This window comes from Hemiscyllium ocellatum, chromosome 11, assembly GCF_020745735.1.
Source record: "Hemiscyllium ocellatum isolate sHemOce1 chromosome 11, sHemOce1.pat.X.cur, whole genome shotgun sequence".
Classification (NCBI taxonomy): domain Eukaryota; kingdom Metazoa; phylum Chordata; class Chondrichthyes; order Orectolobiformes; family Hemiscylliidae; genus Hemiscyllium; species Hemiscyllium ocellatum.
The window spans coordinates 92,369,338-92,513,516 of NC_083411.1; the positions used below are offsets into that span (position 1 = coordinate 92,369,338).

General features: G+C 41.8%; 2 protein-coding genes across 2 annotated transcripts; one reads left to right on the forward strand and one right to left on the reverse strand.

Moving 5' to 3' along the window:
- The first annotated feature begins 2,925 nt into the window (after positions 1-2,925).
- Positions 2,926-18,681, forward strand: si:ch211-153b23.4 (uncharacterized protein LOC335392 homolog). Its single transcript, XM_060832256.1, has 9 exons — positions 2,926-3,102; positions 3,195-3,299; positions 7,603-9,276; positions 13,599-13,698; positions 14,552-14,700; positions 15,099-15,211; positions 15,945-16,034; positions 16,131-16,253; positions 18,125-18,681. Exons 1-9 carry the CDS (start codon positions 3,036-3,038, stop codon positions 18,281-18,283), a joined length of 2,580 nt encoding a protein of 859 aa, XP_060688239.1. The 5' UTR covers positions 2,926-3,035; the 3' UTR covers positions 18,284-18,681.
- A 5,871-nt stretch (positions 18,682-24,552) lies between these two features.
- Positions 24,553-107,135, reverse strand: srpx2 (sushi-repeat containing protein X-linked 2). The gene is made up of 11 exons (XM_060832257.1): positions 106,970-107,135; positions 106,548-106,658; positions 62,093-62,176; positions 57,135-57,326; positions 50,446-50,622; positions 48,677-48,803; positions 46,118-46,239; positions 38,421-38,600; positions 36,650-36,783; positions 34,721-34,842; positions 24,553-26,922 (listed from the first exon to the last, which is right to left on the reverse strand). The coding sequence occupies exons 2-11, from the start codon at positions 106,609-106,611 to the stop codon at positions 26,742-26,744; spliced, it is 1,383 nt and encodes a 460-aa protein (XP_060688240.1). The 5' UTR covers positions 106,612-106,658; positions 106,970-107,135; the 3' UTR covers positions 24,553-26,741.
- Between the last annotated feature and the right edge of the window lie 37,044 nt (positions 107,136-144,179).

The window sequence follows — 144,179 nt, forward strand, 5'->3', positions numbered from 1 at the left end:
GGCTCAACACTTTAACTCCCCCTCCCACTCCACCGAGGACATGCAGGTCCTTGGACTCCTCCACCGGCAGAACACAACTACACGACGGCTGGAGGAGGAGCGCCTCATCTTCCGCCTGGGAACCCTCCAACCACAAGGTATGAATTCAGATTTCTCCAGCTTCCTCATTTCCCCTCCCCCCACCTTGTCTCAGTCGGTTCCCTCAACTCAGCACCGCCCTCCTAACCTGCAATCCTCTTCCTGACCTCTCCGCCCCCACCCCACTCCGGCCTATCACCCTCGCCTTGACCTCCTTCCACCTATCCCACCTCCATCGCCCCTCCCCCTAGTCCCTCCTCCCTACCTTTTATCTCAGCCTGCTTGGCTCTCTCTCTCTTATTCCTGATGAAGGGCTCATGCTCGAAACGTCGAATTCTCTATTCCTGAGATGCTGCCTAACCTGCTGTGCTTTGACCAGCAACACATTTGCAGCATTGCTTTACCTCTATCTATCATCAGCCCCTTATTTTAAAACAAAACATGTTAAGCATTTGTCTTTCGCCTTTGAGAGTAGGATTCAAATCCAGCCGACACAATGAGGTCATGGTCCTCTCTGTCCTCTGGCAGTGAGACATCTGTGTGATGTATAAATTGAGTAGATCAATTCAAAACAGCCGAATCTGAGCCAACTCTTCCCCTCTCGATCAGAAAGGCCTTAAACAGATATTGTAAGAAACTGGAAAAAATGTCACAGCTATATTTTGACTGGTGCTGTTCTGAGATTCATGGTGGGTGAATTCTCTATTCCTGAGATGCTGCCTGGCCTGCTGTGCTTTGACCAGCAACACATTTGCAGAGTTGACATTTCACTGAGCAAACGTGAGGCACTTTTTCCCCTTCATGTGTTCTATTTGGTAGGAGCGCCCCCTGTCGGGAAAGCGGAACATGGGGAGGGGGATCGGCTTGGATACGTCTTGCGGACAGAGCTGTTATTCGTAAGGCGGGGTACATTTCCCGCAGGCGACTCAAGTCTAATGCAGCTCAAGCAAGTTTTAAAACTATTGGGTCCAACTTATCGGGAAACTTATTCAAAGCTGTAAGAAAAAGTAGCGCAAAGCATTCAACGCACAGCCTGAAATAATAGTTCACCTGTGATAAGCCAACCACTGGATCGTTGTGGATATGGTGGATACAATATGGTTCAACTTGCTTGGTACTCAAAGTATCAAGCTTCCAATGAAATGATCTCCTATGGCCGCAAATTGTACATAAATTATCCAAATAGTAACTAAATCATTTAGCATAGGTAAGGTTTACTGTAACAAACAAAAACAGAAATTGCCGCAGAAACTCAGCAGGTCTGGCAACATCTCTGGAGAGAAAAATAGAGTTCAGTGACTGTTTTCACTGTATATTTTATTTGTAAAATATAGAATTGTTTATTCTTCAGATTCCTCAATGAATACCGTTTCTAGGCAAGCATTCACCTTAAGTGTACTTTTCCATTACGTCAGTAGTCAGAATAGTTCGCCCAGACCAGGAAACAGGTCTTTTTGTTTAATGTTATACAAGGTGGACGCTGAATTACCTTGACCTCCAGGTCACTGGGGGCGTTACTTCCGCATTGCTGACCCAAATGCGAAGGTTTTCCCAACCTTTTCAATCATTCCGAAAATACACTTGAAGATTCGTTTCCAATGATTTGTTAATGATTTTGCAACAGTTAGAGTGAAAAATGAGATATATTCCCAACGCCCTTGCCCAATTGTATTTACCAATGTCAATATTTTCCAAAAAAAAATCTGAAATAACTGCAAAAGCTAGCGATCAAAAATCATTAAAAGGCATTTTGATGAATAGGAAAGGTTTGGAGGGATATGAGCCAGGACTGGGCAGGTGGGACTAGTTTGGGTTGGTTGGAGCAAAGTGTCTGTTTCCGTGCTGTGTGACTCTGTGACTCTATTATTTTCCAATCCACCCCGCTGTTATTGGTCACCCAACGCCACTCACTCGCCATTATTTCTTATGCTAGCATTGACCTTTCCTCCTAGCGGTGGGCTTAATGGGGACATGATGTGATTCAGCAACTTGAATATCTGGTTTATATCCAATTTCTAACAGTCTCCCTTTTCCAGAATAACCTATAAATGCTGACAGTGATAACACAGCCAATGGGTCAGAATCAATCGGAGGGAACATTAACGTTTTGGATTGAAACGGTCTCAACTGAGTTTTATTTTGTTTTAGTGCATACAGTCCTGTTTTCCCCAGCCGATACAGCTCCTCTGGTGCAGATCGCTGTTACACTGTCACACGAACGAAGCTGTGACTTTTTTTTTCTCATTTAAATGAAAGCGAAGCACTACGGTATTGGGAACAAAAACAAAGAGAAACTCAATCTGACAACACCAGTGGAGAGAGAGAGTGAAAGAGAATTAAAGTTGTAAGTGTCGTATTAGACTGGCAGAATGAACTCTCCATAGATACTGCCAACCCCGCGGCTTCTCCCCAGTGCTGTGTGTTTTTAGCTGTAAGTTCTCTTCATCCCCGCTCGTTTTCCTTGTAGTTCATGTTTAAAACGCTGCCTGAAAGAGCAACGAGAGAAATCACTCCATTGACAATTCTATTTTCCCCGGGAAATATACATCTCAGATGTAACTATGTTTTTGACAGATTTGTTCTATTTAAATTATAAAGGAATCGCCGGGTTGTAAATTGTAAACTTTTTTTTTCTTTTTAATCCGTGATTTTAGAAGCTCTGCTCACAGCGGTTTTTTATACCTTGAAATTTCATGTGCGGCATTAACAGAGTGTATGAAATCCCCAGGTTGACGTTTCCTGCTGGATTTGCATACCCAGTGGTACATATTTGACACTGAAAGGAGGGCGTGGTGAGTTTATATAAAGGATAGCTGGAAGGCAGACTCTAGCAGGATCGGAGTGTAACCAATACTGAAACACATCACAGCCATTATCCAGCCGTGACGCTCCAGTATTGAAGAGCTGAGCTCAGGGAGCGAGCTTTTTAATAACCCGTTCCATTTCCCCATCCGGAGATGTCCCAACTGCAAGAAGCCACCGAGACTCTGCATTATTCCGTGGGCATCCTAGCTACATGTGCAGGTAAACGGTGGCAATGAATTGCCGCAGAAATGCCTTTTTACAGACTTAGTGTATCTTTTTAATATTTTTTTCCTTCCCCTATTGTCTGTCAGGTGCGCTATTGTTGGCTGTGGATCGCTACAGCACAGCGCCGTTAATTCCTCACACGGCTCTCGGAATTTTGTTACTTATCGTGGCGGTTCTGGTCGGATATACAGGTATCAGAAACATTGAGAAACATCGTACTATTAAGATCTGTTAAAGTTCGTGACATCGCAATCAACGCATCGTGTCGTTAGTTTGCCCAATACATTGCCAGTGTTCTAGACCCCTCCGTGAATCAGCGTGTAGGGCGCGATAATTACAACTTTGTTACTATCCCATTCGTTCTCCTGATGCTGGCGTTACTGGCTCGGTCCTAGTGTAGCCCCATCTTTAATTGCCCTTGAGAAAGTGGTAAGTAGTGAACTTGAGAGGTTTTCATTTGTTTTTGATGTTGGCTTGCCTGAAGATTACATATTACTTAGCAAGGTTCATCTCACATGTGTGAAACGCCTCACTCAATAGAAGTGCACCTCAGCAATTGACTCAAGGTGTTAAAAGTCTACCTGTGATGCATACTACTGTTGAACAGTGCTCTGAGCAGGATTACTACGTTAATGTTTTGGTAATTAAAATGAATTAATCATTCAGTCAGACTTCTCAGTGAGCTCAAGAACTGAAATGTCCCTTTACCCCTAGGCTAGTCAAGGGAGACAGTGTGTAATAATCCCAGACTCCCAAGATAATGCTTTGATGTCATAAATTCAAATTCCACCAGAACATGCCCGAAACGTCGAATCTTCTGTTCCTTGGATGCTGCCTGACCTGCTGCGCTTTTCCAGCAACACATTTTCTGCTCTGATCTCCAGCATCCACAGACCTCACTTTCTCCTTGAGAAAGTGGTGTCTTCTTGAACCACTGCACTCCTTGCCGATAGGTATACCAGTGCTGGAGGATGAGAGTTCCTGCCTATTGACTTAGTGACAGTGAAGGAACCGCAGTCTAATTACAAACAAGTTTGGTGTGTGACTAGGAGGGAAGCTTGCAGGTGGTGACGTTCCCATCTAAGAGCTGCCCTTGATCTTCTAAGTAATAGAGTTATAGAGATCTACAGCACGGAAACAGACCCTTCGGTCCAACTCGTCCATGCCGACCAATATCCCAACCCAATCTAGTCCTGCAGTTTTTGGATGGTACACACTGCCTCCAATGTATCAGTGACACATTACATCCAATACTGAAGAAAGGATAATACCAGATTTATTGATGATTAATGGACTAGATTTAGTTAACAGTCTGACTAGATTTGAAATTTTGGAAGTCATAAGAACATAAAAGAGCCAATAGCACTCCACTTGGCGCTTCAAGCCTGCTATTTTATTCAACCGCTTATGATTGATCTTCCTGTGCACCTGCTATCTTTCTGCATCATCTTCAAAACCCTGAATTTTCTAAAACCTGAAAATCTATTAATCTGTGACTTGAGCCCAATCAGCTACTGAACATTCACAGCTTTCTGGCTACAGAATTCCAAAGATTCACCAGCTTTTCAGTGAAGATATTTTGCCTCATTGCAGCACTGCATAGTTGACACCTCATTCTGAGAGTGTGAACCCACGTGCTAGATTGTTCAACCACGAAAATATTTTCTCAGTATCTGCCAACTCAAGCTTCTTAAAAATATTATAGTTCAAAGAAATTGTTTTTCAGTCTTCTCAATGCCAGACAATATAGGTGTAGTCTGCTCAATCTCTATTCATTAAACAACATGTTCATCCCAAGAACCGGTCTAGTGAACTTCATTGCCCTCTTTCTAGAAGCGCAGCAGGTCAGGCAGCATCCAAGGAACAGGAAATTCGATGTTTCGGGCATAAGCCCTTCATCAGGAAACGTTGAATTTCCTGTTCCTTGGATGCTGCCTGACCTGCTGCGCTTTAACCAGTAACACATTTTCAGCTCTGATCTCCAGCATCTGCAGACCTCACTTTTTACTCTTTCGAGAAGATCAAATAAACATAGGTGAAGGCCAAAATGGCCTCTTTAGCCTCACTAGCAATTCTGTATGTTTTTGGCTGATCTAACTGTGGCTCAACCCAATTTTACATCTCTTCCTGGTCAAGCATCTACCTCAGCTTTCAAAATATTCAATGACCCTGCTTTCACCAGCCTTTGGGTTAAAGAGTTCCACAGACAAATTCCCCTTTTGAGAGAAAAAAACCCTGTCTCCATCTTAAGTGGAAGAATCTTTTACTTTCACCTCTGCACATACAGAGTTCCAGTTTCTTCTGTAAGGGGAGCATCAGTTCTGCATCTATCCTGGTATGTTTTCCTCAGATAAGACCACAATTGCACATAGTATTCCATTCTGACAAATTGAAATAAGACAAACCTTAGAAGGATGAGGTTTGAAACAAAATATTTGATACAATAGACAACCAATATATATCTGTAAAAAGACAATTCTTGTGGTTAAGAAACAAGGTAAACAATTGAGTAAAATACACTGTTCTACTCGAAGAAGCTCTTAAAATACAAGAAAAAGTTCACATCATTCAGTCTGAGTTATAAAAAGCAACAGAGTTGCAAAACAAATCATGATGCAAAAATGGGATTATGAAAAATTCCCAAAGGGAATGAAAGGTCACAATAGAAATATACTAAGAAATAGTGATGAAGTGGAGTGTGGGCCCAGTAAAGATTTACATACATGTTGGTGTGGTCAGAGTGGTAAACATTGTCTCTACAGACTTTATTAAAGCCTTAACAAATTTAACATGATCGAGTGATGAGTAAAGTTAGATCACATGGGATTCAGGGAGAGCTTGTCAATTGGATACAAAATTGGCTTGACATTAGGAGACAGATGGTAGTGGTGGAGGGTTTTTTTTTGGACTGGAGACATGTGACCAGTGGTGTTCCATTTGGATCAGTGCTGGGTCCACTAGTGTTTGTCAATTATATTAATGATTTTGGTGAGAATTTAGGAGGCATGGTTAGTAAGTTTGCAGATGACACCAAAATTGCTGATATAGTCGATAGTGAAGATTATCTAAGATTCAATAGGAATGCTGATCAATTGGGCCAGTGGACTGAGGAGTTGCAGACGAAATTTAATTTGGATAAATGCAAGTTATTGCATTTTGGTAAACTGAACAGTGACGCGTCTTATACAGTTAATAGTAGGATCCTAGGTACTGTTGTTGAACAGAGTGACCTAGAGGTTCAGGTACATAGTTTGTTAAAAGTTGCGCCACAGTAGACAGGGTGATTAATAAGAGTTAAAATCAACTCTCCACCCTTCAAGCTCTCTGCCTGTATTTCTGCTGAATGGCTTTTGCCCAAAACTTTACTGCTACTTGGATGCTGCCTGAACTGCTGTGCTCTTCCAGCACCACTAATCCAGGGTGATTAATAAGACATTTAGCACACTTGCCTTCGTTACTCAGACCATCGAGTGCAGGAGTTGGGATATCACGTTGAGGTTGTACGAGATGTTGGTGAGTCCACATTTGGAGTACTTTGTCCAGTTCTGGTTAGCCTGGTATAGGAAGGGTATTATTAAATTAGAAACGGTTCAGAAAAGATTTACCAGGATGTTTGGGGGTTTGAGTTATAAGGAGTGGCTGAATAGGCTAGTATTTTTCCTTTGTGCTTAGGAGGATGAGAGGTGACCTAATAGAGGTTTATAAAACCATGAGAGGCATACTTAAGATGAATAGAAAAGGTCTTTACCCTAGAGTGGGAGATTTCAGAACTAGGGGCATATTTTTGAGGTGAGAGGAGAAAGATCTAAAAGGGATCTTAGGAGCAATGTTTTGACACAGAGGATGTTTCATATATGGAATGAACTGCCAGAGGAAGTGATAGATGCAGGTACAGTTACAGCATTTTAAAGATGTTTGGACAGGTAAATGAACAGGAAAGTTTTAGATGGATATCGGCCAAATGCAAGTAATGTAGATGAGTTTAGTTTGGGAAACCTGTTCAGCATGGATGAATGGACCAAAGGGCCAGTTTCCATGCTGTATGACTCCATGACTGTGTCAACTACAAAACAGAAAATAGAGTGTAGGAGTTAAAGTTACTTTCGTAGAAACGGAAGCATTGTGAATGGTGTTCCACAGGGATTGTTCATTGCTGAGACTACTATTGTTCACAAATTCATCAACTGTTTGGTCTTGATGCAATTTAAAATTTTACTGACAAGACTACATTAGTAAATGTTGTAAATATACAGAAAAAGTGATACAAGACAACATTAATTGGCAAATTATTTCCTGTGCATATAGTGTAAGATGCTTTTGATAGAAAGAACTAGATGAAATAGTGTGGAAGTAAACTTGTATGGAGTATAAATGCCAGCATACCCCCGTTGCATGGAAAATGGCTTATTGTACATTATATAGTCACTGTCATTCATTTTATGTGTATATGATAATATGCTGCCTCATCTTTTTTTTTGGTTGCTTTTTCTACAGGCATAAGGAAGAATTCAAGTCATGCTGTGCTATTTGTGAACTTGTGTCTGACAGTCTCAGCTCTCTGGTGTGGAACTGGCCTTATTCGCATATTGATTGGGGAGAAAGTCATCCAAGATAATGGGATCAGGAATGCACTAGTCCCTGGTTATTCAGCTTTCACCTTGGGGCTCTTCATCATTGGAGTGATAGGATTAATTCAAAAGGAAATTATCCTTGCTATGATTGCTTTTGCCATTTCTCTCGCTACTGCCCATGAAATTGCTGCATTATATGATCAATCTTTTGGGCTTTCTGCCGTAGCTTTAAGTTATTTAATTGTTTTCTTTATAGGGCTTTATTTTGGGTTAGGGCGAGTTTCTGTATCCTTAAGTAAAGGAAAAATCATTTTCCCAGGGACATGTCTGCATAAGATTGATACCTATCTAAAACCAGAAACAATTCAAAATGATGTAGTTGTTCTAGGCTACATCACAAATATGCTATCTGCCAGTGTGTTAGGATGTCAGGTTTTGGGTGTAACTACCAATCTGTTTGTTGGCCAAGTCCCCTGGCTGTGGACTGCAGCAGTATATCAAATTGTTGGCAGTGTTTTGTCTTATAGAGCCATTGACAGCCTGACTGCTACTTTCTTTGGTTTAACCTCAATATTAAAATTTGCTGAAGGTTACGCTTTTCTTTACAAGCTTTGGCAAGACAATCAACCCTTCTTCCCAGTTCCAGCTCCTACTGTTCTTGCAGTGTTGTTTTTCATTCTGGCTCTGTTTATGGCTAGTAAAAGTCTAGCTGATGGAATTTATGTATTGTTTTTTGTTTCCTATTGTATATCAGTGGCAGCTCACCCAACTGGTTTCTTTCATGGTGGGGCACAAGGTGTCAGTGTAGCTGTATTTGTGGCATCTGCTTGCTTAGCTTTCATTTCCCTTTTCAATAGTATTGGATCCATTACTATTCCCACTGGAAAAGGGATCATAAAGGGTTTTCTCATTAGGATGAATGCATTAACACCAAAGTCAGATAACGACACACACAGTCCTTATTTGGGATATTCCAAATACTCAGATGCTGAAATTCTAGCTCATGCCTGTAACGTTGTAGCTGCTTTCGCTATCACTATATCAGTCAATACTTCTATACCTTTAGCCACTGTTGTCCTACCCTGGATTATCATTCCTGGAGGACTTCTTCAGCTTATATGTGGTTCAATTTCTTTTTCTCGTGGTAAAACCTTGGAAAGTTGTGCTTTCATCTTGTATGGCTTAATATGGATAATCTGGGGTTTGACTAGATATGGTGGCCTCTATGGGTCTACTAGGGGGTTTGGTATTGCAGTAGGAATTATTTGCTTCCTGATTTTTAATGGCTTTGTGGTGATAGGGACTTTGTTTCTTAATGCAGCGTGGTTTGCCTTTTCTCTCAGCTTTCAGCTGATTCTGATCAGCTTTCTTTTGGATGCCATTAATTCAAATCCTTTTGGATATGATATTGGGGTCACCATCATTTTTGGTTTAGTTAGCTTTTACTGCTTTCTGGCCACCCTGTTTAACCAGAGCTTTGAGAAACCTCAGTTGCCATTGGGACGTGCCTGGGCCAGCCTCTGTGGATTTGGACACAGCAACTCCATATGCCCTCATTTGTCTTCCAGAAAAACCAGCTCAGTCAGAAAAATAGCAGGTAAAGTTCATAAAGGTACAAAAAAAAGTTAAGTACAAATTCAATCAAATCATTATTGTGTTCATATCAAGTAACCTATCTTACAAAATTATTTCTTTCCATGAAATGTAATTATTCATGTGGATGGCTGTTGCCTGCAACAATTACTTACACTTAACTACTGGACTGTTAGCCTACAACCTGTTTTACATTTACTGTGTCTTCTGACATGTTGAAATGGATGCAAGTAATGACATAGTAATGTAGAATTTACTAGGAACAATAAAAGCACCTTCCATAAAGGTACTCTTTTGTATCTTGAATGTACTCACACTATGTCTGCTTCCTAACTTTCCTTAGTGTCTTATTCCAGAGGTCAATTAACTTCTGTACAAATGGCTTGAATTTTGGGGCAAATGGAATTTGAATTTGTTAATTATACCAAACTTGGGTCTTGGCAAATTGTAAGGAAGGCAGATGACACAGAAATGCACATAAGTTAGAAAGACAGAAATATATGAGATAGATGTTATTGTGTATATGGAATATGAAATAATACATTTTGGGAAGGAACAGTAAAACAGAAATGCCATAGATGGTTAATGCTAAAAGGTGAAGTAACAAAGATAACTCAGTATGCAGATAGGTAGATCAGTAAAGGTTCTATATTCTATGTTCTATGTTCTATGTTCTATGTTCTAAAAGGTAGAAAATGCTTTGGAAAGGTAACCTAAGGGCTGGGTTTGATGTATTGGATATGGAATATAAAAGCAGGCAAGTGGTGTTACATCTCTACAAAATAATATTTAGATTACAACTAAAGTATTCCATGCAGTTATATGCACTCACCATAGGAAACATGGTAGTTTAGGGTGTAGGTTTGCTCGCTGAGCTGTAGGTTTGATATCCGGACATTTCATTACCTGGCTAGGTAACATCATCAGTGACAGCCTCCAAGTGAAGTGAAACTGTTGTCTCCTGCTTTCTATTTATATCTTTCTCCTGGATGGGGTTCCTGGGGTTTTTGGTGATGTCGTTTCCCGTTCGTTTTCTGAGGGGTTGATAGATGGCATCTCGATCTATGCGTTTGTTAATGGCGTTGTGGTTGGAGTGCCAGGCCTCTAGGAATTCTCTGGCATGTCTTTGCTTAGCCTGTCCAAGGATAGATGTGTTGTCCCAGTCGAAATGGTGTTTTTTTTTCATCCGTGTGTAGGGCTACGAGGGGGAGAGGATCATGTCTTTTTGTGGCTAGCTGGTGTTCATATATCCTGGTGGCTAACTTTCTTCCTGTTTGTCCTACATAGTGTTTGTGGCAGTCCTTGCATTGAATTTTGTAGATGACGTTGGTTTTGTCCATAGGTTGTACTGTGTCTTTTAAGTTTGTTAGCTTTTGTTTGAGACAGCCGCAGAATACTCCGAGAACTAATCAATGACGCCCACCACAGACTCCGAAAATACAATCGGGAAATTGTGCGCCAAAACTGTTATTCAAACAAGCAACAAATTAAGAATGAACAGACACAGTAGAACAAGCCATAAACACCAAACAACGACAAACGCAGATAAAGAAAAATCGGGACCTGAACAAAAAACTTGACAAACACACAAAAAAAAGACAAAACCAATAACACAGGGGCATGAATAAAGAACTTATCAGACCAGACCCTCCCTATCAGACACAGAAGAAGCGGTACTAGTCAAAGGATTAAATGTCAATTACCGAGACGCTGACAAGAAGGATTTCCTAGCAGCATTAGAAACCACGTTGAAGGACAACAATCTCACGGAAGAAACGCAACAAACGATGAGACAGACAGTTGCACCTACTCTGAGCCAAAAGAGGGAAGGAAACAAACTGAACACACAAGAAAAGAAAGCCCTAGAAAACCTCAAAAAAGACAAAAACATCGTTATATTACCTGCAGACAATGGTCGGCTCACAGTCATTCTGAACAGAAGGGACTACATAGAGAAAGCTAATGCACTACTCGCAGACACCAACACCTACCAACAGGTGGCGCTAGACCCGACCCCACAACTAAGAAACAAAATTACATGTCTCCGAAGAAAATTACACAATTCCGGACAATTAAACAAGACGGAATTCCAGAAAATGAAACCCGACGGGACCAACACCCCACGATTCTATGGACTACCAAAAATCGATAAACCAGGAACCCCCCCTCAGACCCATAGTCTCACTACCCGGAACACCAACTTACAGACTGGCCAAAGAACTATATGCAAGACTGTAATATCTAGTAGAGGAGTCACAGCACTCCATCCACTCCACCCAGGAATTCCTAAAAATCATCAAAAACACCAAAATAGAGGAAGACGAAGCAATGATCTCATTCGATGTAACAGCACTGTTCACCTCCATCAACATCGACCTGGCAAAGGAAACACTTACCACACATTTAAAAGAAACCTTCACACAGACCCCAACCACCATCAATCACATTACCAACGAAAACATCATGAAGCTCGTGGACCTGTGCCTCACCACCCACTTCACTTTCAACAACATAGTCTACAAACAAACCAACAGCACACCCGTGGGATCTCCGCTATCAGGATTCCTAGCAGAACCGGTAATGCAAAGACTAGAACAAACAGCCCTACCAACCATCAAACCAAAAATCTGGGTCTGCTACATAGATGACACCTTTGTCATCATAAAACGAAACAAGAAGAAGAGACATTTAACATCATTAACAACACCCTCACTGGCATAAAGTTCACAAAGGAGGAAGAAACCAACAACAAATTTGCATTTCTGGACGTCACAGTCGAAAGAAAGCACAATGGAGAACTACAAACCTGCGTATACAGAAAACCGACAAACACTGACCAAATACTTAACTACACCAGCAACCATCCCAACACACACAAACGAAGCTGTATCAGAACACTATTCCAACTAGCCACCACACACTGCAGCACAGACAAACTTCAGAAAACAGAGGAAAGTCACCTATACAACATATCCAAGAAGAATGGATACTCAAATAATACAGTGCACAGATTCCTCAAGAACAAACCACGACAAGCAGACCAAACACAGCCAGAAACCCTAACCACCTTACCATACATCAAAGAAGTTTCAGAAATGATAGCCAGACTACTAAGACTCCTCAGAATCCTAGTTGCACACAAACCCACCAACACTCTCAAACAAAAACTAACAAACTTAAAAGACCCAGTAGAACCCATGAACAAAACCAACGTCATCTACAAATGTTCATGCAAGGACTGCCACAAACACTATGTAGGACAAACAGGAAGAAAGTTAGCCACCAGGATACAAGAACACCAGCTAGCCACATAAACACACGACCCTCTCTCCTCGTAGCCCTATGCACGGATGAAAAAAACCATCATTTCGACTGGGACAACACATCTATCCTGGGACAGGCTAAGCAAAGACATGCCAAAGAATTCCTAGAGGTCTGGCACTCCAGCCACAACGCCATAAACAAACGCATAGATCTAGATGCCATCTATCAACCCCTCAGAAAACAAACAGGAAATGACATCACCACAAACCCCAGGAACCCCATCCAGGAGAAATTTATAAATAGAAAGCAGGAGACAACAGCTTCGCTTCACTTGGAGGTCGCCACTGATGATGTTACCTTCCAGGTAATGAAACGTCTGGATGTCAAACCTACAGCTCAGCGAGCAAACCTACATCCTAAACCTCAACCTGAGCTACAAACCTTCACAACCTTGCAGAAACATGGTAGTAATTGAAAGGAAACAAGAAATGTTTATTAAAATAAGGAGGTTTTAGTGTGAAGAAATTGTGGAAAATGAGGAGTTATCCCATTGAAAAATCTGGGTTAATAGGCAGTTGTAACTGGTTTTGAGACAGGCAGTAGTGAAAAGGTTGCTTTGATTTATTGTCAATTTGATAATCAAGAAACATTGGCTCAGGTGATCACGAGAAGAATGAAGGGCATGTTGGAATTTTCTTTTCCAAAGTGAAATGATGTTACATTAAGTGTACTTGCTGTACCCATATATTTAAAAGATAATAAATATATATTTAAAAAAGAAGAATATGAGGAAAGGACAAACAAATGGAATTAAGTAGATAGTTCCAGTCGAAAAGTGCCCAGTAGTGCTACTTTTATTTTGTGTGATTTTCATTCATTCTCAGCTACATAATTTTTTACTTGTGCTTTCAACAAGTAATGAATTACCAGAATTAACCTTGTCAATTCCCCTTGTAATCTTACAGTTGCATATTTCCAGAAGACAAAATCTCTGGCAATCCTATTTTTAAAACTTAATGCTTTCCAGATTTACACAATAAAAACATCACTTTTTTTCTGCAGAGATTATGAAAAATGGAGGGACATGTGGTATTCCAACAGACACTGTGTATGTGTTGGTGGCAGCTTGCAACCGTCCAGATGCTGTTGAAAAGGCTTACAAGTATGAATAGTTTTGCTTTGGATGTTCTGCTTTCTTTTGAAGAGTACTAAAGGTTTCAGTTTTTGAGGAAATATTACAGTAATGTATCTTGCAAAACAATATACTATATTTGGAAACAGAAAACGGATGTGGGATGATTTGCTGCTGTTGACTACTAAGATTAGAAGAATGAAATTTCAACTGGATCAAATATAGTTTAGATTTGTTTGTCGATATATTATCTTGTGACATTGCTGCAAATCCCATTACTCATTAGGTCAGTAGTGACATATCTGTAAAACTGGAGTACAGAACTCCACTTTCACATGATGGATTTATGAAATTTGAATTCATCTGGCATAATTTTGAAAGAAGCAAAGTTACAACAACCTGCAGATTTAAAATAAAACCTACACGAAATCCAGTTTTCTATTTATTTGATTCATTTTACTAAACTTTACTGAATTAAATGACTTATTCCACATGTGGAGTCAGCTATTATGAGGGGGCACAGCTTTAAATTAAGGGGAGGTAGGTATAGGACAGATGTTAGGGGTAGATTCTTTACTCAGTGAGTCGTGAGTTCATGGAATGCTCTGCCAGTAGCAGTGGTGGACTCTCCCTCTTTATGGGCATTTAAATGGGCATTGGATAGGCATATGGAGGATAGTGGGCTAGTGTAGGTTAGGTGGGCTTGGGTCGGCGCATCACCAAGGGCCAAAGGGCCTGTACTGCGCTGTATTTTTCTATGTTCTATGTTCTGTATTCCAAATACAAGTAGCTGCAACATGCTACCATTTTAAAACTTTTAAAAATGGTATTGACAGACACAAATTGGTGAGAGATTTTACTTACCTTTTTATTATCTTCACAGTACAAAGAAACAAGCCAAAGAGAGGCCAATGTCTTTATGGATTTCCAATGTTGCCCAGCTAGAACCAGCAAAACATCTATTGAGTCCTCTACTCTGGGACCTCATGCAGGAAGTTTGGCCTTCCTCCATCAGTCTTGTCATCCCCAGAGGTAAGACTGCTTTGCAATGTTGCATATCTGCTCATCGTCACTTAATTGTTAACCTCATGAACTCTGTCCTTTTGCAGTTCCAATAGCATTTAGGAAATCTGTTCTCTCCCAATGTTGCTATTTAACCAGATTTTGGAGTTTTAATGCAATCTAAGGTGACTCACTAGCTGTGTTTATAGTCTCCGTTTGGGAAAGAGTCTCACTTCTGTTAAGAATTATCCTGTCTGCCAAGGTTAGAATTAAAACATTTCAACTATATATCACGGACTCATGATTATAATTCATTTTCTAAACTTGTGAATACTCAATGTTGCAACATCGGGTATTTTGTCACAATATAAGTTAAATAAATGTGGAAAAGTAACTACGGTGTTAATAAATATTCTTATCATTAAAAGGAGAGTGGTTGAACTTATTTGGACTGCAACATGCAGAAAAATACATTGGAACTCCTCAGAGTATTGCCATAAGAATTCCAGACTGCACTGTTACCACACACCTCATTGATCAGGTAAGATTCCTACCTCGCCAAATAGCTTTTTTGTTGAATATGCAAACTATAATAAGAGTTATTTTGGATTTCTTTATTAACTTTAAGTGATGACAGCTTTTACAGAATCTCTATGCTTGTTTCAATGGAAATGTTCTTGACCATGAAACAATGGGTAGCTCGAGTCTTATTAAATGAAATATCCGAATGAAGTGCAGATGCTGGAAATCAGAAACAAATATTGCTGGAAAAACTCAGCAGGTCTGACAGCATCTGTGGAGAGCAAGCAGAGTTAACATTAATTGTTGCTTAGTTTGATGGGGTCATTTTCAAATGGCTTTATATTTTCATTAAAATACCATTGAGCTGTCTGCTTCGAATGTGCTAATACTGGACACATCGGTTATGACATCGTGTCATATAACAAAGTTAGTCAGGTAGAAAAAATGGAGGTACCACACATGTCTCTGTAAGCGACATACAAATTAATGGATAACAGAGTGTCTTTGAAATCTATATTAGTCTTTTAAATCCAATTGCTAAAATAATTAACTGCACACTTAAAGAGATCCCTTGCCACTCATAGAATAATGGTGTGACTGAGCAGGAAGCAAGCATGTCAGTGATGGCACTACATTCTAATTTACGAGTTCCCTCTTTCCTGTCTGTGGATTCTGAAATCAGCATAGAACAGAGATTGAGAATGTGGCTTCCACTGATTGACGTCCTAACTCATTGCTTTCTGTATGTTCAGGTGGGGCCTATAGCAGTGACATCAGCAAACCCAACTGGAGAAGCAGACACCACTCACCACAACCAAGTCTATGCCAAACTTGGCAACAAGGTCCTATTTGTTTACAACTTATTCTTTGACTTCAGAAAATAATTAACATTTAAAATTACAGATTTTACTCAAAAAAGTTGTTTCTCCATGGTACAGGTTGATGCTGTGTTGTGTGATGGTCCTTCACCAGAAAACATTGCCTCTACAGTTGTGGATTGCACCAAGATAGAGACAGGAACACTGGGTTTCTTTAGAGTTGGTCTTGTGCCCAAATCACAGGTATAATTATGAATACTATCTGCTGCATTGATGTATCACATTTGTTCCCTGAAATCTGCTTTTAAGTGATTGTCCTAAAATGGGGATTCGTTTAATAATAAAACTGAAAGGTTTGAAAATTAATTACAGATGAAGAACACATTTGACTCCATTTAACTTATTCATCCAGAAAGACTCTGAAATTAACCTTCCTTTCCTACCCCCGCCCCCCCCCCCACCCAAAATCTCAACTGTTTTATGATCAAATTGATTATTAAATGCTTCCAGGAATTTTGTTCTCATCATTCTATTTCATGCATTGGATCAAAATAGATCAAAAGAACTTCTGAATAACTGTCTGATATTTGTTGCTTACTAATCTGAATATTTTCATAGTTCAATGTAATTTTGTAGGTTCCCTTGTCCCATCTTCGTTATTGCATCTGCCCCCCCCAGGTGGAAGTAGAAATGTTCTTCAGCGATTCTACCTCGCTGATTTCCTTAACATTGAAGTTGGCCTTGTGGTCCTGAAGTCCTCTGAAAGTCTCCATTTAAATTCAAGGATTCAAAGGGGTTCAATAAAACTAAGTAAAATTGTAACAGTGGAAAGTTAAACAACAAAATATATTGCCTAGCTCACCTACCTTCAAGGAGATCTCGCTCGGAACACCTACACCTATCAGACCCTGACAGTAAACCCCACATGCCCCAACCCCACCCCAACTCCACCCCCACCCCCCATCAAGGATCTGACATTCACTCTATCTCCCACCTCCAGTACAGCCAACCTGATTCACCCCAAAATGGACAGACCCTTTCCTGAAGGACCTGATAAAATGACCCCTCCACTTGCACCTCCACTTTCCCACTAGAATCAACCTCATCCAAGACAATCCCCCTTCCCTGCCCAACCTGACCTCCCCATCACTGCTGGACACAAACTGTCCAGATGCAACAATGTCACCTGTCCTTCCCACGTCCTGCCAGACTCAATTTCTCCTTCTAGGAGAAAGTGAGGACTGCAGATGCTGGAGATCAGAGCTAAAAATGTGTTGCTGGAAAAACGCAGCAGGTCAGGCAGCATCCAAGGAGCATGAGCCCTTCTTCAGGAATCCTGCTCCTGCTCCTTGGATGCTGCCTGACCTGCTGCACTTTTCCAGCAACACATTTTCAGCTCAATTTCTCCTTCCCCTACCTATGCTAAATACTGGATCACTTACATTGCCACATTACATTCTGGCTCTATACTGACCTGGCATCCTACATTGGCACCGTTCTCATCTGGCACTCTTTCCCTTGCCTAGCTGGCACCCTAGCCCCACCAAATCTAGCATCCTATCCCTTAACCAGCTGACACCCTGCCCAGCTTGAAAATTCTTCACTTGGCACTATACCCAACTGGCATCCTACTAAACTGGAATCATATTCCTCCTGTTCATATGGTTTACTACATTTGGCACCCTACCTCATCCTTAGCTGATATCTTACGCACCTGGCACCCTATGTACTTGGCACTGTACTGCAACCATCTGGCACCCTGTCTTTCCTGCATCCTTATCCTTGCCCTTAGACAGCAGCTGAAAGGACCTTCAATTTCCAGGTCACAGTAGCTGACTGCTGAGTACAAGAGCGTGTTTGCCTTCCTATGACAGTACCACGCTATGAAAGAACAATAAAAATCAAGGATTTCTGGATTTGTGAGGGAGCCCGGAGTGTAATCTCCTCTCATAAACGCTGAGTTCCCTTCTTTTGTTAAAAAAAGGCAAAGGTTTAAGTGGCAATATTCATGAGTTTGCCACTCGTAGGAAATTCCAGTCCATCATTTCAGCCCTAAAAGTTCAAAGCACATGTTTTGGGTCAACTTACTAATTTTATTTACATTTTGACTGAAGGTCTTGCGATTGTTTGAAGAAGTGAGGAAGAAACATCTGAAGGGCCAAAGCAATGATGGATTCAATGAGGATGAAACAGAATGTAGCACACATCAGCATCCAGAAGTTACAAATGTCCACAATAACATTAACTTCATAAAAGATGACGAAGAGAGCTAATTGTAACATACAGATATTACTGAAGCAATGTATATATTCTTATTTGTGTTTGCACTTGAATATGTCATTATGAACTCCAACATCTTTTGAACAACCACATGATGGGTTCCATTTTTCTCTTCATTCCTTTCCTGAAGAGCATTAAAAGCACCCAACCATTCTTAGTGGGTCTAGGCAGTGATTATGAACAAGCTGTTGAACAGCGAGGAACCACAGACTTGTTTGATGTAATCTGACCCTGTCCTTATCTGTCATCATCATACATGTTTTCCTGTATTTTCCTTCTGAGTATGAAACAGTTCAATTGTGTGAAGACATAAATACTCTGTAGTCAGTGGAAGTAACCACTGGAAGATTTTGTACCTATGGTACAAGAAATGGAAATAAATAAATACTTTTTTTTGTACACTGTGATAAATATGGAAGTTTCTAAATTTATATCTGAATTACTTTATTCTTTGATGTCACTGATTGTCATAGTGTTACTGAATGAAGGAATAGTTTTATTCCCAAGATATAGTATTCATTGTTGAATTTCAATTTCTTCCCAAGTCGTAGAGGGTACAATTACTTTAAAACAAGCATGGTCAAAAGTTAACTGGCTCATGGAGAACAATATTTTAAAATAACAGCTGTGACATTCGTAAATAAATATTTCACCAATACCAGGTACTACAATGTTCAAATATGTTTCCAGTAAATTCAGTCCCACAATTAACTAAAGCAGGCAACTCTGTTGAATGTAGATTTACTTCCACTGTTTGAATGGTCAGCCATGTCTGGAGTACAGTAAAGTTCTGTGAGGTGTTCAGTTCTTTATATTCCTTGTCAGGAGATAGACACAACTGAAAGTCAATTTTCAGCAAGTCCATCTGATACAGCAATAGTAAGGTGGCAGCAACGTTCATTGTTCCACAGTGAAACCCCCACCTGCATCTGGGAAGAAGTCCCAATTGATAGAGCTGTTAGTTGGTGCATGCACAGCTAAACTGAGTTAACACCTTGCCAGGTGGTAGGTTTGCTGTCAGCATCCTCTTTAACCGTAAGATCTATAGAATCTGCTTGGTCAAGTGTGAGAAAGGAAAATATAACAGATATAACAGACATTGTTACAGAGTCAATGAGGAGAACCTGGTTGTTGGGTCTTACTCCTCAAAAATCCAAAGTTGTTCTCCCAACAAATCCCAAATGATATCATCACAGCGAGTGGTACTTATAGCACTTCTCAGTTTTAATCTTCTCAGATCCATTTACAACATCTTTCCCCATTATTATAATAAATCTATGGAAATAATTACATTTCCCATTGACCTATCTCTTCTCTTACCTTACAAAGTCACTCACAAAGTGAACTGGAGATTTCATTAATTTCAAGTATATGTTCACTTCAAACTTCTAGTTTGTGTCTCAGAAGAATGTTGTATTTGAGTCTGTTCCTGACAGTCAGAGGTCTGTAGGCTGCATTAAACTGGAGAACGTGTAATCTCTTAGATTTCTTCTGGAAGGATGCTTTCTGTGCTGAAACACATAATTGCTTCTTTGCAGTAACCTGAATCTCCAAAACAGGCAATTTTGATTTCCATGGAGTTGTATGGACTACACTTCAATCTGTGTCACCAGATCTTTATTCTGAATTTCCTGTAAATACATGCTGAAATATTCAGGATCCATACTTCACATGTTGATTGCTTCGCATATTCACATTCACTCTCAGTCAATGCATCATTGGCAAAAATAATATGTTTCCTTCCCCAGTTCCTGCTATTTAAGAATTGCTTTTTGATTGGATAATATATGTCACTGTTACTGAGAGTTCTTCTTGGGGAGATAAGGAAATGAAACATTCCTTTTAACTTGCCTCTTCCGAGTCTCCTCAGCATCAAACTTGAATCTGCCACAACTACTTGTTCACCAAGTTTTGTTGCATCATTCAGCAATTGAGTTAAGCATGATATGCCGTTCATTGGCTACATCATTGTTTGTGTTTCCTTTTAAATCTTGCTGATTTTTGCAGCACCTCTTTAGTGTTAATAGAACAAAAATGCTACAAAGCCATTTCCACCCAACATAAAGTGGTGGAGGTGGTACAATTATGTTTGAAAGCCATCTGGATGGCTTTATGAATAGGAATGATTTCTCTAGTATCTGGTTGGCATGGATGAGTTGGACTGAGGGGTCTGTTTCCATGCTGTACGTCTCTATGAATGTATGTTGGTGACACAAAAACTTCTTCTGTCTATGCTAATATCGCAAAATTCTATGGATTCTATTTTCTGTTTGGGTTCTGTGATAAGTCCAGAAAGCCCTATTAAAAGTTTTACTGATTATCCTTTGACCCATTGCTCCTTAATTATATTAATTTACTGTTGCTTTAATGGCTTTTCCTTGTCTTTAACTCCTTCCATGATTTGAAGAAGAAGGTCATCCCACTCAACAGTGGGAATTGTTGGTTGTGAACTATGTGAATACTTTCTTACATCGCCTCGATTGGAGAGTTTCTTGAAGCATGCCTTTAATCTTAAATGCTATGCCTCCTGGAATATGCAGTTGCACTGTTTGCGCTGTAGAGAGTGCCTTTTTAGCTATGTTATATGATCACATTCAATGTGGAAATTCATGAGATTATCACTGACATTAATACCAACTTGCGAAAATATTTGTAAATCCTGGATTATCTATTTCCCTTAGTAATACTTCAGATTTCTCTTCTATTATAGATTGATCTACTTGATTAATCTGTTTGTGGGTAGCTATTTGCATCTTGCATTTATAAGATTGGTATCCCATGTACAAAGTTAAAAAATAATCAAAGTCACTGGCTAAGACAATATTTATTGTCATTTCCAAAAGCACTTGGGAAAGTGGCAGCACAAGCTGCCTTCACTTCTTGCTCCAGTCCTTGGAACACAGGGATATTCACAATCCTGTAAGGGAGTTTCAGGATTTTGACCCACAAACAGTGAAAGGATGGTAAAACATTTCTTAGTAAAATACACGTGACATTAAAAGAAATATCAGGATGATGACTGGCTTGTAGAAGAACTTGGAGGTGGTAGTGTTTTCATCCACCTACTGCCCTCATCTTTCTAGGTGGCTGAGGTCATAGGTTGGGGATGTGCTATTGGAGAAGCCTTTGTGAACAACCGCCGTACATCTTGTAGATGGTACACACTGCAGCCTGTGTGCATCAGCAGTGGAGGGGTTAAATATTGAAGATGATAGTTGAGTGATAAGCAAGCAGGCAGCTCTGACCTGGATTATAATCAAGTTTCTTATGTGTTATTGTAACAGCACCCATCCAGAAAAGTGGGGAGTAGTCAATTATGCTCCTGCCTTGTGGTTTGCAGATGATAGATAAGCTTCGGAGATACACAAGATGAATTCCTTGCTGCAGAATTCCTAGTTTCTACATGGCTAGTGCAGTTCAGTTTTTGATCTATAATTATCCAGGATGTTGATACTGAGCAAGTTTCAGAGAATGCAAAGCCATTGAATAACAAGGGTGTAAATAGCAACCAAAAATTTGCTGAGTAAGTTAAAACAAAATAAGTAGTAAAATATATTAAGCCTACACTATTAAAAATGGGTCAGATGATGATTAACACTGGTCTTAACATTTCTGCAATGTGTATAAAAATCAGTGGCTGGAGATTGAGATAAAGCAGGCTGATCCTCAGATAAGTCAACATAAACTGATTCATACAATGCTTACAGTTGCAAGTGAATAAGTATATATTATTATTTCCATACAATTGTTTAGTGCACCTCCCTTCAATAAAAAAAACATTTGGTTGCGTCCTGTTGATGGGACAGCCTCCGGTTAGTGATATCCAGAGTTAATCTGACAGACCAGGGAAAGCAGGAATAAAAGTCTCTTAGAGTCGATGGTAATAGTCTCTTGTTAGAAATGGTGATTGCTTGTGACATGTGTGATAGAAATGTTACTTGCCACTTATCAGTCCAAGCCTCCATGTTCTACAGATCTTTATATTCAGGCTGCTTCAGTATCAGAGAGTCACCAATGTTATTGGGTATTGTGAAATCATGAGTGAACATGTCCAATTTTGCCCTGATGATAGAGGGGAGGTCACTGATGTAGTAGCTAAAGATGGTTGGGCCAAGGACACTAATCTGAGGAACTCCACCAGAGATATCCTGGAGCGGAGATGATTGACCTTCAACAATCACAACCATCTTTCTTCGCCAGGAGTTCTAATCACTTCTGCTGCAAAGCAATTCTAATCAGGCCAGAAGTGCTTTTACTATTGACTAGACATTCTTCTTGAATCTTGCCACAAGAACCTTACAGAAGAAACCCTTAAGTGTTCAGCTCTTCCATACTGCTGTCTACATGGGTCAGTGACATAAAGCGGACTCCTATCTCCGCTGCTGCCAAATGTTGGAAAAGAAAACTGTATCACTGCTCACCATGTTGTATGTACAGCTAAAACCAAATTTATATCATACCATGGAATTGTTTTGTTGCCACCATCCTCTGTATGTAGAGATTCCTAGGACCTGCTTGCTCTAGTGTGCAATTAATTGGAAGAGAATTCTCCACAAAAAGTCTCATCCTCAATGATGGAGAACTCAGAACATCAGTACAAAAGATAAAGCTGAATCATTTGCAGTCATTCTCAGCCAATATTTTCAAATAAATGACCATTTTGGCCTCATCTTGAAGAATTAAGAAACTTAGATTCCAATTGTCATTGCACATGATCTCAAGAAATTATTGGTACACTGGATATAGCAGCAGCTACAGGCCCTGAAAATATTCTGATGACAGAACTGTGCTGAAGACATTCCAGAATTAGCAGTGTTCCTTGCCAAGGTGTTCCAATACAGCTTCAAGAGGAGCATATACCACATTATTGAGAAATTGTTCTAGTATGTCCTGTTTATAAAAATAGAAAAGTCTAATTATGCCAATTACCAGTTTATCTGATTACTTTTAATTATTAGTAAGTTCATAGGTGGTGTTGTCAATGATTTATCGGGCAGTACTTACCAATAACTAGTTCATTGGTGCCAGTCTGACTTTCACCAAACTATTCAGCGCCTGAACCCATTACAACCCTGGTCTAAACGTGGACTAAAGAGCTGAACTCCAGAGGTGAGATGGGGGTGACTGCCCCTGGAATCAAGGCAGCATTTGACTTAAAATGACATTGAGGAACCTTGGCAAAATCAAAGTCAATGGAAATCAGTGAAAAACTGTTCACTGGTTGGAATCATAATTAAAATGAAAATAATTATAGATTTTGACTTGACATTCAATAACATTACCATCATTAAACTCCCTCTCCAGCAACATCTTGGGTTTACTATTGACCAGAATCATAACTTGATCAGTTATGTAAATACTTTGACTATAAAAGCAGGTCAGAAGCTGGGTATTCTGCAGTGACTAACTTATCTCCCAGTTCTTCAAAGCCTGTCTACCATCTACAAGGCACAAGTCAGAAGTGAGATGGAAGGCTCTCTAGTTGCCTGGGTGAATGCAACTCCAACAACATTCAAAAAGCTCAAAACCATCTCAGACAAAGTAGCCCACTCGATTGGTATCCCAAACACTAATTACACATTGAATCCATATTGGAAGGAGTCAAAGGGGTGGCAGTTTATATCATTTACATAATGCACTTATGAAAGGCTCCTTCAATTCTACCTCCTGAAGTTGTAACTTCTGACACCGAGAAGATTGAATACAGCAGTCAGAATGGTGACACAGGCTATTGACTGCAAGTTCCCCTCCTAGTAGTACATCATCTTGGCTTGGAGCTCCTTCACTGTCACTGGATTAAAATCCTGGAACTCAATACCTAAGATCATTGTGATATGTGCCCACTGTAGCAGTTCAAGTGCTACAGTGCCAAATAGCAGTAAGAAATGGACAATGAATGTTGGCCTTCCTTTCCAGCCATACTCCAATCTCAAGAAAATATAATAAAAACCAGCCCATATCTTTTTGTATAGATGCAGTCCTTGTAGTGTAGATTCACCCACAGTGATATTAGGCAGGGAGATCCAAATCTTTGACCCAGTGAACAAATTACGATACATTTCCCAAGTCAGGATGTCATATGAGTTGTGGGGGAGGAGGAACTTGGCAGTAGTCATCTGCCGAATATCTAGGTTAATGATGGTGTGAGATCCTGGTTAATCAGAAAGTCATTTCCATTGTACTCCATTTACAGAAATGTACTGTTTGTGGCTATTTGTGTCTTTGCTGCTGAGGTTAAACACACTCAGACCGAGACTTCAGCTAGAAATCATGAGGATTTTATTTAACACAGAACACATGAATGATTAGTATTCAGCACAAACAATTTCTTTACAGTCATTCTGAATTATGACATTTCTGAGGAAAGCACATGCTTCCCATAAGTTAGCTCCTAATTTTCAAACAAACCTTGAAAGTAGTTTACTTCCTGTATGGAAAAGTTGGAATAATTCAGTGCCTCTGGTAACCCAACATACTGAAAAAGCTTAATGCTGCCCTCCTGAGCCAGACTCATACTTGGAAGTTTCCAGTTGAAGAGCTGCTGATCAAAGGGCTGCAACAATTCAGTGAGAATTCCTGTTCTCAAAAGTAAGATCCATATCTTCAGACAAGACAACTTATAATGCAACTCACAATCCCCAAATTCAGTAACTCAGGATGTCTTGACTTGAATGAGATGATTTATGTACTGATTTGCATTGGAAACTACCTTTTTTAGATAGCTAGCAAAAACACTACTCAACCACCATAATGCTTTTGGGTTACAAAGTATGTAACAAAAGAGGCTTAGATTAACAATCTGGAGACATGACATCTAGTCCCACCACTGCAGCTCAAAAATTTAAATTCTGTTAATAAAAACAAACATGAAATTAAAAGCTAGTATCACTGGTAAACATGTGCTGTGTTGTTATAACAACCATTGGGTTCACTAATGTTCTTTTCAGAAGGAAACCTTACCTGTCTTGTCTAATATGACATCACATCCACAGCAATAATGACTGATCTTAACTGCCCTCTGATATGGGATGAGACAAAAAAAAACTGCAGATGCTGGAATCCAGGGTAGGTAAGCAGGAGGCTGGAGGAACACAGAAAACCAGGCAGCATCAGGAGGAGAAGTCATTGTTTTGGATGTTCTTCCAGCCTCCTGCTTTGTCTACCTCTGAAATAGCATTGCAATTCCACTTAAGTGGAATTAGAATGAGCATTGCATTGTAAGCAGTGTTCACATCCTGTGAATGAACTAAAATAAAAGAATGATGCAAGTCAAAAACTTTGAGCTAAACTTCAGTCAATTTTTTGCGAACTGGGCAATGTTTTATAATGTAGATTTAAATAGTAAATTGATAGGCTGGCGGTTATGTTTGAGAATTTTTGAGTGAAAGTAGTGTCAAAAATACATTTAAGTTTTCTCTGGAACTTTTCTTGCGTTTCTCTATGGCTCTCAGGGGAAAGAATAAATTAGGGAATATCCATGGGTGGACAAAATACATATCATTCATCAGGTCTTTTCGGAGAGGCATTATCACTAGACAGTTAATCCAGAGGCCCAAGTCAAGTTCTGAGGATTTTGAATGATTCAAATTCTGCCCATAGCACAGTGGAATTTGAGTTCAATTTTGAAAAATCTTGAATTAAGTATCGAATGATTACCATGAAGCCATTGGCAATTGTCAGAAAAACCTATCTATTTGGTTCATTCATGCCCCTCAAAATGTAAACTGCCATCCTTACCTGGTCTAGCCTACAAATGACTCCAGACCCACAGCAATGTGGTTGATTTTTAACTGCCCTCTGGGCCATTAGCAATGGGTAATAAATATTAACCTGGCCAGCAATGCCAACATCTCATGAATGAATAAGTCATGCAGGCTTGATCAGCTAAATGGTCATCTCATGTTTCCCAAATACATTTGTTTTAGAAAATGTTCTAGCTTTTGTGCATGTATAACTGCAAATATTTGAAATGCATCTCTTGTTCCAGAAAATCAGTTTTGGTATATTTTTCTATTCATAAAAAAAAGTATTTTCAAGATCAAATGACAGAAGTGATCCTATCGGAAGTTGAGGATAGGATTAATCTTTAAAGATCAACTCTCAAACTGAGACTCAGGTCACACAATTTGATGAGAACTTGAGTCTGCCACGTTGAGCCTCACCACTTTTAATAATTCTATTATTGACAAACCAGCCTTCAGCTACCAAGATGCTCAACTTGGAGTTTTTTTTTTCAATAAAACTCTTCCCTCTTAAGAGGCTCATTAAAATCTTACTCTTTGACCAGGATTTTAGCCATCTACATTGGTATGTCCTATGGCGACTTGGTGTCAAATTTTGTTGATAACATTCCTCTGAAGTGTTTTAAGATGGTTTACTATTTCACAAGCACTGTATGAATACAAGTTGTTGATGGTTAGAAATATATAAAACGTTTGTCAAGTTTGAGTTTTAGTTACAGAAATTCTCTCTTTCCTGCAGGATAGTTTTTTCCTCCTTTTGGAGTAAGTAAATATCTATGAATGGAAACAGCTCATTGGATGCAACTGGTTGAATATAACGCTCTCTGTCTGCACCATATTTGTCAACCAGGACAGCGTTAAACTGCAAACTGGATAAGTAAAAAACTTGCCTGCAAAAGGAACCAGAAAAGAAGTAAGGTTATCAAGTTCGCAAAGCAACATTTGTAATTCATAAGCAGGTATGTGTGTTATTCATACAAAGTTATCAACTAATATGAAAATAAACAAACTACAAAATATAAAAAAAACGAGTGCAAGTTCCTATGAAAATGCATTTTTCTTTCTCAAATCTCCCGGACATACTCGCCTGCCTCTTAGTTCACCCTCATGCAAGTTACTACAAGAATTGTTCTCTGGCGTGTCATTGTGTCTTGGTCCAAATGCTACAACGCCAAGGTGTGATTGGAATTGCATCCCATGTTTTGTTGGATCCTTCAGTCTACATTTGGGACCCGGACTGACCATTCAATCATGAAATCCTGGGGTAAGTATCATGCTTCAATGAGTGGCTCTGTGTTGGGGGCAGCAAGCAAGTTCCCAGAAAAATTAGTTAGATACTTAAGTATTACACTCATTTACATCTGTACAATGGGCATTCCATATTGAAGGCATTGGTTCAGAGCAACTTCTTTTTCCCCACTCCATCCTCCAACTAAAAGTCCCAGAAATCACTGGAACAAACACCTATTAAACTTGACAGGGTGCCATGAAGTGAATTTCACATGGCTGGCTGTTAGAGTCCCAACCAGGTGTATTTTCAGAGTATGCATAAAGTGTGACTGTCTTCTCACCATCCTCAACCCACTTCCCATTGTAGGGTAGGAGAGTAAACCCCAAAACTGGTAACCCATCTACTTCTGAAAAAAAAATATAATGAATGAGCAATTCAGCTGGTTAATAATCCAAATGGCCTAAAGAAAATGCTGTCCGTGCCATAAAACTGTTAGCAGGAAAGCAGGCTGGAATGAATAGGCCTGCTTCTTGTGCCAGTCTAATTAAAAAGCAGGAAGAAGTTGGACATACTTCAGGGTACATTGTGTACACCAGAAGTAAACCTTTCCCAACCTCACCCCCAGCCTTTGTCATTCCCTGGATAGCCCCTATTCTGCTTGCTCCCTTTTCTAGACTATCCAATCCTTCCCATCCAAACACCTGGGTCCAACCACAATGGCTGTCTTCATCCTGAGGCCTAGTTGCAGTCCCAGGAGCATCAAATCCATTGACAGCTTTTGAGGAATTCCTCCATTGACACCAACTTAAGGAGTGCTGGAAGAGCACAGCAGTTCAGGCAGCATCCGAGGAGCAGTAAAATCGACATTTCGGGCAAAAGCCCTTCATCAGGAATAGAGGCAGAGAGCCTGCAGTCATTGTTTTTACCTACCAACTTAAGGAGAGCAACAGTGCAGTTGCTGTTTTGGGTGGCACGGTGACACAGTGGTTAGCACTGCTGCCTCACAGCGCCTGTGACCCGGGTTCAATTTCCAACTCAGGCGACTGACTGTGTGGAGTTTGCACGTTCTCCTCGTGTCTGCGTGGGTTTCCTCCAGGTGCTCCGGTTTCCTCCCACAGTCCAAAGATGTGCGGGTCAGGTGAATTGGCCATGATAAATTGCACGTAGTGTTAGGTAAGGGGTAAATGTAGGGGTATGGGTGGGTTGCGCTTCAGCGGGTTGGTGTGGACTTGTTGGGCTGAAGGGCCTGTTTCCACACTGTAAGTAATCTAATCTAATCAAGATGGCATTACTTCAGATGGTGAGCTAGCATTCCGACTGTGTGTGTGTGTGTGTGTGTGTGTGTGTGTGCGCACGCGCACACACAACAATGCCAACTCTCCCAACCCCCAATCCAGATCCCACTTCCAGCAGAAAACTGTAAAACTTAGCCTGTGCCGTTGTACATGCTTTAACTCCAATACCCTCACTCAACAAATAAATCTGACAGTCTTTTAATCAGGTCAGATAAAACCCACCTCCAACTGAAGTTTTATATTTTACTGTCAACCGGTCTCTCAGCAGCTTGTGCCAACAATATTAGATGTGAATCCAGCTATTTCACATCTGGCTCCAGCAGCTGACCAGTACAAACTGGCATACATCTTCAAAAATAAAATCTCTTTTACCAACCAGCCTCAAATTATTCTTTGTAAATCATGGGGTACATTTTACACTGAGGGTGTACATCTCACACAACACTAAGTTTAAGTGGTGTGTGTGGTTCTGGTTGATCAGTTTGCCCTTCCACCTCCAGCAGGAACACTTGTCTCAGAGCTGCCAGTCAATTGAAGACCAACAGCCTAGCAAAGTAGTTGTGGCTTCTAGTACTGCAAGAAGGGTTGATGACAGCATTAACAATGGAACATGTAACATAGAGCATTACAGCACACAACAGGCTCTTCAGCCCACGCTGACCATGATGTCATTCTAAACTAATCCCATCTGCCTGCACATGGTCTGTATCCTTCTATTAGGAGAAAGTGAGGACTGCAGATGCTGGAGATCAGAGCTGAAAATGTGTTGCTGGAAAAGCGCAGCAGGTCAGGCAGCATCCAAGGAGCAGGAGAATTGATGTTTCGGGCATGAGCCCTTCTTCAGAAATGAGGAAAGTGTGCCAAGCAGGCTAAGATAAAAGGTAGGGAGGAGGGACTTGGGGAGAGGCATTGGAAATGCAATAGGTGGAAGGAGGTTAAGGTGAGGGTGATAGACCGGAGTGGGGGTGGGGGCGGAGAGGTCAGGAAGAAGATTGCAGGTTAGAAAGGTGGTGCTGAGTTCGAGGGTTGGGACTGAGACAAGGTGGGGGGAGGGGAAATGAGGAAACTGGAGAAATCTGAGTTCTTTTACAGTGGGCAGGGTGGGAGGAGGTGTAGTCTAGGTAGCTGTGGGAGTCAATCGGTTTATAGTAAATGTGCGTGTTGATTCAGTCGCCCGAGATAGAAATGGAGAGGTCTAGGAAGGGAAGGGAGCAGTCTGAGACGGTCCAGATAAATTTGAGGTCAGGGTGGAAGATGTTAGTAAAGTGGATGAACTGTTCAACTTCCTTGTGGGAGCACGAGGCAGCGCCGATACAGTCATTGATGTAGCGGAGGAAAAGGTATGGAGTGGTGCCAGTGTATTTCACTCCCCTCCCCACCCCTATCAGCGTTCCAAAAAGACCACTCCCTCCGTGACTCCCTCGTCAGGTCCACACCCCCCACCAACCCAACCTCCACTCCCAACACCTTCCCCTGCAACCGCAAGAAATGCAAAACTTGTGCCCAGACCTCCCCCCTTACTTCCCTCCAAGGCCCCAAGGGATCCTTCCATATCCGCCACAAATTCACCTGCACCTCCACACACATCATTTACTGCATCCGCTGCATCCGATGTGGCCTACTCTATATTGGGGAGACAGACCGCCTACTTGCGGAACGTTTCAGAGAACACCTCTGGGACACCCGGACCAACCAACCCAACCACCCCATGGCTCAACACTTTAACTCCCCCTCCCACTCCACCAAGGACATGCAGGTCCTTGGACTCCTCCATCGCCAGACCATAGCAACACGATGGCTGGAGGAAGAGCACCTCATCTTCCGCCTAGGAACCCTCCAACCACAAGGGATGAACTCAGATTTCTCCAGTTTCCTCATTTCCCCTACCCCCACCTTGTCTCAGTCCCAACCCTCGAACTCAGCACCACCTTTCTAACCTGCAATCTTCTTCCTGACCTCTTCGCCTCCACCCCCACTCCGGCCTATCACCCTCACCTTAACCTCCTTCCACCTATCGCATTTCCAACGCCCCTCCCCCAAGTCCCTCCTCCCTACCTTTTATCTTAGCCTGCTTGGCACATTTCCTCATTCCTGAAGAAGGGCTCATGCCCGAAACGTAGATTCTCCTGCTCCTTGGATGCTGCCTGACCTACTGCGCTTTTCCAGCAACACATTTTCAGCTCTGTATCCCTCTATTCCATGCCTGTTCATGTGCGTCAGTCCAAATTCTTTTTAAAAGTTGATATCATAATTGCTTCTACCACCTCCCCTGACAGTGCAATCTAGTGCATCTACTACCCTCTGTAAATAATTGCATTGCACAACTCGTTTAAGCTTGCCTCCTCTCACTGTAAACCCCATAGTATTTGATGTTTCCACTGTGGGAAAAAGACTCCAACAATCCACGCTGTGTAAGTTTCTCATAATTTGTTTATACTTCTATCAGATCGCCTCTCAGCCTCCAACATTCTATTGAAAGCAATCCAAGTTTATCCAGCCTCTCCTTACAGCTACAAAAGTCCAATCCAGGAAACATCCCAGTAAACTTCTTTTGCACACTCTCCAAAGCCTCCACATCCTTCCTAAACCTCCACATCCTTCTTAAACCATGCCAACCAGAACCACACCCAATACTCCCAATATGACCCAACTAGAACTTTATATAGTTGCAACATAGCATGCCAATTTTTTATACTCTAGAATGCCGCACACCTTCTATACCACTTTCAGGGAGCTGTTGATATAATCCTTCGGTTTATCAGTGCTCCTAAGGGTTCTTTACCATTTACTTACACTTTTCTCTTGCAACTAACCTCCAAAGATGTATCACCACACACTTGTACAAATTAAACTTCATCTATCATTTCTCCACCCAACATTTCAACTGACCTATATCCTGCAGAATCTTTTAATGGCCTTCTTCACGACTCACAACTTGGTCAATTTTCATACAGTCATTGAGCTGTCCAGCATGGAGACAGATCCACAGTTCAACTCATCAATGCCGACCAGATATCCTAAATTGATCTATCCAATTTGCCAGCATTTAATACACACCTGTTCAGATGCCTTTTCTACATGTTGTAATTGTACCAGCCTCCACCACTTCCTCTGGCAGCTCATTCCATAATCGCACCACTTTCTGCATGAAAAAATTGCCCCTTAGGTCCCTTTTAAATTTTTCCACTCACATCTTAAACCTATGCCCTCTAGTTTTGGACTTTCCCATCCCAGGGAAAAAATCTCGTCTATTTTCCAAATACATACCCCTCATGGTTTTATAAACCTCTATAAGGTCACCCCTCAACCTCCGAAGCTCCAGGGAAAATAGCCCCAACCTACTCAGTCTCTTCCTATAGCTCAAATCTTCCAACCCTGGCAACACCCTTGTAAATCTTTTCTGAACCCTTTCAAGTTTCACAACATCTTTCCTATAGCAAGGAGACCAGAGTTGCACACAGTATTCCAAAATGGCCTAACCAATGTTCTGTACAGCCGCGTCATGACCTCCCAATTCCTGTACTCAATGCACTGACCAATAGAGGCAAGCATACCAAATGTCTTCTTCACTATTCTGTCTATATGCGTCTCTATTTTAAAGAAGCTTTGAACCTGCATTCCAAGGTTTTCTTTGTTCAGCAACACTCCCCAGGATCTTGCCATTAAGTGTATAAGCCCAGCTCTGATTTGCTTTTCCAAAACGCAGCACCTCACATTTATCCAACTTAGCTCCATCTGCAACTCCTCAGCCCAATGGCCCAATTGATCAAAGGCCTGTCATACTCTTAGGTGACCTTCTTCGCTGTCCATTACACCACTAATTTTGGTGTCATCTACAAACTTACTAATTATACCTTCTAAATTCGCATCCAGACAGGAGTGTACTCCCCACTCCATGGAGTTTTTCAACCATCTTCAATACTCACCCTCCACTTGGACTCCCACTTCTAGCCTTCTAGTTGCATCTTACGTCTTCAAAAACTGCCAACATTACACCAGCTGCCTTAATTTCTCTGCTCACTTCACCCACTCCAATACATCTCTCTCGGAACTGCTACATTCTTCTCTCATGTCTAACTCTGACTTTGTTATCAAACCTGCTAGGGCTAGAGCTGTTCTAGCCTGGTATGCTGACCATTACAATGCAGGTGCTCTGTTGGCACTCTCAAATACTTCCTCCAATCCCCCCTAGATTGTTATTCTACCTTGGAACATCAAATGGTTATTTCTAGGACTGTCACTGACCACAACTTGCACTTCATAATCCCCCAACACCACACAGCCCTTTGTCTACCTCTATCGCAAAATCGAAAAAGGATTGCTCTGGCAAACTCATCATTTCAAATTGTTCTAACCCTACATGAACTTATTTCTCCCAAACTTGATTCAAGCCCCACCATTTCCCCAGTCCCATCCAGTCTCTTTCCATTTACATTTGTGATTCTTCTGACACTTTACATCGGTTTCACAATTTCCAGTTTCTGGCTCTAGCTTCCTTCTCTTCACTTTGGATGCGCAATCTCTTTTCACATCCATTTCCCATCAGGATCACCTAAAAGGCTCTCCACTTCTTGTTTGAAAAGAGCCTGAATAATTCCAATCCACCAACACTTTCCTTCATCCAGCTGAGAACATTCTCACTTTGAACAAGTTTTCCTTTAATTGGTCTCACTTTCTCCAAGTCAAAAATATGGTTGTAGGGATCAGCTTGGGTCCCATTTATGCTCCTCTCTTTATAGATATGTGGAATATTATTTGTTCTTGTCCTACTTGGGGCCCACCTACATCTTTCTTTGATCCATCTTCCTCCTCTCATCCAGATTTGGAAAAGTTAATTAATTTTGCTTCTAATTTCAATTTTGCTCTCACCTTCACCTGGTCCATTTTCAACTCTACCCTCCTTTGACATCACTTCTTCCATTTCTGGAGATGGCCTATCCACTAATACACACTACAAAATCACCAACTTCTACTATTACCTTGACTAAACTTCCTATTTCTAGCAAGGATTCCATTCCAATTACTCAGTTTCTCCATCTCTGCCATATCAGTTCCAATGATGCCCCCTTCCAACAGGGTACCTGCGATTTATCCTGCTCTTTACTCAGGCAAGAATTACCCCTCAGCATGGTTGTTAGGACCCTCACCCATGTTTGACATATCTCTCACACTTCTTCCCTCATCCCTTCACCTGCTCCCAGAACAACAATAGGATTTCTAATGTGCTCATTTTCTAATCCATCAGATTCTGCATTCAAAAGTTCATCTTCCACAATTTCCACCATCTCAAGCCAGCAAAACAAAAATGCATTGTCCCCTTCCCTTCACTTTCTCCAAGTCAAAAATATGGTTGTAGGGATCAGCTTGGGTCCCATTTACAGGAATCATTTGCTCCATGACACATAGCCCACTCTTCCATCACTCCTAACACTCCATCACACTCCCATAGTAGCTGCAGAAGGTACAACAATTGTACATTCAAGAGGGGAGTTAATCTCTGCAATATTCCTAGCTGTTAACCTGGCCTTACAGCCACAATATTTATATGGTTAGTCCGGTTCAGTTTCTGGGCATTGGCACTCTTAGGATGTTGAAAACTGGGAGGATTCAGTGATGGTGATATCATTGAACATCGAGGGGTGATGGTTAGATTCTATCTTGCTGGCGATGGTCATTGCTTGGCATTTGTGTGGAACAAATGTTCCTTTCTACTCATCATCCCAAGCCTGGATATTATCCAGGTCTTGTTACTTTTGGGCATGGACTGTTTCAGCAGCTAAGAACTAAAGAATGGTTCTGACCATTATGCAGTCATCGGCGAACATTATGAGAGATCATTGATCTAGTGATAGGTCATTGATCAAGTAGCTCAAAATTGTTGTGCCAAGGATACCACTTTGAGGAATTCCTGCTGAGACAACTGACCTCCAACCACAACAGCCATCTTCCTTTGCCAGATGTAACTCCAGCTAACAGAGAATTTCCCCCAGTCCACTCAATTCCATTGACTCCAGTTTTGCTAGAGCTCCTCAATATTCAGTTGCAACCATGATCCTAGGGATCCTTGATGGCACTCTTACCTCACCTCTGAGCCAACTCCAGTATACAACAAAATCATAAATTCAGTCCACATTTTAAAGTTAATTCACAATAGCCTTTTACCGGAGTTGTTCAACAATTTCTGAAGAAAGCTGCTGTTCTTTTATACGTCCTACTGCTCTCGGTGGATTTCCAACCAATTCTATTACTGTTGTTTGTCTCAGTTCCAGACCACAGGCAGCTTCCTGGAGAGAAACAATACACTTCAATAAGAGAGGGTAGTTAGTAACAACATTCACTAAACACACCTCCAACTTTGTCATTCAACATATACACCTTATTCTCCATGCAAACAATATTCTATTGACAGTCTTTATTCTTTGAGGACACCAAATATAATTAAATTTTATAAAATAGGAAGATTAGAATTTTAAGAAATCGTTATTAGAGATCTCCATTGTATTAATTAGCCATACGATGATTTTCAGTTCCCCAAAAAATAAACTATAATTTTTAATGTCATTCATCACCCAGTCAGTCAGTTGGGTTTGTCTGTTTCCCAAGTGTGGAATCCTCTCAACGCCTCTCTGTCTCAGAACACCATCCATTCATCTGTCAGCTCATTCATTTTGAGTGAAATCCCTCCTCAAGAAACTTCACTGGCTCCCTACCATTTACAGCAGCTCGTACTTCATTAGTTTGGAACATGAGACTTGAATACACAATGGTCCAAAAATAACGAAGCAAGGATTATTTGCTCCATTGGTGTTACATCATTACAAACTTGAAGGGAAATTAAGATTAAATAAAGGAGTCTCAATTTACATGGAATAAAGCATATGGTTTAGATCTCATTAGAAAATCCTGAGAGTTTCCTCACTCCCATCAGCACTCCTTAATCTCTTAAGGGATTTATGTCATTGGGGGTCAGTTCAACTATCTCAGCTACCATTCCCAATGGGGAATGGGGGGGTCAGCTTAATTGTCACACCGAAATTAGATTAGGTTTTTTATTGTTTCATTTTTCCTGGGTAACTATTAACTAAATGGAAGAACTCTCCAAATTCAGTGTTAAATTGCTGATCAGAATCTGCAGTTTCCTGAGTAAGTCCCATGTGGAACTCTTCAGGGATCCCAACATGCAACTCCTGTCTGTGCTGCTCTAAAAACTATTTGGTTATTAGGATATAACGGGTCAATATTTGATGAAAAGTTCATTTAAAACTTTTAGCTTAGAGCACTCATCTGTTAGGTGTTACTAGTGCATTTCCCCCATTAGGTAATGGGATGGACAGCAAGGGACTTCCTTTCAATTACTGATAATCCTCATAAATTGCCAGAGTTGCATTCCAGCAAAACCTTTGCTTAATAGAAAATCACTTCAAAATAATGGCACCTGTGGGAAAAAAGGAGGTCGGGGCAGACCAGCAAAATTATCACTCACGGTCGCTCAAAAAGCTCCCAAAAGTCTAATGAAAAGTAAAGAACAGCCTAAACGAAGGTTGAAATCATATTTATTAATGAAACAAAAGTATATTTAATAGAGTACATCAAAAAACGTAAGAAAGCTGCACTCTGTACAGTACCTCTCACAGAAAGCTGCTCTGTCGGCAGCTGACATCAGTGTATACGCAGTAATGCACAAAGCCTGAACTGATTGCCGCTGAAATCGTACTATTACAAACGAAGGTAGGTGGTAGGTGTTCTTGAAAATACCGTTCCCTAACATTTCAGCAATGTTATAGCCAAATCGTGCTGCTGAAACGTGTGTTATCTGAGAACTACCTGTATCACAAAATTTTCTAGACACCTCTTTGTGAAAAGTTGTTCATCAAGTCAGCCATTTGAGAAAAGTCTCAATGTATCTTTGATCAAAGTGATAAATGAATGTAACAATCCATTTTAAATCCTTATGAGACACAAATTCCTACATTGCCATGAATCACAAATTCTTATTATGAAAGTTCTTCCCCTGTGCAGGACAGGCAGAAATTTAATTTGAAGATATTACATCCGCTCATCAGTATTGACTATCAGGTCCTATTTACAAACCTGTAGCATGTTTATTTGTAGGTTGTAGTACATATCAGATGCACTTGGAGAGGATATGATGAGGAGACGCTGCATCTCATAAAACTGGTCCAAGAGAGCAGCCACCGAGTTCACATCTACATTGATTTCAATTGCTGCAATTATATAAGAGAAATGTGTTACCATCACATTGCATATATGGCATGTTTCTCTTAACTGAAAATGTACTTGGCAGCCTGTGTATACAGAGACAGCCATTGGAGGAGGTGAAGGGGCCAAAGTACTCCCTAACTATGTCCAGTTACGCAACATAGCAGCTTTGTGCTGACATTATTTATGCTAAATTCACCAAGCTCACACTGTTGTGAAGACACAGCATCAAAGGAACAAAGCACACTAACAAGGTTTTTTTTAATATGCTGATCCCCAAAAGCCATGAATATTACCCATCTACAGTGACTACATTTTGCACTGATTGATTGAAATACATTTTTCTACCTTCCTTGAATTGTCAATTACAAATAAGAAAGCAATACATGTCCAAGGTGAAAATCAAAACAACACTTCTTTCTCACCTTGTGGAAAAGTGTCTGGTCTTCAGTTGGTATCTGCATTCCAGAGTTAAGCTGAGATCAACCCTGTACCAATCCCACTCACAATTTATGGTTTCCTCTTCTCTTGTTCAATTTCTACTTGTTGTCAATGTTTTTTCTAAAACATCTGTCAGTATACTTTAAGTGTTCCTCATACCTCTTTTACCTCATAGGCCTTCCTCCAATAACACTTGGATTATTGTTTCAATTCAGAACATGGATGCATTTTACTTTTTCTCTTGCCTTTGATAATTCAGGGAAGCTTTTGGTTGGAATCATTACAGTCCAAGTACAAATTTGAAGCAACTATGGCTGTTCACTTTATTATGAAGATGTAATATCTGAAACATTAATTTGTCATCAGCTAGATATAGATCATGTAATTTTTGGAAAAACAATTTTCAAAGAAACGGGCATTAGCTGACAGTGGCTAAAATGGTTGTATTTGTGAAGAATGCAAACTGCTTTCTATGAGACAGCCTCAAACTTGGATGCCATGTGACCCAGCTGGTAGAGCTGGAGGCACAGACAGGCCCTCAAAAGAAGAAAACAAGCATCTGTGTTAACCCAGGTCCAGGATAGTGGGGAGCAAGGGGAAGGTATTAGGGGAGACGGCAGCGTTTTTGGAGTATATTTCACAGGGAAGGAAGGAGGTAGATTCTTCCGGGACAGATTTTCCCTGTGTAAAACGGTCTTCTGAGGGTAGTAACCACCTCCCCCTCTTTCTCTTGATACATTTCAGTTTAAAAAAAAGGGGTGCCCACTTCTGTTCAGCTGTCCCTGCCAACTGTATTAAAGTTTTAAAATACGCTTAATTGGCCTTTAAATATGTATTTATATGTGCTTCTAATTTTACAAGTCAGCTCAGGAGTGGATGGGAAAGTGGTGGTCTGCCAACAACCCAATCAAGCCCACCTCCATAACATACCCAGGATCACATAATATCCGCGTATCTGACTGACAGCAGTCATAATATTGACTAATGTGTCCAAGTTTAGCATTGGAAATACAACATTTTTTTAAGATGGCTGCTGATTACCGTGCTGTAAACATCTAAATATGTAGCCATACAGTTGCACTTTATCGCATTTATAAAGCAATATGCTGCTGCAGCACTAGAAACACAGAGGCCTGAGTGCTCATTTTCCATGGATGGGATTACAGTGCCACCTTCCCAATATTTAACTAAATCCACTTACGTACACAAGATGGTACCAATCCAGACCAGCTTCGGTTAAACAGACACACTCTTTTGGAGATCCCCTGTCGCTCATAGCCTCCCTCACACGTGTAAGTGCAGGTTGCCCCATAGTTATTACCAGCTGATGTACAAGTGATGTAACCATGGACTGGGGGCTTCAGCATGGGACATCTTCTAACTGGCAATGTCAGAAACAGAGGGAAAAAATGTTGATGCATATCTATATATATATACACACACACACAGACTGTTTTTCAAACAAACTGAAGAGTCCACTTTTATAATCACATGACTGAACTTGGCAAAAATCTTCTGGAACCCTCTCAGCAGCAACCAATTAATACCTACATCTGTCCTGATAGGTCCAGAATGCTCACACTGTGTTACAAATCTGAGAGAGAAACTATTGTCTCCATGAGAAACATTTACATAATGAAATAGTGTTAATGACTTTCCACTTAATCCTTGGAGTGGCAATGCAAACTTTTGTCTCCGGGGTAACTGTTTCTCTTCCCAGGACAAAGAGGTTTGCTCACATGACCTCCAAAGTAATAGAACCCAACTGTTGCTGAACTCATAACTCATAACTAAGAAAAAGAGCAGACAGGTAAGAGGTCAGAGCTCTGCCATATCAGTTCCAATGATGCCCCCTTCCAACAGGGTACCTGCGATTTATCCTGCTCTTTACTCAGGCAAGAATTACCCCTCAGCATGGTTGTTAGGACCCTCACCCATGTTTGACATATCTCTCACACTTCTTCCCTCATCCCTTCACCTGCTCCCAGAACAACAATAGGATTTCTAATGTGCTCATTTTCTAATCCATCAGATTCTGCATTCAAAAGTTCATCTTCCACAATTTCCACCATCTCAAGCCAGCAAAACAAAAATGCATTGTCCCCTTCCCTTCACTTTCTCCAAGTCAAAAATATGGTTGTAGGGATCAGCTTGGGTCCCATTTACAGGAATCATTTGCTCCATGACACCCTGGCCCACTACTGAATCACATCTACTGATTCAATGCACTTTACTGTAAGCTACAATGAAAAAAGTTTCTGATCTGTACAATAATTTAAAAACAGCTAACAACCTGCCCCTGCAAGTAAAATTTTCATTCATCAACACAGAGTAGGTGCTGCACCCTGAAAAAAAATTCCTTATAAGATTTTGGAGGAGAGGACATTTCCTACTTTCACTCTGTTTCCAACCAACCAGCCCCACAAAGCATTCTACACTTGCAACACCAACTTTAGAATTTTGGACTCCATCTTAAAAAGCAAAGAGAAAATGTTATTCAAGCTTAATTTTCACCAATTGAATATTTTTGTTCAATTATCTTTCTCCTCGTTGCTTGTATCAGTACCTACGTTGTGAAGTATTACCCAACTTCCCCCACTCTAGTGTCTAAGAGTGTGTGAAATAAACCCTACTTCTGAAACTTAACTATCACTTAACATATGATTTAACTGCAATCATATTGCAGTTACACCCTTGCAAAGTCAGAGCCAACAAATAAAGGATATATTCCTCCATTCCCCAAAGGGGGAAGAATAAAATCACAATAAATGATGAGTACAGGAGAGATATTGGCTTTAAAGCTCAAAAAACTATGACCACTGTGATCTGTGATCATTATTCAAATTGTTGAGAGAGGGACACTGGCAAATGATACCGTTAAATAGATGTAAAGAATTGTGAGTGACTGACCAATCTGTCTGACTTACATTTTTAATAATTGTCTCTTGGACTCTGTAATATCTCTAGAAGACTATTCACCTCCATTAGCTGCCTGGGCAGTTGTCCCACTATTTACCAAGCACAGTTGAACAGTCAAATCCAAACAGCCTGCTACATTCAGCCTGAAATCATTTCCCCTTTTCATAAACTTCTTAATCATCACATATACATCACTGGCAATCATCTTGAATATTTCAGTAGGATCTCCCACAGGCCTCATTCTTTCCAGAATAAAAAAAAAGTTGTTTATCCAAATAGAGGGATTGTTGCTGGTAAAGTTATGGACAAATTTGTTAGCATTATGACATTCCTCTAACATATTTGCAGAAGCATTAAGTAATTAATTTAAACAAGGTGCTGTCATACAAACAGGTTGAGAATTCATCTTCTAAAATAGTCAATCATTTCCAGCTTTATAGTAACTAGCATGCACAGTAGGACTATCTAATGGTGTAGTTGATAAATATCCTGGCATGTTCTACTAAGGAGTACAGAAGATGATTATCTACACTAAACTACCTAATACCTTCCAAGGCAGCTAAGTGATTACTACAATTGGCCTTAGTACCCAGTGCTTGAATTAAAAGGCTTTCCACTCCTTATTGTTGCTGACTGATGTGTCCTAAATGTAAATGTGTGGACATCAGGTTAGTGCAGGATTAGCACCAGTGACAGCCTAATGATCAAACTAGCCGGCTGTCACCTCTGCGGAGGTTCACAAATCAGTAATAGCTTCTTGGGTGAGAATTTGTACAACTATCAAAGTTTATCTAGTCCCAATGCAGCATGAGTCAGCAAATCAGGAAAGTAGAGAGACAAAAGGCAAATAAAATTGGAGGAATAACATGGACTTCTACTATCTATCGAGTAAAAAATGAGGTCTGCAGATGCTGGAGATCACAGCTGAAAATGTGTTGCTGGTTAAAGCACAGCAGGTTAGGCAGCATCTCAGGAATAGGGAATTCGACGTTTCGAGCATAAGCCCTTCATCAGGAATGAGAGAGAGTAGCCAAGCAGGCTAAGATAAAAGGTAGGGAGGAGGGACTTAGGGGAGGGGCGATGGAGGTGGAATAGGTGGAAGGAGGTCAAGGTGAGGGTGATAGGCCGGAGTGGGGTGGGGGCGGAGAGGTCAGTAAGGAGATTGCAGGTTAGGAGGGCGGTGCTGAGTTGAGGGAACCGACTGAGACAAGGTGGGGGGAGGGGAAATGAGGAAACTGGAGAAATCTGAATTCATACCTTGTGGTTGGAGGGTTCCCAGGCGGAAGATGAGGCGCTCCTCCTCCAGCCGTCGTGTTGTTATGTTCTGCCGGTGGAGGAGTCCAAGGACCTGCATGTCCTCGGTGGAGTGGGAGGGAGAGTTAAAGTGTTGAGCCACGGGGTGGTTGGGTTGGTTGGTCCGGGCGGCCCAGAGGTGTTCTCTGAAGCGTTCCGCAAGTAAGTGGCCTGTCTCCCCAATATAGAGGAGGCCACATCGGGTGCAGCGGATGCAATAGATGATGTGTGTGGAGGTACAGGTGAACTTGTGGCGGATATGGAAGGATCCCTTGGGGCCTTGGAGGGAAGTGAGTGTGGAGGTGTGGGCGCAAGTTTTACATTTCCTGCGGTTGCAGGGGAAGGTGCCAGGGGTGGAGGTTGGGTTGGTGGGGGGTGTGGATCTGACGAGGGAGTCACGAAGGGAGTGGTCCTTGCGGAACGCTGATAAGGGAGGGGAGGGAAATATATCCTTGGTGGTGGGGTCTGTTTGGAGGTGGCGGAAATGACGGCGGATGATACGTTGTATGCGGAGGTTGGTGGGGTGGTAGGTGAGAACCAGTGGGGTTCTGTCTTGGTGGCGGTTGGAGGAGCGGGGCTCAAGGGCGGAGGAGCGGGAAGTGGAGGAGATGCGGTGGAGGGCATCGTCGATCACGTCTGGGGGGAATCTGCGGTCCTTGAAGAAGGAGGCCATCTGGGCTGTGCGGTGTTGGAACTGGTCCTCCTGGGAGCAGATGCGGCGGAGACGAAGGAATTGGGAATATGGGATGGAGTTTTTGCAGGGGGCAGGGTGGGAGGAGGTGTAGTCCAGGTAGCTGTGGGAGTCAGTCGGTTTATAGTAGATGTCTGTGTTGAGTCGGTCGCCCGAGATAGAGATGGAAAGGTCTAGGAAGGGGAGGGAGGAGTCTGAGACAGTCCAGGTGAATTTCAGGTCGGGATGGGTCCTAGCTTCCAACCATGCTGGATTTTCACCATCCGTCCAGATCTCCCCCTCTCTGAAGATGAAAGATCAGTCCTCAGCAGGGGCCTCACCTTCATTCCCCTACGCCCTCGGATTAATGAGTTCAACACGCGCCGAGACATTGAACAATTCTTCCGCCGCCTTCGCCTCCGTGCCTACTTTCACAACCAAGACTCCCGCCCACCCTCTGACGACCCCTTCTCCCGCCTCCAAGACACCCCATCCACCTGGACACCCCGTGCTGGCCTCCTACCCGCCCTCGACCTCTTTATAGCCAACTGCCGCTGTGACATTAACCAACTCAACCTGTCCACCCCTCTCACCCACTCCAACCTCTCACCCTCAGAACGTGCAGCCCTCCACTCCCTCCGCTCCAATCCCAACCTCACCATCAAACCCGCAGACAAGGGAGGCGCGGTGGTAGTTTGGCGCACTGACCTGTATACCGCTGAGGCCAAACGCCAGCTCGCAGATGCCTCCTCTTATCGCCCCCTTGACCACGACCCCACCTCCCACCACCAAACCATCATCTCCCAGACCATCCATGACCTCATCACCTCAGGGGATCTCCCATCTACCGCCTCCAACCTCATAGTCCCACAACCCCGCACCGCCCGTTTCTACCTCCTGCCCAAAATCCACAAACCTGCCTGCCCCGGCCGACCCATTGTCTCAGCCTGCTCCTGCCCCAGCGAACTCATCTCCCAATACCTCGACACGGTCCTGTCCCCTTTAGTCCAAGAACTCCCCACCTACGTTCGGGACACCACCCACGCCCTCCACCTCCTCCAGGATTTTCACTTCCCCGGTCCCCAACGCCTTATTTTCACTATGGACATCCAGTCCCTGTACACCTCCATCCCCCATCACGAAGGACTCAAAGCCCTCCACTTCTTCCTTTCCCGCCGCACCAACCAGTACCCTTCCACTGACACCCTCCTTCGACTGACTGAACTGGTCCTCACCCTGAATAACTTCTCTTTTCAATCCTCCCACTTCCTCCAAACTAAAGGAGTTGCCATGGGCACCCGCATGGGCCCCAGCTATGCCTGCCTCTTCGTAGGATATGTGGAACAGTCCATCTTCCGCAACTACACTGGCACCACCCCCCACCTTTTCCTCCGTTACATCGATGACTGTATCGGCGCTGCCTCGTGCTCCCACGAGGAGGTTGAACAGTTCATCAACTTTACTAATACTTTCCATCCCGACCTGAAATTCACCTGGACTGTCTCAGACTCCTCCCTCCCCTTCCTAGACCTTTCCATCTCTATCTCGGGCGGGCGACTCAACACAGACATCTACTATAAACCGACTGACTCCCACAGCTACCTGGACTACACCTCCTCCCACCCTGCCCCCTGCAAAAACTCCATCCCATATTCCCAATTCCTTCGTCTCCGCCGCATCTGCTCCCAGGAGGACCAGTTCCAACACCGCACAGCCCAGATGGCCTCCTTCTTCAAGGACCGCAGATTCCCCCCAGACGTGATCGACGATGCCCTCCACCGCATCTCCTCCACTTCCCGCTCCTCCGCCCTTGAGCCCCGCTCCTCCAACCGCCACCAAGACAGAACCCCACTGGTTCTCACCTACCACCCCACCAACCTCCGCATACAACGTATCATCCGCCGTCATTTCCGCCACCTCCAAACGGACCCCACCACCAAGGATATATTTCCCTCCCCTCCCTTATCAGCGTTCCGCAAGGACCACTCCCTTCGTGACTCCCTCGTCAGATCCACACCCCCCACCAACCCAACCTCCAACCCGGCACCTTCCCCTGCAACCGCAGGAAATGTAAAACTTGCGCCCACACCTCCACACTCACTTCCCTCCAAGGCCCCAAGGGATCCTTCCATATCCGCCACAAGTTCACCTGTACCTCCACACACATCATCTATTGCATCCGCTGCACCCGATGTGGCCTCCTCTATATTGGGGAGACAGGCCGCTTACTTGCGGAATACTTCAGAGAACACCTCTGGGCCGCCCAGACCAACCAACCCAACCACCCCGTGACTCAACACTTTAACTCTCCCTCCCACTCCACCGAGGACATGCAGGTCCTTGGACTCCTCCACCGGCAGAACATAACAACACGACGGCTGGAGGAGGAGCGCCTCATCTTCCGCCTGGGAACCCTCCAACCACAAGGTATGAATTCAGATTTCTCCAGTTTCCTCATTTCCCCTCCCCCCACCTTGTCTCAGTCGGTTCCCTCAACTCAGCACCGCCCTCCTAACCTGCAATCTCCTTACTGACCTCTCCGCCCCCACCCCACTCCGGCCTATCACCCTCACCTTGACCTCTTTCCACCTATCCCACCTCCATTGCCCCTCCCCCAAGTCCCTCCTCCCTACCTTTTATCTTAGCCTGCTTGGATACTCTCTCTCATTCCTGATGAAGGGCTTATGCTCGAAACGTCGAATTCCCTATTCCTGAGATGCTGCCTGGCCTGCTGTGCTTTAACCAGCAACACATTTTCAGCTTCTACTATCTATGACAATAAAGTTTCTAAATATCACATAAATAATCCAAATAACTCCAAACTGAAATGTACCAACCTGGAACTCTAATCTCACTTGTATCCAAGTAGTTTGGACATTCAGTGGTTAACACTGCTGCCTCACAGTGCCATGGACCTGGGTTCAATCCTCGCCTTGGGCGACTGTCTGTGTGGAGTTCACACATTCTTCCCATGTCTGCATGGATTTGCTCTGCTTTCCTCCCACAATCTGAAGATGTGCAGGTTAGGTGAACTGACCATGCTAAATTGTCCATAATGTTCAGGGATGTGTGGGTTAGGCGTATTGGTCAGGGGTAAATGCAGAGTAATGGGGAATGAGTTTGGGTAGGGTACTCTTCTGAGGGTTGTTGTGGACTAGTTGGGCCAAAGGGTCTGTTTCCACACTGTAGGGATTTGAGTAGTTCTAAAAAACTTCATCCATCAGAAAGCAGTTCCCGACTCAAAAACAATGGCTTTAACTTATAGGTGTAAACCTCAGGAGATGGGCCAGTGCATACATTTTACATCCACTGCCCTCCACAACTTTGTATATGTCTGTAAATGTTCCATCTATCCTTATAACTTTAATCACTTGGGATTGTGGGGCTGGGATGGGAGAATATGGAATACAGGGCTTAACTGTATCAATACTCTGATAATAGCAACGGAGCAAGTACGTGGGGAGCTGCGTCATGACAATGTCATATCATATGGGTTTGGTACTGATAGAAGCAGGCAGAGCTCTGGTCTAATTTAAGAGAGTAAATGTTGAATGAGTGATAACCCATCTTTGTATGCCTCAAGCTTCTAATGATATTCCTACCAGGTAAATCACTTGAAGCTCAAGATTTGAGATATGGAGATCAGTGGGGATGGAATTGAGCAAATAAAAGTTCTGATCCATTTCATTTGTGCCGATGGAATGCAAGTACTGGAGTTTCAGCTTTCCCTGACCTCCATTACTTGACAAAATTTCAAACTCATTTTCTCTTATTCAATGCTTTTGCTGTCTTCCAATCTATTTTTATTGTTTACACAAAAGCTCAGCCACTCACATTTCTCTCTTATTATTCTTTGAATTGATTTTACATTTCTTACTCTGAATGTTTGTTTCTCTTATGGTTTATTTCAACTGAACAATTCCTATGAATATAATTTTTTATTGTTGGTACCATGCTATCATTCTCCCTGAAGATGTTAAACATGAGAGAAGCAGACTATGTAGTAGGTTACCAACCATGAACTGTGACAGTAAACTTGCAGGAGGCTTTGTTCCTCTCTCTGTCATATGCCACATAGCGAATAATATGCTCCCCCTTTCCAAATTCAGAACCTGAGGGTGGTCCTCTCAGAACTATTCTGTGAAAGAATGAAAGGAAAAAGAGGAAAGGTTTATTATCTGTCTGTCACATCTGAGTATTTGACAAATTACTGCTGAAGAATTCTGTAAATATATATGCTTACAGCATCAAATCATAAGATGTGAATCATAGCTGCATGACCTTGCCAAGTTGCTGGAGTGGTACTAGTTATCCCGACTTAGATTTTACAGGTTCCCATTCTTCATCCCAGCTAAACTGTTGGAAAAGGCCTGCTCATGGTTTAGATGCTTTCCCCACCACAATTTAATGCAGGGAGTGACATTAATTGTTTAAAGGAGATCCTGCATCTCTCTAGAGAATGGACAAATCTCCATCCAACTAGCACCAAATCAATAATTACTGCTGGCACTACAGGCTGTCTCACCATGGGAGAAACCCAGGCAAGTCTGCACTTGGGATCTCAAAAAGGGAGACGAGGTGTAGCGCCAGGTTGAAGAGGTTGTGTGAGATTGGACCAATGCCTTCAAATGGGCCCCACACAGCTAAACCTTCCACATCGAGTACAGGAGTTGGGAGGTCATGTACAGGACATTGTTGGAATATTGTGTGCAACTGTCTCCTTCCTATCGGAAGGATGTTGTGAAACTTGAGAGGGTTCAGAAAAGATTTACAAGGATGTTGCCAGGGTCGAAGGATTTGAGCTGTGGGGAGAGGCTGAAATAGACTGGGGCTGTTTTCCCTGGAGCATCAGTGGCTGAGGGGTGACCTTATAGAGGTTTATAAAATCATGAGAGGCATGCATAGGATAAATAGACAAAGTCTTTTCCCTGGGGCGGGGGAGTCCAGAACTAGAGGGCATATGTTTAGGGTGGGAAGGGAAAGATATAAAAGGGACCTAACGGCAACTTTTTCACACAGGGGGTGGTGTGTGTATGGAATGAGCTGCCAGAGGAAGTGGTGGAGGCTGGTACAATTACAACATTTAAAAGGCATCTGGATGGGTATATGAATAGGAAGGGTTTAGACAGATATTGTCCAAGTGCTGGCAAATGGGACTAGATTAGGTTAGGATATCTGGTTGGCATGGACGTGTTGGACCGAGGGGTCTGTTTTCATGTTGTACATCTCTATGACTATTTCCCTAATTCCTTTGGCCTCCCATTAGAATGGGTAAATACCAACAGGGCAGATGAGCTCTTTGTGGTGATTAATTGGCACCATAATGGCCTCAAGATGACAAAGAGCAAGCAGGTAGCTTGATGATGCTTCTGTATGTATGACTTCTGACAGGTCAGGGTACCTGGTACATGGTAGGGAGATCATCCACTGAATTTTACATGCCCTCTGCTTTCAAACTCACCAGTGAAGGAACACAGAATCAAATCTGACATATGATCAAATGCTGCAGCTGTTAGGATGAGATGCGCCACACACTAGATTACCAAATCTGGGAAATTTAATCTGCAGCCAGAATAGAGTTATTCCATCCCAGAGGTAGGGAAGTACAATTGGCATCTGTACTCCAGGTCCCAAGAAAAGTAAATTGCACTGCTCTTTGAAAACTCATTATAAATATATGAACATTTAAATGAAATTTCATTTTAAGTATTTGTGCTGCTGCAATTATAGCAGTATTCAGTATTAAATGAGTTATTTAAACCATCTTTGGTGGCGTGGCAATACTTAATGTGGAAAGTTATAGATCACACACACCAGATTATAATCCACAGGTTTATTTGGAAGTACTAGCTTTTGGAACGCTGCTACTTCATCAGCTACCGGATGAACGAGTTGGACGATAACCTGGTGTTGTGTGATTTTTAACTTTGTCCACCCCAGTCCAACACCCAGTCCACATTGATGTGGAAACGCAAATCGAGTCTGCCTGTAATCATGGTTCCTGACCACAAGATGTCACCATGGGGCAGCCTTGGCCAGAACCAGTAAACATTTTGAATAGATAACAAAAGGAGGTAAATAATACATACACGTAATTTTTCTAAAATGTAAACAATTAAGGTATTATCAAATGCTCTCCCATGCATGCTTCCACCTAATTCTGCTGCAAGATTTTCCTTGTTGTGGCACTATTTTCCCAGTTGTTTACCCTTGTCACCTTGCAGAAAATCCATAGCACTTCCACTGAGAGACATTGCTAATTCATCACTCTGCCCTTCTCCACAGAGATTCTAAATGGATCCAGAAAGTCACTGTTGTATGTCTCTGTCAGTAACTGTCCTCTACATCCTCATCTCCCTCCCTTTCCCCGCCTCCAGTTCACTTTAGTTCATCCTCAGTTTCTCCTAATCCCTCCCATCTCTCTCCTATACTGTCCCGCCTTGATGGACTCGCTTATTTGGTTCCAATTACTTCTGTTTTCCTTGGTGTGGGTATCACATTAGGGTTCGTCTCCCCGAGATCAAATAGTTACAGAAATGGAATGAAAAGCACGCGATCTAATGTTTCACACTAACTTCGTGCTGTGTTTATCAGCTACATCTTTTATACGCGGTGAGTCCCAATATACACGAGTAGTCAGCTGCCCTGGTTCGACCACCTTCTCTCTGGACCCCGGACACTTTATCCTTGGAGGTTCATAATCTATTAAAATCAAGAAATTGTCAATTAGTAATTTTTTTTAATATTCCAATTGGATCCTTAAGTCCCAGCTGTCAGGAAAACAGTGACGTTGCTGGGGTTTGATTTAATGAAAACAGCAGTTGTAGAATTGCAAGCCCCAGTGTGGATCTTGGCTAGGAATAGTGCGGGAATACAGAGGAGAATCAGAAGTAATGTTCGCAGCTGACAAAATTCTGTACACACATTTAGAACAAAGCTTAAATGAATAGTGATCAGGTATGTAAGGCTCAGCTGACTCTTTGCTTCACCAGACCCCGGACGCTTAGTGTCAAGTAATTGCAACGGCTCCATCTTTATATAGCAGAGAACACCAAGTGAGCACACACCATGGGTCAAGTCAGAGAACTCTGGATGTATGTGACTCAGTTAGGTTCCCTGTCTGATATTTCTAAGATACATATGTACTGGGCTGAGAAGATTAAGTCAATTTTGTTTCTTATTGATCAATTTACATAATCTCTAGGCCTTCTGGTGAAATCAACTTGAAGTAATGATGAAAAGGTCTCTGCTAGCTCAACAGGTTCTGTCTGCACTTGGCAGATCCTACTTCAGCCCTGCTGAGGCAATGAGACATTCTTTCCCTTGACCAATTTCAACCTAATTCTCAATTGAGATAGTAACATGCACATTCTAAAAGGGTACAAAAATGAGGGGAACATTTGCACTGGCACATTAATGAATGCTAAAATTGAGGATTTTATTTTTAATTTGATGCTGATGCCAAAAAAAGACAAACAATCAAATCCCTCACATCAACTAGTGCAGGTTTGAAACCTGTTTAAACTAAGAAAACTGTTAGAAATTACTCTCACCCATATTACTGAATGCTTTCATTATTTTTATATTACAATTTTAATAGAAAGATTAACCATTTATTTGAAATAGGGTAACACCTGTCAGAAAATGGCAGCCAAAGAATACCATGCAAATAGTTTAAGCATTTAACTGCTAACATTAGCAACAACGATTATCACTAAAGTAATACCAAAAAAGCTCCAAATGAAAGGAACAAATACTAAAAACATACAAAATGGTTGCAGAGATTTCTATAGTGAAAATAAAACATCAGCACTGAGTGGGCGGCACGGTGGCACAGTGGTTAGCACTGCTGCCTCACAGCGCCTGAGACCCGGGTTCAATTCCCAACTCAGGCGACTGACTGTGTGGAGTTTGCACGTTCTCCCCGTGTCTGCGTGGGTTTCCTCCGGGTGCTCCGGATTCCTCCCACAATCACAAAGATGTGCGGGTAAGGTGAATTGGCCATGCTAAATTGCCCGTAGTGTTAGGTAAGGGGTAAATGTAGGGGTATGGGTGGGTTGCGCTTCGGCGGGTCGGTGTGGACTTGTTGGGCCGAAGGGCCTGTTTCCACACTGTAAGTAATCTAATCTAAAAAATCGCAATGGATATTTGGTATCTTTTGACAACATTTTTATTACAGACTTTGAACTAAAATATTTGTGTAAAGCAGAGCGTTGAGGAATATTGTCTGAAGCATAAAGGTTTGAAGATCCTAACTGAAATTAAAACCCATTTCTTTTCCTTTTTTTCATAAGGTGCAAGCATTTAGTAAGTGCAACACACAATGGATTATAGTCCAATTTACCTACACATATAGGTTCACTCCCACTCCATTGGCCATTCTCCTGGCACACTCTTGTTCTATCTCCTTCCAGTTGGTATCCTTGCTCACATATGTACTCACACTCTGAATCCACACGTGTCCCCTTGGAGCACACAAATGATCCATATGGAAATGCAGGAAGTGAATGACAACGCACCTCTGGGAAGGAAACAGTCTTCAATAATTGGATTATTAACACTCATATTGAACAGTCATAAAACACTCCAGTTAAACTGGACATAAATTTAACTACATACCAGGTTGGAAAATTTGAGGAGTTTCGTATTCTACTCCTTCTGCTTAGTGTCAAATCAGATGAAAACTAGTTAATATAAATGCATAACATTTGTGAGCACCTCCTTGTTTGAATCAGGATTAGATGAAATAATGCCAAAAAATTCAAATCATTTTATCGACATTTCCACGTATCAGTAATGCTATCATATAAGCTAAATAGGACCTTGGGGTAAACGAACTGGTATCAGACCTAAAGTTATTAACTTAGCAATTATATACAATTTGCTCCACAAATGCTGCTCATGGTAATCCATTTTAAAAGAGCTCAGTTGCACTTGTCAGGTTATAATCAGTATAAACATTTAGGCCACTGCAGAAACATGGAACATCATCGCTCCTGTGTCAGGTGGGGCAAACCAGCCAGCACAGGAAGGTAGAGCTTTCAGTTTCAAAAAACTTGGAAATCTCATGGAGTGCAGCCAGTATAATGCATCATCATATTTTCAAGCAAGCAACCAAGAAGCCAGAGGATTCAGGCTCCTGGTAGCATTTAGGAATAATTAAAAAGTGCAAAAAAAATTTTCAAGTACGATGAAACAAAACCTCAAAACAGAGCGAAACACAGCATATTAGTTAAAATAGTTTGAAATACAAGACAGATTAGTTTTGTGAGCACAACACAATTGGAGGTAATAGATAGAGGTCAGATGGAAAGAAATAAGTGTCATTTTGATGCTGGGATTGAATGTTCCCAGTAGCAGTGAGCCCATGGTGAGAATAAGGCAAGATAAATGAGATTCTCTCTGTTAAGGGAAAATATCCAATTTTCCACCCAAGTTTTTTTTTCTCTCTTTTTTATTAACCCCCACACTACCGCCTAACTGCGGCAGTGCTTATTTTTTCTCCCAGCACCCATGGTGTGTGTGTGCAGGTGTGAGACACACAAAGTGTGCAAATCTTTATTCAATTTCCACCACCAGGAAAATAGGAAAACACCCGAGTGGCCTGTGACAAGCAGTGCCCTTCACACCAAAGGGCAATGCTGTGTGATCAAAACAGTGAAGGGGAGGGCAGGGACTAAATCAAAATAGAGTTGGTGGGGGAAATGATGCACTCCACTCCCTGCGGCGCCCACCTCTCCCTGAACAACTCCGGGGTGTTGGTAGACACCACGTGCTCCTTCTCCAAGGACACCCGGGCTCTAATGTAACTGCGGAAGAGGGGCAGGCAGTCGGCCCTCACGACCCCCTCCACTCCACCCAAGTTTTTTTTATTTTGTGGAAACAGGCCCTTCGGCCCAACAAGTCCACACCGACCTGCCGAAGCGCAACCCACCCAGACCCATTCCCCTACATTTACCCCTTCACCTGACACTACGGGCAATTTAGCGTGGTCAATTTACCTAACCTGCACATTTTTGGATTGTGGGAGGAAACTGGAGCACCCGGAGGAACCCATGCAGACATGGGGAGAATGCGCAAACTCCACACAGAGAGTCGCCTGAGGTGGGAATTGAACCTGGGTCTCTGGCGGTGTGAGGCAGCAGTGCGAATCATTGTGCCAACGTGCCACCCTACGTCGCTTCTGTTTATTTTTTTCTTTTTTTGTCTTTTTTTAAAAATTAACCCCACACTACCGCCTAACTACGGTAATGCTTATTTTTTCCCCAGCACCATGGTGTGTGTGTGTAGGTGTGAGACATTGTGTCTCTCACTAAGTGCACGAATCTTTATTCAATTTCCACCACCAGGAAGATAGGAAAACACCCGGGTGCCCAGTGACAAGCAATGCTGTGTGATCCAACAGTGAAGGGGAGGGCAGGGACTAAATCAAAATAGAGTTGGACGGGGAAATGATGCACTCCACTCCCTGCGGCGCCCACCTCTCCCTGAACAACTTCAGGGTATTGGTGGAAACCGCGTGCTCCATCTCCAAGGACACCCGGGCTCTAACGTAACCGCAGAAGAGGGGCAGGCAGTCGGCCCTCACGACCCTCTCCACGGCCCGCTGCTTGGACCTGTTTATGGCCAGTTTGGCCAGAGCCAGGAGCAGACCCACGAGGAGGTCTTCAGACCTGCCCTCCCTCCTCCTCGCTTCTGTTTTTTTTTGGAAACACCCGAGTGGCCAGTGACAAGCAGTGCCCTTCACATCAAAGAGGGAAATGCTGTGTGATCAAAACAGTGAAGGGGAGGGCAGGGACTAAATCAAAATAGAGTTGGAGGGGGAAATGATGCACTCCACTCCCTGCGGCGCCCACCTCTCCCTGAACAACTCAGGGGTGTTGGTGGACACCACGTGCTCCTTCTCCAAGGACACCCAGGCTCTAACGTAATGACGGAAGAGGGGCAGGCAGTCGGCCCTCACGACCCCCTCCACTCCACCCAAGTTTTGAATGGTGAGACTAATAGCTCATTGGTGAGTGGCAGAGAGGCTTATTTGCATGTACTTATGTCTCATTATTAACTATTCTTGCCTTGTTTACTTACAGTTTGTTTTCATCGCACATAGTAGTCAGAAACTAGATGATGACAATTCCTAACATGAAAGTCTGAGCAGATACCTGGCAGCTCCAGTTTGCCACTTGCTCATCAGAACTTCAGATTACACTCCACGGACAGTGACTGCCTGACCACCTTTTCCATAGAGGTTGGCAGCGGGAACACACTACCCTTATTATGTCAACATGGGTCTGACTCCCTAGAAACACAGTGATCTACTTTAATGCTGCACTTTGGAGCGCACATTGCATCTTTCATTGTATACAGGCATTTTGTCACAGTTGTCAGCAGTGATCAGCGATCGGAGTTGACATGCTGCTGTACAATATCATGCTGCATTGTGTCCATTCAGCCAACTAATGATGTCTCAAAATCTTCAATAGAATACTCCTTGGTCAAGCCAGACGTCCTGGCACAGTCATAGTCAATCAAGAACAGCATGTGATCTCAGTCCAGGGACTTGGACGTGGTCAATTGACCTTTCAGGGCAATCAGGGTCATGGGTTCCATATCATCACCATCCATTGAGTGGGCCATAATGGATACTGCTGGTTCAGTGCAATCAGTGAGGAAATTAGCAATACGTTAGTAAGGGAACTGTCTGGAGATTGGTCAGAAGTCTAGTTAACTTATCAGTAAGGATCATCCTTACAAGTTTATCAGGGATTGGGTCATAGTCATCGAGGCATGGGAATTCGTTTGGGCTGACTATTGTCATATTTTGGCTGTGCCAATTGAGTTAAATTTCACAGAGGGTTTCTGTCTGTAAGGCACAGCAAAGTTCGTCACCACATTATTCCCAAATTCATCAGTAACTACCTACTGTGCCTCATGGAATTTCTTTTGTTTGATCATAGCCTGATTCTACTGCTCATTGTATTTAGAGGAATTCAAAATCACCAGATATCCTGAAGTTGACTGGCATCTGAGCTGTCCATGCCATATTTGAACAGTCATTGTGTACCTGATGTAACTGACAGTCCTTGTTAAATCATTTTATGCGTCATTCAACAGTGTCGTAGGCCCAACAATCTTCAACTGTTCCAATGATTTTCCCTCCTTCATAAGTGGGGATATTCAGCATCATTCATGATTCCTCAGATACCAAAACGCTGCACATTTATAAACAGCAAGACCTGGATAACATTCAGGCCTGGATTGCTAAATGGCAAGCAATATTCACACCACACATTCCACAATAACCCTTCCAAGAAGGGAGAATCTAATCATCACCTCCTAACATTCAATATAATGCCATATCTGAACTCCAACTGTCAACTCTTAGGGGTGACCGTTGATCAGTACCTTAACTAAACCAATCATATAGATACTATAATTATAGGATCTGGGAATAATTACAGGCTGGGAACAATGCAGCAAGTACATACAAATAAGTATGAGGAAATTCTTGATTCCCCACAGCTTGACCACCATGCTTAAAGCACAAGCCAAGAATGTAATGACAATTTTTGTATCTGGTTGACTGCAGTTCTAACAACACAATCAGCTCAATACAATCCAGGATGAAGCAGCCCGCTTAACCAACACTTCATCCCCTCCTTAAATACTCATTCCTTCCACTACTGATGCAGAGTAACAGCAGTGTGTTTCATTTACGAGATGCACTGCAGAAACTCCACTAGGGTCCTTCAACAGTACCTTTCAAAACATCAACCTCCACCATCTAGAAAGACAAGCACAACAGATGCATGGTAACACCATCACCTATAAGCTCCCCTCAAAGTCACACACCATCCAGTCTTGGAATTAGATTGTGTTTCTCTTAAAATTATGAAACTGCCTTCATAATAGCATTGTGTATGTATCTACACCAGATGAACAGTTCACCATCACCTTCTTAAGGACTATTAGTGTGGGAAACAAATGCTGGATTTAACATTACAAGAAAGAAAGTGCAAGAAAAAAAATTAGAAAAAGAAACCAAGCATGAAGGAAATAAATAACAGAAACAGCCCTAGAAATCCTGCTAGCTGAACACTAACTTAATCCTACATAATTAGTCATTAACACATTTTCATATTTACAGAAATGCGACAACCTTTCAAATCAAGACAACCAATGGAATTGCTTGATTTGCAACATGCTTTTAACATTCATTGATGTTCTGTGTTATGAGCCTCAATAATAAAATAAAAATTGATCATAGCTTGAAGCTAATAAAATTGATATTGGAGTATATGTACACCTCAAATGTCTGATATCCTCTCCAAAAAGGATGCTCATCTCATCGTGCAAGACCATGATATTGAAGGGCCAACATAGTTAATATAACGATAGTTGAGGAGCTGTAACATCACAGTTGAAGAATTTGGAGTCTTTCGCTGTGCTTTTCAGTTGTCTCCCATCAGCAGTGATAGATGCAAGCCAGTATGAAGCCATTTTGTTTCTTAAATGTTTATAGTGAAACATTTTATTTGGCCTTATAGACAATGACAGATTAGAATTTTCTGTCATTAAGTTACTGCCTTTATCACATGGTATATTACAACTGCTCCTTCCCCACATTCACAGATCAATACAGATTGTACAGATCAATACAATAAAGTGTCACCTGTTTTCAAAGTATACATGTCATGACAAAATTTGTTATTACCAATACAAATAAAAGTAACACAAAAACATTTTCTCCACTGTCATGCAGAGTTTATATTCTCCAATTTTTCCTTAAGCCATTGAATTGCCCCTGGAACATATTCACACTGTCTGACTGTAGTGAATGGCCTCTATTGTTCAGCTGCACTGGAGAGCACACTGAGGAGGTTTCAAATTGCAGTTTTGAGAATCATCCAAAGATTTTGCAATAATGTGCAAATCAAATTATATTTTTGCCTCATTTTGTAAGACAATGAACAAAAGGAAAGTTTATTTCTCAATGTTTCTTCCAAGTAATACAAGTCAAAGATCATGATGTGCAAGAGGCGAACGGTGGGAAGTTTCAACTGCAACAAAAAGATATAGGCAAGACCAAGGGCAAACTGCATTGAAAACTTATACCAGTTAAAAGATGGCCAGATGTAAATTTATTACTCACTGTAACTAAATGTGAAAGAACAGTTTTCATAAACAAAATGAACATATAAAATGTGTGCAAATAAAGTCTGAACATTCCCAGACTTGCAAATGTTTTGGGAAATTTTTCTCTTGTGTGCAGTGACAATATTTGCCCATTATAAAAATAGAACCACAAAATGTTTTCATGGCAATAGAATCAGGCCATTTATCCCCTAGCGCCTGCTCAATTACAGCAAGGAATTATATCCATGAGTTTTTTTACTTGACTAACCCAAAATTATTCGCTGTGTCACACTCCTCACACAGCTCTGTATCTTGCATTGTTTCAATTAATGATCCAGTTACCCCTTGAAACAAATAGTGATCTCTGCCTGCATGGCTCCACATGGAAAAGCATTCTGTGCTCTAACAACTCAATGTAAAATCTGAAATTTTGCTCAGAACTGTATTTTTCCATTTCCACACAGCAATCTAATTGTCACCCAACCAATTTGTTGTACATTTTCAGCATTTTATTTATACTTTGCACTTTTGTTCATACAATCTAAATTGATAGAGGCCTTCCTTATGGCTTTACAGACAGTGGAATAGCAACCAGCAAGCATAAATTAATTAACACCAGATTTTTGCTTCTCTCCATTGTCCACAGTTCTGAAGGAACTTAATGATACTGGGTATGATTCCAAAGCAGCTGGTCACTGTCCACTACCTCATCCAACGTGTACTTTCAACTGCGGGTACTCCCAGGAGAATATCAACAGATCATTCAGCTTAGGTAACACAGCTGGCTCTGATTTTCTCCTCACCAAGCATTCACAGAGGCACATTTTACAGCAAATTTACTCACAAATGATCTTGGTGATAACTCAGCTTTAAGGCAACTACTTTTTTCCATGGACCCACCTTTGCATCTGCTCATACCAGACCAGTACCTGGTCACCGTACATTCGACATGCCTTCGGCCTAGCAACCTGTATCCTCTGTCACAAAGTATTCGACAACGTGTTCCGAGTGTGCTTCTGTAGTTTGCACCCCTTGGAGAATGACATTCTGTGTCACCATTTTCTATGCTCAACGGGTAACACCATCTTGGCTCTGAAAAAAAAGATATGTTTAGGGTCAGTAGAGTTGGATATTGAGATTTCCTTACCCCATTTCTCTGGGAGGTATCAATTCAAATTCGCGAACATTTTCAAGAACATTAGTATCTCGTGATGCCTCACCAAATAGTCATTCAGGGCTGAAGCTGTTCTCACTTGACTTCCACAAAGCATGGAAGGCTGCAAACAGAAAGGGAATGCTGGTTGGGAGCTTTTGTATTTTGACATTATTCCCTTAGAAAAACCAGGGCAGATTATAGCATTGTCCATCTGCTGGCAACAAAGCTGTTTGGCTTAATAACATAGAACAACCAGCTGGCATTCAGGGCAGCCTAACTGGGCAAACAGCATTCTACACATTTCAATTCAAGCCCAGTAAAATATACAAGAATGTTTAAGATGACAATCTGATTATAATGTCTGAAAGAACCAATTCTTTTCCATTTCTCCTCCGGTTCAAGCTCCTTGACATGATCCGTTTTTCTAGTTTAAAGCTTTTCAACTGACCATAACTGACCTGACCAAGATAGAATGCTGATGAGAAGTACAACATTAGATAAAGGAATAACTCGCTGGTTACTGCAGTCAGTGACAAAGTCAAGCACTTACAGCAAGTATGTTTTTCTCAATCAACTTGCTACCCTCTCTCTGGAAGATGCTTGCTAAGATGAGATTCTGAAGTGGTATTGTCCTCCAGTAAGTAATTCATATCACCATTCACTATGTGAGCCAATATAACAGGTGCCAGCAAATCAATTAAATATCAGAGGGTAGAACAACAGCCTCATTGAATGTCAATGCATGTATTCTTTCTCTTAGGGAGCAGAGGGAGTGTTGAATTTGGAACTGTTAAGCTGAAGAAAATTGATTCTTTTTTACCCCCTCTTTGAAGCCCAGGAAGCAATTCCAGTGCACTTATGGGCCATTAAAGCTGAAACCTTCCACCTGAGCAAAAACGTATATTACATAGAATCATATAAAATGAGAGTACGAATAGGCCATTTGGCTCATTGAACCTACTCTGCCTTTCAATAGGGCCATGGCTGATCCTCCATTTCTGCACCACACTCACCCAATACTCTTGATGCCTTCAGTGTCTAGAAATCTATCTACTTATTTCCTAAATATTCTGTAACTTGGGCTCCACAGTCTTATGTGAATAGCACAGGTTCATCACCTTAAGCAAAGAAGTTTATCTTCATCTCAATCTGAAATACCCAATGAGCAGCGAAATCAGGCTTTTGCCCGAAACATCGACTTCGCTGCTCGTTGGATGCTGCCTGAACTGCTGTGCTCTTCCAGCACCACTGATCCAGAATCTAGTTTCCAGCACCTGCAGTCATTGTTTTTACCTCAATCTGAAATAGCCTACCCTGTATCCTGAATCTGTGACCTCTTGTTCCAGACATTTTAGTTTGGTGTAACAAGATCCTTGAATCCAGTCGGTTCACTCCTGGCAGAATTTTCAATCTCATTTCAATAAGAATGCTGGTCTGATGGACTCAATCTCTCCTCATACAACCAGCCTGTCATTATAGGAATTAGTTGAGATTCTTTCTTAGGGAAGGAGACCAAAACTGCAAACTATACTCCAGATGTCACCTCACAGTTGCAGCAAGATATCCTCACTCTTGTACTCACACCATCTTGCAATGAAGGCTAACATGCTGTTTGCCTTTTTAACTGCTTCCTGCACCTGCATGCTTGGATTCAATGACTGACATAAAGACACCTTGGACCTCAACATTTCCCTAATCTATTATTACAGAAGTAATAATTGGCTTTTCTGTTTTTTATACCAAAGTGGATAATCAACACTTATCCATGTTGTACTGAATTTACCATGTCATTTCCTGTTCTTTCAACTCCTCAGATAATGACATTTCCCATGGCCAAATGCAGTAAGACCTGGACAATATCCAGGCTTGGGCTGAGAAGTGGCAAATGATATTCACACAACACAAACACCAGACTATGACCATCTCGATAAGAGAGAATCTAAACATCACCCCTTGACATAAAAGTGGCAGTATCAACATTGAATTCTCCACTATCAACATTCTGATGGTTACCACAGAAATCATATAAAACAGAATCGCTAGTGACTCATAGTGGCTAGAAGGCCAGAAACTAGGAACCCTGCAATTGGTAACTCATCTCCTGACTCACCAAGGCCTGCTAGCATTTGCAAAGCGCAATTCAGAAAGGTGATAGAATACTCCCCACTTGTCTGCATGAGTGCAGCTCCAAAAACACTCAAGAAGCTGGGCACCATCCAGACAAAGCAGCCTGCTTGATTGGTACCAGATCCACAAGCATCCACTCTCTCCACCACCAATGCTCAGTAGCAGCAGTGTGTCCCATCTGCCATATACACTACAGAAATTCAGCAAGGCTCACTGGACAGCAGCTTCCAAACCCATGACCACTTTCATCTAGAAGGACAAGAGCCACAGATACAAAGGAACACTGCCACATTCAAGTACACCTCCAAGCCACTCACCATCCTAACTTGGGAATATATCATCATTCCTTCAGTGTCAACGGGTCAAAATCCTGGAATTTTCTCTTTAATGGCATTGTTGGTCTACCAACAGTACATGGACTGCAAAGGTTCAAGAACCAGCTCATCATCATCTTCTCAAGGGCATCCATGGACCGAAAATAAGTGCTGGCCTAGCTAACACCATCCACGTTCCATGAGGAACCTAAAAAGACTGTTAAATTGCCTTTAAGCCTCTTTTCATCCTCTTCACCATTCACAATCCAACGTAGCTTTGTATTGCTGGCGAACTCTGAATTAGTGCATTTGATTTTTTTCAGCCAAATCATTGTTACATATTGTGAAGAGCTGAGGACTATGCCATATCCCACTAGACAGCATTTTCACTCAAAAAGGACATTTTTATTCCCACTTGTTTTTGCACATGCTAATCAGTTCTCCATCCATGCCACTACATTACCCACAATCCTATGTGCTTTGAATTTGGACACTAAGAACTCTTCTATTGTACCTAGAAATCCCCAAACTCAATTTGAGGATTTTTTGAAATATGAATGTATGTAACTATTATGAAAGCAAAATTTGCTTTTTATATATTTACATCATTGTGTTTCCACAACACTGCTAGTCAGAAGACCATTAAATACTAAGAAATATTGATGACATTTTTACTAAAACAGTTATGCTATCCAGATGTACTCAAAAATACCATCATGAGATACAACTGCTTTATAAATACATTTGGATTTTTGTCTCCATCAGTGACCAAAAGTTCATTCCAAGCATTGATCATTCTCCATATGAACTTACTGATATTAACGCAAAAATGGTATTTTAATAGATGTATTTTGATGAAAGATATTTATAATACTAAAGCCATTGCATGTGTGTAGTGTCTTTTGCAGTTATTCAAGATCAATTTCGTGGTCAGAAGCTCAGGTATTTAAAAGCTAGAGGCCCCCTTTGGAAACCTAATCTAGCAATATAATAATCATGTAAAATAAAGAATACATTAAGCTGAAGAACGTGCACTGATATAAAACATATGCTGTAGTTTGGCACTAATATAAACAGTCCTGATCAAAGTACATTTGCCTAATGTACTTTAGGCAAGTACATTTGTAAAAGCAGTTTTGCAGGACTGGAGTCTCAATGCCATCAGACATGTACACTGACAGGCTTCAGCGAGGCAGCATTATATCCACGATACTCAGCGCTAGTCCTATAAAGTTGCCAATGTTGCATCCCATTTGCAGAGTTCAAAATTAAATAGAAACCTGAAGGAAAGGAGCAGCTGCAATGATCATGCATAAATTCAAACTTCTGGCATTCTCTTTGCAACTGAAGAAAATCCACTGAAATTTTAATACATCAAATATTTCCTCAATACCGCATTAAACTAGTTTAAAAGAATTTAATTAAATATCATTTTTGAAGGCACAAAGTTCTGCTGCATCTTTCTCAAATGTACTTATCTAGTCTCCATTAATAATAATGACTGCATATTGGGAATTTTTTTTGTTTACTGTTTCTAGCAAATATTAAACACATTTTTTTGAAAAGTTGGTAATTATTATTATTTGCATTATTTTAAATAGAATAGAAGAGAGGTTAGAGAATAGGCTAAAGGTGCGCTTTCCCCTATGTCTGTCTGCAATATGTAGCAACTAAGGCATAGTGCTAGTGTTATTACTCTCATAATCCAGTTACCCAAGTTCTAGGGACACAGGTTCAAATCTTATCATGGTAAATGGTAAAATGTAAAATTCAACTCATTAGTAAATTTGGAACTATAACCTAGTTTTATGTTCACCTTTACTGAAACTATTAACTTCCATAAAAACATATCCACTTCTTGAATATCATGTATATTGGATAATCTGAGTAACTTGCACCTACAATTGAAAGTACACGCAATATTTTCCATGAAATGGGGGAATGCTCAGAGAAAGCTATTTTACTTCGTGTACTAGCTGGCTTGTGACCTCAACCTCTACAGTCATAGAGATGTACAGCATGGAAACAGACATGGCAGCCATTACACATATAACACTTGAAATACAATGATCTATTAATGGCTAACCTTCCTTCACATATTCGCAGGATTCACCTAAAATAAATGCAAGAGCATCAATTTAAGATTTCATGAATGGAACTGCCACAATATTGCAATTAATATTAAAAGAACGTCATTTGATTGTGTTGTTGGAAAGTCTGTGATAATATTACAGATCTGTCTCTATAAATAAGAAATTTACCTTTGTAATCCACATAGTAGCTGCTTCCTGTATATTGAACACTGTAATCAACATCATGGCTCTCAGCATAAGAATATCCAGACCCTGAAAAAACAAAGAAGAACAATGTGATGGATATATTGGTTTGTTTCATTTTTCTGTTAATTCTTTTGTGTTTGACTTTCCACCATATTTATTCCAGCAGTATGTTTCCAGTTATATCTACTGATTTGAAAAAAAATGCAAGTTCCCTTTCTGGTCTTACTGGCTCCAGAGTAGGAAAAGGGAATGAATGCTTAGAATTGACTCAATTCATGGAATATTCTGTAAAATGACAAATAGATCTGCAGTGCACCAATTAATGAGCAACCAGCCAACCTGCCATAATTGTATTTCTGAAGCCAGTGTGTGTGGGCTGGTCACTGAGAACAGGTATAGATGGAATGGCTAGCATCCATGCGTGTGTAACACTGTGTCACACTGAGGTGAACTGAACTGAAGCAGCATTAAGTTTCTCAATGTATTACACAACTCAACTGAGCTAGTTAGATTCAAACGGAACATCTACATATGCCTGAAATATGCAGATGGCTTCCATGTTGCAAAGCATCCCAATTATCCAAAAAAGGACCTTTAAAAAAGCAAAACCATATTTACCTAGCAATTTTTAATGCTTTACACCCACTGAAGCACTTTTGAAGGACAGTCACTGTCGTAATTTACAAAACGCGACAGTCAATGCTCGCACAATAAACTTCCAAAATGCCTCAGTTAAATAATGGTACCTCTGCCAGTGCAACACTCTCTCAGTACTGTACTGGAGTGTTAGACTTAATATTTATGTGCAATACCTAGAGTGGAACTTATTCATGGAACCACAACAGAAACCAATATAATTACAAGGGCGGCACAGTGGCGAGCACTGTTGCCTCACAGTGCCAGGCACCCGAGTTCGGTTCCACCCTCAGGTGACAGTCTGCGTGGAGTTTGCACATTCTCCCTGTGTCTGTGTGGGATTCCTCCTGAAGTCCAAAAATATGCAAGCTAGGTGAATTGGCCATGCTGAGTTGCCCATAGTGTTAGGTGAATTAGTCAGGGGTAGATATAGGGCAATGGGTCTGGGTGTGTTACTCTTTGGAGGGTCAGTGTTGATTTGTTGGGTCAAATGGCCTGTTTCTATACTGTAGGGCATCTAATTTATATTTTGAGGGGAGAATTTCACAACATACGTACATATAGTTTTTAAAGTCCAAATTTTTCATCCTTCAGTATTTTTGATTGCAGCCTGAAATGAGGAAAAGAACTGGCTGAGAACCCAAGTATTATTGAAGGATCAATGCACTTATTAAAATCAAAAAGTCTGGCACACAGTTTGAGTACGATTTACTCAGCTGCTTGTTCAAGCAGTAGTGGAAGCCTCATTACAGATTAGCTAGAGATTGGTGACAAGTAGCACTGCGGACTAGTGACCATATATCAGTGGAAAAGCCCCCCTGCCTGTCAACAACTGTGTGATTGACTCCTAGCTAGCTGAACAATTTGTGGGTGTAAATGTTTAGGCAGAAGACCGGAAGGAGTTCTGTTTCTGCTCTGCAATAAGAAATATCTCAAGCCTTAAGATAGCTCGTGAGTTTTGATTAAAGTTGGAGACCTTTATAACTGTGAGCCAGTCACTCTATACCTCTTGTACACAAGCAAGAGTACCTGAAGATGATGATTGAGAAGCAGTGTTCTGATTAGGAAAGGTTTATCTCTGGACCTTCTAGATAGAGACCTCAGAATTGTTTTCCCAGTTTTCTTTACTAGACCGATTGCTGGGATGGCAGGAACCAACATAGATAGGTTATAACTATATTCACTGTACAAGTTTGAGAGAAGATTTGTAGCGCGGGTGCTCGCTGTTGTGATTCTGTTCGCCGAGCTGGGAGTTTTTGTTGCAAACGTTTCGTCCCCAAGCACTGAGGATGTCACCTAGACAGGGGACGAAACGTTTGCAACAAAAACTCCCAGCTCGGCGAACAGAACTATATTCACTGTAGTTTAGAAGAATTATTGAAGTCTCACAGAAACCTATAAAATTCTAAAAGGACTAGATACAGTAAATACAGAAAGGATGTTTCTGATGACAGGGTGTCCAGAACCAGCGTTTACAGTCTAATGATATGAGGTAGGCCATTTAGAACAGAGATGAGGAAACATTTCTTCACCTACAGAGTGATGAGCCTGTGGGATTCTCTGGTTGTAACCAAAACATTGAATGTTTTCAAGAAGGAGTAGATACAGTTCTTAGGGCTAAACAGATCAAAGAGTATGGAGAGAAAGTTGGAACAGGCCACTGAGTTAGACGATCAGCCATAATGGATATTGCATGGTGGAGTAGGGCCAAATTGTCTGTTCTGTTCCGATCTTATGTTTCCCTCCTCTGACAACAGATATGCTTTTGTACTTGTCTGTATATCTACAAACATTCTAAGTAGAATAGAGCTTTAGTTAGTAGAATTAAATATCAATGTTTTAGTTGTTTATCTGTAGTCAGAATCTATTTTATTGCAATAAATATCTATTCTTGTTTTGCATAGATACCTAGCTTGTGCTTTATGTCAACCTGGGTCTAAAAGACAGCTAAATTGGGGAATTCTACATACTATTAAAAATCTTTAACGTTTGTGCCAATTCCAGGAAAAGATAGGCTTAATTTTCAGTGACCTATTCCAATGAGGCTTAACAAGTTATTTGGAAAACAAATCCAACTGGGAATGTCCACAAGATTGTCAAGAAAGCTCAGCAGTTAAATAACCAGGTTGAATGTTATTTTACCCCTTCCACAGCCACAGGGAGAAACCAAGCACTGGCATCACTAGCAGTGACTTTGATCCCTAGCATCATGGCAGTAGCAACCTTTTATTTACTTGACAACATTACTACCAATTCTTACATTAGTCAGCAACAAAGTTAATGTCGAGAGGTTACTGAAGCAAAACATTTTTGAAAAAAGTATAGTTCTTTTGTGCACTGTAACGTTCTTGGCAAACATACTAGGGGCAAATTCTAATCCTTTTGCCCTTAATGGGACAACAGTTCTTGGCAGATGTAGGTCTTTTCTATCAACTGTACCATAAGTATGAACAATGTAACATGCTTGGAATAGAGTGCATTGTAGAAAATGTGGATCTATGCATCTGTCATCAAAATAAGTGCTTTTCATTGCATAACGAAAAAAATTTATGCTTCTGCATCCAAGTTTCCATATCATACACGAGGGTCCACCTAGCCTAGAGATTGGCAAGGCAACAAATCCAAAAGGGACACAATAGCACATGAAGTCATGTCTCCTACTATTAAATCAAATGAAGAGGGTAAATACAGAAAGGGTTTTTGAGGACCAGATTTCAAATTCAATTCATTTCATTAACTTATAGTAAACTTTAAATTTCCATTAAGGTTGAACCTACGCTAAAATATCTGACACCAATCACTGAAGGGCAAGGTTCTACTTTGTTAAAACTGAAAACAAATTATTTTGAAAATGTTTATTACAATACACCCAAAAAAATCTTCCACCTCCACATTCCCTCACTATGTTTCAATGGATTTTTCAAAGACATCAGTAATCCTGTGGCTGAGGTTGAAAGTGGATTGGAAGGTTAAGTGGCAGATCTCGGGATTGTAGATTACTGGGTGGCAGCAGGCCAGCCCAAAAGGCCATTAGCCCAATCAGAGAGCTGATAGATCAGCAGTCCCACTCCTTGTGGTAGGCAGTGCTAGGACTGTCCCTCTTCCTCTAGGTGCATCGATGGGCACGCATCCTCAAAGTAAGATGGAACCTTGGAGTGCGAAGTCTACATAGGCAGGCTCCTGCAAAGTGGAGAGGTTTCACCGAGGACAAATAATGGCACATAGCATCCTTACATAGTGGAGAGTGCCCACAATTGGTGAAATGTCAGAGGGGGTAAATGGTTCTTAGTTAGCTGCCCAAACCATTCATGCCTTCAAGTCCATGCCCAAAGGACCTGCAATCCTTCTATGGATCATAAACCTCATTAATACTGGGTCTCCAGTATTGACATCATTGATCAGTGGTGATATGACAGGCAGCATGATCACCAAACTTCAGTTGTTCAATTTTATAATGCAAAAGTTTTCTCCTCTAAGTCAATAGCCCTGTAGTCCTTGAAGGTCTAATTTTAATTCCTGATTTCAGCTGGGATCATGGTACGTTTACTCCAATTAAGTTCAGCATCTTGGATTTGGTGATTAGCTGATTCACAAGACAGGCCCCTGCTGGAAAAGTGTATGTATAAACATTAGGAAAACACAGAATTAAATTTGATTATGATGCTTCCTGCAGGTCAATAGCCAAACCAAGTTAATTTTTACATTAAATATTGCCATTGGGGTAAGGCAAGAGAGGGGAAATCATTGCCTCTGCAGCATTCCACAGCAGGGAGTCATAACCGCAGGAAGTATAAAGGGGAAGTTTGGGGTGGAGGAGAATTAAATGAGAAAAACTGTCTAAGAACTGGAAAAAGCTTTGAGCTCAACAAGCATGTTCTCAATTAGTACCTCTCACATCTTGCAATTTCAACATTATCTGCAAAGGTATCTAAAAGTTATTTACATCACTTAGGGCAACTGCTGCAATAATCTTAACTGGGAACTCATTCCACAACTTTACCATCCTTTCCACGAAAAATGTCACCAATTCCCCTTCCCTCTGCCAACCTCTTAATTTAAAGCCAATACCTGAATATTTGAGCCCCTTCTCACAATAATTAAACTGACTCTTATAATTTTACAGGTATACTTCATAACGTAGAAAATTTCAAGCAAATTGGTTGTAAATTCTCAGCGGAAGAATCTGCAAACAGTCATGAAACCAACATGTTGGTGAATGATACTTTCTGGATTTTCGGCTAGGTGAGTGACAGACTTTGTGAATATGAAAAAATTATTCTACAAAAGTTTCAAATCATCCAACTTAATCACTTAGTAAAGATAGATACATTTTCAAATAGGAACACTGGCGGGAATTTTAATTCTGATTAAATTTCGAGCTTTGATAACTCCCTCCTGTCCACCAGTAGAAGAACTTTAGCAGTTGCTGGAACTCTCTTCTTAATGGCATAGTGGATACACCCAGACCAAGTGGATTGGTTCAAAAAGGCAGCTCACTCCCACATCCCATATTAGCAAATACAAAAATTAATGTCATTAATAGATATAGAGAATCACTGAGGCCCCAGCACAGACGTTTACAGATCCATCAGTAGTCACATATGGACAGGGACTCTGCCCCATATTCCTAATTTGCCTTCGGTTGGAAAACGGAAATATAAACAGGAAAAACTGAAGATACACCCCGATATGCATGATATCAGGAAAGTTTAATGCTTCTGAGGTGTCCTTTGATTTGCAGTGACCATCGGTCAGATAAATGACCCAAATTTCTAACGTTATGTTCCTAGCTTTTCTCACCCTCTTTAAGTACAGGGCAGCAGTTACTGATTTTTATTGCTTCATTGGGTCCATTTCAACCACTGCAGGTGATGGAATGTTTCAGATGTGCTAGGTCATGCCCTCTCAGAGTGAAATACATCATTATATTCAAAAATGAAAGAGGGATGTCAGAACTCTTGTTTAATGAGCCTGTTTTTAACAGTTATTTGCTGAGTATTTTTACAGTCACACAGCCAGCTATCCTTCTCTCTCAGGCAAAATCGTCGGAAAACTTTGCCTCAAGTAATTTTCCAGCTGTAATGAGTGAGACAACATTTTGGAAAGAGCATATTCACAGAAAACTATAAAAATTAATTTTTCAGCATTGACTTGATTGATATACCCACATAAAACTTTTAATCCTGGTTTTTAGAATTAGCGAAACAAAGCTGCTTCAGCAGAATAAAAGTCAAGTATTCGGTTCAGAAATAGAAATCAAATTTCCATTTGAGTCTGCTTCATTACCCTCCATAACTCTCCTGGTTCATGATATTCTGCTCCCCGGTTATCCTTGGCTCTGCACTGTTACCTTGTTTCACTGCTCTCCTTATTTCAATGTTAACTTTCCTTCAGGCTATGAAGCATTAACTTATAACAAGCAGAATAAAATAAAATATATGAGGGCCCACTAAAGAGGAAACAGTAAATAGTTTCCATGGCAAGTAGGTGTGTATCTGGAGAGGGTAATAGCGTGGTACAGAAAGAGGTAGGGATACCCTCATGGTACCGTCCATAGCCTGTGTACGTTTATTGATAGTAATGCCATCAGATGTCTAGGTGTTAAACTCAAATTCACACCCCACATCTCTCAGTTCTCTCCTCTCATTTCAGGCTTGTTTTTTTTCCAAATATCTTGCTTTCACCATGCATTGGCTCACCTGTTTTTAATATCTCCTTACATAGCTTAGTATTAAATTTTGTTTCCTTATACTCCCTGTAGAGCAGCAAGCATTTTTAACTGCAATAAAAGGATGCCAACTAACCATAATTTGTTGCTGCCTTTGTGGTGGGACTCCACTGCTGCCTTCAACCTCTCGCTCACATCAATGCTGGCAAAATGCCGAAATTCAAAGCTTTATTTTGTAATTCTCAAGAGAAACAAAACCATAGTTTCCAGGCCTATCCAAAGAGGAGATTACTTACCATGAGCTGTATTCTGCCCAACTAAATACACACAGATTAAATGAGACTGCAAAACCATTGTGTTCTTTTTCATATTGCCCATAACTGCCTTATTTTCTCAGTATGAATCCCTGCTTGCAGACAATTTCCATTCTCACTGGCCTCCTGTTCCACAATACATTGGATAGCACATATTCACTTTAAAAAAACTTATCATTCCATGATATCTTAAAAACTTGTGGTAATGATATTCTCTATTCACATCCTCATTAGATTTTGCCCACACCGTTCTAATTCTATTTTTGAATTACATGACTATCAGGTGTCATGATTCTCTCAAACCTCTTCCAGAACTCAGCTTCTGACCTCACACAGTATGAGACCAAAATGGACTAAAGAGCTGAGGTGAGAGTAACTAGCATTGGCATCAAGATTGCATTTGACCAAGTATAGCATCAAGAAATGCCACCCCTCATGTCAATGGAAATGGAGGGAAAAGTCTGAACTGATTGGTATTATACCTAGCACAAAGGTCAGTGATCTCAGCTCCAGGATACCTCAGTCCCTCAGGTTAGGCCCAGTCATCTCTTTAATTGCTTCATCAAAGCCAGAAGTGGGGATGTTTGCTGATGATACATCGTGTTCAGCATCATTTGCAACTCCTCAAAGTGAAGCAGTCCAGACCCAAATTGACTGATCCAGGATCAGAAATTGGCTAGCTGAAAGAAGAAAGGGGGGAGGTGGTTGATGGGAAATATTCATCCTGGGGTTCAGTTACTAGTAGTGTCCCACAAGGGATCTGTTTTGCCATTTTTATAACCGACCTGGATGAGGGCGTAGAAGGATGAGTTAGTAAATGATGATACAAAGGTTGGTGGAGTTGCGGATAGTGCTGAAGGATGTTCCAGATTGCAGAGGGACTTAGATAAGCTGCAAAGCTGGGCTGAGAGGTAGTAAATGAAGTTTCATGCTGAAAAGTGTGAAATGACTCACTTTGGAAGGAGCAACAGGAATAAAGAGTACTCGGCTAGTGGTAAGATTCTTGGTAGGGTAGATGAGCAGAGAGATCTTGGTGTCCATGTACATAAATCCCTGACAGTTACCACCCAGGTTGATAGTGTGGTTAAGAAGGCATAAGGTTTGTTAGCTTTTGGTAGAGGGATTGAGTTTCAGAGCCACGAGATCATATGCAGTTGTGCAAAACTCGGGTATGGCCGCACTTAGGGTATTGTGTACAGTTCTGTCCACCGCATTATAGGAAGGATGTAGAAGCTTTGGAAAGAGTTCAGAGGAGATTTACTAGGATGTTGCCTGGTATGGGGGGGAAGATCACATAAGGAAAGGCTGATGGACTTGAGGCTGTTTTTGTTAAAGGGAAGAAGGTTGAGACACATAAGATAATCAGAGGGTTAGCTAGGGTGGACAGCGAGAGTTCTTTTTCCTCGGATGGTGATGGGTAGCACAAGGAGACATAGCTTTAAATTGAGGGGTGATAGATAGAGGACAGATGTCAGAGGTAGTTTCTTTACAAGACAGTAGTAGGGGCACCGAACGCACTACTTGCAACAGTAGTAGACAAACTAACTTTAAGGGCATTTTAAATGGTCATTGGATAAACATATGGATGAAAATGGAATAGTGTAGGATAGATGTGCTTCAGATTGGTTCTACTGGTCAGTGCAACATCAAGGGCTGAAGTGCCTGTACTGCACTGTAATGTTCAATGTTCTATGTTCTAAATGCAGCAAGACTTGGTCAGTATTCAGCCTTGCATTGACAAGTGACAACAATATTCAAAATTCTGGGTAATCCAAGTTGGAGAATGGGAAAAATTTCTGGCTGTAACAGCTGCTCCTTTTTTGAGGTATTTTAGGCATTGGAGGTGATTTCCTCAAATTTGAGGAGCAGCAATTATTGCTTTATATGCTGTTGCGTTGTTTTGGAACTTTGGAAAAAAAAAGTCAAAACAACAGCAGTTTTAAAAGGGAGAAGAATAGACAAAGGAAGTACATGGTGAGATCAGTGTGAGGAGACAGAGAGACAGAGAGAGAGAGAACAGTGGGTTCTTTCTTGATTATATGTTTTTGAAGATATGTCTCTTGATTAAACTTGAAATATAAGCCATAACTATTCATTTAACCTGGAGCAGTGTTTGTAGAGAAATAAGACGGTGTTATTTTCTAGATCTGTAGATTGTGAAGGAGCAAAAATGGCTTTTAATAGAGTGATATGTACTTCTTGTCAGATGTGGGAGTTTCAAGAGAATTTAAGGGTTACTGCAGATTATATTTGCCATAAATGCTGTTGGCTGCGAATCTTTATCAGATCGAACTGAACGGTTGGAGAGACAGTTAGAAGCAATGAGGAATTTGCAACCGCAACAGTATTTGATGGATGGAACTTATAGGAAGGAGGGAAAGCCTCAGGTACAGTCACATAGATGTGTTTACTCCAGGAATGGTAAGAGAGGTAGCAGCTAGTGTAGGGTTCTCTTGTGGATGTACCCATTTCAAACAGGTATGCTGTTTTGGAAAATGTAGGGTGTGATGGAATCTCAAGAGAACATAGCACGAACAGCCAAGTTTCTGGTATTGAGACTGGCTGTAATGCAACGAGGGGTACATCGGGTTCCAAGAGAACAATTATGTTAGGGGATTCCGAGGTTCAAACAGACGTTTCTGTGGCCAGCAGCGAAAAAGCAGAATGGCGTGTTGCTTCCCTGGTGCCAGGATCAAGCATGTCTCAGAGAGGGTGCAGAATGTTCTCACAGGGGAGAGGGACCAGCAAGAGGCCATTGTACACATTGGAACCAATCACAGAGGAAGGGAAAAGATTGAGATTCTGAAGGGAGATTACAGATAGTTAGGCAGAAATTTAAAAAGGAGGTCCTCGAGAGTAGTAATATCTGGATTACTCCCGGTGCTACAAGCTAGTGAGGGCAGGAATAGGAGGATAGAGCAGATGAATGTGTAGATGAACAGCTGGTGTATGGGAGTAGGATTCACGTTTTTGGATCATTGGAATCTCTTCTGGGATAGAAGTGGCCTGTACAAGAAGGTCAGATTGCATCTGAATTGGAAGGGGACTAATTATACTAGCAGGGAGGTTTGCTAGAGCTGCTCAGGAGGATTTAAACTACTAAAATGGGGATGGGGGCACAGGGGTGGGACCCAGGGAGATAGTGAGGTAAGAGATCAATCTGAGAATGGTATAGTTGAGAACAGAAGCGAGTCAAACAGTCAGGGCAGGCAGGGACAAAGCAGAGAACAAGGTAGGACTGATACATTAAACTGCATTCCATTTCCATGCAAGAGGCCTAACAGGAAAGGCAGATGAACTCAGGGCATGGTTAGGAACGTGGGACTGGGAAATCATAGCAATTACAGAAACATGGCTCATGTCTGGACAGGATTGGCAGCTTAATGTTCCAGGATACAAATGCTACAGGAAGGACAGAAAGGGAGGCAAGGGCGGTGGGGGGGGGGTGACAGAAAGAGAGGACAAGTCATGGGGACAGTGTTGAGCTGGAAGTTTGAAAATGGGGTGAGGTGGGAGAAGGGGAACTGAGGAAACTGGTGAAGTCCACATTGATGCCCTGGGGTTGAAGTATTCTGAGGCGGAAGATGAAACGTTCTTCCTCAAGATGTCTGGTGGTGAGGGAGCAGCAGTGAAGGAGGCCCAGGACCTCCATGTCCTCAGCAGAGTGGGAGGGGAGTTGAAATGTTGGGCCACAGGGTAGTGGGGTTGATTGGTGCGGGTTTCCCAGAGATATTTCCTAAAGCACTCTGCTAGGTGGCATCCAGCCTTCCCAATGTAGAAGAGACCGCATCGGGAGCAACGGATACAATAAATGATACTGGTGGATGTGCAGGTAAAACTTTGATGGATGTGGAAGGCTCTTTTGGGGCCTTGGATGGAGGTGAGGGAGGAGGTGTGGTCACAGGCTTTGTAAATCCTGCAGTAGTAGGGGAAGGTGCCAGGATGGGAGGGTGGGTTGTTGGGGGCGGGGTGGGGGCGTGTACCTGACCAGGTAGTTACAGAGGGAACGGTCTTTGCAGAAGGTGGAAAGGGGTGGGGAGGGAAATATATCCCTGGTGGTGGGGTCCGTTTGGAGGTGGCGGAAATATCGTCAGATGATTTGGTTTATGCGAAGATTGGTAGGGTGGAAGGTGAGCACTGGGGGGGGGGGGGGGGGGGGGGGGGGGTTCTGTCCTTGTTACGGTTGGAGGGGTGGGGTCTGAGGGCGGAGGTGCGGGATGTGGACAAGATGCGTTGGAGGACATCTTTAATCAAGTGGGAAGAGAAATTGCAGTCTCTAAAGAAGGAGGCTATCTGGTGTGTTCTGTGGTGGAACTGGTCCTCCTGGGAGCAGATAATGCGGAGGCGGAGGAATTGGGAACATGGGATGGCATTTTTGCAGGAGGAAGGGTAGGAAGAGGTGTAATCCAGGTAGCTGTGGGAGTCAGTGGGTTTGTAAAAAATGGTGGTGTCAAGTCGTTCATTATTAATGGAGATGGAGAGGTCCAGGAAGGGGAGGGAGGTGTCAGACATGGTCCAGGTAAACGTTTGATAAGGGATACCACTACAGCTGTACTGAGGGAGGATATTCCCAGAAATACATCCAGGGAAGTTATTTGGGTGGAACTGAGAAATAAGAAAGGGATGTTCACTTTATTGGGATTGTATTATAGACCCCCTAATAGTCAGAGGGAAATTGAGAAACAAACTTATAAGGAGATCTCTGCTATCTGTAAGAATAATAGAGTGGTTATGGTAGGGGATTTTAACTTTCCAAACATAGACTGGGACTGCCATAGTGTTAAGGGTTTGGATGGAGAGGAATTTGTTAAGTGTGTACAAGACAATTTTCTGATTCAGTATGTGGATGTACCTACTGGAAAAGGTGCCAAACTTGACCTACTCTTGGGAAATAAGGCAGGGCAGGTGACTGAGGTGTCAGTGGGGGGGACACTTTGGGGTCAGTGACCATAATTCTATTCATTTTAAAATAGTGATGGAAAAGGATAGACCAGATCTAAAAGTTGAAGTTCTAAATTAGAGAAAGGCCAATTTTGACGGTACCAGGCAAGAACTTTTGAAAGCTGATTGGAGGCAGATGTTTGCAGGTAAAGGGAAGGCTGGAAAATGGGAAGTCTTCAGAAATGAGATAACAAGAATCCAGAGAAACTATATTCCTGTCAGGGTGAAAGGGAAGGCTGGTAGGTGTAGGGAATGCTGGATGACTAAAGAAATTCAGGGTTTGGTTAAGAAAAAGAAGAAAGCATATGTAAGATATAGACAGGATAGATCGAGTGAATCCTTAGAAGAGTATAAAGAAAGTAGGAGTAGACTTAAGAGGGAAATCAGGAGGGCAAAAATGGGACATGAGATAGCTTTGGCACATAAAATTAAGGATAATCCAAAGAGTTTTTACAAATACATTAAGGACAAAAGGGTAGCTGGGGAGAGAACAGAGCCCCTCAAAGAGCAGCAAGGCGGCCTTTGTGTGGAGCCGCAGAAAATGGAAGAGATACTAAATGAGTATTTTGCATCAGTATTTACTGTGGAGAAGGATAGGGAAGATACAGACTGTAGGGAAATAGATGGTGACATCTTACACAATGTCCAGATTACAGAGGAGGAAGAGCTGGATGTCTTGAAACGGTTCAAGGTGAATAAATCCCCAGGACCCTCCCAGTACCCGAGATCTCTGTGGGAAGCTAGAGAGGTGATTCCTGGGCGTCTTGTTGAGATATTTGTAACATCGATAGTCACAGATGAGGTGCCAGAGCCACTGTTTAAGAAGGGTGGTAAGGACAAGCCAGGGAACTATAAACCAGTGATGTCGGTGGTGGGCAAGTTGTTGGAGGGAATCCTGAGGGACAGGATGTACATGTATTTGGAAAGGCAAGGACTGATTAGGGATAGTCGCCATGTCTTTGCGGGTGCAATATCATGTCTCACAAACTTGATTGAGTTTTTTGAGGAAGTAACAAAGAGGATTGATGAGGGCAGAGCAGTAGATGTGATCTATATGGACTTCAGTAAGGCATTCGACAAGGTTCCCCATGGGAGACAGATTAGTAAAGTTAGATCTCATGGAATACAGAGAGAACTAGTCATTTGGATACAGAACTGGCTCAAGAAATAGAAGACAGAGTGTGGTGGTGGAGGGTTGTTTTTCAGTGACCAGTGCAGTACCACAAGGATCGGTGCTGGGTGCTCTACATTTCGTCATTTACATAAATGATTTGGATGCAAGCATAAGAGGTACAGTTAGTAAGTTTGCAGATGACACCAAAATTGGAGGTGTAGCGCACAGCGAAGAGCGTTACCTCAGATTACAACATGATCTGGACCAGATGGGCCAATGGGCTGAGAAGTGGCAGATGGAGTTTTATTCAGATAAATGCGAGGTGCTGCATTATGGGAATGCAAATCTTCACAGGATCTAGAGACTTGATGATAAGGTCCTAGTGAGTGTTGCTGAACAAAGAGACCTTAGAGTGCAGGTTCATAGCTCCTTGAAAATGGAGTCACAGGTAGTTAGGATAGTGAAGAAGGCGTTTGGTATGCTTTCCTTTATTGGTCAGAGTATTGAGTACAGGTAGTTAGGAGGTCACATTGCTGCTGTACAGGACATTGGTTCAGCCACTGTTGGAATATTGTGTGCAATTCTGGTCTCCTTCCTATCAGAAAGATGTTGTGAAACTTGAAAGGGTTCAGAAAAGATTTACAAGGATGTTGCCAGGGTTGGAGGATTTGACCTATCAGGAGAGGCTGAACAGGCTGGGGCTATTTTCCCTGGAGTGTCGGAGGCTGACAGGTTTACAAAATTATGAGGGGCATGGATAGGGTAAATAGACAAAGTCCTTTCCCTGGGATTGGCGAGTCAAGAACTAGAGGGCATAGATTTAGGGCGAGAGGGGAAAGATATGAAAGAGACCTATGGGGCAACTTTTTCACACAGAGGGTGGTACGTGTGTGGAATGAGCTGTCAGAGGAAGTGGTAGAGACTGGTACAATTGCAACATTTAAGAGGGATTTAGATGGGTATATGAATATGGGCCGGGTTTGGAGGGATATGGGCCAGGTGTTGGCAGGTGGCACTAGGTTGGGTTGGGATATCTGGTCGGCATGGACGGGTTGGCCTGAAGGGTTTGTTTCCATGCTGTACATCTCTATGACTCTATGTGCAGGTGCCAGGCAATGACCATCTCCATCATGAGAGAATCTAACCATTGTCCCATAAATTGCAATACTGTCACTTAGGCCCCGTTATTAAAATCATGGGCGTTAGCATTTACTAATGACAGGAACTGAACTGGACATTCTGTAAAAATAATGGCTGCAAGAACAGGTCAAAGACTAAAAATCCTGCAACAAGTAATTCACCTCCTAACTTCCAAGGTTGTCCATCATCTATAGGCACAGGTTAGGAGTGTGATGGAATACTCTTTACTTGCATGGATCACTGTAGCTCCAATAGCACAAAAACCTTGACACCATTCAGGAGAAAGCTGTCTGCTTCATTGATACCATATCCACAAATTACTACTTGCTCCATGATCAACAATGCATTGCAGAATTATATCACAATTTCTTCAGAGTTACTGGGTCAAAATCATGAACTCCTTCCTCAACAGCGTTGTAGGAGCACCTACTCCAAAAGAACTGCAGTAAGAAGGCAACTAACCACCACATTCCCAAGGATAATTTGGGATGGGAAATAAATACTGAGCCAATCAGCAATGCCCACATCTCTTTAATGAAAAAAACTCTTCCCTCTGAATCTTTTAAATCCTTCTGATTGGCCAAACTTTCAGTGACATTTCCAAACACTCCCATCATTTCCTGGAATCCACTGTTTTTGTGTTTCCTCTGACTACTGAGAATCTTTGCCACAGTAATGATGCTATTGATAACAAAAGGTTCTTGCAAGGATGCCTACCTTGAAGAAGTTTTCCTCCTCTCTCTACAAGAATCTCAGGGAGTCGCTCTCCCACTGCAACTCCCAGGTCATTTCTCTGCCCTGAAGCTCTTCAACCATGTCCTGAAACAAACTCGGTACCACAGCCACATTTGCTTCCTCAGTGCCTGCCTCCGTAACCAACTCATCCTAAACGGACTCCTGATCACCTTTAAACCAGCAGAGTTCGGATCCGAACAGGACAAACAGTACAGACTACAGATTCAAAAACACCAGCAACAGTTCTCCTTCAGGATCCTCCGCTCCACGCTTGCAGCAATGCGCCGGCACCCAACCTCTCTACAGTCAGCCCTGCCTCAGCTGAGGGCCACACTCTCTCAGAATTGCAAAGGACCCACTCTGTACTACATCCTCAGGAGAATTCATACTTTTAACAAACAGTATTTCAATTCCATCTCAAACATCGAAAACTGTAAGTACAACAAACTTTTATCCACCCACCTCCATAACCAGCGCTCCTCAAACATTCCAGAAGATTCCCCTGGCCTCGGAAACAACTCAGACACCATTCGCCATGCAGCTACCACCCCCACACTGATTGATTATGTCACTTCCACCCCCATCATGGCCACTCCCACAGCCACTTCCGCCCCTCACAATTCCTCATACATCACACGTGACATCACATCCGCCCCTCACATCATCGCTGATGCTACACGCTCAATGACTTCCGCCACCCCTACTGCCATGGTCACCACCACTTCCACCCCCACCACCACCACTCACCTGCATTCTGCTGACATGCTCCCCACAGACCCCACTGTCACTATCCCCATCCCCCAGAACCCCAAGGGGAACACTACCCCTGCTCATGACTCCACCCCCATTCCCCCACCATCACACCCACTCCAGTTACTGGCTCCGACCCCACTCCCAGCTCTACACCCACATCAGATCCCAGCTCCCAGCCATGCCGAGTTTTCACCATCCCTCCAGACCTCCCCCTCGCTGAGGACGAACGATCAGTCCTCAGCAAAGGACTCACCTTCATCCCCCTCCGTCCACGCATCAATGAATTTAACACACGCCGTGATGTCGAACAATTCTTCCATCGCCTCCGCCTCCGAGTTTACTTTCACAAATCAGGATTCCTGCCCACCTTCCGAGGACCCCTTCGCCCACCTCCAACACACTGCATCCATCTGGACACCCCATGCTGGCCTATTACCTGCCCTCGACTTCTTCATTTCTAATTGCCGCCGGGACATTAACCACATCAACCTGTCTACCCCCCACCCCCACTCTAACCTCTCACCTTCACAATGCGCAGCCCTCCAATCCCTCCGCTCCAATCCCAACCTCACCATTAAGCCAGCGGATAAAGGGGGCGCAGTGTTAGTCTGGCACACTGACCTCTACACCGCTGAAGCCAAAACGCCAACTCAAGGACACCTCTTCCTACTGCCCCCTCGACCATGACGCCACCCCCCCCAATCACCGAACCATCATCTCCCAGACCACACAGAACCTCATGAGATCTCCCACCCACAGCTTCCAACCTCGTAGTCCGGGAACCCCGCACTGCCCGGTTCTACCTCCTTCTCAAGATCAACAAGCCTGACCACCCTGGCTGACCCATTGTCTCAGCATGCTCCTGCCCCACTGAACTCATCTTTACCTACCTCGACATTGTCCTACCCCCCTAGTCCAGGAACTCCCCACATACATTCGAGACACCACCCACGCCCTCCATCCCCTCCAAGACTTCCGTTTCCCCGGCCCCCAACACCTCATCTTCACCATGGATATCCAATCGCTCTACACCTCCATCCGCCATTACCAGGGCCTCCAAGCCCTCCGTTTTTTCCTCTCCAGATGTCCCCAACCGTACCCTTCCACCGACACTCTCATTCGTTTGGCCGAACTGGTCCTCACCCTTAACAATTTCTCCTTTGAATCCTCCCACTTCCTCCAGACCAAAGGGGTAGCCATGGGCACATGTAGGGGCCCCAGCTATGCCTGTCTCTTTGATGGCTATGTAAAACAGTTGATCTTCCGTAATTACACTGGCACCACTCCCCACCTCTTCCTCCGCTACATTGATGACTGCATTGGCGCCCCCTCGTGCTCCCCCGAGGAGATTGAGCAATTCATCAACTTCACCAACACATTCTACCCTGACCTTAAATTTACCTGGACCATCTCTGACACCTCCCTCCCCTTCCTGGACCTCTCCATCTCCATTAATAATGATCGACTTGACACTGACATTTTGTACAAACCCACCGACTCCCACAGCTCCTGGATTACACCTCTTGCTATCCTATCTCTTGCAAAAATGCCATCCCATATTCCGAATTCCTCTGCCTCCGCCGTATCTGCTCCCAGGAGGACCAGTTCCATCATTGAACACACTAGATGGCCTCCTTCTTTAGAGTCCGCAATTTCCCTTCCCACATGGTTAAAGATGCCCTCCAACGCATCTTGTCCACATCCTGCACCTCCGCCCTCAGACCCCACCCCTCCAACCGTAACAAGGACAGAACGCCCCCGGTGCTCACCTTCCACCCTACAAACCTTTGCATAAACTAAATCATCTGCCAACATTTCCACCACCTCCAAAAAGACCCCACCACCAGGGATATATTTCCCTCCCCACCCCTTTCCGCGTTCCGTAAAGACCGGTCCCTCCATGACTACCTGGTCAGGTCCACGCCCCCCTACAACCCACCCTCCCATCCTGGCACTTTCCCCTGCCACCACAGGAACTGTAAAACCTGTGCCCCACCTCCTCCCTCACCTCTATCCAAGGCCCTAAAAGGAGCCTTCCACATCCATCAAAGTTTTACCTGCACATCCACTAATATCATTTATTGTATCCATTGCTCCTAATGCGGTCTCCTCTACATTGGGGAGACGGGGCGCCTCCTAGCAGAGCACTTTAGGGAACATCTCCGGGACACCCACACCAATCAACCACACCGCCCTGTGGCCCACTCTGTTGAGGATATGCAGGTCCTGGGCCTCCTTCACCGCCGCGCCCTCACCACCAGACGCCTGGAGGAAGAACACCTCATCTTCCGCCTCGGAACACTTCAACTCCAGGGCGTCAATGTGGACTTCAACAGTTTCCTCATTTCCCCTTCCCCCACCTCACTCTAGTTCCAAACTTCCAGCTCAGCACTGTCCCCATGACTTGTCCGGACTTGTCCGACCTGCCTAGCTCCTTTTCCACCTATCCACTCCACCCTCTCCTCCCTGACCTATCACAGTCATCCCCTCCCCCACTCTCCCATTGTACTCTATGCTACTCTCTCCCCACCCCCACCCACCCTCCTCTAGCTTATCTCTCCATGCTTCAGGCTCATTGCCTTTATTCCTGATGAAGGGCTTTTGCCCGAAACGTCGATTTCGCTGCACTTTGGATGCTGCCTCAACTGCTGTGCTCTTCCAGCACCACTGATCCAGAATGTTGGTAAATATAGGTGTTCAAATGACTGACCTTTACTGGTTACTAAAAATTACTTATAAGCTACACAACTTTAATTGCATCTTCAATCATTATCATAATTTAGGTTAATATATTGATGCAAAATAAAGTTATTTTGATGTGAAAAAAAGTTTCAGCTATTTAAACAATAAGGGTTGGTTTAGTGTAATGGGTCTTCTGTTTTCAATATCATGTATGTTTGCTGAAAGAAAGTTAGTAAATCTGATAACATTATGAAATAATTACTTCTGTTTAAGTGAGTTCAGCAAACAAAACAATAGTTTGCAAACTGTTCAACAAATGTGTTTTGTTGATTTATATTTTCCGGTTTTTGTTTATATCAGTTGTAGATGATGAAGTACAATTGTTTGAATGTATTATCTACACTGTTTCCTTCGTAGCTCAGTGAAGAAATGCAAACCAAATATGGTACTAAGTAATGCAGACCAGATAATTCCAAGTTTACCCTCCAGTCCGTGCTGAGTAAGTTGATCTCAACCAGTAATGGTGCAGACATCACAGCAGCCTCCAAATACCTTTGTTAAGGGGGAGGATAAAGAAAATGCCAGAGCTTCAACTCTACATTGCTCAACAGGAGCCTCTACTGGAAAATGTGCAGAGAAAGGCCCACGTGAAGACATGATGAAATTCACCTTTCTTGTTTCTGGGAGAAGAACACATCAACAATCAACAGTATATGCCAACAGCAAGCCAGTCTTGTTGGCAGAACAATCAAAATATATTCTCCACAGATATGCAATTGTAGCAAAATACATTCTCTCACTGGGGGACTGTTATCCTAAAGAGGACCGTGTATGTTTATAAGCTTTAAATTAATTCCATGGAAAATGTAAGTATTTACTCACTTGGATTTGTATTTAAACTATTCCTCTGATTCATGCTAAAATAATGCAATTGAAATTAAGCAGCATCTACTTCTCAACATGAGACGAGACAGGAACTCCTGAGTCATTCCGCAAAGACAGTAAATATACTGATTTCCTTTGCAGATTCAGGGTCTGTCACAAACAAATACGTCATTCCTCATGATTCAGGAGCATAACTGCCTAGAACAACTCAATTCTAAAATACGACACAATGTAAAAGGAACGTATTTGGTCTAAAACGTATGATTTATATAAAGGAAGGACAAAGGTAAGAAAGAAATCTAGGAAGCTGAAAAGATAAGAGATGTTAGTTCTTAGAGACATCTCAAAGCACTTCATATGCAGTGAGTTACTTTGAAGTTGGCATCGATGATAATTAAACAAAGCAACTCTGAAGTGATGCACATAAGAACTTCCTGTCAGAAGCAATGGGATAGCAAATTGACTGTCCAGATATTTTTTCACAGCAGCAACAGGAACAACATTCTCAATTTAACTCACTGACAACTACCTACAAACTTGTTGGAGGTTTCACAGTGGGATTTCCATGAAATACGCATGGCACCAGCTATTAGGAATTCCTGTGAACAAAGCAATCCAAGAATTGGGTTCTTAAACAAGATAAGGTTGAAATATGCTCACTTAGACAGCAGGATAAAGTTGATACCTCCCAAAAACAGGCACAAATATATAAACATGCAGAGGGATAGTGGGACATATCATTTACTGGTGTTTGTTCAATGCAATGAATTCAAACAATTATTATACACAGACAATGGTGACTGCACTGTTCCCTGGCTGCATGCATCTGCAGGGGGGCCCAAAATTGGAACTTGCCATCACCTTTACTAGCCAGTGAGGTGTATTGTGGCTGGAGAAATTAACTTGACCTGGCAAATAGTGAACAGTGGCAAACTAGGAGAAGAGGAAGTTCCAGGTTTTTTGGATATTTCACTGGAGACCTTGCTAGAAGCAGTGGAATGTTTTGCACCTGCCAGACACAACCACACAGGATTGTTGGAACAGAGAGATATTGTGGATACTGGCCCAACCAAAGTTTCGGTACCAATTTGGGAAATCTGCAGGTAAGTCACAATTTCAGTCCCTGCCCAATGAAAAGGCACCCTTTCACATCCCAAGCATTATCCTTGCATGTTTACATTTCAGTGAGAGAATCTGGCTGCTGCAAAGTATTTCTTCTAGAACTTGCTGTGTAATGTGTTTGTAAATTGGAAATTTCAGGTAACATTAAGTTCCTTGTTCTCATGATACTTCTTTAGATTACATGACAAGAAGGCAAATAATGCACATCATGTAATGCAATCTACTGATTGCTTGTGGCCATAATTTTAAATTTATATTCTTGGACAATGAATAGCCTGACAAACAGCACAAATTGAAGCCTTATGGGTGACAGTATATCAGTGAAGGTGTAATTACTGTAAATATCCTTATCAGGATCTCAAAATGCAAGGTTTTTATTCTTACCCAGGAGAAAAATAAAAGTATTTTACTCCCCGTAATTTATACGTAGTGGCTGCCATTTTGTGTCATAATGTACCATTTGACTTTTGATTGGGAATAGCAGGGTCGCAACTTCATCTTCATATGAGTGACTTAGCAGCTCCACATGACCCAAAATTTTCTCCTGCTCTTCATACTCCTTTTTCTGTTGCTGATACAATGACCCAATGGCCTTTTAGCTTTTCTCCAGTTTTGTTGAACCTCTTTGTATCATTTTAACCACAGAGCCCATGCCTCTGTAAATTCCTGTGCTATTCTCTCGATAACCTCCCTATTTTGTGCCCTGAGTTACCATGACCTGTATGATCCACCTTATCAGAGCATCTAGTTCCACCCAGTTTACAATGATGTCCCATCTTACCATTTCCAACTGCCCCTTATCACAGTGACCATTCGCTCAGTGAATGAGTACAATGAAGCCCATTCTTAGATTTCAATTGCTTGCTTTTCCCAGGACTCCACTGATTACACTCTAATAAAGTCCCTGACCATCACGGAGAAAAACCCAGAACTGATCGTGATCGAGTCCCCAAACTGATTGGCAACAAAGTTCCAATTGATGTCTTAACTCAACTCATCAACCAAACTCTCCCTGCAATTGATTGGGCCTCAATCTCCAGACAGCAAACTGATGGATTTCTGGATGCTGATAGGACCGATGTGCTTCAATAACCATGGAAACCCCTGGACTCGAATTAGTTGAGCCTCTTTGCTGACTGTGGTTGTATCTCTGACTGACTGAGTCCCACTTAACCCATCAAGAACTGCTCCACTTTGACTTTCACATAATCGCTATTTCTTTGAAGTATGTGGAGAGTGTCACCAGTGAAAGTGCTGGTACATGTTGCAGATCTGATACTGATGTAGCATAATATCATGTGTAGCTTATACTGAATAGTCATTCTTTATCATAAGCTGTCTACTTTCCCTGTGCCTTTAACAATGCAAGCCATGGAGGCTGACTGCCAGTGTCTGATCACTGTAGACTTTGTACATTGAGAAAGCAAAGTAACCCACACAGAAGCTGGAAGCCTCAAATAATTCATTAAAAGTGCTATGAAAGCAAACTAACAGCCATAAGGTGTGGGTGTCAATGTCCAAGTGGAAAATCAACCTGTGCAGATGCACGACATCCTTGTCTGTCCCTGTACATAAAGTGACCTGGCAGAAGCATTGGTAGCCCTGAGCTCCAAAGTAAAGTGTTAAAGGGCTGAATAGCAGCTGAGTTGGTGTGAAAGCAGACATAAAAGTTCTGGTCATGCCACCTTGCAAGGATACAGGGTCCTGGAGGATCGTCTCTCTCGATATCAAGAATCTGATATTTTACACTCACTGTATTTTTCCAGGTTTTTCACCATTACTCTCACGACACAGGAAGCTGAAAATTCCACACACACATTTTAACTTTACTAGTATAGCACAATTACACCACACTTATAAATCTGCGTATTTAAACCCAACACTAATCTTGCCTGGTTAACAGTAATATCCTCTTCATCACCTTATGCCCACATCCAAATCAAAATAGGGGTAGATTGGCTCTTGGTACAAGAAAGAACATAAAATTGTTAAAAAAAACATAAGCAAAAGGTGAGGTGTCACATCTTATACTCATCAGGACTAATCACAAAGCAATGGACAATCCAAATCAGATTCCTCCTGAGGTTCCCAGCATCACATTGCCAGTCTTCAGCCAATTCTATTCACTTCACATGATATCCAGACATGGCTGAAGGCACTGATCATTGCAAAGGCTATGGGTTCTGACAACTCTAGCACGTGTACTGAAGATTTGAGCTCCAAAATGTGCCGTAGCCCTAGACCAGCTGTTCCATTGGAGCAACAAAACTGGCATCTACCCAGAAATGTGAAAATTACCTAAGAATATACTGTCCATAAACTGCTGATAAAATCCAACCCAGCCGATGACTGCCGCAGTCTATTCACAGTCATCAGTATAGTGATGGAACATGACATCAATAGTGCTATCAAGCAGCAATTGCTTAGCAATAACCTGCTCCTGGATCTGAGTTTGGGTGCCACTAGAACCATTCAGCTCCAGACCCATTCCCAGCCTTGGTCCAAACATGGTTTTATGGTCACAATGGGAAAAGTGCTATGGAAATCAGCTGCACAAATCTATGAGTCATCACAAATGTGAAATATGACCAATTTAATCTCAAGGATGGTTAATGCCAAATCGTGACCACCATCTAAGAGTTTTTTTTTAAAAACTCAAGCAATTTTCGTCAATAAACAAGAAAACAAAAAAAAATCATAACAAACTTATCCTCGAAAATGTGGCAAAACTACCAGTTGCTAATTACTAATGTGAACCACCCCATCCCCCCCAACCCACCCCGGTAAATCCAAATATACATGATCATTCATGCAGGATGAACAGATCAGACCAGACAACCAGCTTTGCAGCAATACTGTAGGTGGAAAGTACAGTTTAAAAAAAAGCACAGTCTATGGATCAGAGTCACAACCTCAAAAGGGAAAGGCGGTGACTTCATTTTTGCTGATTCTATTACATTGTCAATGGCAGCAACCATCAATTCAGTCGGCAGTCAGTTAGACTCAGATTGTGGCTTGAGTTCACAGTTTGTTCTTTTTGCAATGTCTTTGAGTGTTATTTCTTTTCCACTCAGTGTCAGGAGCATAGATTTCCTTTAATTTCCTAAACGACCTTACGAGATCTTATTCTTGTCCTCCCTCAAAGTGTGAAAACGCATAACTGTCCCAGGATTTAATTGCAGATTCACACTGTGAACTGTCCAACTCTGATTCTATCTCACGCTTACTGTATGTCACCCTCCACTACCTCAATGGCCAAACTTGCTCTTTCTTACCTTCCCCGCTATGAGACACTGTTTTAAGATGCTTATGGGACAAAAGTAATTATTTTTGCTGTGATCTGGAGTATCTATCAGATAAGTATCTATCAAAAAGTAGGAGGCCTTCAAAAATGAGATGACAGGAGTTCAGAGATTGAATATTCCTATTAGTGTGAAGGGCAAGGCTGGTAGGTGTAGCTGGTAAGCTGGTAGGTAATGTTAGTTGAATAGAAAAATTGAGGCACTGTCAGAGTCACAGAGATGCAGAGCATTGAAACAGACCCTTCGGTCCAACGCGTCCATGCCGAACAGATATGTCAATCCAATCTAGTCCCATCCACCAGCAACCGGCCCATATCCCTCCAAACCCTTCCTATTCATATACCAATCCAAATGCCTCTTAAATGTTGCAATTGTACCAGCCTCCACCACTTCCTCTGGCAGCTCATTCCACAAACGTACTACCCTCTGTGTGAAAAAGTTGCCCCTTAGGTCTCTTTTATATCTTTCCCCTCTCACCCTAAGCCTATGCCCTCTAGTTCTGGACTCACCGACCCCAGGGAAAAGACTTTGCCTATTTATTCTATTCATGCCCCTCATAATTTTGTAAACCTCTATAAGGTCACCCCTCAGCCTCCAATGCTCCAGGGAAAATAGCCCCAACCTGTTCAGCCTCTCAGATCCTCCAACCCTGGCAACATCCTTGTAAATCTTTGCTGAACCCTTTCAAGTTTCAAAACATCTTTCTGATAGGAAGGAGACCAGAATTGCACTCAATATTCCAAGAGTGGCCTAACCAATGTCCTGTACAGCTGCAACATGACCGCCCAACTCCTGAACTCAATACTCTGACCAATAAAGGAAAGCATACCAAATGTCTTCTTCACTATCCTGTCTGCCTGCAACTCTACTTTCAAGGAGCTATGAACCTGCACTCCAAGGTCTCTTTGTGCAGCAACACTCCCTAGGACCTTACCATTAAGTGTATAAGCCCTGCTAAGATTTGCTTTCCCAAAATGCAGCACGTCACATTTATCTGAATTAAACTCCATCTGCCACTTCTCAGTCCATTGGCCCATCTGGTCCAGATCCTGTTGTATTCTGAGGTAACTCTCTTCGCTGTCCACTACACCTCCAATTTTGGTGTCATCTGCAAACTTACTAACTGTACCTTTTATGCTCGCATCCAAATCATTTATGTAAATGACAAAAATTAGAGGGCCCAGTACTGATCCTTGTGGCACTCCACTGGTCACAGGCCTCCAGTCTGAAAAACAACCCTCCACCACCACCCTCTGTTCTCTACCTTTGAGCCAGTTCTGTATCCAAATGACTAGTTCTCCCTGTACTCCATGAGATCTAACCTTGCTAATCAGCCTCCTATGGGGAACCTTGTCGAATGCCTTACTGAAGTCCATATAGATCACATCTACTGCTCTACCCTCATCAATCTTCTTTGTTGCTTCTTCAAAAAACTCAATCAAGTTTGTGAGACATGATTTCCCACATACAAAGTCATGTTGACTATCCCTAATCAGTCCTTGCCTTTCAAAATACATGTGCATCCTGTCCCTCAGGAGACCCTCCAACGACTTGCCCACCACTGAGGTCAGGCTCACTGGTGTATAGTTCCCTGGCTTGATTTTTACCACCCTTCTTAAACAGTGGCAACACATTTGCCAACCACCAGTCTTCCGGCACCTCATCTGTGACAGTCATGATACAAAGAGGCCCAGCAATCACTTCTCTAGCTTCCCACAGAGTTCTTGGGTACAGCTGATCAGGTCCTGGGGATTTATCCACCTTGAACCGTTTCAAGACATCCAGCACTTCCTCCTCTGTAATCTGGACATTTTGCAAGATATCACCATCTATTTCCCTACAGTCTATATCTTTCATATCCTTTTCCACAGTAAATACTGATGCAAAATATTCATTTAGTATCTCCCACATTTTCTGTGGCTCCACACAAAGGCCGCCTTGCTGATCTTTGAGGAGCCCTATTCTCGCCCTAGTTGCCCTTTTGTCCTGTATGTATATATATTTGTAAAAACGCTTTGGATTCTCCTTAATTCTATTTGCCAAATCTATCTCATGTCCCCGTTTTGCCCTCCTGATTTCCCTCTTAAGTATACTCCTACTTTCTTGATACTCTTCTAAGGATTCACTCGATCTATCCTGTCAATACCTGACATATGCTTCCTTCTTTTTCTTAACAAAATCCTCAATCTCTTTAGTCATCCAGCAGTCTCTATACCTACCAGCCTTCCCTTTCACCCTGACAGGAATATACTTTCTCTGGATTCTTGTTATCTCATTTCTAAAGGCTTTCCATTTTCAAGCCGTCCCTTTACCTGTGAACACCTGCTTCCGATCAGCTTTTGAAAGTTCTTGTCTAATACCGTCAAAATTGGACTTTCTCCAATTTAGAACTTCAACTTTTAGACCTGGTCTATCCTTTTCCATCACTATTTTAAAACGAATAGAATTATGGTCACTGGCCTCAAAGTGCTCCCCCACTGACACCTCAGGTACCTGCCCTGCCTTATTTCCCAAGAGTAGGTCTAGTTTTGCACCTTCTCTAATAGATACATCCACACACTGAATCAGAAAATTGTCTTGTACACACTTAACAAATTCCTCTCCATCTAAACCTTTAACACTATGGCAGTCCCAATCGATGTTTGGAAAGTTAAAATCCCCTACCATAACTACCTTATTATTCTTACAGATAGCTGAGATCTCCTTGCAAGTTTGTTTCTCAATTTCCCTCTGACTATTGGGGGGTCTATAATACAATCCCAATAAGGTGATCATCCCTTTCTTATTTCTCAGTTCCACCCAAATAACTTCCCTGGATGTATTTCCGGGAATATCTTCCCTCAGCACAGCTGTAATGCTATCCCTTATCAAAAATGCCGCTCACCCTCCTCCCTTGCCTCCCTTTCTATCCTTCCTGTAGCACTTGTATCCTGGAACATTAAGCTGCCAGTCCTGCCCATCCTTGAGCCATGTTTCCGTAATTGCTATGATATCCCAGTCCCATGTTCCTAACCATGACTTGTGTTCATCTGCCTTCCCTGTTAGGCCCCTTGCATTGAAATAAATGCAGTTTAATTTATTAGTCCTGCCTGCCCTGACTGTTTGACTCACTTCTGTTCTCAGCTGTACCAGTCTCAGATTGATCTCTTTCCTCACTATCTCCCTGGGTCCCACCCCTCCCCCCACTTTACTAGTTTAGATCTTCCCAAGCAAATTTCCCTCCTAGTATATTAGTTCCCTTCCAATTTAGGTGCAATCCGTCCTTCTTGTACAGGTCACTTCTACCCCAAAAGAGATTCCAATGATCCAAAAATGTGAATCCTTCTCCCATACACCAGCTCCACAACCATGCATCTTCTGCTCTATCCTCCTATTGCTGCCCTCACTAGCTCGTAGCACTGGGAGTAATCCTGATATTACTGCCCTTGAGGACCTCCTTTTTAACTTTCTGCCTAACTCTCTGTAATCTCCCTTCAGAATCTCAACCTTTTCCCTTCCTAGATCATTGGTTCCAATGTCGAGAATGACCTCTTGCTAGCCTCTCTCCCCCGTGAGAACATTCTGCACCCTCTCGGAGACATCCTTGATCCTGGCACCAGGGAAACAACACACCATTCTGCTTTTTCTCTGCTGGCCACAGAAACGTCTGTCTGTACCTCTGACTACAGAATCCTCTAACGCAATTGGTCTCTTGGAAGCCGACGAACCCCTTGTTGCATTACAGCCAGTCTCAATACCAGAAACTTGGCTGTTCGTGCTACGTTCCCCTGAGAATTGATCACCCCTTACATTTTCCAAAACAACATTCCTGTTTGAAATGGGTATATCCACAAAGGATCCTGCACTAGCTGCCTACCTCTCTCACCCTTCCTGGAGTTAACTGTATCTGAGGCTTCCCCCCTTCCTATACCTGCCATCCATCACATACTGTTGCTGTTGCAAATTGCTCATCGCTTCTATCTGTCTCTTCAACTGATCCACTTGATCTGATAAGATTCGCATCCAACAGCATTTATGGCTGATATAATCCACAGTAACCCTTAAACTCTCTTTAAACTCCCACATCTGACATTTTTGCTCCTTCACAATCTACAGACCCAGAAAATAACACCGTCTTATTCCTCTACAAACACAGCCCCAGGTTAAATTAATAGCTATGGCTTATATGTTAAGTTTAATTAAGAGACTTATCTCCAAAAACATAATCAAGAAAGAATCCACTATACTCACTACTGCAGCCTTTCTCTTGGACAGGCTTAAAACAATGATTAACTTATCTGATTCTGTGCTGTGAACTTTGCCCAACAGTTCCTCCAAGATTGTGAATATCACTGTTGGTTAATTTTCCCAGATGCATTCCGAAGTCCAGCAATACATGCATTCAAACAGCAAAGGCAGTAACTGTGCAGGTTCTCTCTCTCTCTCTCTCTCTCTCTCAGTCTCCTTCACTGTCCTTACCATGTGCTTCCTTTGTCTGCTCTTCTCCCTTTTAAAACTGCTGTTGTTTTGACTACTTTTTTCCAAAGTTTCAAAACAATGCAACAGCATATAAAACTGTAATTGTTGTTCCTGGAATTCAAGGAAATCACCTCCAACACCTAAAGTACCTCAAAAAAAAAAGGAGCAGCTCTTAAAGCCAGAAACTTTCCCCATCCTCCATCTTGGATTACCCAGAATCCACTGGGTAAAAAAAAGGGAGGCATATATCAGGTTTAGACAGCTGGGATTGAGCGAATCCCTCGAGGAGTATAAGGGCAGTAGGAGTATACTTAAGAGAGTAGTTAGGAGAACAAAAATGGAATGCGAGTTAGCTTTGGTAAACAGGGTTAAGGAGACTCCAAAGAGATTCTACAAATACATTAAGGGCAATAGAGTAACCAGGGAGAGAATAGCGTCCCTTAAAGATCAACAAGGCCATCTATGCGTGAAATGAATATTTCACGGCGGTATTTAATGTGGAGAAGGACATAGAAGCTAGGGAGCTTAGGGAAATAAATAGTGATGTCTTGAAAATGTTCATATTACCGAAGAGGAAGTGTTGGGGGTCTTAAAACACAAAGGAGTATAGATCCCAAGGACCTGATCAGGTGTATTCCAGAACTTCTTGAGGTGCTCTGCAAGCGATTGATAGGCTTCTTACTGAGATATTTGTATCATCAACAGCCATGGGTTAGGTCCCAGAAGACTGGAGGTTAGAGACAAAGGGTTACACCTAAAATGCTAACTTCTCCACCTCCTGATGCTGACTTGCTTGCTGTGTTCTTCCAGCCTCCTGTTTGTCTCCAGAAGACTGGAGGCTGGCTAATGTGGTGCCACAAGTAAAGAAAGGCAGTAAGGAAAAGCCAGGGAACTATAGATCAGTGAGCCCAACATCAGTGATGGGTAAGTTGTTGGAGGGGAATCTGAGGGACAGGAATTGTTGTTGAGTCGCCATAGTCTTACTAGGCCATAGGGGCTGCTCTCTTATTAGAGAGAAGCGACTGATGGTGATTTAACATGAGGGCCACCAGACCTCAGGTGAGGGAAGAGGCTGTGAAGGAAAGTCCTTCATGGCAACCTCAAGCCAATGATGGGAATTGAACCCACACTGTTGGCATCACACTACTCTGCAAACCAATGATCCAACCCAACTGAGCTAAACTAATTCCCAGGACAAGATTTACGTGCATTTGGAAAGGTAAGGACTGATTAGGAATAGTCAGCTTGGCATTGTGCATAGCAAAATCATATCTCACTACCTTGATTGAGTTTTTTTGAAGAGGTGACAAAAATGACTGATGAAGGAAGAGTCGTAGACATTGTCTAAATGTGCTTTGGTAAGGCATTTGACAAGGTTCCACATGGTAGACTGGTTAGCAAGATTAGATCACACAGAATACAGGGAGAACCAGCCAACTGGACATAAAATCCACTTGAAGATAGGAGACAGAGGGTAGTGGTGTAGGGTGGTTTATCAGACTGGAGGCCTCTGGCTAGCATTTTGCCATAAGATCGGTGCTGAGTCCACTGCTTTTTGTCATTTATATCAATGATTTGGATGTGAATATGGGAGTTATGGTTCATAGGTTTATAGATGACACCAAACTTAGTGGTGTAGTGAATGGTGAAGAAGGTCATCTCAGAATACTATGGGACCTTGATCAGATGGGCCAATGGGCTGAGGAGTGCCAAGTGGAGTTTAATTTAGATAAATGTGAGGTATTACATTTTGGTAAGGCAAACCAAGACATATTTTATACAGTTAATGGGAGGGTCATGGGGAGTGTTGCCAAACAAAGAGACCTTAGGGTCCAGATTCATGGTTCTTTGAAAGTGGAGTCACAGGTAGACACGATGCTGAAGAAGGGATTTGGCACACTTGCTGTTATTGGTCAGTGCACAGAGTTTTGGAGTTGGGATGTCATGTTGCGGTTGTACAGGACATTGGTGGTGAGGCCACTTTTAGAATAGTGTGTTCAATTCTGGTCTCACTACTACAGGAAGATCATTATTAAATCTGAAAGGGTTTAGAAAAGATTTAAAATGATATGGCTGTGATTGGAGACTTTGAGCTTATGGGAGAGGCTGATAGCCTCAGCCTATCTTCCCGGGAGCTGAAGGGTGATCTTATAGAGATTTATAAAATCATCCCCATGTGAGGTCCTGACTCTACTTTGCAAGGCCCTGTAATGGAGAAAAGTTGATTACAAATAAACATTTAAGGTAATTAGTAAAAGATCTGGCAAGGGGCGGGGGTCTAGGGGGTGGTGTGAAGACGTGGGTTGGAGAATTGTTCTGGAAGGTTAATGGAAGCAGATTCAATAGTAAAAGGAAATTAGGGTAAAAGGAAGGAACATTGTAAGGCTATGGGTAAAGAGCAGGGCATTGGGAATAATTTCTTTCCAAGAGCTGCCACAAGAATGGTGGCCTAAATGATTACTTAGATTAGATTAGATTACTTACAGTGTGGAAACAGGCCCTTCGGCCCAACAAGTCCACACCGACCCGCCGAAGCGAAACCCACCCATACACCTATATGTACCCCTTACCTAACACTACGGGCAATTTAGCATGGCCAATTCACCTGACCTGCACATCTTTGGACTGTGGGAGGAAACCGGAGCACCCAGAGGAAACCCACGCAGACACGGGGAGAACCTGTGCTTAGATTCTATACCATCGTCCTGCTGCCGGCAAGTTATGTGAACTCTGTATTTCATGAGCCCTTGAGATCACTATCTCCACTTATTATTATTTGAAATTCAGCCTCTGTGTTGTTTTGTAAACAAGTTGCATTTTCATAGCACCTTGCATTAGCTTAAGGGCATTCCAAAAGTCAATACAGCCTAAGGAACTAGCCAATCTAGTAGTTTTAATATTTACATTTTGGAGAAGCTGGGGTTTCAGTATGGCCTTTCATCTTAAAGTTGAAACCCACCTCAGCGTTTTACTGAAGCTTGCACTACGGACTCAAGTCTCTCAAGTGGGATTTGAACTCCTCATCACTTTATGTTGAGGCGACAACGCTCTCCGTTGATCTGTAGGATGTTAGAAATGGATTTAACAGTAATAGACATGGGAAATTAACTGTATTGGTAGGGCGCAGGCATGATTAGCTGAATGGTGGCTGTCTATGCTCAAAAAGGTTCCAAGATTAAAGGATCACCCCTTTTAAAACAGAACTTGTCCTACATCATAACCATGATGCATCAACCTTCTGCAAAAAAAAAAGTCCTTCAAACTTCATTCCTTGTACATCGAAGAATTTGAGGGCTTTTACTACTGCCTACCCCACCCTTACAACTTTGAAAAGCTCTTATTAAATTTTCTCTTTGCCTTTTTTGCTGTAATGGCAGTATCAAGTTCAAGTATCGAACTCCGTGAAAACTGTATTTCCCATCAGTGACACCATCCTGGTACATCTACACTGTCCATCCTCTAATGTTTCAAATTCCAACTGTACTCTGTGATCGAACCTTATTTTTTGTATAAAATGCAACAATAGCAGTAAGATAAATTACAACTTTAATCCATTTTTTCCTGGTGATGATTGAGAGAAATCTGTTGGACAGGGCACTGGGAAAACTGCCTTTTTTTTTTGCATAGTTCCATGTTTCCACCAAGAATGTAGATATGGTCTCAATATTAATATCACACCTGAAAGTCAGCACCTCTGGTCCAGTGGTGCTTCTCCCTCCATTGATCATAAGAAATTAGAACAAGAGTAGAATATTTGGTTTTTTGATAAGACAATTACTGATCTGATTGTGGCTTAAACTCCATTTTGCTGCCTATAAGCTTTTATTCTTTTGTTGATTAAAAATCCATCTAATTCAGCCTTCAGTTTGTTCAGTGGCACAGTCCAGATTAGCCTCACCATGGAAAAGAATCTCAAAGCTCAGGCAGTTCAAAACTGGAAGGCAAAGCTTTAAGGTGAGAGGAGAAAAATTTAAAAGGGACCTGAGGGGTAACTTTATTCGCACAGAGGGTGGCTTGAATGTGGAATGAATGCCAGAGGAAGTGGTCGATGCAGGTACAGTTACAACATGTGAAAGATAGGTACACGAACAGGAAAGGTTTAGAGGGACATGGGCCAAATGTAGGCATATGGGACTAGTTTAGGTGGGGAAACTTGGTTGGCATAGACAAGTTGGACCGAAAGATCTGTTTTCACATTGTATGACTCTATGAGAGGCATGGAGAGGGTGAATAGTCAAAGTCTTTTTCTTAGGATAGGGCAGTGCAAAACTAGAGGGCATAGGTTTAAGGTGAAAGGTGAAAGATTAAGACAGAGATGAGGAGGTTTTTTTTCTCTCAGAAGGTAGTGAAATGATTTTATGCAGAGAGTGCTCAAGGCTGGGGAATAATAATGTTCAAGGATATGCTTGACAGAATTTTAACCAGTAAGGGAATTGGGGAAATGGTAAGAGAGTGGATTCGAGGGCTCCGAAATCAATGCTGATCTCACTGAGTGCTGGAACAGACTCGATGGGCCAAATGGCCTACTTTTGCACCTGCGTCTTATGGTCACAGTTTAATCTCTCGCATGATTATTTTCTTGTAACAAGCCTCCCCAACATGTTAAAAATAGATTAGTTACTAATCTGCAAATTTAAACTATATCACTTTTAATCGCAAATGCGCACAGGACAGAAAAGGCAGATGAGAAACAGCTACTTTTGTAACCAATCCACAAGTTGAGCTGTTGCTGCACTGCAGCTATTTCTTTCCTAAAGGATACCTGGTGCTAGCATGTCTCACAAAGCAACAGAACATAGGATCACTTCTCCTTTAAAGAAAAGGGAAAGTAAAAGTAAAAATAGTCTATTAATCCAAATTGCACTTTCTGGTTCATATTCCAATAATTTATGTCTAGTCCTTAAAATAGACAAAAAAAAAGCTCAAATCCAGAAGTTAGGTGAGGCAAGGTGAAACAGTATTTGAGTCAATGGGAATCAGAGGAAAGTTCTCTACGGGTTGGTGTCATATCAAGGATAAAAGCAGATGATTCAGTGTGTTGGATGTCAGTCATCTCAGCTCTAGGTGTTCCTCAGTAATATCCTAGATCCAAAAATCTGCAACTGCTTCAGCAACGACCTTTCCTCTATCATAAAGTGCAAAATAGTGCCATTCACTAATGATTGCACAATCTTCAGAACCATTCATGACTCCTCAGATACAGGAACAATCTATGTTCATATGCAGCAAGACTGGGACAACATCCAGGCTTGAACTGCTAAATGTTAATAAACAATAAAACCATAGAGTCCGTACAATGTGCAAGCAGGCCATTCAGCCCATCAAGTCCATATCAACCCCCTAAAAGAGTATCCCACTCAGACCCACTCTATCCTACCCTATCCCTGTAAGCCTGCATTTCCCATGGTTAAATCTACCTAACCTACACAACCCTGGACACACATGGCAATTTAGCATGGCTAAACCATCTGACCTGCATGTGTTTGGATTGTGGGAGAAACCAGAGGAGACCCACGCAGACACTGGGAGAATGTGCAACTCCACACAGACAGACACCCGCAGCTGGAATCAAACCAGGTCCCTGCTGCTATGAGACAGCAGGGCCAACCACTGAGGTGCCGTGCCACAGTAATGGCTCATCCCCCAACTCCACAAAGCTTGTTTACCATCCATAAGACACAAGGCAGGTGTATGATGGAATACTCCCCACTTGCCTGGATGAGCCCATTTCAAACAAAATTGAAGACGCTTGATACTTTTGAGGACAAAAGTAGCCTACTCAGCAGGCACTGCATCCACAAACATTTATTCCTTCCACCAACAATACACACAGTAGCAGCAAAGTGTACCAATTACAAGTTGCACAGCAGAAATTCACCAAGGCTTTTTAGATAGTACATTGCAAAGCCATGACCACTATCACCTAAAAGGACAAGGGCAGCAGATGCTTAAGAATATCACCATCTTCAAGTTTCTTTCCAAGTCACATATCATCCATTCTAATTCTAACTTGGAACTACAGTATATAATTATTCCTTAAGTGTTGCTGGGTCAATATCCTGGAAGTCCCTCTCTAACAGCAGTGTAGGTATACCCACACCAGGAGACAGCGATTCAAGAAAGCAGCTGACCACCACCTCCTCAAGTGCCCTTAGGGATGGACAATGAATGCTGGCCCAGTTCACAATGCCCATATCCCAGTAATATTTTTCTTAAAAAAGTGAGGTCAAGGAAACACAGCAGTTACTGGAAAATGTTGCAGAAATGCTTCCTTCATTATAGTGGCCTGTGCAATGGCAAAACAAAATTTGTTGAAGGTAAAATTGGCAGCACAAGTAGATATTTGATTTGTGATCTTTATTGTTGAGGGATTGAAATTTGATAATTAGAGATGTCTTGCTACAATTGCACATGGTATTGGTGAAGTCACACCTAGATTTCTGTGCACAGATTTTAAGAAAGGATCTACTTGTATTAAAGGTCATAAAAAAAGATTCACTAAGTTGATTTCTGGGATGCAGGGCTTGATTTATCAAGAACAGCTAAACATTTTAATCTTTTATTCTTCTAATCTCTAGTGAATGGGATGTGATCTTATTGAAACACGCAAGATTTTAAGGAAGCTTGGCAGGATAAATTTGGAGATGATGACTTTACTAGTGGGGGAATCTCAAACTAGGGGAAACACTCGCAGAATAAATGGCCACACGTTTAAAATTGAAGTGCTTTTTTTTTACTCCGGAGAGGTAGTGAATGTCTGGAATTCTCTACCCCAGAGGATAGATTATTGGAAGTTTTGAGGAGAAAGCAGATACAGTTTTGAAATACCAGGGAACTGATGAGCTGGCATGAAAGGAGAGTTGAAACCTAAGCAGATTATGCATGATAGAGTCATAAAGTTATTCAGTAATACAGCATAGAGGAGAAGGTGAGGACTGCAGATGCTGGAGATTAGAGTCAAGATTAGAGTAGTGCTAGAAAAGCACAGCAGGTCAGGCAGCATCCGAGGAGCAGGAAAAATCGACATTTCGGGCAAAAGCCCTTCATCAGGAATGAAGGCTTCGTTCCTGATGAAGGGCTTTTGCCCGAAATGTCAATTTTCCTGCTCGCCAGATGCTGCCTGACCTGCTGTGCTTTTCCAGCACTACTCTAATCTTGACTCATACAGCATAGAAACAGGCCATTCAGCCCACCATGTCTATGCTAACCAACAAATACCAAGTACATTAATGCTATTTGTCTACACTTGATTCATAGCCTATAATATCCTGGCATTTCAAGTACCCACTGTGTCTAAAATATTGAGATAATATCTGCCTCCAGCACCCTCTCAGGCAGATCCTTTTGAATGGCAGGGCAGATTTGAAGCAAGGAATGGGCTACAGCTTGTATTTCTCCTACTACGTTATCTGAAATTCTCTTTGGGGATCTGGATTATCTGTCTGTAGTGGTCAATAAGTCCTCTCTATCTGCTCTTAAATATTTTGATGTTATGTCTGTCATGACTACAGAATGAGATTGATGGTAAGTTTTGGTGGAAACATTTTAAAAAGGCCAAAATGCGGATAATTTTGATGTAGACATTTTACTAAAAGATAAGCCTTTAATAACAGTGTAATCACCAATGACCTGGAAAAAGATAATTTTAGTTTTGTTATGACCCATGGGACAAGAGTGATGGGGCATTCCTGCAGCCTCAATGATAACTGATTAAAATGAAGACACTAGTTTTCATTCCTATCATAATTCCACCGGTATTATCTAAGTATGTTGGGATGACAGAGATTCAATTTATTGTGGAAAATACATATGATGTTAATTCCATTAAAGAATTGTTAACTGTCTTGAGTAATGAAAAGCAGTTAGCTTTAACTCCAGTAGAAGGGTTAGATACTATTTTCAGCAGCACTCACATGAAAATGTTCAATCTGAAACCATTCAGAATAAGTAAATACTGCATTTCTTGGCAAGTTATCGGAGACACAACAGAAGAGGATTGCTACTTCTGAAGTATCAGGTCTTCCAAATATAAAGCATCCAGAAATATGAGATAACCAGTCAAAAGATTTCTGAATCTGACAAAATTTTACTGATAAGACATAACTGAGCAAAAGAAAAAGCAGGTATATATAGATGAGGCATAGTTTTTTCATGGGTTTGCTTGGATATAAGTGAAACGTGCCTCCTGTTTTCTGAGCAGCATCCCTGTCTTTTTCACATTGGCCTTACATATGAATTGGCAGTGATGTCCCTCAACATTGGCACACAATAATAAAAAATAAGATGTCTGCACTGCAAATCCTCCACATTACTGTTCATTTCACAGATTTTACCATTAGCAGTGAAATCATGGTGCTCATTGCCGACCTTGAAGAAAGCTACCAAGGATCCGAATGCAAAGGTCTGGACAGACTGTCAACATGCCCAACCAACAATGGACATTCACCTAGTATTCAGAATTCACAAGATGCTGGAAATCAGTAACAAAAACAGAAATTGCTGGAAAATCTCAGCAAGTCTGAAGATGCATCACTGGACCCAAAACATTAACTCTGATTTCTCTCCAGACCTGCTGAGATTTTTTAACAATTTCTGTTTTTGTCTCTGGGTGATAAATGTTGGTAAAGCCAACAACACCTGCATTCCATGACCAAAAAACAGTGAATATTTGACAATACAGATCTCTGCTAGTCAACAAAAGCCCTGGTGTACAGAGAAGCTGTCATCACCACACACCTGTACTTCAGCAAAGCATGGACTGTTAACATTAAGCATAAAAGTGTTAGAGAATTTCCATCAGCAATGCCTCTGCTATATTTTCCAGATTCAATGACTGTTGTAGGGAGGACAGTCAAACAAAGGCTAATGTCTCTCAGGAAGCGAGCTCTACAAGCATTCAGGCAAAATGCCAGCAAAATCAACTTCACTGTGAGTAAATCATCTTCTCTACCAGGTACAGTTTTCTCAATGAGGTAAAAACAATGACTGCAGATGCTGGAAACCAGATTCTGGAACACTTTTCTCAATTGTTATGTGGTCAGCATTCCAGGGGAAGACAAAAAAAACTTCAAAAGGTTGTCGTTATGTTAACGGTGCTGCACTACAAAGAGAGCTTCAATGACTGGGAATGAGCTCTACAGAGTCATTCAAAAAACAACTTGTCTATCACATTCAGTCACGCTGATGCAATGATGAGGAAGGGCAGAGAAAAAAGCAAATCCTGCAATTTGGATCCCGTGACCTCATGGGATGTCATGCCCAATGTTCCCAAAAATCTATGAGTTGAGAATTGCTGTGTTGAATTATATGATGATCCATAACAGAAACCATGGTGTCATTCTCAAATCAAGCAACAGCCAAGTATGACAAACTGAGAGAATTATGAAGGTACACAAGTAAGTATTTAATCAAAGACACAGGTGAACTTGATATCTCATTCTCTTTATTCAAAACTAAGTTTACCATTTCATCCTCAGTTGCTTTTGCTAAGAGTTTGTTCTGTGTTTAAGTGTGTGCATACTATTTATTCAGCACAAAGAGGATCAAGGCCCTAAGTTTCACTGAACTCCTTTTTCCAAGCATAAATGGGATGGGATTCATTGGTGCCCCAATTAATAGCTATCAGTCGCCTTGTGGCAACAGGACCTCTGTATGCAGGGTTAATATGTGTAATGACACATGTAACCTACTTAATCCATCACTGTAAAGTGGCATAACCCACATACACAGTGGAAAAATCTTTAGTCTCTAAGAAAAAATGCAATGTGATTTTTGTAAAGAGATACTGTGAAAGCAGTAGAAATTAATTTCAAAATCTGGATCCTAATCTACGCCTCTTGGAACTCTTACAACTCCTAGCTGGTGAGAGTTCCAAAGAAACTTACCTGTTAGAATTATGGGCCCAGCTGTTCAAGCAATATGTGTGCATATTCCTTTTAAGTCAGCTTTCCGCCACACAAAATATAAGTGAAATAGCTTTTGTTATCATTTCATGTCTCTCAGTAATTTTTATTGCCACATGTTTCTCAACACGTTGCTCCAGAAGTTTGAGCTGCAATATGGAAGGAGCTTTCACCTTTGTGTTCATGAAAATGTGTACTCTGATAGGCAAGCTGGAAAAGTATTCCAGTTCCTTGAAACCATTCCCTCAATTTGAGGAGCACAAAATGGATCAATTCAAAATAAAAAGCATTAATTAATAACTTTGCAACTTTGTGATTTAAATACACAGGACATAACACTGCCATGATTGTGCTCACTCTCATCCCTCCCAACAACCCCCAACATTTGCAGGACTCTTAATGACTGATCCTATCACTTACCACGTAAAAGGTTCTCTCATTAAAAACCATAACATTTCAGTGGTGATAGCAGAAGAACCTTAATTACAGTGTCTGCTTATAGGCAGAGGATCCTTTAGGAAGGGAGCCTGGGTTTCCATGAAATACACATACAAAGAAGGCAAAGAATGGTTTTCCTTTCCCTAGTCATATTGTTCATTATTTAATGAAATTGGAAATCAGAGATTGCTCTAAGCAACTTAGGAGAAATATCTAAATCATGAAGCAATGAGCAGAGAACCTGTCTTTGGGTGAACAACACATACGACGTGTCTTTTCACACCCAGCCTTCAAATGAGAGAAAGCACAAGCCAGATCCTTAAAAATTTTAGCAACACCAGTTTTACAAATCAATGAAACCATAAAGATCCAACATTCTAATTATCCATATGTCCAAAGCAACTTGCAAACACATGCATAACAGCGTATACATAATGTGAACAAAACAATGGTGTTTATATTCCATTTACAATTTGTAATCTTGTGAGTATAAACTCAATTTCAGAGTAGTTTAAAATGTACATGTGCAGGAGGAATAGAAACTGACCCAATGCTATAGAAATTATGCCTGGGACTGTTTTACACCAAGTCCCATTTAAACCTCTCGAATTAACCACCCATCTATTTCATGCCGAGGTAGCAAAGAAAACATCACTAAAACCCAGTAAGCAATAGGATGAGCTGCCAGGTCTGTTACAAAAACCAGGATCGTTGAGTTGGGGTGGAGAGAGAACAAACGCATGGTGGGGAATGCTTGTACTCTTCCTTGAGTGTACCAAATTGTTCCTTCTAACCCAAAAGGGGCAGAAAGAAAAAAATGAATTTACTTCTTTGGGCATCTACAATAGCATCAAACTATTTTGTTGCTGTATTAGCTTGGCAAAAGAAAGATGTATTAAAGATAATCCTACCAGTTTTGAGACCTTTATCTTAATGCCTGCTATAGTCAACAAGTGAAAATCAAACCTAACCGTTGTGGGCTAGGTATGAAACCTGAATTTCAGCCAAACAAACATTCAGCCAGTTTTAGCCAGATAGGTGGGTTTCAAATCATGGGAGTTGAACTATAGGGCCATTAGAGGGGAATAGCTCACTCAGCCACCATTTATGCGCCACTTCAATGAGATTATTTAATTGAATAACCAAATAATTTATTTAGATTATAGCTGATCATAATTTGCTACCATAACTACAATCCTCAAATGTCCTTATCTAACTAAAGGTGATCAATTTCAGTCTTGAACATTTGACCACAATAGGCCATTTGGCCATCGTGCCTGCATTGCTATTCAATAGGATCATATTTAATCCAACATTCCTCACGTTCACTTTACTGCCCTTTCCCCATAACCCTTGATTCCCCTATTGATCAAGAATCTATCAAACTCAATCTTAAATATACACAAGTATTCGCAAGGTTTGTGAAGGTTTGTAGCTCAGGTTGAGGTTTAGGGTGTAGGTTTGTTCGCTGAGTGTAGGTTTGATATCCACATGTTTCATTACCTGGCTAGGTAACATCATCAGTGGTGACCTCCAAGTGAAGCGAAGCTGTTGTCTCCTGCTTTCTATTTATATCTTTCTCCTGGATGGGGTTCCTGGGGCTTGTGGAGATGTCACTGCCTGTTCATTTTCTGAGGGGTTGATAGATGGCATCTAGATCTATGTGCTTGTTTATGGCGTTGTGGTTGGAGTGCCAGGCCTCTAGGAATTCTCTGGCATGTCTTTGCTTAGCCTGTCCCAGGATACATGTGTTGTCCCAGTCAAAATGGTGGTTTTTTTCATCTGTGTGTAGGGCTATGAGGGAGAGGGGGTCGTGTCATTTTGTGGCTAGCTGGTGTTCATTTATCCTGGTGGCTAACTTTCTTCCTGTTTGTCCTACGTAGTGTTTGTGGCAGTCCTTGCATTGAATTTTATAGATGACGTTGGTTTTGTCCATGGGTTGTACTGTGTCTTTTAAGTTTGTTAGTTTTTGTTTGAGAGTGTTGGTGCGTTTGTGTGCTACTAGGATTCCGAGGGGTCTCAATAGTCTGGCTGTCATTTCTGAAAATTCTTTGATATAGGTAAGGTGGTTAGGGTTTCTGGCTGTGTTTTGTCTGCTTGTCGTGGTTTGTTCTTGAGGAATCTGCGCACTGTGTTTTTTTTAAAACAAACTTAAAAGACCCAGTACAACCCATTGACAAAACGAACGTCATCTATAAAATTCCATGCAAGGACTACCACAAACACTACGTAGGACAAACAGGAAGAAAGTTAGCCACCAGGATACATGAACACCAGCTAGCCACAAAATGACACGACCCCCTCTCCCTCATAGCCCTATACACAGATGAAAAAAACCACCATTTCGACTGGGACAACACATCTATCCTGGGACAGGCTAAGTAAAGACATGCCAGAGAATTCCTAAAGGCCTGGCACTCCAAACACAACGCCATAAACAAGCACATAGATCTAGATACCATCTATCAACCCCTCAGAAAATGAACAGGAAATGACATCACCACAAACCCCAGGAACCCCATCCAGGAGAAAGATATAAATAGAAAGCAGGAGACTGAAGCTTCGCTTCAGTTGGAGGTCGCCACTGATGATGTTACCTAGCCAGGTAATGAAACATGTGGATATCAAACCTACAGCTCAGCGAGCAAACATACACCCTATACATAAGTATGTCACCCCTTCAAATCTCCATGGCAAGAAATTTCAAAGAATCACAACACTCAGAAAAAAATTCCTCCTCATCTCAGTCTTAAATTGACACCCCTTTATTTTGAGATTAGGCCCTCTGGTCCTAGACTCTCCCATGAGGGGAAAACAACCTCTCAAGGCTGTTGTTAAGATATGGTTCAATTAGCTCACCTCTCGATCTTCTAAATTCCAATGAGTCCCAACCTTTTAACCTTTGTTCATAAGACAATTCTTCCATACAAATTGTACCAGTATACATGGTCTTTTAGGAAGATTATTCCCAATTTATGCTGCCATATTGTCTGTCAATTTAACCTAGAAAGTGTTAGGAAGTTGATTTCATACTTTTGCCTTTCCTCAAGGGCACTTTCAATTTACAAATATTCTCACTGGAGCTTGGAATTCTTGGTGAGATTTCTTTCCTTCTTACCAGACGTTACAACACAGAAAGGAAAGTTAGGTCAGTATCAGACTTTAGTTAAATATGACGATATCATATTAATTTGCTATTGATTGATTTAATATAGTTTGGCATTCTGTAATGTGCTTGTACAAGTACAACTTATTGAAACTCAAGACTATATTTTTCCCTTTAGAAAATTAGGAATACATACTTGAGAGGATCATGTTTCTGTTTTTCAGAACTGTTTATTTTCAGATAACTTGTTTTAATTCTAATTATGACTGACTTTAACAATCAGCAGAACAACCATCATATCACATTTTTAAAAAATAGTTTTGCAAATAAGTGAAATAGCCAGATACAGCAGTGTCAACAAGGTTTGAATAACAGACTCACCTTGAATTCAAACAATTGCAACTGCAGCTAGGACCAATAGATTTCTAAATTTTGTGACATTGAGCGTTTTGAACAACACCTAAAAGTAAATAAGTTATAGCTGATTGTAATGATTCTTTGTAAACTTCTGAATTTAGAAAGCTTACAGAAGAAATGATAGACTGCAAGTGTTCTGAGTACAAAACAAAAACTGGTCCAGCCAAACTCAGAAACATCATTATATCAACCAAATCAAACTCTGGGAAGGAAACACAGAAGAGATTGAGATCAGTTAAGCACACTAAATCACTGCCTCAATTTATCGAAAATCTCAAACTTTCACATTTCTTAAATTCCCTGTTCATTAGTCAGTAAATGATTGTGAGTATGTTATTTTTATGTGTTGTTCTCTTGCCCCTGTGAAAAGTACATTATTAGTTGAACCATCTTGCTTCCTATTTGAGAGATCATTTTGTTTTCTATTGGGATGGATCAGATTATCTGTTGAAAACAACCCTGGCGGAATGCGTTTCCATTTCCAAAATTACCTTTACTCAGTGAAACCATAGAATTGTTAACATCAATTGTTGTTGGGCCTTCGAGCTCAAAAGCACTTAGCTTTCTGGTTTTCCTATATTCCTGAACCACCTGGTGGCACTTGACGCTAATTTTAATTCATTATACCATTGCATCTTTATAACCTCAATAAATCTCAGCTGTGTTCAATCAAAAATATTTTACAGCTAACTTTTTAGCTAATCGCCCTTTGGCAATTCATCAAACTAGAGCTGAATGGAAAAGTAGCAAATCCTAAAGTGCCATACAGGAAAGTAGAAAGCTAGCACTTTTCTCAATTAACACCTTTAACTGTTGGTTTTGAAATTTAATTCTATGAGTAAGCTTATGGTCTTCTCTAGCATTAATTGAGTCATTGATAAAAATGCCTGGGTTGGAGCTTTTCAGCTGTAAGAAAACATTAAGATGAGTGATAGAGCAAAGTGTGCAGAGGACTGTGAAACTTTGCAAAGAAACATAGATACTTTGAGTGAGTGGGCAAAGGTCTGACAGATGGAATACAATGTGAAGCCATCCATTTTGGTAGGAGTAACAGTAGAACTGATTATTACTTGAATAGTAAATAGTTGCAGCATGCTGCTATGCAGAGGGATCTGGGTGTCCTTGTGCACGAATCACAGAAATTTAGTCTGCATGTACAACAGGTCATTAGAAAAGAAAATGGAACTTTGTCCTTCATTCCTAAAGGAATTGGGTTTAAAAGCAGGGAGGTTATGTTGCAGCTGTATAGAGTTCTGGTGAGGCCACACCTGGGGTACTGCGTGCAGTTTTGGTCTCCTTACTTGAGAAAGGATGTACTGGCACTAGAGGGGGTGCAGAGGAGATTCACTGGGTTGATTCTGGAGTTGAAGGGATTGGCTTATAATGATTATAATGGGATTATAATGATTGGAATTTAGAAGAATCAGGGGTTTCTTATAGAAACATATAAAATTATGAAGGAAATCGATAAGATAAACAGAGGATGTTTCCACTGGCAGGTGAAACTAGGACAAGAGGGCATAGCCTCAAAATTAGGGGGAGCAGATTTAGGACTGAATTAAGAAGAACATAGATGGTTAAGCTGGGGGAGAGACATGCTTAAGGTGTACAAATTTGAGGGATCTAAATAGGAAGAATTTTTTTCCCTTTTGAATAGGGATCAATAATGAAGACCCATAAATTTATAGTCAAGGGCAGAAGGGTAATGTGGATATTTAGGGAAAGTATTTTTCACCTAAAGTATAGTGGTTTATATTGAAATCCACCTAAAAAGGATGGTAGAGGTGGGACAGACTACAACTTAAGAAATATTTAGATACACGCTAAGTTCCACAGCACACAGGGTCATGAGCCAAGTACTGGAAATGGAAAGAGAATAGATAAGTGCTTGATGACCACTGTAGATACAATGAGCCAAAGGACTTCTCTCTGTGCTGTAAAACTCTAACTCTACACAAGCTACAAAAGATGGCGAGAGGTAGAAAAACAAAACCCTATTGCAAAGACACTAAAGCTAAGACTTGACAGATATGTTCATTCTTCTTGAAGTGGTATGCAACTAAATGTGAACTCAGGAGCAATCCCATCTCCAGGACTTTGCCTCCAGGCATTCCAAGGCATGTTTAAGCCACTGCCCTTTGGCACCCCCTCCAGAGCCTTGTTACATTCCAACTCTCCCCACTTATCATCAATCACCTTCTTCTGACGCCAATGTGTGCCCTGGGAGTGTCCAATTTTAGTCCGAGCCCCACTTACTAAAAGTCACCTTTGGCCAGAAAAGAGCAGCTGACTATTGGGATAAAGATGAGTTACAGTAGTTGACATACTGAGCCTATGCTTCACACATCCAAGCTACACTTTGTGTGATTCTTGACAGGAATTTGCATCAGCTTCCTTTTCCTCATGGTCTACCTCAACTCAGATCATAATTAGCCACCTCAGCAAATGCAATAGCTTTTTCCTGAACAAACCAGCTGTCGTATTTTAAATAGACTCCGTTATAATTCAGTTCCTCTACTTCCTGTCCTCATAAACCATCCATATACCTATTACATCAGCATTCCCACAAAAAGAGGTACCCTTTCTTTCAGTAGTCTACTCTGTAGGGGACACATTATTTTAGTCTTAATTCTCAGCTATGTTGAGTTGACTCAGTAAAAGGGGAAAACCCAGCACTCTAGATATTCTACACAAATATTTCTGGTGTACTGCCACATCACAAAAATCAGTGGTTTCGGGGGAAGAAAGGAAGGAAATTGAATTGAATGAAAATTCTCTGGCAGTTAGATCCTCTCAATATAACAAGAAAACAATTCACTCTTACCTTCATAACGGTAGGCAACTGCTGCCCTCACAGAGAGAGTGAGCAAGAAAAATAATCTTCTCATGTCCCGTTCAATTAATCTGATTCAAATTTCAAACTCCACAAGTACGTCTAGGAATAAGATTAAAATTATTCAACTATGCCATAAAGTTGCTGCTTCCCTAGCATTTTCAACAGTTCAACAGAATAATAACGCACAAATTACACATTGATCTAAAAGGTATTCAAAGTCAGGACATTCACCGCTGCCAAAGTTGCTCACCCACTTAGTTTAAAACCACGGAACGAAGGGTCACTTAAACCATGCATCTTCTCTAAACAGTCAGCGTTTTAATGTAAACAGAAACTGACCAAAAGCAGCAAATATCATTCAGGCCACACTAGGATGGAAAATTCTGTTTCTTCACGATCTAATGTATTACCTTTTATATTATATTTCCTTCCTACCGTACAGCAGGAATTTCAATCCTGAAGTTTGGCACACATGGAAAGCTGGAAGCAGGAGCGAGTGACATCATTCGGTTCCATCCAGTGAGGGGCTTCTAAGCCCCTTAAAGCTGTGCCGTTCTGACATTAAACATCGCCAGTAACAATAATAAACCTCACTAAAGAATGGCTTTAAATGGCCGCCGGGAACAAAACCATGCCGGATGTGAATCAGATATTTTCATCGTCATATTGTTTTGTGAATTTAAATAAGTTAACAAGAAGCAGCTTTGGAGGAAAAATGGCAAAATCTGGTAGAGTTTAACACTTACTTCCCGTATGGAGGCAAATATGAAGGGGAATAAACACTGCTACATCAACTGGAATTTTAAAAATGTTTTTTTAAAAAGTTTTCTTTTATCTTTTGAACAGCAGACATCCTCGCTAAAATGTGCAATACTTAGTAAATAGAGCACTCTCCAATTATCTCCCTGAAAGCTTTCAATATTTTCATTTTCTATGTTGTAATAGAGTTTGCTGTAGAGCAGTTGGCATAGTGTGGGATATAGGTAGTGTTACTTCTGCAATCATAATTACTTAGGCAAGGTAAATGCACTCACACCAGTGTGTAATTGTTTCAACCAAGAGCTGAGTCAATAAGAATGAAAACTATGTGAAGGAAATATATAATTGTTTTTGTATTAGCTAAAATGTGCATACAAGAATGAAACGTGCCTGCAAACAATGGTAGATGTTACAGACAATTAGATAAGGTGCTGTGAAGATGTAGGTTAAGCCAGATATGCTTGTACAAGCAGTAGTTATAAGCATCTGTTCCCCACTTCTGCAAAAACACAAAAACACAAATACAAACCTCAATTAAAAGATCATAACGATCAATATGGTTGGGGAAAGGGAGGAAATGTCATAAGTGAGGGAAATAGATGGCGGTGAAGGAGGATATACCTAACAATGGACCACAACAGGATGTGCTGAAATGGCCGAGTAAAACTTGTACTTTGTTATGCACAAGGCCAGATAAGGCAAGAGATAAACAATAGAAATGGGCACCGGGTTTTGGAGTAGTGAATCCTATATAAGATATGTACTTGCTAAACTCTACATGTCTATTTCAGGCACCACGCTTGCAAGCGTATAATAAACATACTGATTGCTTCAGATTGTGTCTAGGACTGAAATTATTGAAGTGAATGAGATTTGTTTCTCACACATAGCCACAAACTACCTGCCACCCCAAATCGTATTGTAAAATATAGCTTAGGGAAACTGTCAATGACATTGAATATTAGCTCGGGTTTACTTCAAGATCATGTTTCAAATCCAAGCAGGATTGTTGTGTCAGAAGAAAACTGTGCCTTCTCGAGGATCGATTCTTTCTGCCTCCTTTATTTTTCAGCCAATTATGTATCACTTTAAATTTAGTCTTTCTTTCATTTTTAGAGAGTCTTCAGAATGCGAGGCCATTAAATGAAGTCTATTTAATTCATACCGAAATCGAGCTTCTTCCTCTTCATCTTCCCAGCCCCTCAGGATTCAGGAATAACTTCCAGTTCAGTGTTTATTAAATAGTCTGACACTGGGGGTCTACAGATTACTCCCGCCAGTGTCCTTTACCCTACACGTTACCTCTCAGCCTCTGAAGCCCTAACAAAAAATAATCCAAGGTTATCCAATGTCCAGGCAATATCCTGGTAAACCTCTATTGCACTGTTTTCAAAGCCTCCACATTCCTCCTATAGGGTGGCGGCCTGAACTGCACACAACACTCCAAACGTCACTTAACTAAAATTTTATATAGCTGCCAAATGACTTGGCAACTGTGCCCCAAATGATGAAGGCAAGCATGTCATACTGCTTCTTTACCACCTTATCCATTAGTGTTGCCACTTTCTGGGAGCTATGGACTTGCACTCCAAGATCCCTCAGTATGTCAACATTCCTAAGAGTTCTGTCATTACTATATACTTTCCTCTTGCATTTGATCTCCCGAAATGCATTACCTCACACTTGTCCAGATTAAACTCCATCTACTATTACACTTCTCAACTTTCCAACTGATCTATATCCTGCTGCACTCTTTGACAATCTTCCTCGCTATCCACAGTTGCACTAATTTTTGTCACATCTGAAAACTTACTAATCAGACCACTTACATTTTGATCCAAGTCATTTATATATATTACAAACAACAGAGGTCCGAACACTGATCCTTGCAGTATACCACTGGTCACAGACCTCCAGTCAGAAAAACACTCCTCCACAACTACCCTCTATTTTCTATGGCCAAGCCTATTTTGTATCCAACTTACCAACTCACCATACATCCTATGTGTTAATTAGATTAGATTACTTACAGTGTGGAAACAAGCCCTTCGGCCCAACAAGTCCATACCGACCCGTCGAAGCGCAACCCACCCATACCCCTACATTTACTCCTTGCCTAACACTACGGGCAATTTAGCATGGCCAATTCACCTGACCTGCACATCTTTGGACTGTGGGAGGAAACCGGCGCACCCGGAGGAAACCCACGCAGACACGGGGAGAACGTGCAAACTCCACACAGTCAGTCACCTGAGTCGGGAACTGAACCCGGGTCTCAGGCGCTGTGAGACAGCAGTGCTAACCACTGTGCCACCGTGCCGCCCTTAATCTTCCGGATCAACCTACCACGAGAGACCTTGTCAAATGTTTTAATAAAGTCCATGTAGACAACATCCACTGCCCTCCCCTCATCAATTAACTTCATCACTTCCTCAAAAAACTTCATTAAATTTGTGAGACAAGATCTCTTCTACTCAAAGCCATGCTGACTATCACTAATAAGTCCATGCTTTTCCAAATGTAAGTCAATACTGTCCCTAAGAATCTATTCCAATAATTTCAGTAAGGTTACCCCATGCATAATTTCCTGGATTATCTCCACTGCCCTCTTAAGAAACAATGTTAGCTATTTGCCAGTCTTCTGGTCCCTCACCTATGACTAAAGAGGATACAAACATCTCTGAGAAGATCCCAGCAATCTCTTCCCTTGTTTCCCTCAGTATCCCGGGACAGATCCCATCAGGTGCTGAGGAATTATCTATTTTGACATTTTTAAAGACATCCAATGCCTTCTTAATATCGACATAGCCCAGATCATTAACATAGCTTTCCCTAATCTTCCCATTATCCATGCCTTTCTCCTTGTTGAATACTGATACAAAGTACTCATTAAGTACCTCATCCACATCCTCTGGCTCCATGCATAAATTCTCTCCTTTGTGTTTGATTAGGGTTTCCCAAGCTACCCTCCAGCTCCTCATATACATATAGAATGCCCTGGAATTTTCAATAATCCTACTTGCCAAGGACATTTCATGGTCTCTTTTAACCCTTCTAATTCTTTGTTTAAGTTCATTCCCAATTCCTTTACATTACTCAAGGGCTTTGTCTAATTTCAACTTCCAAAACATATGCTACTTTTTTCTTTTCGATTATTCTTTCAACATCTTTTTGTCATCCAGGATTATCGAATCTTGCCATCCACATCTTTTGTTCTCACAGGAAAATGTTGGTCCTGAACTCTGATCAACTGGCCTTTACAAGACTCCTACATGTCAGGTGTGGTATTTACCCTCAAATACTCAACCTCAATTTAATTTCTCCAGTTCCTGCCTAATACTATGTAATTAGCCTTACGTCAATTTAACACTTTCATCCAAGGACTAGTCTTATCCTAAAACTATCTTAAAGCTTACACAATTATGATCATTCTTCCCAAAATACTCCCTCACTGAAGCTGGTCAGGTAGTTTCCCAAGCACAAGGTCTAGTATGGCCACCTCTCAGTTGGACTATCTACATATTGTTTCAAGAAACCCTCCTGGACGCACCTAACAAATTTTGCTCAATCTAAGCCCCTGGAACTAAGGGAATTCCAATCATTTTTAACTTCCAGTTAAAATCACCCACTACAACAATCTTGTCTTTTTTACATCCTTGCACGATCTGCTTATGTATCTGTTTCTCTATCTCCCACTGGCTATTGGGAGGCCTACAGTATAGCCCGATCATAACGATTGTGCCTTTCTTATTCCTGAGTTCTACCCATATGGCCTTGCTGGATAAACCATACAAGATGTCTTCTCTCAGTGCAGTTGTGATATCCTCCTTAATAAATAATGCAACTTCCCCACCCTTTTTACATCCCTCTATATCACACCTGAAACATTGAGCTGCCGGTCAGACCCTTCTTGCAGCCAACTTTCTGTAATAGCTACAGCATCATAGTTCCTTGTACTAATCCAGGTTCTATGATTAGATTCCCTACAGTGTGGAAACAGGCCCTTCAGCCCAACAAGTCCACACCTACCCTCCAAAGAAAAACCCACCCAGACGCATTTCCCTCTGACTAATGCACCTAACACTATGGGCAATTTAGCATGGCCAATTCACCTGTCCTGCACATCTTTGGACAGTGGGAGGAAACCGGAGCAAACCCACACAGACACAGGGAGAACATGCAAACTTCACACAGACACTCACCCAAGGCTGGAGTCGAACTCAAGTACCTGGTGCTGTGAGGCAGTCAAGCTAACCACTGAACCACCGTACTGCTCTTACACTCCTTCCATTGAAATAAATACACTTCAGACCACAAGTCCCACCATATTCATTAACCTGATCCTACCTGTTCTTTCTATAAGACCTACTAAACTTAATCTCTACTTACACCTCAATCACCACACATGCTTACCTACTGCTCGGTTCCCACCCCCATGCCACAGTAGTTACCAGATGTCAGAATAAAAGATCTCCAATGAAACAGTGAAATAACATTTAATATTCAGTAGAGAGTAAGAAACGTTGGTTGAAAACTACTGTGAAAAGCTTAAATAAGTGTAACTATATAGGGATAAGGGTGGAGCTGGCTACAGTGTACGGGGAGAAAAGTTTAGCAAAAAATACAATTGAGGAATAATGGCAGACATTTAAGAAAATGCTTTATGACTCACAACAAAGGTATATCCCAATGAGGAAGAAGAATTCTTGGAGGGGACAAACCAATGAAGGTTTGCCAAAGAAGTTAAGGATTGTGTCAAATTGAAACGAAAAAAGTATATTATGTGTCAAAGTACAGTGGTAAGTCAGAGGTAAAAGCTTTGAGAGAAATTTGCAAGTACTATGAACGTGGACAGTAAGAGCTCCTTTAAATATATAGAAAAAAACCCAAAAAAGACCAAAGTGAAGATAGACTCCTTAATGAATAAAGCTGGGAAAGTAATAATTGGGAATCATGAAATGGAGGAGAGTTGAATAAGTAACTTCTATCAGTCATCACAATGGAGGACACAAATAGCACTTCAAAGATGCTAACTAATGAAGGGGGAGAAATGGGAGGAAATCACTACAATAACTAGCAATAGAAAAAAAATGCTCAGGAAACTAATTGAGGCAAAGGCTGATAAGTTCACTGGACATGATGAGTTGCATCCGAGAATATTAAAAGGAAGTAGTTCCATTGGTAGGGTGCATACTGAACAATCTTTCTTGGATTCTGGAAACATTCCAGAGAACTGGAAAATTAACCATTATTTGAAAAGAAAGGGAGACCAGAACAGATAAGTACAGGGGTCATCTCAGTGGCCACTGCCATGTGATGAACAATCATGATCAGAATCTGTGAGAACCGCAGCATGATACTGAATGTGAAATGATGATATTCTTCAGAAAGAACATTACCTTCAGCATCTTACAGTGCAGCATGTTGTTCAAAGCAATACAAGCAGGTCCCCCTTCAATGAAACTGCATTGTATGAAGTCACTTTTGACTGACTATAAATGGTTTGATGTTGCTGAGGCCAGCATCCCCTGTACAATCCCATGTGCAAAAACAGTGTTATGATTTGATTTTTTATGGCATTCTTTTTGTTTAATGTTAATTAAGGTTACAATCTGAAGGAAGCCTTCACAAGATCAGCTTCTCCCTCATTCTGTCATGACACAGTCTCATGCTGGTAAAAGCATTATTGGCAGGAGAACTAACTTTCAGACAGGGTGCTCAGGATGGCTAGCCTTTTAACTTACATTTTTGTTGCTTCAGCAACATTGACTATCACACGGCTGATAATGAAAAGTGAACATACAAGTTCCAGTTACACCATCCAGATTCCCTCAGAAGGTTTTCCAGTTCCTTTTCCTCCTTTTACTGAAATCTATGAAGGACTTTGAGATTGTGACACAGTGCTTTATAAATACGAATTCCTTATTCTTTCTTCCTGACTGTAAAATTACACAGAAACCACCTTTAAAAATAATCAACAGTGAAATGAGTCTCTTTACTTTCTTCACTCATAAACTATAGGTTTATGGAGCTACTGTGAAGTTGTTTCTCTTCCCTTGAAATTATCAGAAGTAAGGAATTGGTACTTCATTTTTATATTTGTTCAAGCGACATAGATGTCATTGGCGAGGCCAATGTATTTTGACCATTATTGTGGGTTTTGAGTCCCACGTAACACAGACCAGGGTATGAAGGCAGCTTTCCTTCCATTAAGGGCATGAATGAACTTTGCATTTTTACAACAATTTACATTTGGCTAGGTTTTTATTTCAGATTTATATTGAATTAGAATTTCACCATAGTGGGACTGAAACCCATGTTCCTATTAGCCTTGTGTAGTTGAGTGACATCAACACATTGCTACCACCTCTGCTAACCTAAACATACTAAAGAATTCTCCTGTGAAGGCAATATTATTTTTAGCTTGCTTTATTTTTCTTATTATTATCACATTAGCTCTGCCTTCAGTTTAATGCATTAGTCAAAGCTTTAATCTAAGCAGTACAAATGCTTTGATTTACTCCAAATTATTAAGAGTGAACTGCAGTGAACATAAGAACATGACATAAGAACGAGCAGCAGGAATAGGCCATCTGGTCCTTCGAGCCTGTTCTGCCATTCAATAAGGTCATGTCTGATCTGTTCGTGGACTCAACTCCATTTACCGGCCCTCTCACTGTATCCCTTAATTCCTTTATTGTTCAGAAAAATGTCTATCTTAGCTTTAAAAACGTTGACTGAAGTAGTGTCAACTACTTCACTAGACAAGGAAATCCATAGATTCACAACCCTCTGGGTGAAGAAGTTCCTTCTCAATTCAGTCCTAAATCTGCTCCCCCCTAATTTGGAGGCTATTCCCTCATGTCCCAATTTCACCTGTCAGTGGAAACATCCTCTCTAATTCTGTCTTATCTATTCCCTTTATAATTTTATATGTTTCTATAAAATCACCCCCTCATTCTTCTAAATTCCAATGAATTTAATCCCAGTCTACTCAGTCTGTCCTCATAAGCCACCCCCCTCAACTCCAGAATCAACCTAGTGAACATCTTCTGCACCCCCTCTAGTGCCGGTACATCCTTTCTCAAGTAAGGAAACCAAAACTGCATGCAGTACTCTAGATGTGACCTCACCAGCACTGTGTACAGCAGCAACATAAACTCCCAGATTTTAAACTCAATTCTTTTAGTGATGAGGACAAAATTCCATTTGCCTTCCCTAATTACTTGTTGCACCTGCAGACCAACCCTATGTGATTCATGCACAAGAACACCTAGGTCCCTCTGCATAAGAGCATGCTACACTTTTTACCATTTAAATAATCTTTTTACTGTTACTCCTACCAAAATGGATGACTTCACATTTATTAACATTGTATTCCATCTACCAGACCTTTGCCCTCTCTCTTTAAGTATCTATGTTCTTCTGCAAAGTTTCACAGTCCTTTTCACACTTTGCTCTGCCACTCATCTTAGTGTCATCTGTGAACTTTGACACATGACATGTGGTCCCCAACTCCAAATCATCTGTATAAATTGTGAATAATTGCGGTCCCAACACTGATCCCTGAGGCACATCACTAGTTACTGATTTCCAACCAGAATAGCACTCATTTCTCCTCACTCTTTGCTTCCTGTTAGTCAACTAATCCTGTATCCATGCTAATACTTTACCTGTAGTGCCATGCATCATGTTTATCTTATGCAGCAGCCTCTTGTGTGACAATTTGTCGAAGGTCTTTTGGAAATGTAGGTACACCACATTCACTGGGTCCCCGTAGTCCACCTTGCTTGTAATGTCTTCATAGAATTCCAAAAGATTTGTTAAGGATGAGCTGCCTTTTATGAACCCATGCTGCCTCTGCCCAATGGGACAATTTCTATCAAGATGCCTTGCTATTTCTTCCTTGATAATAGACTCAAGCATCTTCCCCACTACAGAGGCTAAGCTAATTCCCCATCTTTTGTCTACCTCCCTTTCTAAACAGTGGCGTCACATTTGCTGTTTCCCAGTCTGCTGGAACTGCCTCAGAGCCCATCGAATTTTAGAAACTTACCACAAGTGTACTTGCTATTTCTCCCACTATCTCGCTTAGTACCCTGGGGTGCATTCCATCAGGGCCAGGAGACATGTCTTTCTTTAGCTCCACTAGCTTGCCCAGCCTGCCTCTTCTGTAATAAAGATTGTTTCCAGGTCCTCATCTACCTTTGTCTCTTTGTCAATTACTGACATGTTACTAGTGTCTTCCACTGTGAAGACCAACACAAAATACCTGTTCAATTCCTTGGCAATTTCATCATATCCCATAACTAAATGCGCCTTCTCATCCTCTAAAGGACCAATGATTACTTTAGCCACTCCTTTTCATTTTATATATTTATAGTAACATTTGTTATCTGTCTTTATATTCTGTGCTAGTTTTCCTCAAGATCTATCTTACTTTTCTTTATAGTTCTTTTCATGGTTTTCTGTTGACCTTTAAAGTTTTCTCAGTCTTCTAGTTTTCCGCTGTGCTTGGCTACTTAGTATGCCTTCTCTTTCAATTTGATAGCCTCCTTATTTCCTTAGACTCCCATGGTAGATTACCCCTATTCTTACAGTCCTTCCTTTTCACTGGGATAACTGTAATGATTGTAATGAGGTCAGCCTCACTCAGGGGAGGCAGTGGCCTAGTAGTATTATCACTGACCTGTTAATCTAGAGACCCTGATAATATTTTGGGGACCTGGGTTCGAACCCTGCCACAGCAGATGATGGAGTAGAATTCAATTAATATCTGGAATTAAGAATCTAATGAAGATCATAAATTCATTGTCAATTGCTAGAAAAACCCATCTGGTTCACTAATGTACTTTAGAGAAGGAAACTGCCACCTACATTCGGTTCCAGACCCACAACAATGTGGTTGACTTTTAACTGTCCCCTGGGCAATTAGGGATGGGCAATAAATGCTGGTCTAACCAATGATGACCTCATCATGTGTAAGTAAAGGGTGATTAGATGAAAGGATACTGGCCTCTGTGGAGTTATTTCATAAACTACAGGCTCAAGTTCATTATCATTCTTGCTGTAAAGTGTGATAAATTTTAAGCTCCTGGTAATCAATACACCTGACTCATTTAACATGTAGCCGGCTGTAATTATTTTGCTAGAATTAACTGCTCACAGTTTCAGTCCCATAACAGATTGCCTGTTGTGCTCTGGACAATAAACAAAGCTTTGATTGACCTGAAGCCTTTCCTGCTGAAAGTAGTTAGCTGGTTCTTTCATGTTTAAAATGTTTCTTGATTTTTGAGCTCATTAACAATGTTATAATATTTCCTTATTCCTAGTCAGGCTTTATTTCCTTTGATAGTCTATGAGGCTTTACTTTCAAATCCTTACCAGCAGTCCAAGAAATAGTTAGTTCCAACAAAGTAGTTGTTCGGCTTAATGAAAGCAATCTAATATATCTTCATCCATAAGACAGTTTTGATTACAAAACTTGTGCCTGCTTTGGCACAAGATAGACAGAGTGCCACATATTATAAAACCAGCATAGCTAACCTAATTACAGTCATGACCAAACAGAAAACCAGCCTAGGTAGACAATGACACTGTTGTAAAAACAGTTCGCAAATAGCAGCATCATAACAACAGGCCTCTGATAAGGTAAACAAAAGGCACTGTAATGAAAAACAACTATCAAAAGTATTGATATTGTTACAGACCAGGCCAGACCCCCTCAAAACATTTCAAGAAAGTAGCCTGGACCCTAACTTTGCTACTTTTTTAAGCCAGTGTAAGTCAGATATCCTAGAATGATACAGCTGGTCAGACCACTTAGCTTTAAACCAAACAGAATTTATTTACAAGATTACCAAATGAAACACAAACAAAACTGAACATAATACAGAATAACATAACCTATCCAAAAACCCAACAGATTATCACAACTTAATGATGCTGTTCCAAATACTTGCAACAATCCCCATAAAGATCCCTTGGCAAACACAGGGGCTTACAGGAGAGATGATCAGAGAGAGAGGATCAGCATGGACCTGCTTCTTTGGGTCCAACAGCTTCCAAAGTTACTGACTGTTTGCCGAAACCAAACCAAACCAAATCAGAGAAAAGCTGAGCTAGGAGAACTAGCCAATCCCGTCTTCATTGTAGAGGTGTTTTTTTTAAAACAAAAACTTGAAAATATTCTCAAGTAGATCAACCCAGCATTTCGGAGTTTGTGTCTTTAGGGCCTCCTGAAATAAAAACAATGACAACTTAACCTTGTTAAAGGAGCATCATCATTACAGTAGAGCTTTGAACAAAAAAGTCGTGCTGTAATTTTCAATTGTTGACTCTACTATGAGTAGGTATTTAGCTGTGCTAATGGAAACATTACAGAAATATTGCTAAAACTGCATTCAGGTCAATCAAAGGTAATAACTTATTCTTTTTTCAGATGCTAATTAATTTTCCAACAATTATTACATCAAAGCTTCTTTACAGCCTGAATTATGAGAAAATTTGAGAAACTGTGCATTGGGCCACTGAAAGTATGGCCACCAAAGGGGAGCAATTAACATTGTGCACATGTAAACGTTGAACTAAAGGCACACAGATAACTTGGAAAATTTTAGAGCTGGGAGAGATTACAGAGATAATGTGAGTGAAGCCATGTAGAAGTTTGAGAATGGGGATGAGAATTTTATAATGGAGAGATTGTTGGATCAAGAGACAGTGTAAGTCAGCTGGCATGGTCAGTATGGACAGCAAGGTTCTGCATGAGGTCAAAGTTTGATGCAGCGGAAGATGACCAGCTGTCGAGGAAACCTTACATTAGTCAGTCTAAACAGCAACCAGATTAGAATGAGAAACAGCAGGGCAAAATTCACAGAAAATAATTTGAACATACAGTAAATATTTAGAATAGTATCAATTTATAGTCAATGTAGGAGCAAATTACTGCAGATGCTGGAATCTGTATTACAAACGAAAAATGCTGGAAATCACAGCGGGTCAGGTAACCTTTGTGGAGAGAAAGCGAGCTAATGTTTCGACTCTAGATGACTCCTCATCAGAGTCATCTAGAATCAAAATATTAGCTTGCTTTCTCTCCACCGAGGCAACCTGACCCACATTTTTTTGTTTTCAGTAACTTATAGTCAATACCTTTGCCATTTTAATTCCATTTCCTCCTTTTTCTCACCTTTAGTTATGAACATTATCTTGCTATCATAATGACATAAGCCAAATATTCAATTAAGCATAATTTCACATTTTATTTGGTAGGTGAAATAGAAAAGCTGAATGCTTTTTAAAGAAAGAGAGATTTTAGGACTCGGTGATACAGAGGAATTTGGGTCTCCTTGTGCATTAATTAGAGTAAGTTAATTTACAGAAACCCCAGTAATTAGGAAGGTGAATGGATGTTGTTTATTGCATAGGGGATGGAATATAAGAGTAGGAAAGTTTAACAGCAGCTGTACAGGGCTTTGATGAGACCACAGTTGGAGTATTATGTACAGTTTTGATCTTATTTGAAAAAAAGATATAATTGTTTTAAAAACATATCAATGAAGGTTCATTTGACTCATTCCTGGAATGAAAGGTTTATGAAGAAACTTTGTAACGGTAAGGCCATATCATTTGGAGTTTAGAAGAATGAGAGGTGATCTACTGCAGTGTATAAGATCTTGACGTGACTGGATAACTGGAATTTTCAAATTTATTCAAGGTTGCATAATCAGACCTTGTGGGCGGCACAGTGGCACAGTGGTTAGCACTGCTGCCTCACAGCGCCTGAGACCTGGGTTCAATTCCTGACTCAGGCGACTGAATGTGTGGAGTTTGCAAGTTCTCCCTGTGTCTGCGTGGGTTTCCTCCGGGTGCTCCGGTTTCCTCCCACAGTCCAAAGATGTGCGGGTCAGGTGAATTGGCCATGCTAAATTGCCCGTAGTGTTAGGTAAGGGGTAAATGTAGGGGTCTGGGTGGAAAAATGTTAGGCATTTGAGGTAGTGCAGAGAACATTCATTAAAATGATTCAGAGTATGGAAGGATTTACTTATGAGGACAGACTGAGTAGATTGGACTTGTACTCATTGGAGTTTAAAAGAATGAGAGGTGATCTAATGGAAATATATATTAATCTCATGGGACTTGACAGAGTTGAGGCAGAGAATTATTTCCCCTTGTGGGAGAGTCTAGGATCAGAGGGCATAATCTCAAAGTAAGTGGTTGTCCATTTAAGACATAGATGAGGAGGGTTTTCTTTTCTCTTAGAGGGTAGCGAACCCTTGGTATTCTTTACCACAGAATGCTGTCAAGGCTGCGTTGTTAAGTACATTCAAGGTTGAGATTGACAGAATTTGCAACAGCAATTGTATGTGATGGATGGCAGTTATAGGAAGGGGAAAAGTCGCAGATACAGTCACAGAGATGGGTTAACTCCAGGAAAGGTAAGAGAGGTAGGCAGTTAGTGCAGGAGTCTTCTGTGGCTATCCCCATTTCAAACAAGTATGCTGTTTTGGAAAATGTAGGGGGAGATCGATTCACTGGGGAACAAAGCAAAAACAGCCAGGTTTCTGGTATTGAGACTGGCTCTAATGCAATGAGGGGTACGTCGGGTTCTAAGAGATCAATTGTGTTAGGGGATTCTGTAGTCTGAGGTACAGACAGACGTTTCTGTGCCCAGCAGCGAAAAACCAGAATGGTGTGTTGCTTCCCTGGTGCCAAGATCAAAGATATCTCAGAGAGGGTGCAGAATGTTCTCAAGGGGGAGAAGGTCATTGTCCACATTGGAACCAATGATGTAGGAAGGGAAAAGGTTGAGATTATGAAGGGAGATTACAGAGAGTTAGGTAGAAATTTAAAAAGGAGGTCCTCAAGAGTAGAAATATCTGGATTACTCTCAACGCTACGAGCTAGTGAGAGCAGGAATGGGAGGATAGAGCACATGAATGCATGGCTGAGGAGCTGGTGTATGGGAGAAGGATTCACATTTTTGGATCATTGGAATCTCTTTTGGATTAGAAGTGACCTGTACAAGAAGGATGGATTGCACCTAAATTGGAAGGGGACTAATATACTGGCAGAGAGTTTTGCTAGAGCTGCTCGGGAGGATTTGAATGAGTAAGTTGGGGGAGAGAGGGCGGTGGTGGGACCCGGGGAGATAATGAGGAAAGAGATCAATCTCAGACTGGTGCAGTTGAGAACAGAAACGAGTCATACAGTCAGGGCAGGCAGGGACAAGATAGGACTAATAAATTAAACTGCATTTATTTCAATGCAAGGGGCCTAACAAGGAAGGCAGATGAACTCAGGGCATGGTTAGGAACATGACACTGGGATATCATAGCAGTTACAGCAACATGGCTCATGGATGGACAGGACTGACAGCTGAATGTTCCAGGATACAAATGCTACAGGAAGGATAGAAATGGAGGCAAGAGAGGAGGGGGAGTGGCATTTTTGATAAGGGATAGCATTACAGCTGTGCTGAGGGAGGATATTCCTGGAAATACATCCAGGGAATTTATTTGGATAGAGATAAGAAATAAGAAAGGGATGATCACATTATTGGGATTGTATTATAGACCCCCTTATAGTCAGAGGGAAATTGAGAAACAAACTTGTAAGGAGATCTCAGCTATTTGCAAGAATAATAGGGTGGTTATGGTGGGGGATTTTAACTTTCCAAACACAGACTGGGACTGACATAGCGTTAAGGGTTTAGATGGAGAGGAATTTCTTAAGTGTGTACAATAGCATTTTCTGATTCAGTGTGCAGATGTAACTACTAGAAAAGGTGCAAAACTTGACCTACTCTTGGGAAATAAGGCAGGGCAGGTGAATGAGATGTCTGTGGGAGAGCACTTTAGGGCCAGCGACCATAATTCTATTACATTTAAAATAGTGATGGAAAAGGATAGATCAGATCTAAAAGTTGAAGTTCTAAATTGGAGAAAGGCCAATTTTGATGGTATTAGGCAAGAACTTTGAAAAGCTGATTGGGGTCAGATGTCCGCAGGATGGCTGGAAAATGGGAAGCCTTCAGAAATGAGATAACAAGAATCCAGAGAAAGTATATTCCTGTCAGGGTGAAAGGAAAGGCTGGTAGGTATCGGGAATGCTGGATGACTAAAGAAATCGAGGGTTTGGTTAAGAAAAAGAAGGAAGCATGAGTCAGGTACCGACAGGATAGTTCGAGTGAATCCTAAGAAGAGTATGAAGGAAGTAGGAGTATACCTAAGAGGGAAATCAGGAGGGCAAAAAGGGGATATGAGATAGCTTTGGAAAATTGAGTTAAGGATGATTCAAAGGGTTTTTACAAATACATTAAGAACAAAAAGGTAACTAGTGAGAGAATAGAGCCCCTCAAAGATCAGCAAGGCGGACTTTGTGTGGAGCCTCAGAAAATGGGGGAGATACTAAACAAGTATTTTGCATCGGCATTTACTGTGAAAAAGGATATGGAAGATATAGAATGTAGGGAAATAAATAGTGACATCTTGCAAAATGTCCAGATTACAGAGGAGGAAGTGCTGGATGTCTTGAAATGCATAAAGGTGGATAAATGCCCAGACCTGATCAGGTGTAGCCGAGAACTCTGTGGGAAGCTAGCGAAGTGATTGCTAGGCCTCGTGCTGAGTTATTTGTATCATTGATAATCACAGGTTAGGTGCCGGAAGACTGAAGATTGGCTAACGTGGTGCCACTGTTCAAGAAGGGTGGTAAAGACAAGCCAGGGAACTATAGACCAGTGAGCCTGACGTCGGTGGTGGGCAAGTTGTTGGAGGGAATCCTAAGGGACAAGATGTTCATGTATTTGGAAAGGCAAGGACTGATTAGCAAAAATCGAGATGGCTTTGTGCGTGGGGAGTAATATCTCACAAACTTGAATGAGTTTCTTGAAGAACTAACAAAGAGGATCGATGAGGGCAGAGCAGTAGATGTGATTTATATGGACTTCAGTAGGGTGTTTGACAAGATTCCCCATGGGAGACTGGTTAGCAAGGTTAGATCTCATGGAATACAGGGAGAACTCACCATTTGGATACAGAACTGGCTCAAAGCTAGAAGACAGAGGGTGGTGGTGGAGGATTGTTTTTCAGACTGGAGGCCTGTGACCAGTGGAGTGTCACAAGGATTGGTGCTGAGTCCACTATGTTTGGTCATTTATATAAATGATTTGGAGCTATAGTTAGTAAGTTTGCAGATGACACCATAATTGGAGGTGTAGTGGACAGTGAAGAAGATTACCTCAGATTACAACAGGATCTTGACCAGATGGGCCAATGGGCTGAGAAGTGGCAGATGGTGTTTAGTTCACATAAGTTCAAGGTGCTGCATTTTGGGAAAGCAAATCTTAGTAAGACTTATACACTTAATGGTAAGATCAAAGGGAGCGTTGCTGAACAAAGAGATCTTGGGGTGCAGGTCCATAGCTCCTTGAAAGTGGAGTTGCAAGTAGATATGATAGTGAATAAGGCATTTGGTATGCTTTCCTTTATCAGTCAGAGTATTGAGATCAGGAGCTGGGTGGTCATGTTGCAGCTCTAAGGACATTGCTTAGACCACTATTGGAATATTGCATGCAATTCTGGTCTCCTTCCTATCAGAAAGATGTTGTGAAACTTGAAAGGGTTCAGAAAAGATTTACAGGAATGTTGCCGGAGGTTGGACGATTTGAGCTATAGGGAGAGGCTGAACAGGCTGGGGCTGTTTTCCCTGGAGCTTCAGAGGCTGAGGGGTGACTTTATAGAGGTTTACAAAATTATGAGGGGCATAGATAAGATAAATGAACAAAGTCTTTACCCTGAGGAGACGGAGTCCAGTTCTACAAAGCATAGGTTTAAGGTGAGAGGGGAAAGAAATAAAAGGGACCTAAGGGGCAACTTTTTCATGCAGAGGGTGGTACGTGTATGGAATGAGTTGCCAGAGGAAGTGGTGGAGGCTAGTACAGTTGCAATGTTTACGTGGCATTTGGATGGGTATATGATTAGAAGGAGTTTAAAATGATATTAGCCAAGTGCTGGCAGGTTGGACTAGATTGGGGTTGGGATATCTGGTCAGCATGGACAGGTTGGACCGAAAGGTTTGTTTCCATGCTATACATCTCTATGACTCCATGACTAAATGGAATCAAGCATTATGGAGAATTAGGCAGGAAAGTAGAATTGAGAATTAACAGATAAACCATGATCTCATTGAATGGTGGAGCAGATCCAATGTACTGAATTGATTACTCTGCTCCTACATCTTGTGGTTAAATGGTTGAGTTAGATTCAGCTTTGATAGACAAAGGAATCAAGTGTTATGTGCTGCAGAACAAAATGTGGAGCTGAGACCACAATCAGTTTGACCATAATTTTATTGAACAGTAGGGCAGGCTTAAAGGGCTAAATGGCCTACTCCTGGTTCTATTTTCATAATGAATTTTCATGATTCCCCTTGGTTAATTCGCAATTTATTTTACCAAAAACATTTCAGTTGTACAACATGATTAACTAACAGACTTTAACACCAGATGGGTTTTAAATGAGTTTAAGTTAGTTAATTTAGTATCCCAATAATTCCAGTAAAATCATATTTTGAAGAAATCTTTCATTGACAAATGATAGTGAAAGTAGCCCTGACTCGAATTCATGCTCATTTTAAGAATGATTCCTTGTTTAGGATGTGGTACCATTGAGTATTACAAATGTGTCAAAATTTGCTGTTAGATGCTGTTAGGTGTCCAATCCTAGAGAATGGCAATTTGACAACAGAATTTTGATGTTGCATTACAAACATGGCTTTTTTTTGGATTCAGTGGCATATTAACAGGTGACAGTAATCTTTGCTCTCAATATATAAGTTCATTCCAAATTATCCAGGCTAGTGCAAGCAACTAAACTGTCAGAATATTAAATATTAGCTGTGACCACATTTTTGGTTTCTTGCCAGACTGACTTATCATTCAGCATAGAAAGAAACTGGCTGACTCTACACAGCTGTCTGGCTTAAATCAAGTCACAAGAAGTGAATGTGGAACACAGTTTCTGTGCTACTAAGAAAATGCTGTAAGGGGAAATGTGCTACAACAATCATCTAAAGTGACAGCAATCATTATGTAGATTTATAACAATAACAAGAAAGGAATTGTCCAGTGAAAGGCAATGCAATTTTGGGTACACACAGTTACCAATCTGGAAGGAAGAAGGGAGGCAGATAGTTGGCATCTTCTAAAATATCAATGTTTATTTTATGATCTACTTTCTTTGACCCCATTGCAAGGTGCTGAAGAAAATATAATAATGGTCGTGGAATTTCTCACTGGTAAATGACACAATGTAGAATGGGTCTTTGACAGTAACCAGGAAAGCAATTTTTGTTTGGAGTTCAAATCTCATTTATGCTTCAATCCAGGTGGAATAGGAAAGAGTGTATGAATATTTTGTTGAACTCTGCTCTTCTCCTTCCCATCACCACTCCTGCCCATCCTTCAAAGTCCTGTTACTATCTGGTGATGGAAGGGATCATCAACAGTGCTTTCAAGCAGCACTTGCAGTGGAATAATCTAGTCACTGACACTCAGTTTGGTTTCCACCATGACTGTTCATTACAGCCCTCGGTCAAAACATAGACAAAATGCTGAACTCCAGAAGTGAGATGAGAGTGACTGCCCTTGGCATCAAGCAGCCCTAACAAACTGTAGTCAATGGGAATCAAGGCAAAACGTTCTGCTGATTGGAGTCATACCTCACACAAAGGAAGCTGGTTGTGGTTGTTGGATGTGAGTCATCGCAGTCTCAATAAACCACTGTGGGTGTTCCTTGGGATAGTATCCCAGTCACAACCATCTTTTGCTGCTTCATCAATGACCTTCCCTCCATTGTATGGTCAAAAGCAAAGACATTGATGGTCGCACAATGTTCACGACCAATTACAACTCCTCAGACACTGAAGCAATCCATGCTCATATGGAGCAAGACCTGGACAATATCTGAGTTTATGCTGATAAGTGACAAGATATATTTGTACCGCACTAGTGCCATTGAGAGAAACTAACCATTGCCGTTTATGTCTCTGTGGGGAGCATTTCTTGTTCCTGTCCTACTCTGGCCCCCATCACTAACTCTTTCTCTGGTAGATTGATGACAATGGTTCTGCTTCCCTCTCTCATCCAGAATTGGAAAAATTCATCAATTTCACTTCCAATTTCCAACCTGCCCTCACATTTCACCTGTTCCATCTCTGACTCATCCCTTCCCTTCCTTGACATCTCTTTTTCCATTTTTGGGATAGGCTGACCACCAATATCCACTACAAACCCACCCACTGTTACTTTGACAATACACCTTCATACACTGCTTCCTGTAAAGATTATATTTAACACAAAGGCTAATAGGACCCTCAGCTGTATCCAAACCATCCCACTTCAGCCCTCCCACAATAGTGATAGGATGCTCCTCATCCACACTTATTATTTCACTAGCATCATGATCCAAAAGATCATTAGCCACTATTTCTACCACCTCCAATAGAATGCCACCACCAGACATGTGTTCCTCTCCTCTCCTTTGCCAGCTTTCTGCAGGGACCATTCCTTCCAAGACACCTTGATCCACTTCTTCTCTACTCCCAATACCTCCTCTGAATCCCATGGCATTTTCACCTGCAACTAAACATCTGCCTGTTTAGTTCCTCCCTCCTCACTATCCAAGGCCTCAGACACATCTTCCACATAAAGCAGCAATTTACCTGCACTTGTTTCAATATAGTCTACTGTATTCACTGCCCAAAATGTGGTCTTCTCTACACTGGGGAGCAAAGTGCAGGCTGGGCAATTGCTTTGCAGAACACATGTGTTCTGTCTGAAAAATGGCCCTGAGTTTCCTGTTGCCTGCCATTTCAACACACTACCATGTTCCCTGAGCAACATCTCTCCCTCAAGCTTGCTACAATGCTCCAGCAAAGCTCAGAGCAAGCTGGTAGAACAGCATCTCATTCTCCACTTGGAAACATTGCAACCTTCGGGACTCAATGCAGATGCTGCCAGAACTGCTGAGTTTTTCCAGCAATTTCTGATTTTGTTTCATTGGCCTTTGATGTTCACTCTCATTACCATTAGTGAATACTCCAGGGGTTATCATTGACTAGAAGTTGAACTGGGCTAGCTGTATGGGAAATGTGGATACGAGAGCAAGCCAGGAGATAAGATTTCTGTGCAGAGTAACTTGATCCTTTCTCCCCACTGCCTGTCTACCAGCTATAAGGCACAAGTTAGGAGTGTGATGGAATACTGTCCGCTTGTCTGAATTAGTGTCATTGCAACACTGACAAAGCAACCATTCAGGACAAACCATCTGCTTAATTAACCTTCAATAGTCACTTCCTTTCCCAGAAATTCACCAAGGCTCATCCAACAGCATCTTCAAAATCGGTGAGGTCTACCAACTGGAAGGACAAGAGCAGCAGATGTTGGGAACACCAAAACCTATAAGTTCCCCTCCAAGTCTCAAACCACTCTAATTTGGTTGTGCTGCTCTTTCACTGATGCTGGGTCAGAACCCTGGAGCTCCCTCACTGACAGCACTATTGATATCTCTACACCCCAAAGGCTGCAGTGGTTAAGAAGATAACTCACCAATTCCTTCTCCAGGGCAATAGGGACAGGCAATAACTGCTGGCCTGGTCGGTGATGCCCACATTCCATAAACTATTGAAAGTCAAGAATATGCTTGAAATGCTCTGGTTATCCACACATTATGGATTCTTTCTGTTATCCAGGCTATTAGACCTTTTCAAGGCCTCAGCCATTTCAGTGATCAAATGCAATTAATTCCAGAAGAATGTAGAATTTTAGTTATTTCTATTTATTGTCCCTTTGGGAGAAGCATAAATGTTTGTGTTGGTCAACTCGGTATTTTCCCGTAGCTCTGCTTTTCACCTAAAAGCAAAATTTCCCCTAGTGCCTTGGTCAACATTTAATCCTCAATCAGGACCAACATCCTTCCAATCATCTTACATCTTTCATTTGCATGGTGGGACCAGGGACTCTATTAATCTCTACAACGACAGTAGTTACATTTAAAGAGTTAAATTACTTTGGGTGCTGGGGATCTACAAAATGCTATATAAATACAAATTATTCATTTCCATGAATATTATCCACTACTTTGGGAACTGAGAGAAGCCTGTTAACTACTGAAAGATGTGCACACTCTCCTTTAGCATTCTTTTAACAGTCACTTACTTGAGAGATGTTCCCTTGCAGAGTGCCTGACATGGCTGATGACTCTTGGGTGCTTTGAAAGGATTTAGTAACATAAAAGCTTCATGTAATAGTGGATGTTGGTTCTATAAGGAATAAGTTCCTGAAACAAATGTTGCCTGTAGGTCATTGTTCATTGTCAGACCTGATGTTCTGTGAAGCAAACGTGGCAGAAATAAATATCATCTGATATGATGGGGAGTGATGGAGTAAATTATAAACACAGGGTCTTGGATGGCGACTGCTGCTACTGCATTTGTTGACTATTTGCACATTCCTGTTCGTTAATTCAATTGAAACCACAAAACTCACCTTCACTGCTTTGTATACTGTGAATATGAAGTCAGCAACAATGAAGAGTTTCAAAACTAACGAATAGCATGGAGAAATGAAATACAATGACGGAGAGGTATTAATCCAATACATCGGTAGCAGAGAAAAATTCTGCAATTAAAAGTCCTTTTGAAATATTTTTGCTATGTTAACAATGAACTTTATATACAAAGTAACTTACAATGTCTGCTGATGGGTCAGAAATGTGGTGAAGAATGATTGGAGGATCATAACATAGACTGATGAAATGGACTAACACATGACAAAGCTGAAAATGTGTTGCTGGTTAAAGCACAGCAGGTCAGGCAGCATCCAAGGAACAGGAAATTCGACGTTTCAGGCCAGAGCCCTTCATCACATTTCCTGATGAAGGGCTCTGGCCCGAAACGTCGAATTTCCTGTTCCTTGGATGCTGCCTGACCTGCTGTGCTTTAACCAGCAACACATTTTCAGCTCTGATCTCCAGCATCTGCAGACCTCACTTTTTACTCTAACACATGACAAATTAAATTTAATGCAGAGAATTGTGGAGCGATGTATTTTGGTAAGAAGAATAAGGGAGAGGCAATATAAACTGAAATGAATAATGTTAAATATATAAGATCCTTGGCTTTACAAATGGATATATTTGGAATACAAAAGCAAGGACAATATACAAAGCCTTCACAAATTACACGTGGTATCTCACTTGGAGTATGGTGTCCAATGCTGCATACTGGTCTTCAAGGCTTGGGAGAGGCCCAAAAGGATATTTCCTAAAATCATGCTAGATACAGGATAGTGATACCACACCAATACTTGGAGTGGAATTGGGCAGCATTTCTGGATTTTGAACCAGTTGCAGAGCTCTATCCCACCTCTGAGCCACCTTCCAGAAGCAGAATTGAGGGGGGAGAATGGTAGGAAGTTGTTGTCGAGCTACCTATCTTCACGTGTTAGTTCAGTGATTAGGCTCATTACGGGTCTCTTCAGACAACTGACTGAAATTTCCAAGTTGTCCTCCAGAAGCAGAGTTTAGTGGTCAATGTGAGGATCCTGTGGGCAGAGGTGAAAGCAGATATAACATCCACTCCTTCCCATCATCAGCAGCCAATCACAATCCAACACAGGTTGACTAATTAAGGGCTGGCCAATGGGAAAGATTGAGGAGAATGCCAGCGTAGGTTGGGAGATATTACATGGGAAGGGCACTGCAGCAGAGGTGAGCTGAGAGTGACTGCCCTTAACATCAAGGACATTTGACCGAGTGTGGCATCAAGATGGACCAATGGGCCGAAGAGTGGCAGATGGAATTTAATTTAGATAATGTGAGCTGCTGCATTTTGGAAATACAAGTCAGGGCAGGACCAATACATGTAGTGGTAAGGTTCAACAGACTGTTACTGCACAGAGAGACCTTGGAGTGCAAGTTCATAGTTCCTTGAAAGTGGACTCCCAGGTAGACAGGATAGTGAAGAAGGTGTTTGGTATGATTGGCTTTATAGGTCAGAGCACTGAGTATAGGAGTTGGGAGGTTGCAGCTGTACAGGACTGTACAGTTAGGCCATTTTTGGAAGGCTGCATGCAATTCTGGTATCCCTACTATAAGAATGGCGTTACAAAACTTGAAAGGGTTCAGTAAAGATCTACAAGAATGTTGGCAGGATTAGAGGGTTTGAGCTATAAGAAGAGGCTGAATAGGCTTTTTTTTCCTGGGGTGTCGGAGGCTGAGAGGTGACCTTACTGAGGTTTGTAAAGTCATGAGGAGCATCGATAGGATGAATAGACAAGGTAATCTCCCCAGGGGGAGGGAATCCAAAACTTGAGGGCATAAGTTTATAAAGTGAAAGGTGAACTTTTCATGAAGAGGATGGTGCATATATGGAATGAGCTGCCATAGGAAGTGGTGGAGACTGGTACAATTACCCATTTAAAAGACATCTGGATGGGTATATCAATAGGAAGGGTTTAGAGGGATGTAGGCCAAACGCTGGCAAATTGGACTAGTTTAGTTTAGAACATTGGATCAGCACAGATGAATTGGACCGAATGGTCTGTTTCTGTGCTGTATATCTCTATGACTATGATTCTAAGAGCTTGAGCAAAACTAGAGTGAATAGGAATTGATGGGAAACTCTCCAGTAGTTTGAGTCATACCTGATATAAAGGAAGATGGTTGTTGTGAATCATGTGAGTTTCAAGACATCACTGCAGAGTTCCTGAGGCGAATGTCCTGTGTCCAACAATCTTCAGCTACTTAGAATCAATACAGTGTGGAAACAGGCCCTTTGGCTCAACAAGCCCACGCCTACCCTCTGAAGAATAACCTAACCAGACCCATTCCCTGAACCTATTACTCTATATCTACCCCAAACTAATACACCTTACTGACACATTCCTGAACACTATGGGCAATTTTGCATGATCAACTCATCTAACTTACACATCTTTGGACTGTGGGAGGAAACTCATGCAGACATGGGGAGAATGTGCAAACTCCACACAGACAGTCACCCGAGGCTGGAATCGAACCTGAGTCCCTGGCGCTGTGAGGCAACAATGCTAACCACTGAGCCACTGTGCCACTTCATCAATGGCATTCTCTCCATCGTAAGTTAGAAGGCAGATGTTCAATGAAGATTTTGTAATGTCCAGCACCATTTGCAACTCTTCAGATACTGAGGCAGTCCATATGCCAATTCAGCAAGACCTGGATAATACCCAGCCTTGGGCTGACAAATGGCAAGTAAAATTCACACCACACAAATGCCAGACAATGATCATCTTCGCTAAGATAGTATCCATCCATCGTCTCTTGATATTCAATGACATTGCCATCACTGCATTCCCTACTATTAAAATCCTGAGGTTGCAAATAACCAGAAACTCAACTAGACTACCATATAAATTGCATGGAGAACAGCAGGTTGCTAGGAATCTTGTAGCAAAAAACTCACTTGCTCATTCCGCAATGCCTGTCCACTGTCTCCAAGGCACAAGTCAGGAGTGTGATTGAAAGCACACCACTTGCCTGGATGAGTGGAGCTCAAGGTATTTTGCACCAACCAAAACAAAGCAGCCTGCCTGACTGGAACCACATCCACATCCCTCTCCCATTGATGCTCGGTAGTAGCAGTGTGTACTAATTGAGTATAGGAGTTGGGAGATCATGCTGCAGCTGTGTAAGACATTGGGGAGGCCACTTTTGGAATAAGGCATATAATTCTCATCTCCCTGCTTTAGGAAGAGTGTTGTGAAATATGAAAGGGTTCAGTAGAGATTTGGAGTCATAGAAACATAGTGATGTACAGCATGGAAACTGACCCTTTGGTCCAACTCATCCATGCCGACCAGATATCGCAACCTAATCTAGTCCCATTGATATACCCATCCAGATGCCTCTTAAATGTTGCAATTGTACTAGCCTCCACCGCTTCCTCTAGCAGCTCATTCCATACACGCACCTCTGTGTGATATAGTTGCCTCTTAGGTCTCTTATATATCTTTCATCTTTCACCCTAAACCTATGCCACTAATTCTGGATTTCCCCCCCCACCCCCCACACAGGGAAAAGACTTTGTCTATTTATCCTGTCCATGCCCTTCATGATTTTATAAACCTCTATAAGATCACCCCACAGCCCCGACGCTCCAGGGAAAACTGCTCCAGCCTATTCAGCCTCTCCCTATGGCTCAAATCGTCCAACCCTTGTAAATCTTTCTGAACCCTTTCAAGTTTCACAGCATCCTTAACGAAATCTGGCCAGCTTGGATGAGTTGGACTGAAGGGTCTGTTTCCCTATTCTACAGCTCTATGACTCTATGACTGTATCTACAAGATGCATTACAGAAATTCACCAAGACTCCTTCGACAGTACCTTCCAAATCTAAGATCATTTCCATCCAGAAGGACAATGGTAGAAGATACATAGGAGCACCAGCACACTCAAGTTAACCTCCAAGCCACGTACCATCCTGACTCAGAAGTATATCACCGTTCTTTCACTGTCACTGGTTTAAAAGCCTGGAACTTCATCCTTAACAGTACTATGGGTGTAACCACAACAAATAGACTGCAGTGGTTCAAGAAGGTAGCTCACTACCATCATCTAAGTTAACTAGGGATAAGCAATAAATGTTGGCCCAGCTGTGACATCCATATCCTGAGAGTGAATTAAAATAAAAAGAACAGACTATTTATGGTGGATATTTGAAGAACAACTGCGTGAGTCCAAGATTATAAAAGCGGTTCCTGGAGAGGTCCAAATGCTGGATGAACCTAACAAATCCTCCTTCAGGTTGTCACTAAGTGCCAGGTGGTTCTTCTCCTGCAGGATGGAAAGAAAAAAATCATCACATCTCACCAGCAGACCTGACAGAGATAACAGATGTGATCAACAGTTCTAGGATCATACACAGGACCTTGCAGCAGAACCGGAAGAGAATGAATGATCTTTTACATGCCAAACACTTGGTGTTTGGAGTAAATGTATGTGGAAAACTTTGCATTTGGAGGTTTCTGCTAAATATACTATGTCTGATACATGACCATCTGGTGTGCCCAGGGAAATCTCAGCTCCCAGCAAGGCTGTCAATGACTGAAGTATGTAGGTTGGGCAAGTACACCTGGAAGAGGATCTGTATTACAACAGGTAGTTCAGATGACCAAAAAAGGTGAGACCAGAATGAGTAGGTGAACCATTCAGGATTCATTGATGTGATATTATCTCTACTGAAGAAATGCACTCGCAATATTCATGATCGCTCTTTGACAGAAGGTGGAGTGAACAGTTTCACTGTACTGACCTCAGTCATTCCTGAAATGACAAGTCAGCACGGAGCATAATCAGTTTTAATAATGAGGATGAGGAATGGGATGGCAGGATTACTTGTTATGGTGTATAGTTTTGTTCACGAAGAAACTTGACAGTGTTTTTATCAACTAGGAGAAAGTGAGGACTGCAGATGCTGGAGACCAGAGTTGAAAAGTGTGGTGCTGGAAAAGCGCAGCAGGCCAGGTAGCATCCGAGGAGCAGGAGAATCCACATTTCGGACATACGCCCTTCTTCAGGAATGAGGTTGGTGTGCCAAGCAGGCTGAGATAAAAGATAGGGGGGAAATTTGGGGGAATGGCGCTGGGAATACGATAGGTGGCAGGAGGTGAGGGTGAGGGTGATAGGCCAGAGAGGGGGTGGGCGCGGAGAGGTCGGGACGAAAATTGCAGGTCAAGAGGGCGGTGCCGAATCCGGGGGTTGGGACTGAGATAAGGTGTGGGGAAGGGAAATAAGGAAGCTGGAGAAACCTACATTCATCCCTTGTGGTTGAAGGGTTCCTAGGCGGAAGATGAGGCGCTCTTCCTCCAGGCGTCGTGTAGCCAGGGTCTGGCAATGGGGGAGGCCAAGGACCTGCATGTCCTTGGCAGAGTGGGAGGGGGAGTTGAAGTGTTGAGCCACGGGGCAGTTGGGTTGGTTGGTGCGGGTGTCCCAGAGGTGTTCCCTGAAACGTTCCACAGGTAGGCAGCCTGTCTCCCCAATGTCTAGGAGACCACATCGGGTGTAACGGATAAGTAAATGATGTGTGTGGAGGTGCAGGTGAATTTGTGACGGATATGGAAGGATGCATTGGGGCCTTGGAGGGAGGTGAGGGGGGAGGTGTGGGTGCAAGTTTTGCACTTCTTGCGGTTGCAGGGGAAGATGCTGGGAGTGGAGGTTTGGTTGGTGGGGGGTGTGGACCTGACGAGGGAGTCGCGGAAGGTGTGGTCTCTCCTGAATGCTGATAGGGGTGGAGAGGGAAATATATCCCTGGTGGTAGGGTCTGTCTGGAGGTGGCGGAAATGACGGAGGCTGATACAATGTATCCGGAGGTTGGTGGGGTGGAAGGTGAGGACCAGTGGGGTTCTGTCCTGGTGGCAATTGGAGGGGCGGGGTTCAAGGGCAGAGATGCGGGAAGTGGAGGAGATGCGGTGGAGAGCATCATCAACCTCGTCTGAGGGGAAATTGCGGTCTTTGAAAAAAGAGGCCATTTGGGCTGTTCGGTGGAATTGGTCCTCCTGGGAGCAGATGCGGCAGATCTTGTGTTTTTATAGAAGTCATAGACTTATACAGCATACAGAAACAGACTCTTTCGTCCAACACACCCTCACCGATCAGATAACCTAAACTGATTTAGTTCCATTTGCCAGCATTTGGCTCATATCCCTCCAACCCCTTCCTATTCGTATATCCATCGAGATGCCTTTTAAATATTCCAATTGTACCCACCTCCACCATCTCCTCCGGCAGCTTTTTTCATACACACACTAACCTCCGTGTGAGAAAGTTGCCCCTGGGTCCCTTTATAATCTTTCCCCTCTCACCTTAAATGTATGCCCTTCAAGTTTTGGAATCTGGAAAAATGACCTTGGTTATTCACCCTATCAATATCCCTCATGATTTTATAAATCTCCATAAGGTCACCCCTCAGTTTCTGCTCCAGGGAAAATAGCCCCAACCCAGTCATCTGTGCAGGATAGACTGGAACGAAAGGTCAATAGAAAATATTGATATTGAACAATGGACTGCATTTGAAGAGGAGATGCTTCAGGTATATTTAAGACATATTACTTCAAAATGGAGAGGTGGAGAACCAAATCCAAAGTTCTCTGAAAGACAAAAGAGATAGAAGTTGAGATAAAGAAAAATATATGTGCTTATGACAGGGTCAGGTAGAAAATACAGTTGAGATTTAAGGGGTTCAGAGAGGAAGATGAAAAAGCATGGCTAGAGTAGCAAACAGGAGTTGTAAGAAAAGATTAAAAATCAGACAACACCAGGTTATAATCCAACAGGTTTAATTGGAAGCACACTAGCTTCCGGAGCGACGCTCCTTCATCAGGTGATTGTGGAATTTATAGCAAAAATTTGCAGTGTGATGTAACTGAAATTATACATTGAAAAATTGATTGTCTGTTAAGCCTTTCATCTGTTAGAATACAGTGATAGTTTCACTTCTTTCATGTGTAAATCACAAAACCTTTTTTTTAAAAGTTGCATTCTTGGGTTAGCTGCTAACAATGGTGATAGCTAGACAATATGTTGAAGGTGTTGGCCCCCTGTGTTCTCTGTCTGTGCCATGATGTTTAGGTTGATTCTAATCTAAAAAGTGAGATAACAGAGTTTTACATAAATTCATGCAGTTTTTGAGCTCAGAGTTCTACATGAATGCATTAAATTTTTGAGCAAAGTACAATGTAACTCTGCAAGTACAAATTCACCCCACAAAATATATGTGTGCATGCAGGTCTTTGTGTGTATGTGTCTGTCTGGGGTGGGGGTTGTGAGTGTGAGAAAGTGTGTGTGTGTGTGTGTGTGTGTGGGTGTTTGTGTGCGCGTCTGTGTGTACCTGTGTCCGTGTTATGTGAGAGTACGTGTGTGTAGGAATATCTGTGTGTTTGTGTAGTGCAATGGTGATCACCTGTAATGTGACATGAACCCAAGGTCCCGGTTGAAGCCCTCCCTAAGGGTACCGAACTTAGCTATCAGCCTTTGCTCGGCCACTTTTCTCTGCTGTCTGTCCCGAAGTCCACCTTGGAGGATGGTCACCCGAAGGTCCGAGGCTGAATGTCCTGGACCACTGAAGTGTTCCCCAACTGGGAGGGAACCCTCCTGTCTGTTGATTGTTGTGCGGTGCCCATTCATCCCTTGTCGTAGCCTTGCTCGGTTTCCCCAATGTACCAAGCCTCCGGGCATCCTTAACGGAGATAGACAACGTTGGCTGAGTCACATGAGTACCTGCCATGTACAAGGTGGGAGGTGTTCCCACGTGTAATAGTGGTATCTATGTCCACAATCTGACACATCTTGCAGTGCCTACCGTGACAGGGTTGTATGGAGTTGTCCTGAGAGCCAGGCAGTTTGCTACGAACAATGATCTGTTTGAGGTTTGGCGGTTGTTTAAAGGCAAGTAGTGGAGGTGTGGGGAAGGTCTTGGTGAGGTGCTCATCCTCATTGATAGTGTGTTGCAGGTCACGGAGAACATGGCGTAATTTTTCAGCTCCTGGGAAGTACTGAAAAACGAAGGGTACTCTGTCAGTTGCAGCACGTTTCTGTCTCCTGAGGAGGTTATCACAGTTTATTATGGTCATCGACCACCAGTTCTGACGTGCCACAGCAAGGAACCATAATGACCTCCTCAGGAAACTGACACGTGCTGCAACTGACAGGGTACCTATCGTTGTTCAGTACTCCCCAGGAACTGAAAGATTATGCCACGTTCTCAGTGACCTGCAACACACTATCACTGAGGATGAGCACCTCAACAAGACCTTCCCCACACCTCCACTACTTGCATTTAAACAACCGCCAAACCTCAAACAGATCATTGTTCATAGCAAACTGCCCGGCACTCAGGACAACTCCATACAACCCTGTCATGGTGGACGCTGCAAGATGTATCAGATTGTGGACATAGATACCACTATTACACATGGGAACACCTCCCACCTTGTACATGGCAGGTACTCATGTGACTCAGCCAATGTTGTCTATCTTATACATTGCAGGCAAGGATGCCTGGAGGAATAGTACATTGGGGAAACCGAGCAAAGGCTACGACAACGAATGAATGGGCACCACACAACAATCAACAGACAGGAGGGTTCCCCCTTAGTCCAAGAACTCCCCACTTACGTTCGGGACACCACCCATGCCCTCCACCTCCTCCATGATTTTCGCTTCCCCGGTCCCCAATGCCTTATCTTCACCATGGACATCCAGTCCCTGTACACCTCCATCCCCCATCACGAAGGACTCAAAGCCCTCCGCTTCTTCCTTTCCCGCCGTACCAACCAGTACCCTTCCACTGACACCCTCCTTCGACTGACTGAACTGGTCCTCACCCTGAACAACTTCTCTTTCCAATCCTCCCACTTCCTCCAAACCAAAGGAGTAGCCATGGGCACCCGCATGGGCCCCAGCTTTGCCTGCCTCTTCGTAGGATATGTGGAACAGTCCATCTTCTGCAGCTACACTGGCACCACCCCCCACCTTTTCCTCCGCTACATCGATGACAGTATCGGCGCTGCCTCGTGCTCCCACGAGGAGGTTGAACAGTTCATCCACTTTACCAACACCTTCCACCCCAACCTCAAATTCACCTGGACCATCTCAGACTCCTCCCTCCCCTTCCTAGACCTTTCCATTTCTATCTCGGGCGACCGAATCAATACGGACATTTACTATAAACCGATTGACTCCCACAGCTACCTAGACTACACCTCCGCCCACCCTGACCCCTGTAAAAACGCCATCCCATATTCGCAATTCCTTCGTCTCTGCCGCATCTGCTCCCAGGAGGACCAGTTCCAATACCGTACAGCCCAGATGGCCTCCTTCTTCAAAGACCGCAATTTCCCCCCAGACGTGATCGACGATGCCCTCCACTGCATCGCCTCCACTTCCCGCTCCTCTGCCCTTGAGTCCCGCCCCTCCAACCGCCACCAGGACAGAACCCCACTGGTTCTCACGTACCACCCCACCAACCTCCATATACAGCGTATCATCTGCTGTCATTTCCACCACCTCCAAACGGACCCCACCACCAGGGATATATTTCCCTCCCCTCCCCTATCAGTGTTCTGAAAAGACCACTCCCTCCATGACTCCCTTGTCAGATGCACACCCCCCACCAACCCAACCTCCACTCCCAACACCTTCCCCTGCAACTGCAAGAAATGCAAAACTTGTGCCCACACCTCCCCCCTTACTTCCCTCCAAGGCCCCAAGGGATCCTTCCATATCCGCCACAAATTCACCGGCACCTCCACACACATCATTTACTGCATCTGCTGCACCCGATGTGGCCTCCTCTATATTGGGGAGACAGGCCACCTACTTGCGGAACGTTTCAGAGAACACCTCTGGGACACCCGGACCAACCAACTCAACAACCCCGTGGCTCAACACTTCAACTCCCCCTCCCACTCCACCAAGGACATGCAGGTCTTTGGACTCCTCCATCGCCAGACCATAGCAACACAACGGTTGGAGGAAGAGCGCCTCATCTTGCACCTAGGAACCCTCCAACCACAAGGGATGAACTCAGATTTCTCCAGTTTCCTCATTTCCCCTCCCTCCACCTTGTCTCAGTCAAATCCCTCGAACTCAGCACCACCTTCCTAACCTGCAATCTTCTTCCTGACCTCTCCGCCCCCATCCCACACCGGCCTATCACCCTCACCTTGACCTCCTTCCACCTATCGCATCTCCAACGCCCCTCCCCCAAGTCCCTCCTCCCTACCTTTTATCTTAGCCTGCTGGACACACTTTCCTCATTCCTGAAGAAGAGCTTATGCCCGAAACGTTGATTCTCCTGCTCTTTGGATGCTGCCTGACCTGCTGCGCTTTTCCAGCAACACATTTTCAGTACGGTACCTTTAAGAAAGTTAAAAGCTAGCAAAACTACCTGACAGCATCAAGTGTTCTGAACAAGATACAATGTAGCACATGGTCCAATAGTTAGTGTAGCTGGTTGCCTGGAGACAAAAAAACAAATTCGAATTCAGCCAATCTGTTTAAATTATACCCCAAAATACCAACCTCTAACTCAAGTTTGAATTTAGTATATTAACAATATTAAAAACCAATGAAACAATCCAATGCTTTAAGACCGAGGGAAATTGAACATTTGGAGGAGAACTTCCATCAGACCAGCTGTAGACTGCTAGTCAGAACTCTCTGAAAGGTATCTGTCTAGAGAAGGAGTTTGCACAGACAAAGACATCGACACCAACCTGGAGAGCAAATCTGCAAAGCTGGCTAGTTTTGAAATTTGAATTTTTCAATAAATCTTAATCGTTGGCTTTATCATTATAGCATTATAGAAGGGACAGTAAAATGTAAGTTAGAGGAAAGAGTTGTACATGGTTGTTAGTTAATTATTCTCTGTTATACTTTCAGAAGTAAAGTTGTTAATTTTTACTTTAAATACTTCTTGGCCTACTAGATTTTCACAGATAACTGCGTGGGATAAATCTTTTCTGTCTTGCTGTCTTAAATTAAGCAGGAGGGTTTACCCCATGTCATAACACTATATTTAGTTAGAATCAGAGATTCATTGTGTTGCAGAAAAAGGCTATTTGACCCATCATGTCTGCACTGCCTCTCTGAATGAGCATTTTGACCTAGTGCCATTATTCAGCCTTTTCCCCATAACCTTGCACATTGTTTTTGTTCATCTAATGGCCTCATGAATACTTCGATTGAACCTGCCTCCATCATTATTTCAGGGAGTGCATTTAGACCCTAACTATGCACTGAATGAAGAAAATGTTTCTCACGTTGCATTTGCTTCTTTTGCAAATTACTTTAAATCTGTGTCCTCTCATTCTTGATCCATTCTGCATGAGATCCATTTCTCCCTGTCTACTCTGTCCAGACACTTCATAGAGTAAAACAGCATGGAAACAGACCCTTCAGCGCAATTTGTTCATGTTGACTGGGTTTCCTAAACTGAACTAATCCTATTTGCCTGCATTTTGCCCATAACTCTCTAAAACTTTCCTAATCATGCACCTATCCAAATGTCTTTTAAATGTTGTAATTCACCTACCACTTAATCTGGCTGCTTGTTCTGTATCTGCACCATTGTCTGTGTGAAAAAGTTGTAAAAAAGATACTTTTTGAAGCTTTTTCCTTTTACCTTAAACCTGTGTTCGGTTTTGAAAACTTTCATTGAGTCTTCTGTTAGCTTTCTTTCAAGGTCACAACACCTCCAATCTGTCTCATAACTGAATTTTCTCAATTTGGGAAGTATTCCTTTAAACGACATCTGCAGTCTCTTCAACACATTCATATCCATCTTAAAGTGTGGTACCTAAAATTACAGCTGAGTCTATCTCTTGTCTTATGTAGGTTCAGCATCACTAGGTTACTTCTGTTTCTTCGCCCTCTGAATAAAGTGTGGGATATTGAGAGCTTTATTCATTGCTCTCTACACATGTCCTTTCACTTTTGCTGACTTATACATCCAGGTATCCCTGCTCCTTTAGAGCAGTACACTTTATTTTATGCTATTTCTCCACATTCACAATATAGTTCTCTACATTGAAAATCATCTGCCACCTAAGAAATATAGGATAGTTAAGGACTGAAAGAGGCCATTCAACCCATCATACCTACCTTTCCTAGAAAGAGAAAAACAAGCCAATCATTCTAATCCTATTTTCTAGCATCTGGTACACAATCCTTCAAGTTATAGCACTTTGGGTGTAGACCCAAGTACATTTAAATGAGTTAATATTTTCTGCTTTTATCACCAAACTGCGCAGTAAATTCCTGTCATTCACCATCCTCTGAATGAAAAGGTTTTCCCTCAGGTTCCCGATAATCTTTCTACCAATCTTAAATCTGAGCACTCTGATAATTGGCCTCTCCACTCAGAGAAACAGTTATTTCCTGTCTAGGCCTAATTATAATTACACCTCAGTTAAGCCAGCTCTCAGCCTCCTCTGTTCTTAGGAAAACAATCGTAACCCAACCAATCTTTCCTTGTAACTGCAATTTTCAAGCCATGTAAATTTTTATATTCTCTCCAGAGCAATTATGTCCTTTCTATAATGTAGTTAACCAGAATTGTACACAAAATTCCAGCTGTAGCCTAACCAGTGTTTTATTCAGCTCCGTCTTTATCTTCCTTTCCTTTATCCTATACCTCATCCAGAAACAGAAAGCATTCCATATGCTTTCTTTACCACCTAGTACCTGGGCTATCATCTTCAAGGAACCTTGGAATGTACTCCAAGATATCTCACTTGTTCTACCCTACTCTCGATATCCTTCCATTTATTCTGTATTCCTTAGTTTTGTTCACCTTCCTCAAATACATGACCTCATTTTTCCATCCACTCAACAATGCAATTGATATAATTCTGAAGTCAACAGCTATACTCTTCACTATCAATTACATGGCCAATATTTGTGCTGCCTGTACGTTTCCCAATCATGCCTCCTGCCATCAAATGAGGAGTCTGCCAACTGGGACCTTGTCAGTTCTGAAGAAGGGTCACTGGATCCAAAATGTTAATTCTGCTTTCTCTCCATAGATGCTGCCAGACCTGCTGAGTTTTCTCCAGAGATTTCTGCTTTTGTTGTTGTCCTTGTCAAATGCCTTGCAAAGATCCATGAAGTCAGCATCCATTGTATTCTCCTTATCAGTCATCCTTGTTAATTCCACAAAGATTTGAATTCAGTTAGTAAGACTTAGCCTTTCCTTAAAAAATACACACTGAATATCGCTGATTAATCCATGCCTTTCTGAGTGACAGTTCGTCGGTCCGTGCCCCCGATTTGCCAATTTCCTTTTGATGTTCTACACTGTCCTCCTCACGGTTCATCATTTTCCAAGTTTTGTATTGTTCACAAACTTCAAAACTGTCCCCGTACACCAAAATCTAGATGACTAATATATATCAGGGAAAGCAAAGGTCCAAATACTAACTGTACTATAAACTTACCTCCAGCCCCAAAACATATCCAATACCAATTGCTCTTTGTTTGCTATCACTTAGCCAATTGGTCTCCTCACTTCAGAAAGGACATATTGGCACTGAAGTGGGTGCAGAGGAGATTCACTAGGTTGATTGCAGAATTGAGAGGATTGGCTTATGAGGAGACACTGAGTTGACTGGGACTATACTCATTGGAATTTAGAAGAATAAGGGGTGATCTTATTGAAATATATAAAATTATGAAGGAAATAGATAAGATAGAAGCAGAGAGGTTATTTCCACTGGCAGGTGAAACTAGAACGAGGAGACATGGTCTCAGAGTAAGGGGAACAGATTTAGGACTGAGTTGAGGAAGAACTTCTTCACTCATAGGGTTGGGAATCTGTGACATTCCCTGCCCAATGAAGCAGCAGAGGTTACCTTGTTCGATATTTGTAAGGCAAAGATAGATAGATTTTTGAGCAGTAAAAGAATTAAGGGTTATGGTGATCGGGAGGGTAAATGGGGCTGAGTATATGAAAAGATCGGCTGTGATCCTATTGAATGGTGGAGCAGCTCAATGGGCCAGATGGCCGACTGCTGTTCCTAAATTTCATGTTCTTATGTATACACAATATTACTGTCCTTTTTATTCCATGCTCTCTAACTGTGCTGACAAGTCTATTGTGCAGCATTGTCTCAAAAGCTTTTTGGAAGTTTATGAATGTGACTTGTGGTCTCCCCCAGGGATCTGTAATGGGGCTCCAATTATTTACAATATTTATTAATAACTTGGATAATGGCATAAAAGTCAAATATCCAAATTGACTCATGATACAAAATTAGCTGGCATTGTAGTCAGGATTGACAATAGCACAAAATTACAACAGAATATTGATAGACTAGATGTGGAAGTGCCAGTGTTGGACTCAGGTGGGCAAAGTCAGAAGTCACATGACACCAGGTTATAGTCCAAAAGGTTTATTTGAAATCACAAGCTTTCACAGTGCTGTTCCTTCACCAGGTGAAGTGGAGGGAAGCATACATGTTAGGAATATATAGGTGGAGAAATAATGGAAAGATAATTCCAGGTAATTTAGAGTGTCAACAGATAAGTACAGATAATGTGAGTGGAGTGTTGACAGGCTGAATAACAATTCTTTGCAAGTGATCAAACATGTCAGGCTGTATGAATAAATAGCTGAATAGCAAGTGAAAGTATGATCTATGAACTGAATAATAACAGCAGAGAGATAATTACAAAGAAATCAAAAATAGGATTGTGCTAGAGACAAACCAAATGGCTGGAATAAAATGATTGGTAGCAAAGTTGTATGGCAAGAGTCGAACCAAAGTAACAAGTAATCCAAAACTGTACGAATTAATTAAATTAGAGAGATACTAACAAGTTATTATGGTGTCAAAACAGAACTGTAAGAAATATTTTACAAACACAGAACAGTATGGTGGGGTTACATGTAGCGTGACATGAACCCAAGATCATGGTTGAGGTCAACCTCATGGGTATGGAATTTGGTTATCAGTTTCTCCTAGGGCTTCCCTCTTGGAGATGTGATGCATTTTTTCATGCTTTTGTCCCTAACTCCATTCATTGACTACCTCCCTCATCCAACTCTAGCCTGATTGTTTCACTTGCTGAAGCTGGAAGTACTCACCATTGCCTAGATCTACCGGCATTCCCAAAGTCCTTGTAGATGGGGTATTGCAGAGGATGGTTTGCCCTCTTCACAGAGGACCACACAAGGAACCCACACCAATAGTCTAATAGGTGGAGCAAGAAAGCTTAATGACCTTGTCCACTCTATCAGGATAAGTGCCAAAATCTTCTGTCTGTTACTTTATGCTTACTCTATCCTTGCTACTGCATGCAGCAATGGTCATGCTCTATCACTTTCACTATTTCATGCAACATCTTCCCCGACACACTTTCATCTGCCGCAACCACCACCCTCCTTCCCTCCACTCACGGTTCTAACCCAAATATGGTGTTGTCCACTCTCCCAATCTTTCCAACTTTAAATAACCATGAAAGCCACCAAGCACTTCGAGAAACTCAATCATCAAAAACCTGTCAATGGATTTGGATTCCTTCAATTGGCACATTTTATGAAGACCAAAATGGCCAGTGTTCCAACCAGCCTATGTTGCTTGTGGGCTATGATGCAGTTTCTCAAAATTATTCTCAAATGTAAAAGCCATCATGTGTAAGTTTTCACTAGGTGGCACTCTAACAGAATATACCGTAATCCATAAATCTGAACAGATTGATAACTATCCATTAGACAAATGGCTGTATTCAGAAGATTTTAGAACCATACAATTTATCAGTTCACTATTTGCAATAAATAAAATTTCTTAGCGTTAAATAAATAATCTGCTTTACAAAAACATAACTGTGGTCAGAATCTGATATGGTGACATGTTTGTCAGAATTGCGCAACAAATGTACTGTGGCTCATTTTGATGTAGGGGACAACTTATGTCATCTTTTACATGTTTCAAAAGCAGCGTTGTGAGATTTTTGTTTGACGTGGTGCCACAGCTCAACATATGTTATCGATATTCAGGCTGCCATCTTATTGATTTCATTCAATTATGTTGGGAAAACAACTAATAAACCAAAGTGAGTATCTGGTAGATTTACTTTGTCACTTGCTCCAAATGGCTTTCATGCTGAACACTGGCAACAGTATCTCAGAGCATGATCCACAGCACCAGTCCCATGTACCCTTCATCCACAGGCAGTGACATCTGACATCTGCCAACCCATCATGACGATGATGGTACATAAACTCGTTGTCCATCCTCAGGGTGACATAGACCAAGGAGGT

Coding starts and splice junctions, on each gene's coding strand:
- si:ch211-153b23.4 (XM_060832256.1), top strand. CDS start 3,036: ATGTCCCAACTGCAAGAAGCCACCGAGACTCTGCATTATTCCGTGGGC. Junction 3,300..7,602: donor GGTTCTGGTCGGATATACAG/GTATCAGAAACA, acceptor CTTTTTCTACAG/GCATAAGGAAGAATTCAAGT. Junction 16,254..18,124: donor GTCTTGTGCCCAAATCACAG/GTATAATTATGA, acceptor TTTTGACTGAAG/GTCTTGCGATTGTTTGAAGA.
- srpx2 (XM_060832257.1), bottom strand. CDS start 106,611: ATGAGAAGATTATTTTTCTTGCTCACTCTCTCTGTGAGGGCAGCAGTT. Junction 62,177..106,547: donor AGTTGCCTACCGTTATGAAG/GTAAGAGTGAAT, acceptor TTGTTTTTTCAG/GGTCTGGATATTCTTATGCT. Junction 38,601..46,117: donor GTTTACTGTCACAGTTCATG/GTTGGTAACCTA, acceptor TGACATTGCCAG/TTAGAAGATGTCCCATGCTG.